Source organism: Dermacentor andersoni, chromosome 8 (genome assembly GCF_023375885.2).
Source record: "Dermacentor andersoni chromosome 8, qqDerAnde1_hic_scaffold, whole genome shotgun sequence".
In the NCBI taxonomy this organism is placed as follows: domain Eukaryota; kingdom Metazoa; phylum Arthropoda; class Arachnida; order Ixodida; family Ixodidae; genus Dermacentor; species Dermacentor andersoni.
In genome coordinates this window covers 28,435,361-28,550,360 of record NC_092821.1, presented here as the reverse complement: position 1 = coordinate 28,550,360, position 115,000 = coordinate 28,435,361, and the positions used below count along the sequence as shown (strand labels likewise).

The 115,000-nt window shown below is 45.6% G+C and overlaps 2 protein-coding genes and 1 long non-coding RNA gene across 3 annotated transcripts; all 3 read right to left on the bottom strand.

Moving 5' to 3' along the window:
• Positions 1–29,175: 29,175 nt before the first annotated feature.
• LOC126526299 (diphthine methyl ester synthase-like) lies at positions 29,176–90,419 on the bottom strand. Its single transcript, XM_050174205.3, has 8 exons — positions 90,222–90,419; positions 89,583–89,643; positions 86,701–86,764; positions 77,614–77,722; positions 67,806–67,926; positions 53,714–53,753; positions 48,138–48,250; positions 29,176–29,433 (listed from the first exon to the last, which is right to left on the bottom strand). Exons 1-8 carry the CDS (start codon positions 90,354–90,356, stop codon positions 29,213–29,215), a joined length of 864 nt encoding a protein of 287 aa, XP_050030162.1. The 5' UTR covers positions 90,357–90,419; the 3' UTR covers positions 29,176–29,212.
• On the bottom strand, positions 78,902–84,056 carry LOC129383633 (uncharacterized). The gene is made up of 2 exons (XM_055068246.2): positions 82,895–84,056; positions 78,902–79,109 (listed from the first exon to the last, which is right to left on the bottom strand). The coding sequence occupies exons 1-2, from the start codon at positions 84,008–84,010 to the stop codon at positions 78,978–78,980; spliced, it is 1,248 nt and encodes a 415-aa protein (XP_054924221.2). The 5' UTR covers positions 84,011–84,056; the 3' UTR covers positions 78,902–78,977.
• Positions 90,420–110,094: 19,675 nt separating the features above from the next.
• On the bottom strand, positions 110,095–114,994 carry LOC129383458 (uncharacterized). The gene is made up of 2 exons (XR_008611371.2): positions 113,310–114,994; positions 110,095–110,261 (listed from the first exon to the last, which is right to left on the bottom strand). It is a non-coding gene; the product is annotated as an uncharacterized lncRNA (long non-coding RNA).
• Between the last annotated feature and the right edge of the window lie 6 nt (positions 114,995–115,000).

The window sequence follows — 115,000 nt, the reverse complement described above, 5'->3', positions numbered from 1 at the left end:
ACACAGCACATGCGTTTCAACGGACCTCATTACCTGGATTTGCTCCTGTCTTAACACTCCAGAACACTATGTTAAAATAAATAATTACCTGTCCGGCATATTGCCTATATCATCGAGAGTCCCTCCGGACAGCGTTCTGGGACCTGTCATTTGGTTTATATAAATGACATTGTTACATCACTAGATACTTTACAACTTCTTGAACACGACTTCTTGAATATGAGTGCGTACTTTCTAAGAGCATTAATACCACGAAGGACTAGAAATGCCCGCAAACTAACTTGCATGCCGTTTCTATATGGTGCGAAGACTGGCATATAACATCAAATAGTGTGAAATCCGTTTTCCTCCACAAATCAATTAAGAAATGTCCTCCTAATCATACATATTTCTTTAACTGTTTATTGACTAAGGTTTATGAATACAAATATTTAGGCGCGTCACTTACAAATCAACTGACCTGGTCAGCCATAGCCATAAAATGTGCTCATCTGCATCGAACCAGCTCGGTTTCTTCAGGCACAAGCTAAAAACAGCATTATCAGATAGCAAACGATTGGCCTAGAATGCTTTTGTGCGACCTAAATTAGAATATTCAAATGTCATCGGGGACCCACATCTGAAAAAAGGCATTAAGAAAGATCCGATGGTGCCCCGAAAAAGGGTTCGTTTCATCTTCAATGCTTACGAGAGGAATGGTTCGCCAACAACGCTCATGGCCACTAACAGCTTCTCTTGCTTGCAGTACCGAAAAGCGATTACTGGGCTTAAGTTCCTCCACTCGCTTTAGTTCCATAAATTTAATATTAGTCCTGATGCCTACTTAGGACGCCGAAATTATCGACAGACTAGACATTTGACAGACTAGACATTTGGATGCGCACACCCATGAACCATACTTCGCACGCACTAATCTTCTCATGTATTCCATTTTCCTCCCATTATCAATGAATGGAACGCTTTGCCATCTGAAGCATTTCGGAAATGAATAACCCTGAATTTGAAAATTGTGCGTGTTATTTTTTTCATGACTGCAGTACTCAAACTTTCCCAGGCAGCACACAAGCAATGATCCAAGCATGGCCCGATTTCGACAGAAATTGGTGCGAGTCCTGAACCAACGCTGGCATATTGGTCAAGTGCAACCCAATCCAATGCTGGTCCAGAGTTAAAGCCAAGTTTGGGCGAATTTTGCGCCGCTACAGCAAGCATTGGGTTGCTAGCGTAGTACCTGCGCTGAGCCATATCGTTGCCTTTACTAATGCCAGCTTTGGGCCAATGCCCATTGTATTTCAATAATTGTAACTTATGCTAGCTCTAGAGTACGCAGCCATTATTACCGCGAACCTTTCGCAATTGTCCCCATACTGTCTACCTCGATTATAGCCAGAAAACGCGATATAAATATGTTATGTCAGGAAGCAAAAGTCCTCTACAGATACAAATAATAATCAAAGAATACTGAAAGACAATTTTATAACAGTTTATTTCCAAATAAATAAGCACCAAGGGCCATACCCCCTGGACCTAAATGAGTGACGCTGGGTTATGTTAAAACAGTTCATTTAAAAGCAAGTGGCAAAGAGTCATCTGACTCTTTGGCACTATGGCAGATGACGGTGGATTAGGCAGGGCCCTGAGCATAGGAATTAGGCAAGCTGCCGAGCAGGGTCGCCTGGCCAGGGCTTTCGGGGCAGCGAGCTGACGTCGGATGGTCAGTGCTCGAATGAAGGCGGCCAGGTCAGGGCCCTGAGGTCTGCGATAACGCAGTGGTTTCATTGCATTTGCTACCACTTCCCACAGCGTCTTTCCCCTTATTTGGAGGAGATGCTTGCGCCGGATAATAAAAAAATATTCTCCTAGATGTCGGAATGACAAATGCATTTGACAATGTTGTGAAGTTATAAATCACCGTCCTACAAGAATAGAGGTTTGAGCAGAGAGTTTGAAGGGGTGAATCAAAACATTTTTCTGCGAGAAATTTGTGAGGCAGCGCTCTTTAATATTTCAATATGTATGGCATATTTCGTCGAAGGTGTTACAGAGAACATTTAGAAAACAAACACAAAATGCGCAGGATCTGTCCGTCTTATTTAGACCCCACACTTACTCAATGAAGCACTTGGAATTAAATAATTGCAACAAAACCTATTGCAGTAATAAAGCCCAATTTCAAGTGGTGTAGATACAATGCGGCCTTCATGCAAAATTTTATGTGTAAAATCCGAGAAGTTGCGTAGGAAGCACTAACGAAGATAGCCATTTATTAGGCGGAAAGGCAAAACTACCTTCACCAAGGACAGTCAGAACGAGCTCGATTCCTCGGAATGACTAGCATGACCAGGCAGCACCCATGGCATGATAAAATCAAACATCTGGAATTTGGGTGAAATTCGCAAACAGAGATTTAGACATGTTCTACACTGGTGACGATTCAAAGGCTGTTAATAAAGGAAGTTAGGCAATTACAGGCACTCTACTTTAGCCAGAGCTGTTTCAGTAGTATATATATACCATGTGATAATGTTAGGGTTGGCAGCGGTTTATTGCATTCATTCTAATACTGCATAAAAGAATTGTCAATCCATCTCACGGCGTTTCTGTTCAGCAAAAGCTAATGTATCTAGACCAGAATTTCATCAGAATCTAAATTCTGATGAAATTAAAAATAAAAATTAAAAAATCATGAGCCATTCCACTCTGTGAAGGTGGTTGATCAGCAAAGCTTGTTTAGCACACGACACGGATGTGACACAATTTTGAAGAAAGGTACGAACTCATTTATTGCCTTAATGGGTGGTCATCATGACAAAAGGTACGCTCTCATTTATAGTCTTGATCGGTGGTCATTTCAATCGCAACTGCAATGACATTCTTTAAAAATGCCTAACCGATGCACGTACGCCGCTGGGGGGTCGGATGGACCGGATCGGTGTGGTATCGCAAGGGATATGTCTGCAATACGGAACACGTAAACCGCTGCCTTTTCGACACCGACGCACCCACATTGAAATCACTGACAACGACAACAGGAGTAGTGTCATCGCAGCCAATTCACGTAAAGTGAGTAGCCATGACCTTTACGGGACCATGAGTCATTGCATTTTTTTGCTTGCTTACCGGGGTATGAGCCATTGTTCACGGGGGTATGAGCCATTGATGATGACAGTTTTCGACATGCTGTTCTGTATGTTGTATGCGTGATTAGAAAGAATTTAAACACTGTTCGCTTCACTGTGCTGAGTGCTTGTAGCCTCTGCCTTAGGTGGATATGAGCCATTGCATATTTTGCTTGCTTACAGGAGCATGATTGCTTATGGGGGTATGTGCCACTGATGATGATAGTTTTTGTTCACGGGGAACAAAAATGCACGAAACCCAAGCCATATATAACATCGCTGTACTGAAACAGCATATTTCGTGATTCTTTCGGATGCGCGCTCACTTGCCGCGATAGCAGCATTTTCCAGCAGTGAAGATCACTTGGATTGGATTGGATTTCCTCCTTCGATGGCGCGTACCCACTGCGGGGGATTGGCCAAGATTTGGATGGTATTAGGAAGATGTTGCTAGTGCAAAAACTGGTCATGTGGAAACTGATAAATGTAATGTTTGAAGAACTTGAAAAAAACATCTTAAAACCACTATGAATTCCTCCACAGCTGAGCAGAGATCCCTGTGGTAGTTGCCAAGAAAGGAGGCTCCTAGAGAAAGGATATTTAAAATGTAAAAATTTAAACCAAGTTGCATGAACGTTCGTTGTAAAATATTTTCCCTTAAAGCGGAAAAACGGCGGCAGAATAAGAAAAAATGATCGATGGTTTCATCTACTGCACAGAATGGGCAAAGAGACCAGCCCTATGACGACAAAAGTTTAATAATGAATACTTTGTTTAGCGTAAAACAACAGACACAAGAAAAACGACAGAATGGTGCGACAGCGCAACCGGGTAAATATTACTTCAGTTTTTCTCGTGTGAAAGGAATTTTTGTGCCAAGGGAATAGGAGGTGTCGATAATCTGAAAAATTTGCTATCGCTGGATTCAAAAAGTCCAGAGCAATTGCATATCTCCTGTATCTAGTAGTAGTTAGGTAAGCTGATGCCGGAAGTAATGATAGTACAGGGCCATTGAGAGCCTCTCTCGCGAGACTGTCAGCCATCACTTTCATGTATAATCCCCTATGACCAGGCAACCAAGGTAAGCTAATTAAATTTACGTGGTCAGGCACTAAAGACGAAGTGTACGTAATAGGCTAGCACCACTATTTGTTGTGAGCGAAGTCATCATCATCATCAGCCTAGTTACGCCCACTGCAGGGCAAAGGCCTCTCCCATACTTCTCCAACTGCCCCGGTCATGTACTAATTGTGGCCATGTTGTCCCTGCAAACGTCTTAATGTCATCTGCCCACCTAACTTTCTGCCGCCCCCTGCTACGCTTCCCTTCTCTTGGAATCCAGTCCGTAGCTCTTAGTGACCATCGGTTATCTTCCCTCCTCATTACATGTCCGGCCCATGCCCATTTCTTTTTCTTGATTTCAACTAAGATGTCGTTTACCCGCGTTTGTTGCCTCACCCAATCTGCTCTTTTCTTATCCCTTAACGTTACACCCATCATTCTTCTTTCCATAGCTCGTTGCGTCGTTCTCAATTTCAGCAGAACCCTTTTCGTAAGCCTCCAGGTTTCTGCCCCATATGTGAGTACTGGTAACACACAGCTGTTGTACACTTTCCTTTTGAGGGATAGTGGCAACCTACTGTTCATGATTTGAGAATGCCTGCCAAACGCACCCCAACCCATTCTTATTCTTCTGGTTATTTCAGTCTCATGATCCGGATCCGTGGTCACTACCTGCCCTAAGTAGATGTATTCCCTTACCACTTCCAGTGTTTCGCTACCTATCGTAAACTGCTGTTCTCTTCCGAGACTGTTAAACAGTACTTTAGTTTTCTGCAGATTAATTTTCAGACCCACCCTTCTGCTTTGTCTCTCCAGGTCAGTGAGCATGCATTGCAATTGGTCTCCTGAGTTACTAAGCAAGGCAATATCATCAGCGAATCGCAAGTTGCTAAGGTATTCTCCATCAACTTTTATCCCCAATTCTTCCCACTCCAGGCCTCTGAATACCTCCTGTAAACATGCTGTGAATAGCATTGGAGATATCGTATCTCCCTGTCTGACGCCTTTCCTTATAGGGATTTTGTTGCTTTCTTTGTGGAGGACTACGGTGGCTGTGGAGCCGCTATAGATATCTTCCAGTATTTTTACATATGGCTCATCTACACCCTGATTCCGTAATGCCTCCATGACTGCTGAGGTTTCGACTGAATCAAACGCTTTCTCGTAATCAATGAAAGCTATATATAAGGGTTGGTTATATTCTGCACATTTCTCTATCACTTGATTGATAGTGTGAATATGGTCTATTGTTGAGTAGCCTTTACGGAATCCTGCCTGGTCCTTTGGTTGACAGAAGTCTAAGGTGTTCCTGATTCTATTTGCGATTACCTTAGTAAATACTTTGTAGGCAACGGACAGTAAGCTGATCGGTCTATAATTTTTCAAGTCTTTGGCGTCCCCTTTCTTATGGATTAGGATTATGTTAGCGTTCTTCCAAGATTCCGGTACGCTCGAGGTTATGAGGCATTGCGTATACAGGGTGGCCAGTTTCTCTAGAACAATCTGACCACCATCCTTCAACAAATCTGCTGTTACCTGATCCTCCCCCGCTGCCTTCCCCCTTTGCATAGCTCCTAAGGCTTTCTTTACTTCTTCTGGCGTTACCTGTGGGATTTCGAATTCCTCTAGGCTATTCTCTCTTCCACTATCGTCGTGGGTGCCACTGGTACTGTATAAATCTCTATAGAACTCCTCAGCCACTTGAACTATCTCGTCCATATTAGTAACGATATTGCCGGCTTTGTCTCTTAACGCACACATCTGATTCTTGCCTATTCCTAGTTTCTTCTTCACTGTTTTTAGGCTTCCTCCTTTCCTGAGAGCCTGTTCAATTCTATCCATATTATAGTTCCTGATGTCCGCTGTCTTACGCTTGTTGATTAACTTAGAAAGTTCTGCCAGTTCTATTCTAGCTGTAGGATTAGAGGCTTTCATACATTGGCGTTTCTTGATCAGATCTTTCGTCTCCTGCGATAGCTTACTGGTTTCCTGCCTAACGGCGTTACCACCGACTTCTATTGCGCACTCCTTGATGATGCCCATGAGATTGTCGTTCATTGCTTCAACACTAAGGTCCTCTTCCTGAGTTAAAGCCGAATACCTGTTCTGTAGTTTGATCCGGAATTCCTCTAGTTTCCCTCTTACCGCTAACTCATTGATTGGCTTCTTGTGTACCAGTTTCTTTCGTTCCCTCCTCAAGTCTAGGCTAATTCGAGTTCTTACCATCCTGTGGTCACTGCAGCGTACCTTGCCGAGCACGTCTACATCTTGAATGATGCCAGGGTTCGCGCAGAGTATGAAGTCGATTTCATTTCTAGTCTCACCATTCGGGCTCCTCCACGTCCACTTTCGGCTAACCCGCTTGCGGAAAAAGGTATTCATTATACGCATATTATTCTGTTCTGCAAACTCTACTAATAATTCTCCTCTGCTATTCCTAGAGCCTATGCCATATTCCCCCACTGACTTGTCTCCAGCCTGCTTCTTGCCTACCCTGGCATTGAAGTCGCCCATCAGTATAGTGTATTTTGTTTTGACTTTACCCATCGCCGATTCGACGTCTTCATAAAAGCTTTCGACTTCCTGGTCATCATGACTAGATGTAGGAGCGTAGACCTGTACAACCTTCATTTTGCACCTCTTATTAAGTTTCACAACAAGACATGCCACCCTCTCGTTAATGCTATAGAATTCCTGTATGTTACCAGCTATTTCCTTATTAATCAGGAATCCGACTCCTAGTTCTCGTCTCTCCGCTAAGCCCCGGTAACACAGTACATGCCCGCTTTTTAGCACTGTATATGCTTCTTTTGTCCTCCTAACCTCACTGAGTCCTATTATATCCCATTTACTACCCTCTAATTCCTCCAATAACACTGCTAGACTCGCCTCACTAGATAGCGTTCTAACGTTAAACGTTGCCAGGTTCAGATTCCAATGGCGGCCTGTCCGGAGCCAGGTATTCTTAGCACCCTCTGCAGCGTCACAGATCTGACCGCCGCCGTGGTCAGTTGCTTCGCGGCTGCTGGGGACTGAGGGCCGGGGTTCGATTGTTGTATTCATATAGGAGGTTGTGGCCAAGTACTGCACCAGGGTGGCCAATCCTGCTCTGGTGAGAGAGTGCGTTACCGGTTCTGGTCACCGGGATCAGGCCGCACTCCAGGCCTGTTTGTGCAATTTTCTCAACACACGGTTTTTTTTTTTTGTATTTTCCGGTGGAGAATAGCGCGGCACCGGGATTTGAATCACGTCCTCTTGCACTGGAGACGGATACTCTACCGTCCCCGTAGGAGTTAAATTAAAAATTAATTTATGGGGTTTTACGTGACAAAACCACTTTCTGATTATGCACGCCGTAGTGGAGGACTCCGAAAATTTCGACCACCTGGGGTTCTTTAACGTGCACTTAATTCTAAGTACACGGGTGTTTTCGCATTTCGCCCCCATCGAAATGCGGCCGCCGTGGTCGGGGTCCGATCCCGCGACCTCGTGCTCAGCAGTCTAACACCATAACCACTGAGCAACCACGGCGGGTCCCGCAGGAGTTGTACGCCTCATTTAACCTACAGTGGTGCCCTACTTGGTCAGTCAAGGTGGACCAATCTGAGCTCGGTTATACCGCATGTATGGCACTCGGCTAGAGAACCTCGTATTTATGACCTGCACATGTGAGGCCTTACATATTTTGAAGATATATATCTATTTTTTTTTTTTTTTAGGAGGGTTCCCGTACAGTGATAAAATAAAGGAAAAGACATTAAAAGAAAGAAAAAAAAAGAAAGAAAAAGGGGCGGAAAAAAAAACGGAACATAACAGGTGATTTGAACTCGTGACCCTCGTGACAACGAACTCCGTTATTATTACTGCTGTCGATATTGATGAATTTAGCTTACGTAAGGCTAACACTACAGCTAGACCATTTATTTTTCAATTGCCTGCTTTTTCCTGAAATAATTAGGTTCCCCCCTTGGGGGTATTCGACAACTATCTAGTGACGATATGAAAATAAATAAGCATCTCAAATATAATCACTGGACATCAGCAGTTGTTTTCAAATGCTAGACAACGCAAACGTATCATCCGCACGTCATTGCACCAAAATTATAGCGCGCAAACGCAACAATACATTGCAATCGCACCACGCACCCTGCTCTAGGCTGTCTCATATCGACAAATTGGTGCAGCGCAAAGCGACGTGACTGGAAAGAAATTGCACAGTTAAGCAAGCAAGAAAGCTATAAAATGTTAGAAATTTAACAGTAATATGCACGCAAATCGTGAAAATGGAGCGAGAAGAAAATGTGCTTGAGTTGCTGGACGTAATTTTCAAGACAACAGTATCCTGAGATTTAGTCAATTGAAACAATCTTGCTTGTAAAAGACACAGCTTAATGCGCCGTTACCTAATTCACCCCTCTGGCGTCTTAGAACATTTACAACATGCGTGAAGCAAATGCACCCACCTTTTTAAGATCCACGTTCCTGTGTTTCCGAGTTCATCCCAAATCGAAGAAGGTGGCCACCAACGCCGAATTCGTCGTGGCACGAGAACCGAGTGACACTGTTGTTCCTTGCGCAGCATTTCCCCCGTTCGTCCCCGTTCCCGGGGACGAAATTCAAAACAAATCAGAACAAGTATAGAAATAGTACAGTACAAAATTCGTGGGTTTTATTATAGATATATTTTCAGAGCATAAGTTTAGTTACAAGTTGAGTTACAGAAGTGTCTCAATTAAGTAGAATTATTTAGAAATCACTGAGACGACCAGAGACACAATTCAAAATAAATCAGGATAGAATAGAAAAAGATTGCCCAGTACAAACTTTGCATGTTTCATTATATGTATCATATCAGAGCATAAGTTTAGTTACAAGTTGGGTTACTGAAGTGTCTGGACTAATTGCAATTAATTAGAACTCACTGAGACGACCGGCGAAAAAATTTAAAGTAAGCCAGAAAAAGTAGAAAAAAAGAGAACAGTGCAAAATTAATGAGTTTCGTTATAGATGTGGTATTAGAGCATAAGTTACAAGTTGAGTTACTGAAGTGTCTGGAATAATTACAATTAATTAGAAATCACTGATTACCGCATACCAAAGCGCAGAATCGCAGACTTTATAAAGACCCGCCACATGAGCATGAGTTGGCGAAATTCTTGGGAAGCACGGAAAGTTAGGCCGAACAAAAACAAAATTGTGCTGTGCCAAATACAGGCAACGACGAAATAGTCTTGACAAGAACGAGTACAAACTTTCAACTAATTTTTTTTTGTCCCAGGCGTGCATACAAGGAGCTTGCACCAGATGCGCAATGAAGTAACAAACAAGCAAACCTTTTGGAATAAGATCACAACGATTACGTCGCCGCACCATGCCATGCATGAACGTTTATTGGCTGCTAAAGAAAGAAATAGGAGTTTAACTAATACATATACGCTCAATCTCGAGGCAATATAAAACAATTTCATCAGCTCTGTAGCACTGCAATTCTCGATTCTCCGCAAAATCTTGATCCTCCAAAGCAACGGAGCGCCCATGCAAAATCTACAATGCGCAGACAAATCCGCATTACCGTTGTTTCTTGTCGAAAGCTGACGCTCCCTTGCACGATCAATAAAGCAGCGGCTAGATTGCCCGATATAAGACTTCCCCTGCTTGCTACCTTATGCATTGGCTTTTCTTTTTAGGGGGGGGTGGGGGGGTGGGAGCGCATTTCGTTGAGGGTGAAGTGCAAGAACACCCGTGTACCGTGCATGGGGTGCACGCCAAATAACCACAGGTGGTTAGAACAAATCCCCAGTCCCCCACTACAACGTGCCTGATTTTCACATTGTGCTTTAGGCGCGTAAAACTCTTGATTTTATGTTTGTATTGACTTCTTGTAAACGTCAGTTGAGCTCAGCAAGTCGTACAAAAATGATTTAAGAATCAGGAAAAACCCATTTGCTTACTTCAAGCGCTGTGTTGTTCCAAGAGAGCCAGTTTACTAACCCATGTTGGCAAATCCGCCTGAATGTCGGTCCAATAATTCGCGCCTTTTTAACGGCAGTGCTAATATTGTTTGTTGCATGTGCAAACAGGGCCGATTTCGGATCTCTATCACAGTGGTGCAGCCGATATTCGATTAACGCTGTTTATCTTAGGCCATCATTGGGCAAGGAATCAGAATGGCACAGCCCATATTGTAACCACGCTTTTAACCTTAGGGCATCATTCACTGTCAATATAAGATTGCATATTGTCGCGGCACAGCACGGATCAAAGACAGGGAGACATTCTTCAAGAACAGCAGGACAACCTGTTGAAAAACAAATAAAACAGAGACACGTCTTCTTCGTCCTCGCCCAGTCTCAGAGATAGGTCCTCCTATCGAAACGTAGGCCAGCCTTTCTGTGGCACCTTATCCCTGTTTACAAGCTTCATACCACAGTGTGCTATTTCATCTGCCAGCCCCTTTCTTGATTTTTGACCCACTAGACAGAGTCCGTTATTATCCCCATCGTCGTTGTGGTCTACACAGAACACACGCGTCATTCGTCCCTCCCTAAGAGAGCATCGCCCCGATGCTAAACCAGAAATGTCACTCGCGGAAGAAAGAGTCTCTCGCATAGTTATTCGCTCACAGACGGCTTCGTGCGGACAATATGCACAAGTTCAGTACGGTGCGTGTGGCGCCGCGTACAATTGGGACTATCGGGAACGACCTCGTATGTGACATCACTGAGTCGTAGCAATAGTCGATATGGTCCGAAGTATCGCCCCAATATCTTCTCGGAGAATCCTCGTTTCCTTATTCCGTGTCCAAACCCACACTCTATCGCCGACTTCATAGCTTACTGTTCTACGGCGAAGATCATAGCGGCCCGCGTCGTATGCTTGCTGCTTGCAGGTTCGCAAGCGCGCGAGCTGCCGAGCCTTTTCTGCGCGCTGCGTGAACACATTGGCGTTTGTGTCAGTCTCGTCGTGTGGAAGCATTGCATCCAACATCGTTCGTACATCCCGTCCGTGAACAAGGGTGAACGGAGTCATGCGCGTCGTCTCTTGTTTCGCCGTGTTATAGGCAAAGGTGATATAAGGTAGGATGTCGTCCCAATTTTTATGTTCGACATCCACGTACATGGAGAGCATTTCTTCAATTGTTTTGTTTAGGCGTTCTGTTAATCCGTTGGCTTGTGGATGGTAGGCCGTTGATTTCCGATGCGCCGTTCCACTTAGCAGCAATACGTGATCTAAAAGCGCAGCCGTGAATGCGGTTCCTCGGTCTGTTACTACGACGGTTTGTGCTCCGTGTCGCAACGCAACATGCTCAATGAAAACGCGCGCCACCTCGGCTGCTGTGCTTCTGTGGATTGCCTTTGTTTCTGCGTAACGTGTGCGATAGTCGGTTGCGACGATAACAAAGCGATTGTCTGCAGTAGAAGTAGCAAGTGGGCCCAAAATATCAATTCCGATTTGATCAAATGATCTTCGATGAAACAGGACGGGTTGTAGGAGGCCGGCTGGTTTCGTCGGAGGCGACATGCACCTCTGGCATTCGAGACAAGTGCGAACGGGATGTTTCACGGCGGTTCTAAGTCTGGGCCAGTAGTACCTCTGCTGCACTCTGCCCAACGTTCGCGTGTAGTAACCAGAAGTCACCTAGTTGTGACAGGCTTGAATTAGTTCCGTACGAAGAGCTGCAGGAATGACAAGCAGATAGGGGGACCCGGTCGCGCAAAGTTTTCTTTTTTTTTTTTTTTTTTTTTTTTTGTAAGGGATTCCGGCCCATAAACAAAACGGTAACAGACATCATGCGAGAACTCTAGGCGGTTTCTCAGATCTTCCCTCTTAGTAATTGATTGGTTCAAGCAAATCAGAGTCGTCCCGTAGTTGTTGCGTGATGGTGGATGTGTCCAGAACACAACGAAACGCTAAGTCGTCTTCTTCGGGTGGAGCAGGCGACTCTAGTCAGCATCCGTATGTCGTTTCCCCTAGTTGTACATCACTGTCATGTCAAACTCTTGCAGCCTTAGGCTCGGACGCGCCAATCGTCCAGAAGAATCTTTATGGTTTGTCAACGAACACAGTGAATGGTGGTCGCTGATAACTGTGGAGTGGCAGCCATATAGTATGGGCTAAATTTCATAACCGCCCATACCACGGCGAGGCATTCTTTCTCAGCTGTGGAGTAATTGGCCTCGGGGCGTGAGAGTGTCCTACTTGCACATGCAAGAACTCTTTCTGTGTCACCCTGCCGCAGCACAAGAAGAGCTCCCAAGCCAAGGTTGCTGGCATCAGTGTGGAGCAATGCAGCAGCGATCTCATCGACGTAAGCAAGCACTAGAGTTGTCTCGAGACGTTGCCGCAAGTCCTTGAGTGCACCTTGCTCTTCGTCGCCCCATACAAAAGCAACGTCGTCTCTCGTGAGGCGACTTGAGGGCGACGCAATGCGAGCAAAGTCTGCAATAAACCGCCGGTAACAGGCACATAGGCTGAGGAAGCGCCTGACAGCCGCCTTATCGGATGGTACGGGAAAGTGTGAGACGGCGGCAATTTTTTTCAGGATCCGGACGGGCATTTGTGTGGGTGACGACATGACAAAGAAACCGTAGTTCCACAAAGCCAAATTCGCACTTCTCCGGCTTCGGAGTGAGGCCGGCGGACTGTGGGGACTGCAGAACTGCTTGATCAAGCCCTTCGAGGTGTTCTTCAAACGTTGCGGAGACCACGATGACGTTGTCGAGGTACACTAAGCAGATTTTCCACTTCCGACCCGAAAGCACAGTATCCATGATGCGTTCGAACATAGCAGGGGCACAGCGCAAGCAGAAAGGCAAGAGCTTAAATTCGTATCGGCCGTCTGGCGTCACAAAAGCAGTTTTTTCATGGTCTCGGGTCTACCTCGATTTGCCAATATCAGCTTTTTAAGTCAATTGAAGAGAAGTAACGTGCCTGTCGAGTGAATCGTTATCTCCACTTTTATTTAACCTCTACGTCTATGATTTACCCCAATTTGTATCAAAATGCCGTATATTTCAGTACGCCGACGACACTGTACTTCTGTCAACTCAAGCATCATTTAATACTTGCGCTTATATCCTTTAAGCAGATGCCACGTCTGTAATAAACTGGTGTACAAGTAACGGAACTGGAATGAATAGACAAAAGACTGCTTTCATAATCCCTATAAAAAATTGAGCGTCTTGTGCCATTTTTGTTCATCACTCTGTATAAACTGCAAATGCACACCATTAGAGTTCTCAACTAATGTAAAATATTGTAACGTAGATTGAAGACGGAGTCTTGCAAAATAGACGCTTCTCTTTAATGGCGGGCCAAAAGAAGAGCGTGCAGCTTACGCGCTACATCGCCTTTCACGGCGCCGACTTTTGCGCGCGCCGTCCCGCGGTGCGGGAGCGCCACATCATTGTGTCAATTGCCCCCCCCCCCCCCCCCCCAATGCGAAAAGCGACCGTGTCGGTCGCGTGAAAAGTTCTTTCACCGACGACAAGAAATAGAGCTCCCGAGGTGCATCCCGGCGTTCACGTACGCGCAAAGTAGGGTTTCATGCGCACTACATGAACAACTTCAGCGCGGGGACGACGACGGAGCGAACCGGGGTCAGAACTGCAGGGGACGACTTCGTAGGTCACGTCACTGAGGCGGCGTGTAACCTTGTAGGGACCAAAATACCGCCCGAGCAACTTTTCCGAGAGTCCACGGCGGCGGATGGGCATCCAGACCCACACGCAGGCGCCGGTATTGTAATGGACCTCGCGTCGACCCTGCTTGTATCGAAGGGTGTCGGTATGCTGTTGGTTCCTGATACGATGCTGAGCAAGCTGGCGTGCTTCTTCGGCTCTTTGTACGAACTCTTCCACGTGTTCGCTGGTCGGGCTATTATCAGCCAGAGGTAGCATGGCGTCAAGTGTTGACGTGACGTGGCGCCCGTATACAAGTTCGAACGGCGTAAACTGTGTAGTCTCCTGTACAGCAGTGTCATACGCGAAGATCACAGGGTAAAATCTCGTCCCACGTCTTGTGCTCAACGTCGACATACATGGAGAGCATATGAGCCAGCATTCCGTTCAGACGTTCTGTTAATCCATTGGTTTGAGGGTGATACGCAGTGCTCTTGCGGTGAGAGCTATGCGTCAGCTGGAGAACGTCCTGCATAAGTTGGGCTCTAAATGCTGTACCGCGGTTGGTGATGAGAACAGACGGTGCACCATGTCGTAGAACGATGTGGCGTACGAAGAACTTAACCCCTTCATGCGAGTTTGCCTGCGAAATAGCTTCAGTTTCGGTGCACCGAGTTAAGTAGTCGATAGCGACGACTATCTATCTGTTGCGCGAAGAGGTCACTGGGAATGGCCCAAGTAGATCCATTCCTATCTGCTGGAACGGTGCTTGAGGAGGGTCCAGAGGGTGGAGAAAGCCAGCCGGTTTAACTGGTGGTTTCTCGCGGCGCTGACAATCGTGGCAGGTCTTCACGTACCGTTGCACAGAAGAAAAAAGCCGGGGTCAGTAATACTTCTGTCGTATCCCCGCTAATGACTTAGCGAATCCCAGGTGTCCCGCGCATGGCTCATCATTGCAGGATTGCAATATGTCTTGGCGCAGCGCCGACGGCATGACAAGGAGGTACGTGTTTGGACCGATTCCGCAGTCTTTCCTGTAAAGGACGCTGTTGTGCAAGTAGTACGATGATAAGCGGCGCGCAAGCGAGCAGGGTAAAACACCTTTAACTCCTTGAAGGCGCTCGATCAGCGGCAGCAGCTCAGTGTCAGCGCACTGGTGCTCAGCCATCTTCATGGCGTCGATAACACCGACAAATTGCAAGTCAAGGCCAGGTTCCGATGACGTCGTAGGGAGTGGTGCGCGTGACAAACAGTAAGCGTCGTTGTGCTTCCTTCCAGATCGGTAGACAACTGTAATGTCGTACTTTTGTAACGCAGACTCCAACGGGCTAGTCGGCCTGAAGGATCCTTGAGGTTGGTAAGCCAGCACAGGGCGTGGTGATCACTGGCAGCCTTAAAAGGTCTACCGTACAAGTAGGGTCGGAATTTACTAATTGCCCACACAACCGCTAAGCATTCCTTTTCAGTGGTTGAGTAGTTTTTCTCAGCCTTGGTGAGACTGCGGCTTGCATAAGCAATGATGCGTTCCGCACCAGCTTGCCACTGCACAAGAACTGCGCCGAGACCCACATTGCTGGCGTCAGTATGAATTTCAGTGTCAGCGTATTCGTCGATATGAGCAAGTATTGGGGCCGCTTGCAAACGCTTGCGCAATTCATTGAACGATTGCTGCTGCTCGTCCGCCCAAATGAAAGGCACATCGTCGCGTGTAAGCCATGCCAGAGGCTCAGCAATTCTCGAGAATCCCTCGAAGAAGCGCCTATAATATGTGCACAAACCAAGGAAGCGTTGGACAGCCTTCTTGTCTGTGGGTGATGAACTCGGCGACGGCAGCTAACTTGTCGGGGTCTGGTCGGACGCCTTTAGAACCAACGACATGGCCAAGAAATTTGAGCTCTTGGAACACGAAGTCAGCAGTACGGATCGGAGCAAGGACACTCTCGAGTTGTGCGAGATGTTCGTCAAACGTGCTCGATAACACGACGACGTATACGAAGTATACGAGGCAGGTTTGCCATTTCAGTTCCGCAGATCCTTGAAGGAGTTGTGGATGAGTTTCTCAGCGAAGTCCCGCTGTCACGTCTTCCACTTCTGTGGTATCAGTAAGATTGGACGCCAGCACACAGCAGCAGCCAAGCACGAAACTGGCTGAATGCGACTTTTTATGCGCAGTAGATTGGAGGGCACGGGCCTCTAAATTGGCCGGCTAGGTAACCTAACCTCTCTCCACTGGATTTCTTTCCTTGAGGTTAGGTGAAAGGTCGTGTTTACATGATCGAGACAGACGTCAGAAGGGCTCAAGGCAAGAATAACAGATGTCCGCTGTAGAATTACAGCGTCAGTCATCAAGAAAGCCGCAGAATATGTGATAAAGCAAACTCAGTACAGTACTGCGTAGCTGCAGAAGGAGACCGCGGTTATTCGAACACGTCCTCTAGGCAGCAGCTGGTGCTCAATGGCGTTGACGAATTCATAGATAATAAGGGCACACTGAAATCTGATGGTTTTAAATGCGTAAGCATTCCTTTCCTTACCCAACGGAAAAACCGACCCTCCATCCGTTCTTTCAGACGATCGCTTTCAACATCGCGCCCCAGTAGCGGGCAAATTAACCTGCGTGCTGCCCCGCGCTTCAACGCCAATGAAGCGGCGAGAATACAGCGCTCACTGAGCTCTCAGCTCATACCGCACTCTGCGGCTTTCGCAGATCGCTTTCAAGATACGGGCCGCGCCGCCGCACCAGACGCAGTCGCCGCCGGAGCACCGTTGATCACGGTTCATAATGATTCAGTCTACCTGAGAAATGTTGCGTATATTTTCTTCATTTGCTACATCTACCTGGTCATTTCATCCCACGTCCACACCCGCTTCCACATTGCATCTAGTCGTCTACGTCGTCTCGTGCAGGTCTCACTTAACAGTTCGGTGTTGCAACCCGTTCCAACCGCGCTTCTCCGTTTCACGGTTCTTCCGAGGTCGTTCTCGCAACTATACGAAACACACCGGCATACCCGGCCTCGGAAACTCCGCCGCTTCGGAAGCAGAGGCAATTGGCACCATCCATCAGGAGGGCGGGAAAGCAATTCCGCTTCTTTTGCACGGCCTCCTAGATCGGCACGCGCCGGCGCGCGCCGCACCTGGTTCGTTGGCGCCCCCCGGCGTAACCGCGCGCACGCGGTCGCGCCACTGCTCGCGCGTTCGGCGTCTCTTTATTTCCACATACCCGCCGTGGTTTCTCAGTGGCTATGGTGTTAGGCTGCTGAGCACGAGGTTGCGGGTTCGTATCCCGGCCACGGCGGCCGCATTCCGATGGGGGCGAAATGCGAAAACACCCGTGTACTTAGATTTAGGTGCACGTTAAAGAACCCCAGGTGGTCGAAATTTCCGGAGCCCTCCACTACGGCGTGCCTCATAATCAGAAAGTGGTTTTGGCACGTAAAACCCCATAATTTCATTTAATTTTTTTATTTCCACAGCTGGCTCCGATGCCCCTCATCGTGCCAGCGTTCCCATACTGCCCCTCGTGTTAGTGCCACTGCTTACGTACGCCTTCGTCGTCGTCTGCCACAGCTGGCTCCGATGCTCCTCATCATGCCAGCGTTGCCATACTGCCCCTCCCTCTGAGAAGGCGCTGACGGCACTGGCCCAGTGAAATTAGTTACAAACTACTTCTGAGCACCTCACTTACCTATACCATACAAAACATTTCAAGAGGTGTGGTTCACAAGGGAGGTAAGATCCTAGAGGACCAATGGGTAATATCGGGGTGTCTACCAAGTTGACTTTTCCAAATTCCCTGAATGCATTTGCGAAATTCCCTGAGTGACACAGAACTTTGTTTTAAGTGATTTTTTTTTTAATTATGGCGTTTTACGTGCCAGAACCACTTTCTGATTATGAGGCCCGCCGTAGTGTAGGACTCCGGAAATTTTGACCACCTGGAGTTCACGTGCACCTAAATCTAAGTACACGGGTGTTCTTGCATTTCGCCTCCATCTAAATGCGGCCGCCGTGGCCGGGATTCGATCCCGCGACTTCGTGCTCAGCAGCCCAACACCATAGCCGCTGAGCAACCACGACGGGTTGTTCTATGTCAAGACGGGCTGGCAAGTCACCTTATGCTGTCACTCTAGTAAGCATGTTAAACAATAAATAAAAAAACGACTTAATCCAGTTAGAACAGCAAGGAGTAGTGTTTATTTTATTCAAAAAGCTAAGGGAGTGGTTGTAAAATGGACAGCGAATAAGATGTCTTACAAGAAAAATGGTGACAGCCACTGCAAATCGAGTCGAACATTTTCAAATACGAATAAAGAGATATGCATACAGAAGCAAATATTTTCGAATAGGAGCAATTTCTATTAAGTGATAGCAAGCTCATAGGTATGGCGCCCGAACTTTGTCCCAAATGAGATTCTTCTTCGGCAGCTGGAAAGTCAACCTCAACTTTCCTGACGTACTCTCAGCCCAATCACAACGCCTCTATGTTGCGTTACACTGCTTTAAAGAGTTAATTTCGGGTTGGATGAGGGACAGCTGCATTTCGGCGTCAGCCAACACTTTTTTAAGCTCAAGCTTCTTCAAAGAAGTGGCGGCACACTTCCTTTCCCGTTCATTCCTCAATGCGTCGGTCCTTTTTAATGCGAAAGCTTTACTGGCCGCGAACTTACGATTTCGCCAAGCGGTGCTCCGAGGAGGCACATGACGTCAGAACGCGCGCCTCGCCGCGGATATTTCTCTCTCTCTTTAGCCCCCTAGTCACTACTGCGCATGCGCCACTAGTAGCACCGAGCCACAGGTGTTCCGCCGCTGCGCAGCGCCGCGCCTTTCCGCTTCCACCGTTTGGTATGACGTCACACCGCGTTCCTCGTCGTTGCGCTCGCCTCCGTTCGCTTCTCCAGCTGCGTCGCATGCCTGATAACATGTCGGAGAATTGAAAAGGAGAGCTCGCGTGCGCCGCAACCACACTTGAGGCGGCAGTATGGACGTCGACAATTCTGATAAGCAGGAGGAGGCCTGGAATCGACATCGGAACGAGATGAAGAGGAAACGAATCGCCCAGGAAACAGACGAACCGCGCGCCGAACGACTGGCTAAACGCCGCAACATAGCTAGACAACCAGACTAACCTGTACTTGCAATCAATATTAACCAAGGCTAACCATGCTATGCCTTAGCTTTCGCTAGGTATATCCTGGCATAGCCGAGCTAAGCCACTGCCATTTTTTTTTGTTCTCGTCCTCCTTCCGCCGCGCGTTCGCCCCACGGACCATTTGACGCATCCTCTTTGTCAGTTGTACAGTTAACGTCCGATTTTTCGGACTCACTAGAGGCCACAGAAACGTCAGGAAAATCGAGCAGTTCAAAAAAATGAATACATGCCTTTTACTGCTCTCAAGGGTTCAAATCGCCACAGGAACGTCCGAAAAAGCTCCGAAGGCCTGCCACTACACTAATAAGGCATATCGGTGCTCGTACTGTGACAGGAGACGGCGGGTGCACGCTTGTATAGTTAAGGAATACATACTGCGTCCCGTGACAACTGCATCGTCCCACGCTGAAGGTTCACCGTAACACTTCACGTATGCTTCACCGCGTACCATTGTTGTATTGAGGCGAAGTTGACTTTCGGGAACCGGCATTATGCAACGCGCCGTGCTTTCCGAGCTTCGAAACCAATCGCGAGGACTACAAAGGCGGAGTAGGTGCCATTGCTGACAGCGGCGAATTCTTTCAATGAAAAACACGGCACCGAACGGCAAGAAACTTGACAGCGGGCATCGAAGCAGCTAGGCCTAGTGTTGCCGCGCGGTGGTGACTGCGGCTGTCAGCGGATCAGCGTGCGAGACCGCCGTTCGAGGGAGCGGCCCGCAGCTCTGCCCTAGGGCGAAGCTTCACAGGACCTTTTAAATAAAGTTCTTTGTCTGTCTGTGTAGTAAGTTATTAAAATTCGCCATTGAGTTATCATAAAACGCTTCCTTCCTGATCTGCTGTTTCCGGTATCGATATAGTTCAACACTATGCTTCTTTTCCATTGGATTTATCCAATTTTTACCTTCCGCGTTTTTAACCTGTCGTTTAATGCTCTGTCTTTCTGCGTCCTCGTGTCTGGCATACTTACTGGTTAGCTTCCTAGTTCTTTTCCGCCATTGTGAGTCAACGCTCTTTCTGTATAGGTATTTAAATACCTTAAGTTAGCTGCCCACCTGTTATCGTCCAATTTCCTCAGGCGTTCTTCGTATAGGATTTTACGCTGAGCTTCCCGTGTTTCGAACGATGCCCAGCCCATATCCCCCTGTACTGCTTCGTTTGTGGTTTTCCCGTGGGCCCGTAGTGCTAATCTTCCAACAGCTCTCTGATCTAGTCTCGATTGAACTGCTGCCCTTAAGCACAGGACCGCATTCCCGAAAGTAAGCCCCGGCACCCCATCACTCCCTTCCAAATACGTCTCACTACCTCATACCTGTTGTACCCCCACAATGCCCTATGTTTCATTATCCCGGCATCTCTTCGCCCTTTTGCTATGAGAGACTGTTCGTGCTTTTCCGTGTACATCTGCCCTTTGTTTATCCATACCGCGAGATATATGTATTCGGCCACTCGGGGTATTTCATAGCCTTGTATTGGAAGCTCCTGATCAGTTGTATCGCTGGAAAAAAAAATTGGCAGAGGCTTAGCTTGGCTAAGCCTAGTGGATTGCGAAAGCAATCTTCTGTTCAGGTTGTAGAGTTCCATACTGCTCATCGAACGTGTAAATGCAGTCTCGTCGCCATTTAAAGCATCCAAAAGGATTGCTGTCGAACGATCAGGTGTCGCCAAAGTCGCGTCAGCATTGAGAGCATGCATGATGCTTGTAGATGCGCCCAGATCAAGAGATGTTGAACCCATTCGCCTGGCTGCATAATATGCACGCCGTTTAGCTAAACGTTGGTCCCGCTCTTCATCCTTTTCTTCCGCACGCCGCCGCTTATTAGCTGCAGCACATCGTTGCAGCTTCACCTTATACACATCATCCGACATACCGTGGAGGATTCGCTGGGACGACTGCGACCATAGAATACTGCGACGAGACGAGTTGGGGGGCCGCTTTTCCACAGCTGGCACGACGTCACGTAGAGCTAGTGCCTCCCCCACGGCAGCGGCGCGTGGAGGATTCGCTGGGACGATCGCGACGAGCCGAGTTGGGGGGTGGGGGGGGGCGCTTTTCCACAGCTGTCATGACGTCACACATAGGTCACGCTAAAGGTCAATGGTGGATTCTCCGGGACGACGGCCAAGAGCGGAAACCTCGAGCAGTATTGCTTTCGCAATAAAACACCCCATCGGACTTAGCCGCACTAAAACTGAAACCTAGACTGTCTCCTTCGTATCTACAGTAATTAACCAGAGTTTGCAAATATTCCTGGCTATCTGCTAACAGCACAATATCGTCCGCATACATTAAACACGGTAGTCGTTGCTCAACAACCTTTCCGCCTAATCTGTACGACAGATTATACCCTAGATTGCTTCCTTGTAGCCTTCTTTCCATACTTATCATATAAAGCATGAACAGCAGCGGTGATAGAGGACAACCTTGCCTTAATCCTTTGTGTACCTCTACAGTTGTACTCTTAATTCCTTCCCATGTTATTTCAACATTATTTTCACCATATATTTCCTGTAGAAAATCAATTACCTCGTAATCGTAATTGGTCGGAAGGATGTTATGCTCATCTTATCGCCTTTCCCTTTATAACTCAAATTCATTTTACTCTGTTTCCAGCTGTGCGGAACTTGCTTATTTGTTATGACTGCCTCCAATGCTTTTATAAGCGTTTCCTTGCTTCTTGGGCCAAGTTCATTAATGAACTTGATTGGAATTTCGTCTATTCCTGCGGACGTGCATTTTGGAACATTTGCTTCCGCCTTCTTCCAGATAAGATTGGTCAGCCCTAAGCTGTCTTCTATTGTGCTATCCTGTGTTGCTCCCTCATTTGGGGCGATTACCCTATCGTCTTTCTTAAATGACTCAGCTATAACTGAACCAATGTAATTCACAGCGTCATCTCCCTCTAAGCAGAGGTAAGTGGCAGAATTGGCGCCATCTATGAGGAGGGCGGAGCAGAAAATCCGTTTCCCTTACATGGCCTCGTAGATCGTCGCGCGCCCGCGCGCCCATCCAGGTGACCGAGCCCTCCCCCCCCCCCCCAGATCCTCTCCCCTCGCCCTCCCCCATCACTCCCTCGAAACTCCCTCACCTTCGGCTGTCTCCGCGCGCGCCCGGCGGCCCGCCGCATGACGCCTCGTTTCGTTATCTGCTGTTATCGGGAAGCGTGCGCTGCTGTGCGTTGACCGACGTAGGTAGTTTCGTCAGTTTCGTAGTCCTCGATAGCTGTGTGCTTGTACTCCGCGATGTTTCGTCCGTTTCACGACTCGTACCACTCGTGCATCATGCAGTGAATGCTTCAAAAACAAGCCCTGCGAGGTTCTTGCGAGTGCCTAAAGACAACAGGTGAGCGCGCAGACCCAAGGACATCAGAAGGCGCATGTACAGGCGCCGTAAAAAGTGGTATACTCCACGCAGCGGGAGCCGGAGCAACGGGTGGATGGATGGATGGATGTTATGAGCGTCCCCTTTGGAACGGGGCGGTGGGTTGCGCCACCAAGCTCTTGCTATTACACTGCCTAATGTCCTACCTAGGTTAAACTATTAAAAAAGAAAAAAAAACACTATGAACTACCTCGCCCAAATTTTCTGATCCCCTATTGCGATCTGTGCTTTTGTACGTCTCCGTCTTTTGTCGTTTCCCTACTTTTCTTCCACCAATCCTCCAATCGCCTCTTACTAATGCCTATTATGGACATGTTTGCTTTACCACTGCTCCCGCTGAACCCAAGGGCTTCAAGGAGGCCTGTGGTGCCTAAATCGACCGCTGGGTAGACGTCTTCACATTCTAATAAAACGTGCTCCGTAGTTTCCCCTAGCTTTACCGCAGCAAGCACATGCTTCTTCTTCCTTCTTATATCTCGCTTTATAGGTGTGTGTTCTAAGGCATCCCGATCTCGCTTCGAAAAGTAATGAGCTTCCCTTTGAGTTATCATAAATGCTTTCCTGATTTCGTTTTTTCCTCTTAAGTAGTTACTCATGGCAGGTTTCTTTTTCTTTGCCGAAACCCATGAGATTATTTCAGCCTGACTTTCCGCTTGACCTTCTTTGTTGCTGTGTTGCCCACCTTACAGGCTTCATACTTGCTGGTAAGCTTCATAGTTCTTTTCCTCCACTGTGAATCAATGTTTTTCCTGTACAGATACCTGGACACTCTCCCAGCCCATTTACCTTCTTCCATATTCCTCAGCCGTTCTTCATACTCAATCTTACTGCGAGCTTCCCTCACTTCAAAACTAGTCCAGCCCATATCACCCTGCACAGCTTCATTTGTAATCTTCCCGTGAGCGTCCAATGCGAGGCGACCCACTGACCTTTGGTTCCCGTCGAGTCCTGATTGTACCCCTGATTTAAAGCAAACAACGTACTGCATTTCCAAAAGTAAGTCCTGGAACCATTACACCTTTCCACATACCTCAGAGGACCTCGTACCTATTTTATCCCCATAGCGCTCTATGCTTCATTATGGCTGCATTTCTCTTCCCCTTTACTGTTATGGTCTTTTCCTGTGTTTCCATACATCTATTGCCTTCGTTTTTTATATTCTGTTACCCGAGGTATTTCTTGGCCCTGTATCTCCACTGTCTGTTCACTGTTTCCCTTGAATACCACAGCACCTGATTTTCTAACACTAAATTTCAAACCTAAATTGTTGCCTTCCTGTCCACAGATATAAGCCAGACGTTGCAAATCACTTTGCTTATTAGCTAGCAATACAATGTCGTCCGCATAAAATAAACCTGGGAGTTGCTGCTGCATTACTGTGCCCGCCTGTTTGTATGAGAGATTAAACCCGATATTACTTCCTTCTAGCGCCCTCTCCATCCTCACCATGTACATCATAAACAGCAGCGGGGATGAAGAGCACCCCTGCCTCAGTCCCTTGTAGATAAGCATCTGGGATCTAGACATACAATGGGTGCCCTTTATTATCTGCAGGCATGTCGATCACAGATGCCGCCTGTAGATGGTGTCGCGATGCAGTGTGCCAAGTTGTTCTTTATTCTATGGTGTGCCGCTGCTCCGGCTCTCGCTGCGTGGAGTATACCACTTTTGTCGGCGCCTGTACACGAACACAGCCCTGTCCATGTGTGGGCTTCATGAGCCTCCGGACGTCGTTGCGCCTTGATTGTGCTACACTTCCCTCTTACCGGTAGAGAAAGCTAACAAATGGATGTTCCTCCTCATTGTCACCTGGTCTATGAATTGTTTTTCCGTGCCGAGTCTCATTCTGCGACTTTAGTGACTTGGCTTTCCATTCCGCCCTCAGTGCTTTTTCTGTGTGTCACGTTCTACAAACGTACTAAAAGCTGAAAAATTACTGTTCGTGTTTGTGTATGAGCTCAGTAATCACCGATGGGAAACCCGCGCCAACAACCTTCATGTGTAGGCATGATACGTTTTTTTTTTTCTTCTGGAAAGCATGAGCATTGCAAGTGTCCTAAATGCAGATTTTTGCAATTCGTGTTTATTATGCAAAGGAGGGCCCAGTAGGTACGACTTGGTGCCTTAAAGGGGTGGAGACATCACAATTTTCGTTCATGCGTTTGTTGATTCAAACGTTGTATCATGCTTCAGGGAGCACGATACACACAGCGGGATTCATATATGTCCGATAAATAATTTAATAATAGCATTACTATACCGAGCGATTTCGGTTTCGGTTTCTGGGCTCCGGGGGATGCTATGACGTCACAGAGGAGGAAACGCAACATGGCTTGGTCACGTGGGCCACAAGAAATAGTGACGTAAAACTATGCTGCGTCGTCTGCTCGCGCATACGCGTGCTCTGCCAGCAGATGTCAACAACTGGCGATTCGAAGTGCATGTCGCAATTATTATAATTATTGCGAAGAGCGACAACAACGGTAAGAAAATATTGCGGCTTGTGAGAGTCGGTGATTCATTCCGAAGCGCCGCACGCTTTAGCTTTGAAGTGAACCGGAAAAGGCCTAGCGACGATATCGGCGGCGCCGAACGATCAGAGGCGGTGAAGCTGCCCTCGGTGCCAGAGTGACCACTCCTTGGTCGCTGATTGGCCGCTTCGCCGTACGGCTGCCGCACAAATTGGTCCCGGGCCCATCGTCTCTACGGCAAGGAAATCTCGCCGTTCGCGAGCAAAACCGCCGTCGCACGGGGGCCCGCGAACGGCAAACGGCGTGCGGCGAGTTTCCGTGCCGGTAACGTGGACAGGCCCTCACATTGAGAAAGGCCAAGCGAATGAGAGACCGCTCTGAGCTGCCGAACTATGCGACTATGCGAAGAGAGAAGCGGACAACACGAACGCCGCATATCCTGGTCCCTTTCGGAGTCGGCCGGCTCAAACGTAGGCCCGCCCGCTCGGCAACTCGCCGCACGCAGTTTGCCGTTCGCGGGCCGCCGTGCGGCGTTCGTGTTGTCCACTTCTCTCCTCTTGTGTCCGTGCCTGCACGCCTTACTCTTTCTTTGGATTAAGAAAGGATTTCTATATGCCTGTAGCTCGGTCATAGTGGAGGCTATGCTCGGTCGCTCGGCTCAGCAGGCTCCGTAATCGGCATTTCATCGCTACTCATCATACGTCACGTTTTTGTGCTAGTGTGCTATGACGTCAATATTTTCGTTCCTCCTCTGTGACGTAGTAACTGCCGCGCTAGCGATGGGTCTCGACTACAAGAAGGAGTTTTTAACGACTTTTTGGAGCTGAATTAAAATTATTTTAAAATGTTTGCAGCGTCCAATACTTCGTTCTGGGTGTCCTTGCATACGGAAGCAGCCTACAACATGCTTTTTATAGCCTCAAAATTTGGTGTCCCAACCCCTGTATTTAATTTTAATTAATTAAATTTTAATTAAACGTAATTTTAATGACTACTAAGCATTGCATTCAGGGTGAAAGAAAGTCGAGTTGTTGGCTTATTTTACCTGGTCTTTGATTGAGGAATAGGCCTTTCTGCGAATGTTTTCTATGTGCTGCTGCAAAAGCAGACTACCTTAATTCCGTTCCCCCTTGCCACCGTTACTCAAGTTGTGGCCAAGTGCACAATAATGTGATCATGTGTATTTCAGTTTTTAGTACAATGTTATTTTTGTTCTGCCTAGTCTTTTTCCTTTTGTTCAGTATTAATGACCATGTCACGCATTTCATATACTTTCGTGCAAGTTTATAAGTAATTAAGCTGGTTTTTTTTTTTTGGGTATGGCTGTCAATCTTCGCATTTTATTCTATTTTTTAGGTATTTTGCGTGTCATTGTTTTTGCCATTACCAGTGAGCTCTCCCTTTCTTTAGTTGTCATGACTGTGTCATAGACGTCGTCGTTTTGTGCAATATCTTAGTGCATATATCAGAAGTTCGTCTACATTTCGGTCTTGAGGGCGTTATATAAAAATCTCTTTTTATATGTGTGTGTACATGAAACTGCCTTCGCGTTTTCTAGCGCTTTCTTTTTTATTTCGCTGTCTGTGAACTTTTGTGTTTAGTACTCCTGTATATGTCATGCACCTTTCACTTTTGTTCACTTTTTGAGCGAGTATCACACCACGTTATAAGAAAAATCTGTTTTCGGAAACGTAGTCATTAAAGCCAGACCAAAGATCTGTTGTGTTGGAAGTGGAATATTTTTTATGTTCCGGCACATGCTGGTGTAATATAAGTATGGGCAAGACTGCGTGCGTGCCAACGCATAGCCCACGGCGCACCACGCGCCAGCTCGCACGCAATGCCAATGCGCGGCGTAGCACGCATTGGCATTGGTAAAACAGCTAAAAACAAAAAAGAAAGCAAGCGGCGCGCACGGCATGGGGGAAAGGGAGAGAAGCGGCATAATAAAAAGAAAAAGAAAAGAAAAACGGCGCGCACGGCATGGGGGAAAGGTAGAGAAGCGGCATAATAAAAAGAAAAGAAAAAAAGCGCTAGGGAGAGAAGGCGCCACGCGGCTGCTTTTCCTGTTGCCGTGACAACGTAAACAATCGTGTGCACCGCCATTTTGCTAGTGCATCGCCCTCCTGTTAGGGCCGTAACTGAAGGAGACCTTGGCGCTAGCGTCGAAAGAGCGTCTGCTCGAAAACAGCCCATGGCAGCAATGCGGAGATTCCCCCCCGTGGCAGTGGCTTTAAGGCCGTTTCAGATCAGCGGTCACGGCAAAAAGAAATCCGTAAAATCGGACAGCAAGATATTCTTGCATCCGAAATTTGACAAGTTCTTATTAACTCTACGGGTATGTGGTGGTCACGCGAAGCCGTCTGAATTATCGGACATGTCCCAAAAAGTGGGCGTCCGGAAAATCGGTCGTTGAATGTACACCGGTAACTGCTCCAGCCGACGACACGGCGTCAAAGACAATTCGTTACGGTTCCCATCTGTTACTCGAGCCAGCAACGAAATTAGCGCTACTTCCGTTCCCCTCAAATAAAAGCACAGCTATCTTTTTTTATAGAAAGACAAATTCCCAGTTTTTTCCGAGTATTTCCAGACCATTCAAAATTTCCGAGAATTCCCGGTTTTACCGGTTCGTACAAACCCTGTAATATGCATCCCACTTTTTGAAAGAGCATTTAGTGTCAATGAGACAAACAAGTAAAACATTTTTTGCAAATAAACAACTTAGTGTAGAGAAGCAAAATTTATTGTGAACCATCATCTACCTCATTTACTCATACCACAAAATAAATTTCAGGAGTGTTGTATAAAATAAGATCATGAGCAATTCCACTCTTTGAAGGTAGTTGACTGCAGCGAAGCAGTTTAGCACAAGTACAGACGACACAATTTACGCACACAATTTATTTCATTTCACTCATTTATATCACTCGCAACAGCTATAACATTCTTTGGTAATGTCCAATCGATGCACGTACTCCACTGGGTGGTCAGTTGGGCCGAATCGGTGTAGCATTGCAAGAGATGCTGGCAGAACGGAATGCGTAAACCCTTCTTTTCGGTACCGATGGATCCACATTGAAATCAGCGACGACAACAGGGGTAGTGTCATCACAGCTAATACACGCAAAGTGAGTAGCCATGAACCTTATGGGACTTTGGGTGATTGCATTTTTTTGCTTGCTTACAGTTGTATAAGCCGTTGCTCACAGGGATACGAGCCTTTGATTATGAGTTTTCAACATGCTGTTTTGTATGCCGTATGCGTGATTAGAAAGAATTTAAGCATGTGCGCTTCACTTTGCTGAGTGCTTGTAGCCTCTGCCTTACGGGGCTATAAGCCATTGCATTTTTTGCTTGCTTACAGGGGTATGAGCCACTGATGATGATAGTTTTTGTTCACGGAGAACAAAAATGCATTGAACCTTAGCCCTATACAGCTTCGCTGTGATACATTGGCCTACAAAGGGTTAACACACATCGTATTTGCACGATTCTACCGCACCACCAATTGTAATGCACAGTTATACTACCGCCCAAATATAAAAAAAAAAATATGGTGCCGATTCTACTGCACACATCAAGTAACAAAACCTGAGTAGGCACGTACCATGTTGAAACAATTTTACGCAAGAAAGAAAGACACACAGACATGCACACAACTGAATCTTAGCGGCTAGTTGCTATCGAGATCCGACGACAGCTCCTTTCAACTTTCTACTAACCACAGAGAGGTATCTCCAGCTCCACTTGCTGCATTGTAAATGCCACACTTCTTGAAGGCTCGCATATCCACCGTCTGCAGGAAGGCATTCCATGCACCATGGAGCAACCTTGCTATGTCTCTGAGCACTGCTTTCTTCAGACGACCCGTTCGATGGCAGTGTTATAGCACTGTGGCTAGTTACCTTGCAGTGAACTTTTTTTCAGTAAGACTCGCTTTCCTTTTTGATTTTGTGAGAAATTAGTTACGATTGTAATGCGCAAGCAAATTTGAATGCACCGTTTATTTAAAAAAAGGTGCGCATTACAATCGCAAATACAGTGTTTTGTTTTCTTAATCACAACCTTTTGTGTTCAGGGGTAGAAGGCTTCTCTATCCAGGAAAAATCGCCTTCTATCTAGCGTGCATTTTTTTTAACAATCTGCACTTTGAACTTTCCTGTCAAGAATGTTATGTCACGCTGACACGTGCATGGCGTTTTGTGACCTGACTACACGACGCACTGCATTAAGAGAGGAAAGGCACGCACGATGACCGACAATTATTGTTTAGAAACATGATCACGGAAATTTTTTCTTAGAGTGCGGTAGCGCACCGAGCCCAACGTTACTTGGAACGACATCAGCAAAATCAATGACAAGACAAATTTTTGAGAGATCACATATTTACTCGCAGCTCATAAATCAATTTCCATCTTTGCAGACTGAGTCGAACCAAGTCTTATTGGTCGCAAAGAGCCTTAGCATGTCGATTTCCATTGGGTGAAGTTTCCCAGGAATCACCAGACTGTGCAGGGGGCTTCCCAAGTCGCAGCTTGCCATGTCTTTCAGTGAACAGCATGTGATCTGCTGCGTTTCCATGCCAACGCGAGCCAAACCAATGCAGGCACTATTTTCGTCGTAGGCTGAAAAGAAGAATGCAACAGAAATGCAACACACTGCAAATCTCTGAAAAAATAAAAAGTAAGCACGCTGTTTTTTTTTTTCTTTTTCGAAAAAAGTTCAGGTATCTACTGAAAGGTGTTCCATGCTAAGGTGCTCAAAGAGCTTTTTTTACTAATAAAAACAACAGTACTACTACTAGCAGTAGCACCATTAGTAATAGTAATACTGCAATGCAGCTCTTACTAAAGACTAGCTGCAACAAAATTTCAGATTCAGACCACGTATAAGGTCTAGTGTTAGAGAGTGCAGATAGGAGCAATATCGACATGAATGCACAGCGCAAAAGATGAGGGCAGAAGAAAGGAGACAACACAGGCGCTGACTTCAACTTCAGTTGACTTCAGTTGAAGTCAGCACCTGTGTTGTGTTCTTTCTTTTTTCCTTGTCTTTTGCACTATGCAGTCATGTTGACATTGAATCAACAACTCGTCCAAGCTTCAACTTTATCATGTTAGATAAGAGCAGTGTCAGCACAACACTTTACAACTGAACTTCGACTGGACACATCACAAAAGGCTTCAAAAAGTCAATTTTTCATGCTAAAACTGAAAAAATGCCGCCACTGCCACTGTGAGGTGCTGGGATTTCGGTTACATCTGCTGACCACCAATTGTACATGTCGTCTGTTAAGATTCAATTCAAAGCCTGTAAATAAAAAAATTAGACAACTACAGCTAGTGCTTCAGCTTTGCCAAAGTTGCCTCAATACGATATGCTGTTCATTTATAACCAATTTAGCCAAAAAAGAAGCTCTGTTGAAGTTACAACGATATACTTATAATACTTTATATAGAAGCCCAAATGGCGAGACTAGAAATGAAATAGACCTTATACTCTGCGCTAACCCTGGCATCATAGAATATGCCAGGGTTAGATGCCGGGCAAGAAAGTGTCACTTGTAAATGATAAACTTCGCACTGGAAAAACGCTTTACATATGGGATGATACATCTTCCACACATGTTCCAGTTCTAGCTGCTGACAGCAAGGCATCCGAATCATAGCAATCACAGATCTCTGAAAAATTTTTGCGCATCCTTTCTTTGAATGCCAGGAGCATTGTCAACAAAATAGATGAACTTGAAATTTTGTTATTTATGGCCCTCACTTAATGGTTTTAGTAAGAGTTCGATGCCAACGATAGATCGATTGGTTCGTTGAAATTCACCCCCACCATCGGCGTCCGAGACGCACTGTCAGAGACGGTCTGCACAGGTGGCTCAATGGGTGACTTAGGTTCGAAGGACAAAGACGCTGCAGTAACGAACGAACAAAAACTTGTATTTACAGATAAAATTACAAAGTTCAGTTACAAGATTGCATAATTTCAATAGTACATGGGTTACAAATAGTTACACTGGTTTGGACCACATAGGGCGACCCTATTTCGGCAGAGCCGATGGTGCTTAGCACCGAAGCCAGGTCCAGAACTCCCCATCGGAGCGCTGCGGCCGCGTTTTCTAGACGCAACGCTCTGCCCAAAATCTTTGCTGGCGAATTACCGCCGGCTTGCGTCTCAATTAGACAATCCGTTCACCAATCACTGCGTTCAGCAGAACTTGTGTGCGTGATTGGCCAGTCGAACAACCATCAATCAAAGAACATCTTTTTTAGTACAGTTCACAGTGTAGAATCCTCACCCGAAATACACAATATACAACAACAAAGGGGTGAGGGTCACACCAGCTGTGCACGTCGCAAGTTCCGAGAAACGGCTCACGAGAACAGCCGGCGCAACAAGCACTGACCAACAAAATACATTCACAAAACCCAAAAGCCCAGGAACGTCGGGACCATGTTTTCAGTGCTCGAACACGTGCGCAACGCGACCGGATTCCAAGAAACCGAAGGCCATGCGGCGCCATAAACAAGCAATTGTTTGCAAGCCAAACTGTCACAGAGGAGCACGGGATAATTGTCCACCCGCCAAGGTCGGCCTCGTGTCCGGGCTGTAAGCCGAAGAAGACGTTCCCACGGTGCCTCGGAACCGAGACAAAACCGTAGGCTCTTGTGCGGCTCAAAGAATCCATACGCCGGTCAGCGCACGGTGCAAACCCATAAAAAGTAATGAGGCTGGTGCGCCTGCTTGATGCCGCGTGATCCCCGTTGCCCGCATCCAGACCCGAACCACGCATTCTCCAAGGGCACCCACCAGAGCACCGCAGAAGTCAGACGCGCACGCCCATTACGGCGTTTGACGCCCGTTCGGGGAGCCTCAAGGTGTGAATGAGTTCACACCCGCCAGACGGCCGCACGCCAGCCGGCCGCATTCCAGCCGGCCACTCTGTGTCAACCGTTGACAGCCATTACTCAAGTGTGCCAAACAATCTCGTCGAGACGCATGGCCCTGCCCAGATGGCCCGCGCCGTGTTTTTGAGTTTGTTTTGCAGCCGCCCGTAGAGGGGCTTACACCCCCCACCCAAGATGAGACAACTCGCTTACAGTGTTGTCGAAGCAGAAACCAAAACAAAAACAGGCTGCGTGTAAACTTGTACATACGCCGCATCTGGACATGACAAATAAAAGTTACCAGCCAAGCTTAGGCAGCGCGTTTTAACGATGGTCTGAATTCGCACACGTAGGAAATGCGTGAGCCGCGCCTTGCTCATGACAGTAAGCAACAAAGAACAATGTACAGCGCTGGCTCGCTTACTGAAACAACACAACTAAATGCCAGCGCTTTATGATGAGCACTGTATGTGGCACATTACGTAAAAAGTGTGAACACATGAATACATTTTACCGTAAAATAGGTACAACCAAGACACACATAAAGCAAATATACAAACGAAAAAAAAATGGTAAGGCTTCCCTGATGCAACAGGGCTCGCTTCATGAAACTCGTATGCAGCATCGTACAAATATGAGCCAGAAGGACACTGTCAGCCTCTAGTTTGGGAGGAAAACATACAAACGTATATCATGCAGCTTACAAGACGACACTCACCAAAATAAACACACTAAAAGAACAAGGTACGCAGAAATACGGACGCATGAGTTCATTGTCCAAGGTCGTCTGTGTGGTTACCGCAGTCGTATCACATCACACCACACTTGTTCCCTCGCCTCCACTGTCCGTCACTGCGGGTTCCCTGTCTTTTACATCCTTTTCCCAGCAATGATTCGTCAGACGCGAAAGTGCGTCGGCGTTACTATGTATGATTCCCCTTCTGTGTCGCACCACTATATCATAGCGCTGCATCGCTAAAGCCCAACGTGTCAATTTTGCTCTCTGAGGCATGGACTGAGAGATGTACGTTACAGGGTTATGGTCGGATACCAATATTTTCATGCCAAAGACCCACATGTCGAACTTTTTGAGACCTGAAATGATGCCAAACGCCTCGCGTTCAATCGTAGACCACCGCATCTGAGTGGGCGTGAAGCGGTGGCTGGCGAAAGCAATGGGACACTCTGTGCCATTCTCGGTCATCTGAGCTAGACATGCCCCCACAGCAATTGCAGAGGTATCGGTGAACAGCCAAAATGGCTTGCTTGAATCTGGAGTCGCCAGCTCTACGGCACTGCACACATCACCTTTGAGACCTTCGAAAGCCTCGTTGGCCTCAGGAGACCACGGAATGCGATTGGGGTGGCAACGTTTTGGCGCGGCTCCTTCCATCAGTTTTATGCGGTGCTCGCTCACTCGCGCTATCCCCATTTCGGCGGTAAACAAGGCGGCATGTGTCTGAAACACCTCGTTCACTAACGCTTGCTCTGGTGGTTCGAAATGTGATATACTGTCTGCGGGCAGGAGGGCCCTACTGCCAAGAACCATGCTGAGAGTCGTGTCACTCTTTTGTTCCTCACTTAACATCCCGGCATCCCCCCTCACGGTATCGGAGCTACTGCGGGATTCTTCCTCTGCCCTTTCCTCGTTCGGATGCAGCGCATCGGCCCTGCTTGCACCGGTAACCGGCTGTTCGGGATTAACCCGTTCCCCATCTAGTCCTACGGCTGTAATCAGATCTGCGCTGCTGCTCGGCGGGAGTTTGTTGGGGGGCGGCTCACAAGTCTCGTCCCGACCCTTCTGGAGCACGCTCCAATCTTCCGCTGAGAGCAGGCAGTCCGCGCTCATGGTCAGCCTATCAGTGAGTGCGCACAACACTGCTGTCGCCTCCTTCACTTTGGGAAACGCGGGCTGGCCCTGTTTTAGCGTCAGCAGTAGCGCTACGAGTTTGGCTTCGATCCGTTCACCAAATGCTGCACGGAGATTTACGCTACCGTGCAACTGTGCTAATTCCTGTGGTACAGCGCTTTCGTGAACTACAGTTATCTCTGTGCCTGTATCCACTATTGCCTTCATTGTTCGGCCCCTACAATTGAGAGCTACAGACAACAAGCGGTCACCCGCGGCTGGGTTCTCTAGCGAGACCCGAGCGGCGAGCCTCTCTGGCTGTTCCTGCTGGGCGGCCGTCTGCGCCAGCCTTTCACGGATGCGCGGACAATTTGGCCTAATGTGCCCAGCCGACCCGCACTCGAAGCAAATTGTTGGCCTCTGCTGTCCTGTGGGCGGATATGGAGATTTTGGTTTTGCCCTCTGTCCTTGGTGCGAAACCAAACCACTGCTGCTGCGGTTCTCAGTTGTAATTTCTGGGCCCTTACTGCTGGTGTCCCGAGGTTGCCCCTTAGGTATGTCTACGTGGCCGTGAGCGTCTTCAAAAGTCTGCAAAATTCTAGCAATTTCCGAGGCCTTGTACCACCCTGCACCCTCTCGCTGCCTGACGTACCTGAACGCCTCTTCCGACAACACTGTTTTCAGCTGGTCAGCCACCAAGAGTTCTAGCAGCTCTGCAAAATTTGACACGTCCCTTGATGCCACATAAAAATTTAGATAGCTGGCAAGACGAGTCGTGAAACTCTTCCACGTCTCGGTCTTCCGCTTCCGTACTCCAAAGAACCTTTTTTGATATTCAACTGGAGACAACCGCAGCTCATCAAGGACGATTTCTTTTAAAGCTTCATAGTCACGGTGTTGTGCAGGAGTCAACCGTGTTGACAGGTACTCAATGCACTCCGCTAGGAGCGGAAAAACAATCTGACCCCAACAGCTTGGCGGCACCTCATAGGCCTCCAAAGTGTGCTCTACAGATTCGAACCATAAGGGGACCTCGGCGTCTGTGGGAAATTTGGGGAAAGCGCCAACTAACAATTTTGAATATTTACGCCATTCCGTGCTTTTGTCGTTCTCAAGTGCTCTGCCACTGCCGCCCCAGCTACTCGACGGTGACGCTATACGTGCCCTGGCGAGCTCCAGTTCAAGGGCAAGACCTTGGCGACGTTCCTGAGCCATTTTTAGTCTAAACTCCATCACCCGCTCAGACAGAAAGGGCTCGCTTTCACTATCACTGCTACCCCTCTCCCTTTGACCATCCTCCTCCTCCCTGTCGTTCTGCATCATAATTAGCTCCGAAGCCCCGCAGTGACTGAACAGTAAGAGGAAAGGAAACTCACGTTTCAGACGAGGATCAATGGTGGACGAGGGTCTAGATTTTCCTGCGTCGCTCTCGCTCGGGCTGCTTCCTTGCTGGGGTTCAGTCGGCGCCTCGATGGCTTACTCGCTGAGGTGCATCACCTAGCGATGTCTCGCTGCTGGGCTTCCTCCTCCAAGGCTTGAGCCAATTGCAGACACCGGAGGTGCTGCTAGCTCTTGGGATACCACTCTGGCAGATATACCGCTGTCTTGATAGCGTTTAGCTTGTCTTCCGAACCTATCCTGTCGACTGCGCCAGTAAGAGTTCGATGCCAACGATCAATCGATTGGTTCGTTGAAATTCACCCCCACCGTCAACGTCCGAGACGCACCGTCAGAGACGGTCTGCACAGGTGGCTCAATGGGTGACTTAGGCTCGAAGGACAAAGACGCTGCAGTAACGAACAAACAAAAACTTGTATTTACAGATAAAATTACAAAGTTCAGTTACAAGATTGCATAATTTCAATAGTACATGGGTTACAAATAGTTACACTGGTTTGGACCACATAGGGCGACCCTATTTCGGCAGAGCTGATGGTGCTTAGCACCGAAGCCAGGTCCAGGACTCCCGATCGGAGCGCTGCGGCCACGTCTTCTAGACGCAACGCTCCGCCCAAAATCATTGCTGGCAAATTACCGCCGGCTTGCGTCTCAACTGGACAATCCGTTCACGAATCACTGCGTTCAGCAGAACTTGCGTGCGTGATTGGCCAGTCGAGCACGGGATAATTGTCCACCCGCCAAGGTCGGCCTCGTGTCCGGGCCGTAAGTCGAAGAAGACGTTCCCACGGCGCCTCGGAACCGAGACAAAACCGTAGGCTCTTGTGCGGCTCAAAGAATCCATACGCTGGTCAGCGCGCGGTGCAAACCCATAAAAAGTAATGAGGCTGACGCACCTGCTTGATGCCGCGCGATCGCCGTTGCCCGCATCCAGACCCGAACCACGCATTCTCCAAGGGCACCCATCAGAGCACCGCGGAAGTCAGACGCGCACGCCCATTACGGCGTTTGACGCCCGTTCGGGGAGCCTCAAGCTGTGAATGAGTTCACACCCGCCAGCTGGCCGCGCGCAAGGAAAACGCCTGCGGGGATTCCGATGAAGCGCAATGCGACGGGGGTTCGAAGCTCCCTTTGTACCGTGATGCGCGACCGCTACTGTGGTGCTGGTGGTCCTCTCCGCTCCGCGAACTGTGCGGCAGCCATGGGTGCCGACAGCGTGGTTACTTTGCTTGCTTCCAAGGCCCCGCTCCGTGTCAACCATTGACAGCCATTACTCAAGTGTGCCAAACAATCTCGTCGAGACGCATGCCCCTGCCCAGATGGCCCGCGCCGTGTTATTGACTTTGCTTTGCAGCCGCCCGTAGAGGGGCTTACAGTTTTGATGAAACCTGGTTAAATGAAAACATTTGTGATAGTGAAATCATTCCACCTGGTATTAGCATATATCGACACGATCATGGTTCAAGTAGTGGGGGAATTGCAGTGATTGCTAAGTCTGGTATAGTTGTTCATGTCATGCAACAGATCGAAGATCATGAGAGCTTGCTTCTAAACATCACAACGAATTAGTTGTTGTTTGTACTCCATGCGGCTTACAGGGCACCTGATGCTGATGAGTCTTTTCTTCCTAGATTGTGTGACCAATTGGTTAAGTTTTGCAAACGAAATATCATAACAGGAGACTTCAACTTGCCATCCATAAACTGGAAACATTTGGCGTACGGTGAATGCGCTAATATGGATGCTATTCTTGATATAACACTTGCTTTGAATGTTGAACAAATTGTATGTGATTTTACTAGAGAGCAAGCACTTCTTAACCTTCTTTTTTTTGTCAGTGAATCTTTTTCTAAAGGTACTATTGCTGTTGAGCCAGGTATTTCAGGCCATAAATTGTTGTTTTTCACCTGGTCGTGTCCCAGGGATGCCAGATATAGTCGGTCTAGTGCGACAAATCATAGAGATTTTGAACGAAGTGATGATACCTCAATTATTGATTATTGAGAGAAAACACTAGTTACTGATGCTCATTCTGGGAATGTTCATGACCTATGGTGTCACCTTAAACAAGTAGTGTCATTCGGTACTAAAAACATTGTACCTATGAGGAGGGCTACTAAAAATTGCAAGAATCCGTGGGTTAGTCATGAAATCATCCACATTAAACGTAAACTAAAACGATTGAGAAAGAAACAAAATATGTGGAAGAAGACCCTCATGGAACTGAGAAATAAATTGGCAAGGTGCAACAAGCAAAGCATAATTACTTCACTTTTTCATTTCCAGAATTTCTGAGAACTGATCCATCAAAATTTTGGCGTTACCTCGGAAAGACAAATGAGTCTATTCAAAAAATTTTAGTAAACGATCACCTTGTCGAAAACACAGCTGATATAGCTCATGCATTCATTGTATATTTTCATAGTGCTTTTTTCCCTAATGACAACTACAGCATACACAAGGAACTTTCGAAGACCAGTGATAACACGAGTACCAGTGATAACAAGCGAGGGGGTTCTATCTATGCTACGTAAATTCAACGAGAAGAAAGCGTGGGTAGGGATGGCGTCCCTACTGCACTCTTGAAATGCTTTGCAGTGCAGATTGCAGGCTACTTGGCAAATCTTTTTAAGCTTTCTTTAACCACTAGTGAGCTTCCTGATGACTGGAAGATAGCACACGTGCCGATTTTTAAGAAAGGCAACAAGCTTAACATAACAAATTATGGGCCTGTGTCGATTATATCTACTTGTTTGAAACTTATGGAACACGTCATAGCTGTATATATAAGGTCTTCCTCATCTAATAATAAATTTTTTTTCTCCTTATCAACACAGATTTACCAAGGGAAGATCTACTATGACTCAGTTACTCACCACTGTACATGACCTTATGACGACATTGGACCACTCGGGGCAAATAGATGCATTTTTTATAGACTTTAGCAAGGCGTTTGACAAGGTGTCACATACAAAACTAATACATAAGCCGAAATTAACCAGCCTTCCCTGCTACTTAGTGAAATGGGTTGAAGCATACTTGCATAGCAGAAAACAATTTGTTGTAGTGGATGAGTGCGTCTGATATGCTCCGTTTCTTCTGGTGTGCCTCAGGGCAGTGTACTCGGACCCTTGCTTTTCCTAGTTTATGTGAAAGATCTCATTGAAATTTTGTCTGATACAGTGTGTATAAAACTTTTTGCTGATGACTGTACTATATACAAGATGTTGTGTGAAAGTGATCACGTTGTATTGCAGGACCAATTGTTACAGATTGAGCAGTGGTGTCGAACTTGAGATATGGAAATTAACATGCAAAAAACAGTCTTATTAACATTTACATGCAAATTACAGCCTAGTTCTTATTCCTATACACTTTGTAACCAAGAAATAGCGAAGGTTACAAGCTATAAGTATTTAGGCGTTACACTTCTGAATTATCCTGGTCAAGGCACGTTTCAGATATATGCGCATCAGCATTTAAGAAGTTGAGTTTCCTAAGAAGGAAACTAAACAAAGCTCCAGCAAAGTTAAAGTTACTAGCATACAATATTTACATAATGTCGAAATTAGAATATGCTTCCGTAATTTGGGATCCAGAAACTAAGCAGGATATACATAAACTTGAGATGTTGCAAAAAAAAGCAATTAGATTCATTTTTGGTAAATATAAAAGGTGCGACTCCCCTACTAAACTTGATGATGACGATTGAAGTTCATTGGCGCAAGGGCATCTAAGGCCCAAGAGTGCCAGGATGTGTTTTGATTTAGCAAGATTGTGAGTTTAGACTATGATCTAAAATAAAGGCTGTATAGAGGCCTACACGTAAGACAGATGTATAGATATTAGTACAATTCTAAACCCCTACTAAACTCATGCAAGAACACAGGATTACAACATTACAACATGGCGTGAAAACATTTACGAGGAGGGGGCGTTGCGAGAGAGAGGGCAACGAATAGCATGCTTTTCAGGGCTCCGTGACGGCGACGAAACCGTAAGTTTTTGTGCAGGCTTTGAGCTTGCTTATGTTTTTGATTTACTGATCTTTTTAGACTTTAAGATAATAATTGGGTAGTTTTCTTTTTGTCTCTCTTTTTTCTTGTGCCCGGGTGTGTTTCGTGTACATTTGGTTGAGCAGGATAGTCAGAGCGTCCTTTAACGCCACGTGCTTCAACACGTGAAACCGGGTGGGATGTTAAGTCCTTATAGCCTTTAAATAGTAGCTTGGAAGTGGCAAGACAAATAGTTGTTAGTGATTTTACTGTGTGCGTTTTTGTAGGAAAGTGAGAACGTGGCCGCGTGGTTTAAAACGTGTGAAAACGTGTCATACCATACGTCTCTGCGGCATTGATTGCTTTTAAAACTTTGGTGTGGATTACATTGTGACATTTGAAGGATTTAGATCCTGTGCGGATCAGTTTTTGCTACAAGGCACGTGCTCTGCATTATTATAGTATTATAGTATTTGCATTAGAAAAGGCCGTGCACTACATGGCAAGAAAGCTGGGAAAGCAGGCAGTATGCGGGGGGGGGGGGTCCCTCAAGGCAGATGAGGGGATGGATGAGAATGGAGAGGGAGTCAATCGGCACACACTGTGATGTCGATGCTAGGCTGAAGAAAATGGAGCCTTTCCAGGAAGAGCTTGTCAAACAAGTTGAAGAGCTCAAAAATGAGCTAAATAGGGAGCGGGATGCACAGAGGGTAGTGGAAAAAAAGACTTGAAGCAGCGGAGGAAAATCTGAACAGGGCTGCCATTGTGAACGAGAATGGTCATGACAATAGAACACAGCCCCCGACGTGACAGGAGGGAGTGCCAGCAAAGCACATGGAATGCGTGCAACGTGGTGAGGGGTTAGCTGTAAAGAGCAGCACCTACCTTGAGGCCGCCGCACAGAAAAAGCAGCAGCGCAGGGGTCAATGTTCCTTTCGAGTCCGAATACGCGGAAAAGGACAAAGGGAAGCAGGGAGAGGAAGGAGAGTAAAATGGTGGTTATCGCCGGTGTCTAAAACCTGACTACGTGCTCAGAAGCAATTGTGGAGAGGGTGAAAAGCAATAAAAGAGTGGCGGTAGGGACATTTCCAGGGCGGACGCTGGGTTTTGTCATGGAGCAAGCAAAAGCAAAGCTCGCAGAAAATGCCCACATGTGCAACCCTGTCATAGTAGCAGGTGGGCTAAATGACGTCCTAAACAGGACTAGCTCAGTGCTTGGTAAGGGGGTGGACGACTTGCACGAGCTGTCCCCTCAGGTGCAGAGAGTGGTGTGCACGGTGCCGGAGGTGCCTGTAAGTTAGTCACGTACAGAGCCATAGTGGCTGCTAATGAGGCGATATAGAATATGAGCTGGGAGAACGGCTTTGAGGTTGTTGAAGTAAACAGGGAAGTGAGAAGGTGTGGTGGTTTTCAACGAGCCGGGATCCACTTCAATTACAGGCTTGTACGAGAAGTGGGCTGGTGACTTGCTGGTCGCGCTGTTGCTTTTTTAGCGGACCCACGGGCACTCAGGAGGCCAGAGTAAGTAGTAATGAAGAAGGTCCCCTAAGGGAACCTCAGAATAGCATCGCCGTCGATAACAGAAAAAGGAGGAAAGCAAGAGAGAGAGAGCTCGCAATGCAATAGGCTACATAAATATGCAGGGCGGCAGAAGAAAGGAAAAGTGGGCAGAGACTGAGGAGCAGTTAAATAGAGAACAAATAGGGGTGTATGCGATTACAGAAACGCACCTTAGAGACTCGGAAGAGCCGCCAGTGATCGAGAATTATGTTTGGGAAGGGTGCAACAGAACTAAGTCGGAAAGAAAGGGAAGAGGAGTCGAAATGCTCATCCATCAGGGAGCCAAATGGAAAAGAGTAAATTCAAAATGTCAAGAGCATCTTTGGTTATCAGGTACAATGAGTGGGGAAACAACTTGGCTAAGCATTACTTATCTGTGGACCGGAAATAATTGCACAACGGAGAATAAAGAGTTAGTGGATGCATCAGCTGATATTAAGAGTTTCGGCAATGATGCTGAAATATCCTATTAGGTGACATGAATGCCCACATACAAGATTTAGATGGCTATACCGACAATAACGGGAAGTCAATACTAGACCTTTGTGAGCAACATCACCTCGTTATCATGAATACAGGGCCTAAATGTGAAGGTCAGATCACATGGGAAGTGTGAAACCGGCAATCAATCATTGATTACTGTCTGATGGCAAAAGTAATTCATTAGTTGAGAGAAATGGTCATTGATGAGGAAGGGTATAGAAGCATAGGGAGAGACCACAACTGCATCATTTTGAAAATCGGATATGTATTTGGGACAGAGAGCAAGGAGTGCAAAATGGCCAGTCCAAATTTGAACGCTGAACAAATAAATATAGTCACTACAGTCAAGGAAGAACTTGGCAAATGGCCAAGTAAAGAATGGGCATATAGTGAGCTTCTAAGTGTAACAATGATAGAAATACGGAAAGAGAAGCAACATGGTCATTGGAAAGGACAAAAGACACCGAAAAGCTGGCGGAACCGGGAGATAAGCATCCCGAGAGCACAGGCAAGCAAAGAAAGCACAGTTGCCGCAGGATGAAGTGGCCAGTAAATTGTAAACATACTGGGAGAAAAAGTCTATGGTTCAAATACTGGTGCAAGCAAAGATAAAAGACGAAAGTGAATGTTGGTTGTCAGAAATACGAGAGAAAAAGAAGGCCGCACCTAGAATATTTTGGAACCACATAAAATTATTAGGCAGGAACTCAACAACAATACAACATATCCTAGACGAAGATGGAAACAAACTGGAAGGGGAAGCAGCACTAAATTACAGCCATATCTTTCCAACGCAATGACGAGGTTGTATTTGAAGAAAAAAGAACATGAAAGAGACCCAAGTGGAAAAGGAGCTGGTGCTGACAAATTTAAACTGGAAGAAAGCAAAAGAGAAAATTCCTAAGCACAGCCACGGGGCTAGATGAGGTTACCGTTAGGCTGATTAATGCACTAGGACCAAAAAGTAAGGAAGCTCTAGTGATAGCAGTGGAAAAAACTTTAAAAGATAGACGAATACCAGACAGTTGGCGAGAAAGCAGAAGGAATTTAATTTATAAAGGTAAAGGGGAGAAAGATAGAATTCACTCGTATAGACCGTTGACCATTACATCGGTAATATACAGGCTAGCAATGCAACCAAATTAAAGCTGCAAGCATGGGCAGAGAATAATGGCATTCTGGGAGAACTTCAGAATGGCTTCAGAATAGGTAGGCATTTGGATGATAACTTATTTGTTCTTACTCAGTGTATTGAAATATCAAGAGTAGAAAGCAGACCGTTATATGTGGCCTTTTTAGACATTACAGGAGCATATGACAACGTAGACCGCAGCATTTTGTGGGATATGCTGGAAGGGGAAGGCTTAAAGGGAAGCTGAAGAGTCTGTCAAATTCAATAAGACGCTCATATACGGATGCGGGAACCTTATAAACCATGTAGGTAAAATTTGGGTTGTTTTTTTTTTTCAATTAGGAGCGACGTAATCGTCGGTTAAAATTGCGCAGTAGCTCCGCCCCCCGTCCAATGCCGCACGCTGCTGCTGACGCTGACGATGCGGGCGGAGATCGGAAACCGCGGTGTTGTGACGTCAACTCTAATGTTTTGTTCCTTCGCAGCCTGCGCAACCGTGCCTGACCGTGCTTGTTTCTGCGTGCGTGCCATCGTAATCCGCTTCGGTCGACCTGCATTCCTTTGTTTGTGCGTCTGTGTGTATGTAGAGTGGTAGTCAACGTGCGCAGCATCAACTGAAGTGGTGGGCCGATCATGCCGGCTTTCTGTGCAGCCTACGGTTGCATGAGCACCAGCGGCCACGACGATGTTGTCTTCCATTGCTTCCCACAAGACAAGAAGCTTTTAACGAAGTGGGAGGCTGCTGTGAAGCGAAAGAATTTCAAGCCCTCAAGAACAACAGTGCTGTGCTCCAACCACTTCCGTGACGACGATTATCACCAGAATTTATCATTAAAACGTGCGTTGGGTTTGCCAGTCAAGTCGGCTCGTCGAGTAGTGTGCGGATGGCGCACAGATGAAGGTCACTACACGTACTGCATGAACCGGGAAGCTTTTCACGCCTTTAAACCGTCTTTGTAGATTGCCGACAGCTTTGGACAGCGCACAAATGCCGACGATCGCATCCCCGCTTACGTTCCACGAGGAGGCATGCAGGAACACAACACTACAGTTGTTTGACCGGAAACGAGCTCACTAGATCGGCGAAAGATCGGCGAGATCACTAGATCGCTTTGCAAAAAACATACTCACCAAAGAGCATTTCCAACACGAGGAGATCCCAAGACTTCGCTTTCGTTCGCGTCGAAAGCACTGCTCGCACCAGCATCGTTTGCTTCTTCAAGAGGCCGGCTCTTTGCAATCGGCTCGTACATGTAGGGAGTAACGCCGAACTCCTCAGAAAAACGCAGTCTCTCTAAATTTTCCATTACCTCTTAATTTTCCATTACAGCACCAAACTACCTGGCACCGCGCTTCATGTGTAGCGGCAGCGGTCGGTCACTAGAGTTGACGTCACGAGGCGCCCGACCAATCACAGGCGGAAACGAGACGCGCGAGCTGGGCGTGTCCGCTGCTGCACTTTTCATCGAAATAAAATATATTTGCGCTTTCTTTCGCTCAATTTCGATACGATATTCGAATTCGGAGGATTGAAAACCATTATGTACACATGTTCACTCATTTTTTCTGGAAAGCCTTTCAGCTTCCCTTTAAGTGACGATTGTCTACACGTTTTGAGAGAGATTTACCTAGAAAATACCGCTTGCGTTGAATGGCAAGGGATGAGGAGTGAGGAGAAAGTTGATATCAACAGGGACCGAGGCAAGGGTGCCCTTTATCCCCACAGCTGTTTATGATTTACATGGTGAGGATGGAAAAGGCGCCAGGGGGAAGAATATCGGGTTTAATCTCTCATACAAACAGGCGGGTACAGTAGTAAAGCAGAAAACTTCCAGGTTTTTGTTATGCGGACGACAATGTTTTTCCTAGCTAACAAGCAAAGTGATATGCAACGTCTGGCTAATATCTGTGGACAGGAAGGCAAGAATTCGGGTTTGAAATTTAGTGTCAGAAAATCCGACGTTATGGTAGTCAATGAAAACAGTGAACAGACAGTGGCAATACAGGGCCAGGAAATACTTCGGGCAAGGGAATACAAATACCTAAGTATATGGATCAACGAAGGCAAAAGATATACGGAAACACAGGAAAAGACAATAACAGTAAAGAGAAAGAGAAATGTAACCATAATGAAGCGCAGAGGGCTATGGGGATACAATAGGTACGAGGTGCTCCGAGTATGTGAAAAGGTGTAATGGTTCCAGGACTTGCTTTTGAAAATGCGGTTTGATTTAAATGAGGGGTACAATCAGGACTCGATGGGAACCAAAGGTCAGTAGGACGCTTCGCATTGGGCGTTCACGGGAAGACTACACAGCCTGAAATCAGTGAGAAGGAAACTTGGCATAGGACAAACCAAGATGCATACACTGAATGATAAGCAGGGTAATATCAGCAATCTTGAAGCTATAATAAATGCAGCGGAAGAATTCTATGCTGACCTGTACAGTACCCAGAGGACTCGGGAGTACTCCATTCGAAACAACAGGATACAGGAAATGAACAGGATACAGAAACACCTCCTATAACTAGCTATGAGGTCAGAAGGGCCCTGCAAGACATGAAACGATGAAGAGCGGGAGGAGAAGGTGGAATAACAGTCGATTTAATCAGAGGTGGAGGAGACATAATGCTAGAAAAACTGGTGGCTCTCTATATGAAGTGTCTATCGACTGCAAGGGTCCCGGAAAACTGGAAGAATGGAAACATTATACCAATCCACAAAAAGGGAGACGTTAAAGAACTTAAAAATTATAGGCCCATTAGCCTACTCCCAGTATTATATAAAATATTTACTAAAATATTCTTCAATAGAATAAGGGCCACACTGGACTTTAGTCAACTAAAGGAACAGGCTAGCTTCAGGAAGGGATACTGTACAATGGATCACATCCATGTTATTAACCAGGTAATATGAGAAATGCGCAGAGCACAATCAGCCTCCCTATATGGCTTTCATAGATTACGAAAAGGCATTTGATTCAGTATAGATACCAGCAGTCATACAGGCATTACGTAATCAAGGAGTACAGACTGCTTACGTAAATATCTTGCAAAATATCTACAGAGATTCCACAGCTACCTTAATTCTGCATAAGAAAAGTAGGAAGATACCTATAAAGAAAGGGATCAGACAAGGAGACGCAATCTCTCTAGTGGTATTCACTGCGTGCTTAGAAGTATTCAAGCTATTAAACTGGGAAGGCTTAGGAGTAAGGATCGACAGCGAATACCTCAGCAACCTTCGGTTTGCCGATGACATTGTTCTATTCAGCAACACTGCAGACGAGTTACAACAAATGATTGAGGACCTTAACAGAGAGAGTTAAGAGTGGTGTTGAAGATTAATATGCAGAAGACAAAGATAACGATGAATAACCGGGCAAGGAAACAAGAGTTCAGGATAACCAGTCAGCCTCTAGAGTCTGTGAAGGAGCATGTTTACCTAGGTCAATTAATCACAGGGAAACCTGATCATGAGAAGGATATTCACAGAATAAGAATGGGTTGGATCACATACGGCAGACATTGTGAGCTCCTCACTGGAAGCTTACCGTTACCATTGAAAAGGAAGGTATACAATCAGTGCATTTTACCGGTGCTGACGTATGGGACAGAGACTTGCAGACTGACAAAGAAGCTTGAGAACAAGTCAAGGACCGCGCAAAGAGCGATGGAACGATAAATGCTAGGCACAACATTGTGAGACAGAAAACGAGCCATTTGGATCAGACAGCAAACAGGTACAGACAATATTCTAATTGACATCAAGAGAAAAAAATGGCGCTGGGCAGGTCATGTAATGCACAGATTAGATAACCGTTGCACCATTAGGGCTAGAGAATGGGTACCAAGAGAAGAAGCGCAGTGGAGGACGGCAGAAGACTAGGTGGTGCGATGAAATTAGGAAATTTGCGGGTGCTAGTTGGAATTGGTTGGCGTAGGACAGGGGTTATTGGAGACCGCAGGGAGAGGCTTTCGTCCTGCAGTGGCCATAAAGAATTATGATGATGATGATGATTTGTCAAACGACTTCACAACAATCACAAAAGGGATGCTGCCCATGCCTTTACTAACTACTATGGTGGTTCGTCCTGCGACGAATGCGATTCTCCAGAATGTAAAGTACATAATGCGACTTGTTGCTGCTAGCTTAGCATGGAATGCACCTTATTATTTGGATGTTCTTTCGTAATCTGACTGAAAGCGGTGCATCGGTGTCATGGAGCTATGCGCAGACTTGTGCTGTTGCCATCTGTAGTCGCCACCTTGTGATGGCAATGACCATGGCTAGGCTGGCTCTAAAGGCAGGCTGCTGCAAATACAGTACAGTCGCCGATCGATAAATCGGACACCGACAATTCAGACATGCTCAGTAATTCAGACAGCTTTGCAGCACCACCAATGGCCCCATAGACTTAATAAGTAAAGACGATCGATATTTTTGACAGTCGCCAGCTCTACATTTCAATATCCGGACTCTGTCTGTGGCTGCAGCACATGCCGACTCTGCCACCATTATCTCCTCTGGCAACCTCGACAATACATCAAGTATGGCCTCAGAAATTGCACACCAGATGGTAATCCCGGAGGCCTTGTCTTGGTTGCAGCACTGCGCCTCAGAGATTTAACTGCGAATGCTGATCTTGGAGGCTTTGAGTGAATTGTGAGGCTGCACCAACACCCCGATCATCACATCCACTCCAGCACCACCAAGCATGGCCCACTCTTGTTTGTTGAATTTGCCTTCCGGACAGCGTTCCACCATTCTGTGCTTGTTTCTTTAGTATGCGTTCCAGGCAGGGCACTGCTGGCTCCAAGAAGTCTTTCTTGTGAAGTTATCGACTGTCCCCGTCAGATCGCACCAATGGTGCCCTCGCAGTACGACTCCGAATGAGTCTTGAGTCACAGTCCGAATGAGCCCGGTCACAATGAGCTCAAATGTGGACATCATTGATGACCTGCTAGGCTGTGGTGTGCTGATTCCTGCCGCCATTACATTTGAAGGACAATGATGAAACAATTGAGCAAGTTCTCCCACTATCAAACTGCGACTCTAACTTGGATGACAATGATGGCCATGTACTCTGCAGCCTTCACATGCGGATCTGACTCGAGCCTTTGCAGTCTTTGCATCGGCGTGTAGAGACAACACAAAACTGGCCGAAATACAGGTGGACAGGGTTGCATATAAGTGGAAGTGCGTGCAGCAATGAATCAGCCACTTCTTCCTTACATAAGGACCATAAAACGTAAATAAAGTAATCTTCTTTGGATACATTAGTTTCTTTCGGACATTCTATAGTTCAGACATATTTACGTTCCCCGTGGAGACCAAATTATCGGTTGTCGGCTGTATTGGTTTTGGTTCCCTACTGAACTGCACTGCCCAAGCAATTTTCAACCAAATTTTCTTGAAAAAAAAAGGTGCAAGTTAGAACCGCTCGCATAGCTTACAGAACTAACAGCATACAATGACGCTCACACCTCTACAAGAACAGTCTCCACTCGCGGATGCATGGCTCATCCACATAATATCTTCAGCCAGAAGATCTGTTCCTCCCCTCTTCGGCGATGCTGGTAATCTTCAGCTACTGCTGCACTGCAAGGACAGCCATTGAACGCAGCTCATTGTGATCAAAGCTTTATTTCACCAGTGCCGTGTGCACCATTTGCCAACTACTAAAGGCAAAATGGCGACCCGTAAAGAAGACGAGAATTGGCAACCATGATGGGAGGAAGAAGAGAGCTTCAACACGCAGGGGTGGTGTTCCCTAGGCGGAACTTTGAATGGCAGAGAACCTTGAGATGTGGCGTCACGAATGAGCATGTCGTGCTGCCTTGAGATGCAGCTTGACAGCATTGTTGGCGCACGCTGCCATGAAGCCACACCTCAAGGCGCAATTCGCATATAACCTGTACCCCAACATTACTGTTAAATATTTTTTTGGGGGGGGGGGGGGGGTTATATGACCAAAACTACTTTATTTAACCACAATAGGAGGGGACACGAACTTACCCAACTCTGATGCAGGAAACCCTTCAGATTTCTTAACTTGGAGTATTTCAAGGAGCTGGGAAGCTGCTTCTGCAACTGTCATGAAGCGTGGTGGCTCGTAGATGTCCCGGCCCCTGGGAAGACAGTAGGCAATGCATATGTCTTAGCCATTTATTTTACATACAGCAGATTACAACTGCACTGACGCGCTGGCTATGTTATGCAGTGCAGGCTGCCTTGCTAACTAGGGGTATGCAAATAGCGATTTTTGAGACAAAATTGAACACGAACCAAACAGTACCAGAAGCAAATCTAATTGCTTGATTTCTGATGTTTTCAACAAGGTCCACTTCGGTTTCCTTCAGCGGTTCATGCTCTGATATCACGCCTTGTACTGTGTTCAGAGTGCGTTGCGGTGTGATTGATACTTTCAGGTCTGCCAGTGTGTCTTGCTTTTGCAGAGTTTCACTCTGGTTCTTGCACAACACTGACTAGCACACCTCCAGAGAATAGGAGTGTTGCCTTCTATTCAGCTCCTAGTACTGCGTGTAGGAACTTCTCGATTCCAAAAAATGGACTTGTTTCTCACAAGTGATTTTTTCGTCCAGTCAATGGATAAACAAAACTTTGGAAAAATGTCTGCACTGGGAGCTTTCTGTTGTAATACTTCATGTGGCTCCTTTTAAGAGTCCGATCATATTTTTGAGAAGAAAGAGAATGCTTAATGATATATTGTGGTCGGGGATTCCAGAAGGTCAACCAAGTTTCATCCCCATACGCGTTGTTGGGGTCTCGGTGCTGACGCCCGTTATTGCCAATGGGTCGCAAGCCCCAAGGGTAGCGTTGGCCTGGCGGCCTGGGGCACTGGAAGCATCCGAAGGTCCCGGCAAAGCAAGAGTAGACTGGTAACAGAACAACTTGTTTATTCTAACATAGCAAAAGAGCGGCCGGTCAGGTCGACCGAAGTGGAGAGACGGGAGAGCACGTAACTCAACAGTACAAATCGGAGCCTCTCTCCTGGCGTCCGGGGGCAGCTGCTCTTATACTCTCGGCGTCGCGGGCCAGAAGGAAGGTCACGGGATGAGCCCACGCGACGGCGGAGCATGAGCCCACGACGGCGCGCACGGTCGAGCCGAGAGACATGGTGAGCCGAGTGTAGTGACGCATCGCCAACCCGCCGACGGACAGACCTCCTGGCACCTCACTTGGGGAGCTCCGCTCCCCGGCTGCCGCGCTTTGACAAGCGTGGGCACACACACACACACGCACATACGAAGACACGTGGCACTGAAACACGCCTGGACACGCTTGGCGGGGAGGCGTTGCGGCGGCGTCGAACGGGCCAAAATGTCCGCCGCTTTGAACAAAGCCCCGGCGTCCGTTGCATCCGCGCCGGCATTACCGCGCGTTGTAGGCGAAACGTAACAGCGTAGGAAGGTCAGCTGGACCTACCAGCCTAAGGGCGTGGCAGGTCCGTCAGCCATGACTTGACCAAGGTCTTGACTGTCACCATTAATTGTTTCTTCCCTCCACCTTTCAACCTTTCAGCATGGTTGCCTGCAGCTTCAGTGTGGGAGCTCAAGGTCCGTAGTAGCACCAAACACCAACACCAAGATTTTCAAGGCACTCCTGCAATCCAAAGCCGACGCTTGTCTGCAAAGGCAGCAGCGGAATGCACAGAGTAGCCGCAGCTGATGTTGCACTTCACATTCACTTCCAAAAGTTCCTTTTCCAACCAAATACACCCCACTGACCTTGAGTCATCTGGCATCACAGCAATCACAGACGGAGCATGTTAGAATCACAGTAATTTGCAATAACACCGACACCGTTCTAAGCTGCCAATGGGAGAAATGGCAATCCGCACATACCAGTGCGATCAACAGAGCGGAGCAGTGGCACTGGTTCGAGGCTACGTATCTCCTCACCACTAAAACGGTCTGTATGACACGAGCTTGGCTCCACTCAGCCATGAAGAAACTTAAATATTTTTAGTGGTTGGAGAGTAGTACATGCGCAGAGGCACATATGGTGCCCAGTCAACAAAGTTGACGTCAAAGAGGTTCTTTGAAGTGCAACACATGCACAGTTACTCCTAGCTAGAGAGAGCGAAATAAATTCATTTACAGGAAGGCAGAGAAGTTGCTACTCTGTACTCGGGAAATGGGACGAGGCGGAATAGGACTGATGAATGATTATGACGATATGAGAAGGAGGTGCATATATATAACAAGGCCACAACATTGTGGCATCTCTAAAGCCATGTCTTGCCCAGTGGCTTGCAAGAAGGCTACAGCGGCACTTGTAATCAAGACTGCGCTGTCTCCATTAGGTCAAGAACCCAAAAGGCACTCACTGATAGTGGCCTCTTATCAACGTTTACAATGGAAGAGTCCAGTTTCAGTCGTTCTTGCACATACACGGGACAAATGCAAAATATGTGATCAAGTTTTTCTGGAACCTGACAGTGCTCACAATTTAGGCTAGTGTCACTGCAACCTATGACGTGTCTATAACGTTTGGTGAATGCGGCACCAAGGCGAATCCGGTGCACCATGGTTGTTTGGCTTTTTTTGAGCTTGCGAGGCATACGAAATGTCATTTCTGCGTCCCACTTATGCAATTGCCTGTGCGATCAATGTATTTGGGTCCAGTGTTCCAATGTAGAGTTGCGTATCACGCAATGAAGCAGGGCAGTTGTGTCTGCCCGTGAGAATGCAATGCATACTTCAGAAGCATTATTTAAAGCACTTTTGGCTTCAGCGTCTGCCTGTTCGTTTCCGAGCACGCCACAATGAGGAGGCATTCACTTAAAGGCGACATTGTGGCCATTTCTATATGTGCGGTCTAGATGCTCTACAATTTCTAGAGCCAATAAATAATATGGGCCCCATCTGAGGACGCAATCAATTGTTTGAAGAGCTGGCTTAGAATCGCAGATTATCGTCCATGCATGAGGAGGTACCCATGGTTAGTGACCCAGTTTGGTGTAAGAGACATTCATCGAAGAGCGGCACGTGCCCAGTGGCAGGTAGCTAGTGGCCCTAGTTGGCACGAAACAAGTTTACTGAAAAGTGGTGCATGCCCAGTGACTCGTGTTGTTAATGAGGTTCACTGAAGAGCAGCGCACACCCAGCAGCACATTTCCAGAGATCCAAATTGACATCACAGAGGTTCATTGAGGTGGTGCACGTATCTAGCTTCTCAAAACCAACGATCCAAGTTGGGGTGAAAGATGTTCCCTGAGGAGCCGTACGTAAGCAGTGGAACACACCCAGTACCACAAGTTGGTGTGAAACTGATTAACTCACAAGCTGCTCATAGCCAATGCCACATACCTATGACCCAAGTCGGCCCGAGGATTGGTTCTGAACCCACTTCCCTTTTCACAGCAGCCCAATACTCTATTCTACCATTCCCGGCGACCTGATTTGGTGGGAAAATGGTTAAAGACATAGACAGACGGATAGATAGATGGACAGCTTAAGGAACATGCTTGTGAGGTACACCAAAAATGCTAACCGCATTAAAAGTTTAGAATAACTGGGTTCACTTGAAGAGGAGGCTTCAGTTTGGGACATGCTACAATTTCCCTGTTCAAATATGTTCAGAGAACTGCTCAACTGCTGTAAATGAAATTTGCTGGACTTAAGAAAGTTCAAATCTAGTGGCTCTAGAAAACAGAATTTTAATTCCTGGGCCAAATCTTTTTTTAGAGAAATTGCAAATATTGGTAAGCTTAAACAAAATTAGAAGCACGATGCTTCCAAATTCAACTGTTTACTAAAAACAGGTATCTCAGTTTTCCAAACTGCATCTGTTCAAGAATCCAAAGCAGCCAAACCTGATATATGTATAAGAATTTACAGCTTACGTGCCATTGTTACACTGTTTATGAGTGTTGCAAAAGTCCTACTCCCATATTAGTGGTATAACTCAGAATGGTGTATAATACAGAAATTTTGTTCACTTTAGATGTATTACTAGGTGCGGTTTACAGAATTGTGGTATCGCTTTTCATTACTAAATTAACACAGCTGTGAACTCTATAGCTGAGATTTTTGCAATTTTCGAAAATGTTTGTTCGAAGATTGTTGGCCTAAATAAAAGATCTTATTATACACACTAGCTTCTAACTTTGTCTTTTAAATGCAACAAACCTTATCAAATTCAGTGCAGCCGTTGCAGAGAAAAATGGTTTCACTGCATTCCCATTAATAAGAGTTTCCAGGCAAAAGCTGTTGCTTAAAGGGATACTGAATAAAAATCTGAAAAAATAAGAGAAGCATCAAAATTCGACTCAGAAGACGCTACTGTTCCAATACTCGGTGCTTACTTCACACATTTTTCAAGTGATAGCCATAATTTTGGAGGTTTGCGAGCGCCTGGCGGCTGCACACCAGTACACCGGGGGCTGCGCACCAACCACCGTGATGTAATGTGTCCCAGCTTGCAGCAGCAGGCATTGTTGTCACAAAGCATTCAAACTGTTTTGCAATTGTTTGCGCTTAAGTTTCTGAACATTGTACAGAAACAGGGCGGCGATTTGCACATTGTGTCGACAATATTAACACACCAATACTGGCAGTCGACCATTGCGAAATAGCGAGTGTATGCATAGAACGCCTGTTGCGTCTGTTCGTCGTCCACTCCAGTTCACCTTCTACTGACACCAGTACTGTGGTGCCTCCACTGTGGACGCTATATGAAGCTCTCCCATAGCGTTACGTGGAAGTTCCATGACCAGATGGCCGTGCTCCCTCAGGGGTTGCAGAATCAAGCATCTTTTTCTTCTTTAGATCACTATTGATCTGACCAGATTAAAAGTATTGTACGACCCTGCTACTACGATGCCACAGCACCCTTTCGCTGACATGCCGCAGCTCTGCAGAAAAGCAGGGCTCATTGATAGTCCCCATCCTCGAAGTGTTTTGAGCACAGAAAGCCACACTTTGACGGCGCCCATTTTGGTTGGAACGGGCACGCAGCACGAATCCATATCCTTCGAAGCTTCAGCTCTGCCAGGAAGGTATGACGTGGCTTGTCTCGCCCAACAATACTTTTCTCCCACTCTAGCGCACAGCAGCATAGAGGCATTCTCCTGTGTAGTTCCAGGTGCTTCATTGATCCCATTACAAAGCAGCACACAACACAAATGGCAATATTCAAGACTTGCGCAGAAGCTCCACTTGGAGAAACAAATATGCATCCACGAGCAACTGCACAGTTGAGACGTTAGCTGCTGTCTTGCGATGTCCACACGAATGGAGAGACGCGGGTAATGGCTGACAAGCCGGTATCCGGCACAGACAATGTCACAGACACGTCACCTCCTCTAGTTCACGGCGCAGCCACTACACACAGTATTTAGCAAAAAATGCATTAAATTCATTATTTTCCGCTATGTTCTGCCTTTTTGTGCCTTTTTTGCAAGCTTTCATTTGTTCGGTATCCCTTTAATGAACATATTTTCATGTCGGATGCAACTATGTTACAAAGAGGTTCTACTGTATCAAGTCACTGTCATAAGTGTCACGTCACCATTTGCAGTCCCCTATGGCACATGACAGGAGGGATGACAGGGGGGCTGCACTCACTTGATAAGGTTCTCTATCGACTTCTCTTTCAACTTGATATCTGCAAGGAAACCACAAAGTGCCAAGCATGCATCACCAGCACGTACACATGTTCATCACAACATTCATAATGGCTCAAGACCCAACGTTTGATCAGCATTCATAATGGCTCAAGACCCAGTGTTTGATCAGGCAAGATTGAAACACCGACACTGCTGACAACCAGCAATCTATCAGAGTGGCAGAACTGGGGCCAAGAGAAAGTAAGTGCAACTCAGAGAATTACAAGAGGTGACGCAATCATAAAATCTGTGGGCTTACAGGGCAAGCTCGAGCATCACAGGGCAGAGTAACTGAAGATTGCTAGGAGAGGCCTTGGTCCCGCAGCATTCCAAGACTCAGAATTTTGTTGAAACTGTTTGGATGCTAATGGGAGCAGTTACTGACTTATTAAGCTCTGCAGCAACCTTTTACTGCTAATAAAATGATACAACAAAGCAACAAAAAAACATGTCGAAACTATTTTGTTGAGATTATTCGGACTCTCTTAGCGAATAAAAATAAAAATATGAGAAAGAACAGAAGACAGAGAAGCACCAGTTACAAAGCACCTCCCGTCTCCTGTTCTTTTTCATTTCACTCATTCTCAGTTGTGCTAATGCCAAGAAAATGTTACAGAACGCCAACACGCCAACTTATTAAAACTGCCACCTAAACCCAAATGCATAGAAAATAATGAGCTTGCACTGTTCATTGCTCTAAATACTGACCTTGCAATTCCACACTGGTGCTCTGATGTGTACTTTTCCTTTGTTGTTACGGTTATGTTTTAGCAGTTGAAACTAGACAACCCCCTTGCATATATGGTATGCATGCACCTGTGTCATGTATTTGAAATAAATCTTGTTCAGCAAGCCATCATCAGTCTGCTCATGCTTTCCCTTAATCCTTAGTTGTTTCCTGCAGTCTCATTTCACTTTAAAAATGATTCTGAAACAGCTCACCCAAACTGCAAGGCAAACAAAAAAGATGGAAGAGATAACAACAGAGCAAAAAATTATTCACTGAAGACTACAAAACTCCCTAATGCAAAATTTGAGCGCCGCTATAGCTATACGCGTTTTCATTTCACTATATACTGGCCGGTGCGGACAATCTGTCTCGTGCAACACATTGTAAACAAAGCAAAGTTTGGCGCGATTGCCTCACTAATCAGGAGATCACAACAGGCAGCACATGGGTGGTGCATGGGCGCGATTCACCGCAGCAGCCACAGGTAGACCTCCGCGCATGCAGCACTTTGTTTCCATACAGACGACGCATGCTACTCTGGCACCATCTCGTAGCCATCGTCACCGCAAAGCCCTTCTTGCGTGGCACTACGCTTTTCTTCTCGCACTTTTGCCATACCCTCCTCCTCCACCTTCCTCTCCACATTCTCTTTGCTATCACTACTTTGGTCTCCCGCTGTGCTCCGCGTTCATCTTTCCACGGTGTCTACCAAGTTGACATTTCCAAATTCCCCGAGTTCCTTTGCAAAATTCCCTGAGTGACAGAAAACTTTGTTTTATATAGAGACGGGCTGACACCATGTCGCCCGATGCTGGCACTCTCTAGTGAGCATGTTAAAAAATTTAAAGAAACAACTTAATCCAGTTTGAATTGTAAAGAGTAGTGTTTATTTTATTCCAAAAGAAAACAGAGGGAGGGGTTAGTAAAATGAACAGTGAATAAAATAGCATCGAAACAAATGGTAAAACCCATTGCAAATTGAATTGAACATTCTCAAATATGAATAAAGAGGAGATGTATACTGAAGCAAATATTTTCGAATATGAGCTATTTCTATCAGCTGACAGCAAACTCATCGGTATGAGGCCCGAACTTTGTCACAAGTGAGATTCTCTCGCAACAGCTGGTAAGGCAACCTCAACTGTCCTGACATACTCTCAGCCCGTGCACAACCCCTCAGTGTTGCATTTCACTGCTTTAAAGAGTTTATTTTGGTTTGGATGAGAGACACCTACATCTCGGGGTCAGCCAAAACTTTGTTTTTTTGAGCTCAACCTCCTTCACAGAAGTGGCGGCACGCTTCCTTTCTCTTTCATGCCTCAATGCGTAGGTCCTCCTTCCACTGCGCGTTTGCCACACGAACCATTCGAAGCATCCTCTTAGACAGTTGTACAGTCAACGTCCAATATTACGGACTCCTAAGGGGCCGCAAAATGTCCGAAAATAGGGCAGTTTTAAAAGATGAATGCACGTCTTTTATTTATTTATTTATTTACTTAAAGATACTTTACAGGCCTCAAAGTGAGGCATTGAGTAAGGGGGACAGTACATAGAAAATACATAGAATATATGAAATCTATAAAACCATAGCGGTTTACACACTACAACCGTAAGTGCAACCTAGGTGAAAAAGAATTACTTAGTTCGCGATTCACTAGTAAAAAAAACAATATAATAACAAAGAATGAATCGCACAGAGTATTTTCAATGAAGTCGTGTAAGTAACAAGACCAGAGAGTTAAACAGTATTAATTTTTGGCGGCGGTGGTGGCTTTGGTTAATGCCATTTTGGACCTGCGGCCACGGCAAAAATTCTGGAAAATCCGACGGCGAAGAGTTCTTGCATCCGAAACTTCAAGCGTTCTTATACACTGACCCGATGGGGTACTTGGTGGTGCCGCGAAGCCATCAAAATTATCAGGCGTCCGGAAAGTCGGTCATTGACTGTACTCTGGCAACTCCTCGAGCCGATGACATGGAGTCAAAGATGATCCGTTATGATACCTCTCTGTTACTCAAGCCAGCATTATTGCGACTTTCATTCCCTTTCAATAAAATTGCAGCTAATTTACCCTGATAGAAGAAGAAATTCCCTGAGTATTTCCAGACTGCTCAATATCCCTGAGAATTCCCGGTTTTCCTGGTTGGTAGACACCCTGCTTTCACTGTGCTCATTCGTTCGGCTATAAGGGACAACACCGATGCTGGCCACAGGAATGGGCGCCTCAGAGCTGTGCTCTAAAAACTAAAGGGAACCTGCTCAATATCGGCATAAGCAATCACATCTGCAGAGGTACTTTCATGTTTCCGTTGCCAGCCTTAAATGCAGTGTTTTGGTCTGTGCAGCAATGTTACTTCAGTACAAACAGCTCAACACAGCAATGTTTCTACGTTATCTTTCTCATCAGCATACTTTATTTTCACTGCAGCGTGAGGGGGACCTCAAATTATCCCTACCTTGCACCAGCTAACTCCGAATTGCGCCTTCAAATTCCCTAATCCCATCACACTCCCAATTTCTCCATAATCCTCGACTGCACTTCTCTTTTCTTCGCATTCATTCAGTAATTCTAACAGACTGCTGACTGTCTGGTCTACGCATTACGTGCCCAGCCCAACTGCATTGGTTCCTCTAATATCAACTAGACTACCACGCTGCCATCATCCCCGTCTCTAAACATTATGGTGGCCATTTTCCATTCCACCACTCATTGCACAGTCCACAGCTTCTTCTCAAGCTTCTTTGTTATCCCACATCTCAGCCCCACATGTTAGTACCAATGGAATGTATTGAATGATCCTCTCTTCAAGAATATCAGTAACATTCATAGCTTGAAAGCACCTGCCGTCTGTGCTACAACCAATTTCGAACAATGGAAATTTAAAACATCCAATTAGTTAAATTTTGGGGTTTTACGGGCCAAAACCACAATCTGATAACGAGGCATGTTGTAATGGGGGGTTCAGGATTAATTCTGACCAGATGGAGATCTTCAACGTACACCCAATGCACAACACATAAATGTTTTTGCATTTTGCCCCCATTGATATGTGGCCAGGATCGAACTTGCGACCTTGAGCTCAGCAGCGCAGTGCCATAGCCAGTGGCTTGCCGCAGCAGCTTCCACCTCCTTTTCCTGTGCCAATACTGGTGGCAATCTCACCACATCCTCATAATATCACATTTGGAACCCATTTTACAGTCCGCTGCATGGTGTTCCTTAACCCAGAAAAGTTCAAACACCACACTGCATCAAGGAAAATCAAAAGAACAGACAAGCATTATTGGGGACCAAAGCAACATTGTGTTAGACAGCTTGAAGAAAAGACATATTTAAGGTCTCCAACAATGTGCAAATCTGCCGGACTTCAAATTAAAAAAGAATATGACTGTCAGAGCCAAAAAAGTATTAAAATTTGATGAAAAATTGGAATCAAAAGAGGGTGGATATTAAAATTTAATTAAATTGCGAACCGAGTTTTGTAGGACATTGTGAACAGGCACTCCTGTGGCCACAGCAATTAGAAGGGAAGACGTGGTCCTATCAATTTTTCATGCAATCCTATAAAAAAAAATGCTCAATAATTAATGTTAAAAGCACATAATATTGGTTAATTAGAAGTTATTTTTCAATCCAGAATGGCAAAGTGACCATAATTTTCCAATAAAATGCACAATTTTTCACATGCCAAACAGCTCCCTGTGCCGCACTTGTGCCGTCACCATCGCAGCTGTCTGCAGCACCACAGTTCACTGTTCAGTGAACGCCGGTGCATCAGCTAGTCCCTTTCCTTGTCTTTCAACGAGGGTGTGTCAGCCATGCACTGGGTTTAATCCGCACGTCTTTCCCCACTTCTGATCTTGAGTATAGTCGCAACATTTGGTAATGGTAACTCGTGGCTCCTACCGCATGCTTGACCTGGTGACGAAAGTTGAAGTCTTGAAAGAAGCTGACAAGGGAGGCAACACCCAGCAAGACATTGAACGGAAGTAGAGCATTTAGCCTAACAGACTGTCGAATTTCACAAAGAATAAGCGCTCGATGTTGGGTGCTTTTGAGAATGACAAATTCAACATGTCGCGGAAGCGAATGTAAACCAGCACCTACCCAGAGTTAAAGGAGATGCGGCGGCTTTGGATCAGAGAAGCACAGAGCAAGTCATTGCGGCGAAAGCATTATCGCTTGCAGCAATGTTGCAGATCAATGACTTCGTTTCTTCTGATGGAAGGCTGATACACTCCAAACATCATCATGACCTGATTTCTTAAAGCATGTGTGGAGACAAGGCGCAAGTCAACCAGGAAGCATGTGCGACAGGGACAGCAGAAAAGCTTCGCAAGTGTCTCACCGGCTATCAACTGGTAGACATCTTTAATGAAGACGAGACCGCACTTTTTTATTGGCTGCTACCAGAGAAGACTGACATTAAAAGACGATGACTATGCTGGGGGAAATTGGAGCAAAGTAAAGGTGCTCTAGTGGGACCCTGAAACAATGCTGAAGATTTTGTACAAAAGTACTGAGTTGCTAGAGTGGGTACTTCTGATCAACAATTCACACATCTAAGTGCTCCGTGTAAAGCCTGTACAGTGGAACCCCACTTATACATCACCCGGTTTTGCGACGACTCAGGTTTTACGACGGATTAGCGCAGCCCCGGCGAAGTCCCCATAGAAGCAATGCATTAAAAACCTCGGTTATCCGACGCAATTTTACGCCTGACCCGCATTATACAATGACCCTCGTGAAGCGCGGGATGGAACAGCGGACAAAAAAAAAATGCCGCGGGTCTCTTTCCACACACTCGTCTCTCCACATGCAGAGCACTTGACACGGCTCGACCAGTTCGCTCCGGCGCAGCTTTCTTCATCTCATTGCTTGTTTCTCTCTCCCCCACCAGCCGCCGCCCGCGACACTCACTGTGCTGAAATAGCGCCTTTTCTTCTCCACAATCACTTTCTCCCTCTCTTCTCGGCAGCATCGCCTCGTCGCGTTGGGGAAACGTTTCTCTCCTTCCACTTTCCCAGCAGCAGATCGCCAACAAGGTAGCGCGGAGAGGCCTAGGTTTATAGCATGTGTTCTTCGTCATAATCCTAGCGACAGGCGTTCAGCGGAGGTTTTGAGTTGTGTGGAGCAATGCGACGCAAGATGTCCCGAAAGTGGACAGTTCTGTCGCTTGGCGATAAGCTGAATATTGTTACGGGCATGTTGCGAGTATATAAAAACTATATTTACAATATATATACAGGATGAGTCAGAATAGTTAAGATTGCTCACCACCACCAACACGCAGCAGCCAGCGTCTCCAATTCTCTTCTTCCTCTCTCTTCTCTCATCCTTCCGTAACAGGACCCCCGGGTGGCAAAGCTCCGTCTCGGCGCATGGCAGGCAAAGAATTGCGAGCTAAGTTTGGCTTCAGCCACGAAACGTGCACGACGTAGACAGGCGTCTGACTTGAGGATGCACCACAGTGTAGCGGCGAAATCTCGTAATTGATGTTAACTTGGCGTAGGACTTCATAAGGCCCTGTGTAGCGAGAGAGAAGCTTCTGGGAGAGGCCAACCCGGCGATATGGTCACCAGAGGAGCACTCATGCACCTGGTGCGAACTTAACATCGTGATCACATCGATCATAACGCTCTTTCTGTATATGCTGTGAGGCTAATACACGAGATTTGGCAATTTGGCGTGCCATGCGAGCACGATCGACGACTTCTTGGGCGTACTCAGTTGCAACACGTGGCACAGAAGGGATTGTCAGATTGCACTATAGCGATGATGGACTGTAAGGATGCGTCACGTTGTTGTTCAGTGCGCATGTCGGTCATGTCAGTCAAAGTCATCACGCACGTCACCGAATCATGCGCAACAGGATCGGGAGGATCCACGGGCTGAGGCGAGAGGCAGTCAGCGTCCTTGTGGAGGCGTTCAGTTTTGTAATGGACACTAAATCAAAATTCCTAGAGCTGCAAAGCCCAGCGACCAAGCTGTCCAGTCAGGTCCCGTAGGGAATACAGCCAGCAGAGTGCGTGGTGGTCTGTGACCGAAAACGTACGGCCGTACAAATATGGCCGAAACTTGGTAACAACCCAAACTAAAGCCAAGCATTCCCGCTTGGTGATGGAGTAATTTCTCTTGGCAAATGGCAGCAGGCGGCTGGCGTAAGCTATCTCGCACTCGGTACCATTCTGGTATTGGGTGAGAACAGCGCCGATACCATAGCCGCTTGCGTCAGTGTGGACTTCAGTCGGTGCAGACGGATCAAAGTGGGCAAGTGTGGGAGGGGTGGTCAGAAACCCAATGAGAGCAGCGAACGCGTGAACCTGCTCTGGGCCCCATGAGAATGGCGTGTTCTTCTTTAGAAGACCTGTCAAAGGCCGAGAAACGTCGGCGAAAGTAAGAGCACAGGCCGACAAAGCAGCGCACGTGAGACGGCGCATTTTTTTCCGGATCTGGTTCGACGCCAGACGCGTCAACGAGGTGTCCCAACACGGTGATCTGACGGCGCCTGGACTGACACTTCATGGAGTTCAGTTGAAGGCCAGCTTTTCGGAAGAACGCAAGAATTGCAGTGAGTCGGATAAGGTGGCTGCTGAACGTGGGAGAAAAAACAATAACGTCATCAAGGTAACAGACAGGTGGTCCATTTGTAGCCTCGCAGAAGAGAGTCCATCATACGTTCAAATGTCACAGGAGCATTGCACAAGCCAAAGGGCACGACTTTGAACTGACACAAGCCTTCCGGCGTGATGAAGGCCGTCTTCTTGCAGTCCATTTCATGAACTGAAATCTGCCAGTAGCCAGATCGAAGATCGATGGTCGAGAAGTATTTAGCTCCGTGCAAGCAGTCCAAGGCATCATCGGTACGTGGTAGTGGGTGGATGTCTTTTTGCCTGATCTTGTTTAAATGGTGATAGCTGATGCAGGAACGCCAGGTACCATCTTTCTTTTTCACAAGCACAACAGGCGAAGCCCGAAGGCTGGCTGATGGCTCGATAACCCCTTTACGAAGCATTTTGTCCTCTACTAATTGGATGACTCTATGTTCAGCATGCGATATGCGATAGGGACGCCGACGAATAGGATTCGTATCTCCAGTGTTTATACGGTGGTGAACAACAGATGTTTGGCCTAATTGCCTGTCGCCGAAATCAAAGATGTCACTGAACGATTCAAGCAGGAGTCGTATGTCCGTGGCCTGTGCAGAGGTGAGGTCAGGTGCAATCATTTTCGCGAAGTCATCCGCTAAGGAACCAGCGCTGTAAGCTGCAATTGGCGCTAGTAAGTCACTCTTAGCATTCAGACTCTCAATGTCAAATTCGCAACATAACGCATAAAATGATCATTAATCATGGCACACAATCTTATTTCCCTAATGCATTTGTTCTACGTACTGAAAGGTGATGCTCTGGCTATGGCTCAAATAATTGAACAAGCCAGAAAAATCGGGCTTCCTCTTGCTTGCGTGGGAAGACAGTGTTCATCAAGCCACCATCCTTGTCGGCTCACTCTTCGCATGCTTTCACTCGCTTGTAAAGCATACAGCATTCAGGCACGATGGGATCTTGTCGCATTTAATCTTTCTACATGATCTTTCTTTCTTAATCTTTCTACATTATCTTGGAGGCCGCCATTAGCCACCATACCAACACGCTGGATTTCACGCTGGCTTGGCTTCCAGTGGCCCGCTCTATAGCGTTTAAGATTGCAAGGGGGCACGCTATCAATAGCACATGCCATCCTCCCATCTCAGAGGCCATATCCGCTCTTCCTTGGCTGACAAAATGCTCCAGGGGATGGTACTTTTTCTTTTTTCATTGTTTTTTCGGTCAGCACTATCATCATAACCACTTCATGCGGGATCTGTTTTCTTTTTTCTGTTTCTAAAGTTTCGGTTGCTATTTCACACCTGGTGTGTCCACTGAGGAGGTGTGTTTAATAGACGTCGGATCTTTATGTGCGTTTGTGCGGCTTCGCATTTGTGTGATCGGCACCACCTCCTGTGCCTTCACGAGAGCCAAGTGGTGCGAAGACACGTGGCTCATTTCTATAATCTCCATGGCAAACTCTGTTGGCGGAGGCGACCAACGTGGTGAAGCTCTTGTAGACTGTATACTGAGACAATGTCACTATCACAAATCCAAGCAAGTCTGATCACTTCCAAGCATAGTATGAGGCAGGGAATTATTAACGATTTTTTTCCGCTTTAAAAGCCTTAAAAATTTTATTTCTTTGGCTGAATGAGTTTTTCGGACTGATAGATTCTTCAGAATATCTTTCGGCCCCACGAAGTCCGGAAAATCGGCCAGCAACTGTACTTATACAAGGACCACTTTTTTCGGAGCTATCAAGTTAATTACAAACAGGTCCTACTGTGCTCTTTTATGGCACAGTGAACATGTACCTCTGTATGTACAAGTTCATATGGTACGTGTTTTCTGGTCAGCTTCATTTTTTGTCATCTTGACATCTGTTTTTTCTGCAGACTTACTATGTTTGTGTTTGTGCTATGTGCATAGATGTTATACAGTTTAACTACGCTAAACGAACGCTGCTTCAATTAAATTTCCTGTACAACAAATAATTTTCGTTTCCCCGGCAGCGGTCCATAGCAGTCAATGCATAAATATCTCAATGAACACTTTTTCTAGTGTCATTCGGCTTCAACAAAATTTGATGAAGCAATTCAATCATATCAAATCAAAGATTTCATTTGCTACATAGGACACAATTTGAAACATTTTGTTACATTTTGGCACATAAATATATGTATACAAAGTTTAAATTGCATGTTGGCACCACCAGAAACTGCCGCTGATGACCAAGAATTAGGGCTGCCATTGCTCAATGGCGATGGCAATGAGACTGGCCTTCCTTTGCTAATGGCTTCTAACTTCTCAGCCACAGACATTCTGATGCCGAAGCTCAGTCGTCTTGTTGGTCCAAGCTGCATCTCAGCATTATCGATGCGTAGCTAGTTTAGTGCAACTGCACAGTTCGTGTTGTGCACGTGTGGCTCCGTTTGGTTTGCTCAGAGAAGCCTTTCTGTGTTTTTAGCAAAAAGTGAAGCTTTTTATCCTTTGAAGATAAAGCTCGCATCCTGGCCAAAGTCGCAAGTAGACAGAAGAAAGGTAATGTCGCAGAAAAGTTTGGAATGCCTCCCTGTTTGCTGTCCAGCAGCCTTAAGCCTAAAGAAACAATAGAGAAAGCACTTGCATCAGGCACATCAGCCAAGTGGAAGAAGCGGACGCCGTCGGCGCACAAAACACTCGACAAGGCCGTGTACATGCGGTTTGTGGAGATGAAGGCAAAAAGAGATACCAGTCAGTGGAAACGCCGGGCAGCAGAAGGCCCTAAATTATGCTTTCCTGCTGGGAATCGACGACTTTAACACAAGCACTGGCTGGCTAGGCAGATTCAAGGCCTGCCATGACACTGTCGGCAAGACGCTTTGGCTAGTCGGCATCAGCAAACACAGGCAGTGCATCTGCCTGGATGTCGACAAACGTTTCCTCGTTGTTGAAGGACTACGTCATGTGTGACATCTACAATGCTCACCAGAGAGGCATTATTTTTAGATGCTGCCATCGAAAACCCTCGACATGAAAGGTCAACATATAACGGTGGAAAACACAGTAAAAAGTGCATGACCATGCTGCTGCGTGCTAAAGTGGACGAATCCGTCAAGCACCCACCACTATTTATTGGGACGCGATAGGATCCTTCCAATAAGATACAGTAGAACCTCGCTATACGTTACCATTATGTATGTTTTCCCTGCACTAGCGTTTGAAACCGAGAACACAGAAAATGACCCAACAGATTACGTTACTTTTTTACCGGTTCATACCTTTCCGCAAAAGCAAAATTTTTTCAGCACTAACGTTCAGTATGTCACCAAACTGCGATCGTATGATACTTTTTCCGGCCGCTAAGTCTCACATAAACAAGAAAATGCGCGAGGCACGCGCGATTGAGAACAGCGGCATATAGCTACCCCCCGCAGCAGCTTCACCGCAGTACTCGCCCACCCGTCTTACGTGAAAATGCTGGCACGCACTCAGTTTCTCATTTATGTATCTTCTCCGGGGTCTACAGTAAGCATCTTCGCCTGTATCACAGCCCGTGGTGCCGTCGGAAGCTTAGCGCACGTTTTTGATAGGCAATAGCCAAAACATGCTTTCGTTCCCTGCTGCAGACTGCGATCGTATATGTTTGCCGGCCACTAGATCCCATATGAACAAGAAAAGGTGTGAGGCACATGCGATTGAAATCAGTACATAGCTGCCCATCTCACGTGAAGACAATGGCGTGCACAGCTTCTTATTCTGGTATCAGCAACTCTGAGCCCGGGTCGTTGCATGCCACATTCACAGCTATCATCGCCAAATCTACTGCGATCAGCATCTTTACCTGTCTGTGTTACAGTGCGTGGTGCATATTGCCATTGGTAGCGTACTGCACGCTTTTAGTAGGTGTTAATCTAAACGTGCCGCCGTCCCGTGCTGCAGGCAGCACGACTAGAGCATCACGTTTCGCTCACCCACCAGCTCGAGTTTGTTTCGGTTTCCCGTTGCCCTCTTACAGTGAAACTCCAGCGATTCTTTGACCATGTCAAGGTAATGGAACATTTAGGTTCCCAAGACCCCCTGTCACGTGTCTGATAGTAGAATTGTTAATCAAATTCGCATATAATTGTAAATAAGCAAAAAAGTGAAAAAACGAAACCGAAACCTGACCAAGCAGCCGAGCGAACCTCTTCGTGTGACGTCACGAGTGTCTCCACAGGGAAAGGCACGCAAGGCGTGCCGGTCTCGCCCGCTGGCAGTGAAGAGCAGACACTCGGCTGAATCGTGACCGCGCCGGACCTTCGGGTGACAATATGTCAGCTACACCAGCTCTTCAGATCTGTCAAATATTCTGACAAATTCAATAGCCACGAATAACCGTTCACATTTGACCTGCCACTACGAGAGCCAGCGCCCATGCACTCCATATCATGCTGCAACATGAAGAGCAAGGCTAACCCTAATTATTGATTTTTATATGTGCTGCTTGCTATTTTAGGTGTTTTACCCCTTCTCATGGAAGCGCTTCGCATGTTAACTATAAGATGTGGAGCACGACTTTCCCCGTTTGTATCTCACAAGAACACTGCTGACAGTCCAAAGCACCGAACGGTACATTTGTTTACATTGGCAGGTACAGCGACCACTCCTCGTTCGCTTGAGGCACAATGCTATAGCCGCTCATTGGTGACCTCAATTAATGTCAGAACATATCAAAACAGGTAGATTTTGTGCGTGTAGGCACCGTTGCATCACTCTGATTCGCACTGATATAAGCGACCACACATCTACTTTTTTTGTTTTAGAGAGGGTCGATCTGCCACTTACGTTCGCAATACGATGAACAAAAAAACGGCATACCAGCGGTTTTCAAAGCGACCCACTGCCAGGCCTAGCAGACAAGCTCGTCTGCTAGGCCTAGCTGCCATAGCAACAGCCAATCAGAAGGCGCCTATCAGCACGTTGGCGCACTGAGCTCATAGGAGGGATGCGTGCATCGCGAGGTTCATCAGACCAGCCCCTGACTGTTTCACATTTGCACTTTTTCTATGCGGCCATTGTCAGCGAGGGTCCAGGGAACTGAAAGGCGGAACTTTGAGCACTTAAATGATACCAAGATGGCGGCCCTCAGTGGCGGAAAAGACGAGAAATAGCTCTGCGAACTCTGGCGTTTCTGCGCGATTTTGGGGTCGTTTCTCGCCATCCGCACTGACAAAATAATAATTTTTTTCGGAAACTTAGGGTGCGTTGTTGCGCAAATCGTTTTGATCCAGTGTAGATTAGGCATTACAGATGCCGAAACAAGTAGTTCCTAAAGATTTTTTTTTTTCGATTTTTCGTTTTTAGGACCTGTGTCCCCCTTAAGACGGCATCGCTGCAAGAGGTAAGAGTTTGGATTTTTTGTGCAGTTTCATTTGAGACCTATACCTTCGTTCAAGAGCAGCAAATGTGACGAAGACGACTGAATGCAGTCACCGATGGATTTTTTTTTTACTTCAAAAATTCGGACTTGATGAATATTCCGGACTTTATAATGCACTGTCAGGGTTCCCATAGAGCTAATGCATCTTCGCAACCGATTTTTCAGTCAAATTTAGGCCCTAATGTTAGATTTTCCAGACTAAATCGCCCATTCCGAGCCACACTAACCGATCTTGGGGGCCGCCACATTTGGTTTTCTACTGGCTTGGCTTTCAGTGGCCCACTCTATGGCCTCCAAGATTGGGGCGTGCTTTTAATAGGGAGCATGCGACATCCTCCAGTCTCGGAGGCCATGCCCTCTCTTGCTTGGCTGACAAAACGCTCCAGGGGGCGGCACTTTTTGTTTCTTTATTTTTTCGGTCAGCACTATCCTCATAATCACTTAATGTGGGATCCATTGAATCGTTTTTTTTTTTTACTTTTAATTGCTATTTTGCACGTAGTGTGTCTCGGACCATGTGTGTCTCGGAGACGTCACATCTTTGTGTGCGTTTGTGTGGCTTCGCATTTGTGTGATTGGTACTACCTCGTGTGCGTTCACGTGAGTCAAGTGGTGCGAAGAAACGTGGCTTGTTTCTTCTATCTCCGTGGCGATCTCCAGCAATGCAACGGGGATCGCCAATGCGTTGACGCCCTTGTCAGACAGTATACGGAGGCAACGTCACTTTTGTGCAAATCCAAGTGAATCTGATCGCCACTGAGCGTAGTATGAGGCAGGGCATTATTAGAGATTTTTTTTGTAAAGCTGCTTTAAGCCTTATTAATTTTATTTTGGAGGATGAAAGAGTTTTTCGGACTTTAGACTATTTCAGACTATTTTTCTATCCCCACGAGGTTGGGAAAATTGGTCGGCGAATGTAACGATGTTCATAGTTAGCTGCTAGTGGTTGCGCGATTCTGCAAAGCAACTCAAGCACAGTTTTAGGCTTCAACGAGTAGCCATTAGGCTGTCTCATTTTAGGTACGCAACCTGTCAAACGTCCTCCCAAAAATGTGCTGGTCTTACACATGCAAATACAGTAACTGTTTAAGAATGGTGCACAGTGGGTTACAAGGGATGCTGCAGTGGAGGGCTCCATAGTTATTCCCTCCACCTGGCACTTGTTTAGCATGCACCTAAGTTTAAACGCACACGCGTGCTTGTGCAAGCACTACGGATGGGAATCAAACCCATGACCTCGTGCCCTTAACAGCCAATAAACAATGACCACAATACTGCACAGCAGTGTACTGTAACATGCAGTTCTGAACAGGCAGAACTCTTCTTACCAAGCAGACAGAGTGTGTGGAGACCTCGCTTGCGGTTGGCTGCGATCTTGTCGTAGTAGCTGTGCGGCCTGCACGTGTCGGTCCACATGACGATGGACACTGTCTCACCAAAGTTGTACAGCTACATGGAAGGAAAAGGTTTGTCATATCATCATCACGATCATCGTTCTACTTATGGAGACTGCAGAACAAAAGCCGCTTCGGTGATCTCAAATTACCCCGCAGTGCGTGAGCTAGCTACATAATCCAACAGTAAATTTCCTAACCGTGACATACGTTGATAATAATACGTTGATAATCCTCTGCCAGCTGCTACTGCCAACATGTGAAATAAAAAAATTTTAGAATCACCAAGACACACTTGGAGAGGGAAGGGGAAAATATAACAGGCATATTTTAAAACGTATTCCCTGAGCACAAGTCTTTTGTGGGACACGTACATATGCAAGTTATAAATGGTGATTAACTTTATATAGCAGCAGCAGCCACAGCAGCAGCAAACTGAATAGCACCACCTTAGCTTTTAGATAGCAGTGACCTTTTCATCAACTTTGCTTTTGCCGATGTTGCCTGCTCCAGAATAAACTTGCTCGAAGCAGGTACCCCTTTGGAGTACTTTTACAATCACATGTCTTCCAAGGGCATGGTCGAAGACCAAAAAGCAATTTTTTTTTCTATTTTTGCTTTGTTGAGCTGCTTGCTATTTTAGGTGTTTTACCCCTTCTCACGGAAGCGCTTCGCATGTTCACTATAAGATGCGGAGCACGACTTTCCACGTTTGTATCTCGCAAGAACGCCACTGACAGTCCAAAGCACCGAACGATGCATTTGTTTACATCGGCAGGTACAGCAACCAGTCTTCATTCGCTTGAGGTACAATGCTATAGCCGCTCATCGGTGACATCAATTAATGTCAGAACATATCAAAACAGGTAGATTTTGTGCATGTAGGCACCGTTGCATCACTCTGATTCACACTGATATAAGCGACCACACATCTTCGAAAATAGCGAGTGGGAGATTGACCGTAGTATGGGAGCGTTGTTATGCTGCCTACTTATCATTCTTCGTATTCCCTTCATGCACACAATATGTTATGTTAAGTGGACATAGATCAGGACTTTGTGACAATGTGTAGGTTTTTTTGCGAGAACGCTGATGCCAGTATAGACAGCTGCTGCTGTATTGAGAGGCCTACGCTTGCCCATTTGGGATACGAGGCAAACAGTGCACCTCGGAAGCTAAATAATGAGTCTGCATGACAATACGTAAAAATGCACCCATGTTCGTAGTCGCATTTAATTTAGGGAAGTGCCAGTGAGTGCAGCGGGCAGCTTTCCGTCGCAAACGGCAACGTACCGATGTCGATACTGCTCCATATCAGATGGAGCAACAACGCAAGGATGGAGCTACGACACAAAGGATAAAGCAACAACGCATCATCTATTCAGCTCTGCTCACTAATCCGCACCATTGTCTTTTTGTTCCTTAACATTAAAAGTATCAATTTCTGTTCCGCTAGTAATTTCCCAGTCCATAGCTTCTCCTCGTGTTATACTAAAGGTTTTCTCCACCTCGCTTATTGCTGCAAGTAAATACTAGTTTAATATTAGAATAATGGCCTCAGTTTAATAAAATGCACTAAATTCAACTTTCGACGATGCCATTTTCTTTCTGACAAGGCCATTCTCCATGATTCCCCTTAAGCGGGGACGTAGGTCGGAGACCAAAAAATCGCGAAAAAAATTGTTTTTTTTAAGTGGTATTTGCATAATATACATACACTGTCGCATGTTCTGAACAAGTTTCCCACGTTATGGATCAATATTTTAGCCGCAATATCAATTTATGTAACCGCGGCAAGCTATATTTTGACAGAAAGAAACATAAAAAGGGGGCTTTTTTCATGCCACGCCGCTGCTGAATGATATATGCTGTCGCGGCCATCTTGGTCGTGTTGGAAAGCATGACTTCTGTTCTTCAATTTCCTGCCACATTTTCGTTGGTCCCCCTATTCGCTTATTAGAAATACCGCACCAAAGAAAGTCCCAGTGTGTGACCCCATTCGCCCATTCAGCGCACGTGACTAAATAAAGTCCTGCGATTGGCTTAGGTGGCCGTCGTCTGCTGCGGTGCGCAGACGCGCTTGAAAACTGAACCGTGACACCATATTGAAAGCCGCTAGCGTAGCATGTAGTGATGTCGGAATGTCAGGAGTTCGCCACTCAAAACAAGCTTGGCAAGAAAAGAAAGCGAGCGCGCTACAACTTCAAAAAAGTGCTCCGACCCTGCCGAAAAACACAGCGAAGACCACCCGCCGGCAGTTTCAAGCGATGGCTGTGACGCGAGATGCAATGGACCTGGCGAGAGCGAGCCAGGCCTAACGACATCGCCGGCTGATAGTGATCGCAGGAGCAGAGTTTGGCACGACACAAAGATGGTGCAGCCAGCGGAATCGCTCTAACGACAGAAGCAAGCAGGGGAAAACCTCCAACAGCTGGCGAAAACTTTAGCAACGAAGCGGAAATTGGACATGTGTACGAGCGTCAATGACGGTGCGGGCAGGCCGGCGGAGATGGAGTCACGCCTTTAGGTTATCAGTGCAGTCTCTGTGGTGGCTCCATCACTTTTGACTCAGAGGAGCGAGAATATGGTCTTGCCACCAAGCTTCTTGCCATCTGTGAAAACTGCGGCGATGTTGTTTTCGAGTGGAGCTCGCCGCGCATGAAAAACAACAAAATGGTCAACCCCTTCACACTAAACATTCTCACCGCTCGTGCGATGATTAGCACTGGAAATCGACAAACAGCGATGCACGGCGCTTTTTCTGCAATGAATATCTCGCACCGTGGCCTTCATAACAAAAACGTGGCAAGGCTATCTCAAGCAGAAGCTGGCGCTGGCATTGTCATCTGCTGCCCAAAAGCTGAGGGCCGCATGTGCACTATCAGTGAAGTCATTGTATAATGACTTGAAACTTGTGAACTCCGGGAATATAGCGGTATCCTACGATGGCTCGTGGATGACGTGCAGCCATTAGTCGCACATCAGAGTAGGTACAGTCATCGAACTGTTCTCCAGACTTGTGCTTGACTTCGTTGTCATAAGCAACTTCTGGGCTGGGTGTGTGCGCGGCCCGAAACCTGGTGACCTGGACTACCAAGATTGGAAGGCAAGCCATATGTGCCAAAAAAATACAGAAAGAAAAGCAGGGGAGATGGATGTTGAAGCGGCACTTATACTATTCCAGAGGTCACTTCAGCTGCACAAACTGAGGTACACCACAGTACTCTCAGATGGTGATAGTCGCGTATTTCTTGCTCTCAGACAGGCCAAAGTGTATGGCTTTGCGAAAGTCGAGAAGGAAGATTCTGTGAATCACGTCCAAAAAAGGATGGGGACTGCTTTGTGCACTCTCATTGCCAAACACAAGTGCTCTGCTCCTGAAACACTTCGTGGCGAAGGAAAATTGACGGGCGACCCAATCACCAAACTCAGTGCCTGCTATGGATGGGCATTAAAGTCCAACAAAGGGGATGTGAAGGCTATGCAAAAGGCTGCGATGGAAACATACCATTACATCACATCAAGGTTGCAAACCACAGTCTTTGCCCATCTGGTCCGGACTCTTGGTGCCGTCAGAATGCTGCACAAGCAAAAAATGAGCCCATCCCAAAGAATCGATATAATTTGCCTCTCCATGTTTGTCAAGCCTTTCTACCAATGTATGAGCGCCTCTCAGAAGAAAAATTGCTCCGAAGGTGCCAGCGCAGCATGACCCAAAACAATAATGAATGCTTACATTCCAAGATTTGGGCATTGGCACCTAAGGAACAGCATGCCTGACTTTCTGCTGTTGAAGCTGCTGTGGCTGAGGCAGTAATAAATTTAATTCGGGGAACAAGAGAGCTTCATCTGCCGTACTCCAGGAGCTTCATTTGAAACCGAGGCTACCGAACAGCATGAGAATGTCCGAGAAAGATAACCGGCGAGCAGCAGCATCAACCCGAAGCGTGCATCTGCAGAAAATCTGAAACAAGCCCTCAAAAAACCCCATTTAGCTAGCTGTACGCAGACAGATTACATCCCTTGCGGCTACTGACCATTTAGATATGTGGATATATCAATAACGTTTGTTATATTTGAATAAAAACGAGCTTGTCTGTTTTCTTGCGTTTTCTCAAAACATTAATTTTTTAATATTTGCATCCTTCAGGGAGCGATTTCGCAGTAATCGAGGCACCTAGAATTGTAATTTTTGTTGCAGTACTGAGCTACATGAATAATGCACACAATGGTAGGACCAGATTTTTGTATCTCAGTTTCAATATTTTTTTATTGTCCGTACATTGAACAGCCACTTTGAACCCATTTTGAACAAGAAGCTTGGATGTGCTGTATAATTGTTAATAATTGTTATACCAAAAAACTATTCCTACCATTGTGAAGCGTATAGTTCCTAGTATACAGCTATGTACTGTAAAGCAAGATTTTGATGAGTAGATGTTGATCCATTGTTCCCAGAAACATTAATTATTTAGTTAACATTAGAACTAATTGGCATATTTTTAAAACAATTGCATATTTGGAATCAGCATAAAAACTTAGCAAGACTGTGCAGTTTCATTAAATGCGGTAAAGGGGGTCTTAATGAAGGTCAGAATACCCACTTCCCCCTTTAAACATAATAAAAAAGTGGCTTCTGCACAAGAGGCTTTATATGCTACGGGTGCATTCTGCAATTTTCTCCAGTTGTAATCTAAGAAATGGTTTTGAAACATGAGGCCTTACATGATTGTGTTGTTGTAACCAGGTGCGATGCCACTGCACGCTACACACATGATGAATGATGTCGCAGACGTAATAGCAGATGTCGCAGATGCTTAACAAGAACATGCACATTTTATCCATATTTCCCACACCACTTACTAAAGCGGTAAATCATAAGCAAGGGCTAAACTTATCAATAAAAATTCTTACTAATAGTTTTGCCAAGAATAAGCTTGTTTTGCCATGCTACATTTTTTGTGTTTAGTGCATAAAAATACAAAAGGCTATGTCCATAAACACATGTTGGTCCTCGCAAGGCAAAAAAAAATGGGAGAGTGCCCTCAGAGGTTACCTTTTTTTACCTGATTTGTGAACGACTGTAGTGCCGACAGCCAGACTATAACACATTGATTTCTTTCTCATAAGATTGCACTATGTTCGCATTCACGTGTAGCCTGCTTTTTTTTTTTTGCAATACAGACATGACCAGAACGTTATTGGCATCAGTATGCGGCTGCTATGATGTAGTTAGCTCATATGGAACATGACTGGATATGTTCTTCCTCATTTCTTTTCTCTCTTCCCTTTTTTGCAAGAGAGACAAAGATATAGGATGACTGCTGAATTGTAAAGCAACACTATGAATACTGCCTGCTGTTCCCTCTGAAATGCATGCCCACACACAACCATTCTTCGAGTCTGTGCTGCGCATGGCAGAAACATTGGACAAGCTGTGAAACGAAAGAGTTGTGTGGCAACCAAGTGATTAGCACATACGGCTGTCAACTGCATGTTGCCACCAGTGTTGCCACCCTAACGGATTATCTGCTAGATCTACTCGACTCTGTGTCCTTTTAATGGAAAAAGTAGGCATTTGGAGACTTTTTACTGAAATATAAGCTAACCTTTAGCAACGCATTTCTAGCAAATTTGAGCACATGATACTGGATTATAAGCCAACTTGAAAAAATGTGGAATCGCGGGTGGTTAGCACTCATTAAAAAGTTTTGATTTGGACGATAAGCGTGTGCAGCTTATCTGAAACTAAACTTGGTCACGCCTCACCTTATACAAGAATTGGTGTCACAGAAAGCAAATGAACGAGCATCACGACTGTAGTGAGTGCATCAAGGACACAGAACTTCTGGTGTGAAATAAATGGTTGAAAACCCATTCTAGCAGACTTCACCACCTCAATGCTGTACTGTAGCCAAACTAGAAAGCTGAAGCTGAACAACAGTTCAACCACATGAATTCGTTTAAGACAAAGCTCCAAAGAAGCTTGCCCCCAGCACAGTTGCATATCATGGTCATCAGAGCTGCGTTGAAAACGCACAGAAAAGGGGTGTTTTGACTACAAGCTTCCAGAGAGAGTTATCCGGCTCACTAACTGCACTCATGACGCTGTAGCGGCACAACTATCGCCTCCAGAGTCGGTGAAGAAGACGCCTCACATGGTATTGGCCGTTCCCGAGATCCTGCGGCACCATGGGTGGTTGGCGTAAATAAATTGCGGCTACGGTGGCTACCTCTTCACGCAGCCTCCCACAAATTGAGTGACTCGGCCTCCCACAATGCCTACAAAAAGCGAGTGAGTCGTTAAATTCAACCAATGCTGCAAGCCGATCAGAACATCTGGTCTGCCAAGTGGGAGACCAGGGCCCACATACTGACGACAACGAACTAGCAATCATGTTTTGACAGTTCCATGCATATGTGCCTGTGCCAAAAAAACAGAAGCACTGTGGTCATAGAGAAAAGATACATACAGGAAAAAAAGTTACCACACCACCTTGCATATTTCTGCAAGAATGTGACATTTTCTTCTACTCAGTGCTGATGTCCAACATGAGCTCAGCCACCATTTGAATTCTATAGTTGTTCAGGCAGTGCAGCTTTTGCTCTCATTTGTAATTATTTACACTTACTTTCATTAAACTTTAATGTGTTAACTCTCGTGACTGCCAGATTTTCTTGCTATTTAGTATTTATTTTCTTTTACTTAAGGTTTTTTTAACAAATACGTATGCTAGCGAATAATTTGGAAGTTTAGGTAGAAAAATTTGAGGATATTGGCGAATTTTAGGAACCTTTCTGGAAGAATTTTTGGCAACCAACGTGGCGACCCTGGTTGCCAGAGAGTCACAAAGTTCAATTTGGAGTGGCAGCAGTAGATAAAATACTTGTTTTTCTTCAGCATACCATAGAGAGATGCATTGGTAAAGGGCGGACACTCCTGTAGGGCCCTGCGGCCCAGTTACGGCACTGCCGCCAGCGCCCTGAGCGGCTGCTCAGACCGCTAATTTTGTCTTCCAAGATTTTAGAGCCGTGGTTTAGCTCTGTTTTGGTTTCGGTCTCGATAACAATGCTTTACATTCTGGTTTACCTTTGGCTGCAAAAATGTTCAATACGTCGTCTCTAGCGGGGTGCAAGAGCTTTAATATTTCATTTTGAAGCGTGCCGTGCAAATGTGCATAATGAACACGCGGATCACCAACACTTTACTGGAAAAGCCGCCAATCTTTTCAAAGAACCTGCAAGGCTGAATCATCTCACGCAGACTGGAAAAATGATGCAATCAGGGCTCTCTATATTGCAATTCTTTCACCGTTTCTTAGCCGCCTTTCTCAATTGCACACATAGGAAGCAGTGGTGCCATACAAAAAAGTATTTTTTTTCTTGTTTACATATAGATTTGGACAGAAAGAATACTGGCTGACACACTTGATAAATACATAAACTAAAGAAGAATGTTTCAGCAATGACAAGCAACGCGTCAATTAAAAGTAGCACTTGCGAACCGGGCCAGGCGCATGCAGCAAGGTGAAGATCATTCACAAAACAATCCCAAATATGCATTACACTGCTCGAACCATGCCAAATGAAACGTTTGTGTGATGGTACGGGTAAGCCACATACAACAAGTTCTCTGCTTTAAACCGATGGTCTTGCAAGTGAATTTTGGAAAATTACACATGGGAAGTGATGCAAATGTTATTCTGGAAAAGATTAGGTACAAAAACAAATGGGTGGCTGCATGGTAAACGGGTGCCACAGCTGAGATGCTATGGTACACACCCAAAATATGCTCGCCCAGCATAACAAACGTCCTGCTAACAATGTGCTTAATGCAAGAAATGGCAAAATTATCTCTACAGAGAAAAGGAAACCCCTCACCAAACGAGCGAGGCGACACATGGAATAAAAGCCCAGCAGGGTGGGCACAACCAACGGCACATGACCGGCGCAGCATCAACGTCTCTCTGGAAACGGGATGCGTGGATGTAACCCCGTAGATGTATGATAACCAATCTACCTTTGAGGTAAAGTGGAAGCGCAAATTGCTAAGCCGCCTGGTGGGTGGTCATACCCTTACTTGCTCAGCTGCGAAACGGCTTGAGTGTCCGCTCTTTTTGTGGGTATGTTCCTCGATGGCCATACGATGAGGCACTCCCACGCACCAACAATGGTAAACTCTGTACAGCCACGAATATTTGTTTACCAATGTTTGAGTGCTCCTCCTAGCACCGACATAACTGGATGCCGTCAACTAGCGACAGGATTACCACAATCAGTTAAAATATTATCTGGCAAATGGAAACAAACTAGCAACCTGGCAGTGCTGATATAGAATAGACAACAGCCATTGTAAGAACACAATTATACTTCTTGATGTTAGAGTTCTGGTTTCAGTATGCACTTTTGAGCTATGCCCTCAAAAATATTAGCGTATATCGAAATTGAACGATACAGCAGTCTGGCAACCCTGATGAGTGATGAAGTGAAGCATATTCTACATGGTCAATGCGTGCGATAAGAGCATTGGTTCACTTTTGCATCCGTCTCGGCAGTCAGGCAAAGATGAGTTTCCCATATTCATATTGGGCCCCCCTATTCTCAGTTAAAATGATAAACTAATAGCGGGACAGCCATGTTATGGCCCCTTAACCCTTTCGCTGTCGGACCTTTCTGGCCGTGACGCACCCCCAGTGTCGGCTTGGTTTCAGGGAACGAGCATAACCGGGAATGAACATAGCAATTTATTTTTGCTTATGATTGGTATACAAATAACATAGTCAATGGAATATGCACATTTCAGTGTTCTGCAGCTGTTCTTAGTAAACATCATCATCATCATCAGCCTGACTATGACATCCGTTCAACATCCGAATCTGACGATGCGGAACTCGCCTCTTCCTCAGATGAGACGCTGTCCGAGTCCGAATCCGAGCTCGGCTCGTATTCTGAATCGGAAGAGCCACCACTTCAATGAGCAAGCGAAGGTCCCGCACGCTCAGCCATCCGAAAGTAACCGCACGAAGGGAGGATGCGCTTTCAGTTGCCCGCACAACGAAGAGAAATGGGGCATTGCGTGATCAAGAAGACAGAGGGAGATGGAAAAAGGCTAAAACAAAGTTTGAGGGGCTTTACGTTTACTGCTGCAAGCCAGAAGCGAGGGTGCGGCGAGAGAGCGAAAGCAGCAATCAAGTCATGTGTCGGTCTCTTTTCGGAAAGGCAACGGCGCATGCCCCTGAACTTGACGCACCGTAGCAGACACACCAACAGAAGAAAAATAAGAACCTTCAACCTAGCGGAGATGGCAGAATAACCCTTGAACCCATAACCACACGCGCGCGACGCATGATCCAGCGAACGCGGAGTGACCGTGCCACTCAGCAAAGAGAGAAGGGGGAGTGGCAGTCGCACCGTACTCTTCAATACATGTACCAACACAGTGCGGGGCGAAAATACGAACTTGTAGAAAGATTCAACAGATGGCGCAGCCAGTCCAGGAGCGCCAGCTTTGCGCTCAAGCGCGAAATTTTGAACGCACGATAGAGAATGTACCGGTACGTCAGTGACACTGTGGGGGGGAAGCATGAAGACGTACCGGTACGTCTGTGACAGCGAAAGGGTTAAGGAACACAAAAGCAATTTAGTCCAGCAAGGTACTATTTCAAGTGCCAGTGGTACGTACAAGGAGCACTTTGCTGAAACGTGAAGAGCCAGTTATGCGTACCACAAGAGGGTTTCTCACCTGAAGGCCACAGCAGCCGACTGCAGTCAAGATGGAGGCATTGTGCACGATCTGAGTCTGGACACCCAGCTCGTGAGCACGGAGCATCAGGTCAGAGTGGGTCGTAGCGCTGTGTGTCGCATTTGAACCAAGAGTCAACTCAAACATTGAAGAGACATTAATCAAGATTAGTGTACTAGGTTGAGCTACACAGTCAAACACACTTATACCAATACCAGTTTTAGCAATATATCGAATGTAACACTTGCACCCATGACAACGTGAATTTTTCTGTGCATTCTATGGTAACACAAACCCCTTACAATGTTTCCATGCCACATTATGGCTTATAACAATTAAATCTGGCTACTGGGTGTCTGCACCTAAAGGCAAAAAAAAAAAAGAAAGCAAGCCATCGCACCCGCATTGTTTGCCATGCACACCACTCGGCACCCCTTCTCTGCATCACCAGCCTCGTGTGCATCTCCTTTCTACACCTCCGAAACACGAGTCGGAGGGGTGAGAGGAGCACGACGCTCGAGGTGCGGCGAAGGTGTGCCGGGTGGTGTGTGTGGCAAACAATGTGGGTGCGATGGCTCACCCTTACATTTTCTTTTTTAAGCATCTTGCATTCTTTTTCCTTTCGGCGCAGACACCCAGTAGCCAGGTTTAGGGGAACATTGTAGCAGATGGTCTACCTTACCGTACAACACACAAAATTTCATGGTTCCACCAACCAGTTATAAGTGGGGTCACGCGGCTGTGCTTCTTTTCGTCCAATTAAAATGTTTGCCGGCAGGCCCCTCTTTGTTTTTGTTTGTTTGCACAAGCTGGCTACAACAATTAGCAGTTATAGCAATGGAATTCTTTTGGCACTTGAACATGTTATAAGTGGGTTATATGTTATAGTTGGTAAAAGTATAGAATGAAAAATGTTTCCAATCAAAATAAACCACCCTCAGCGACTTCTGGAACCACCAACAATGGAAACATCAATAGAAGGCCTTCGCAGTAAAAATGGAGTATGTATGCTGTAATTACACACACTTACACCCGTCGTCGCCTGCCCCAGTACAAGCACCGACATGCCCTATAAGTGTACAGACTGGCCTTCTGATCTAGTTTGGACATGTCTGTGGCAATTTGAGCCCTTGGGGGCTGTAAACAGCATGCACTCACTTTTTTAGAATGGCCCAATTTTTCAGTTGTTTTTGCAACCGCTAGGGAGCCCGAAAAGTCGGACAGCGAGTATACCAGCTATTGCAGCGATACAGCTGGCTTAACATAATCTGTTTGAAAGATACCAACAGACAGACAGAAAAACTTTATTCATAGCAAGTGAGTTTGGACTCCTCTGGGTCCCTGGACCACCGCACGGTCCCGCACTACGTCGAAACGTTCATGCTCCTTTTGCTCATGACGTCGGCAGCCCGAGCCACCGCAGTAACCTGCGATGTTGGGTCCGTCGACGAGAGCAGGACCTCCCAGTCCTCCCAGCTTGAGATGGCGGGCTGTCCCTGCGGGGGAGGATCGGCAGGGCAGCCAAAAAGGATGTGGGAGAGAGTGGCGTGAGGGTCTCCGCATAGGGAGCATGTAGGGGAGATGCCACAGTAGTGGGATAGCAGCTGAGGGGATGGGAGAGAGCGGGTCTGGAGGCGTCTCCAGAGGATCTGTTGGGAGTGCGTCAGGGAAGGGTGGGGAGGAGGGTAAGTCCGACGGTCCAAACGGGGTATTTGCGTGAGTTCCGCAAAGCTGTGTACCCGCTCCCTCGAGAAACCCGGATCGAGGCTGTCCTGAGCCCGGCAAATTAATCCTCGGGCCAATTTATCGGCAGCCTCGTTTCCGGGGTTCCCAGAGTGAGCCGGCACCCACCGGAGCTCAACCCTGCGTGGTAAATTCTGGGTGGGGATGTTCAACAAATTCCAGGCAGGGCTGTGAATTCTGCCTCTGGCAAAGTTGGACAAAGCAGTCTTTGAATCGCTAAAGATGTATTCAGCATCCGAAAGGGCAAGGGCTAAGGCGATGGCGGTCTCCTCTGCTTCCTCAGGTGTAGAGCCCGAGGGAAGATGGTGAGTTAGGGGTCGGGGTAAGGATGGGTTGTAAGCAACTGCTACAGCTTCATGCGTTGTACATGCGGCGTCCACCCAGATGGCTTTCTCGACTTGTCCGTAATACTTGTGGAGGGCATTTGCGCGAGCTACGCGGCGAGAGATGTGATATTGGGGATGGACGTTTCGAGGAAGGGGTTTCACTACAAGGGGTGTATGAATGTGTCGAGGAATGGCTATAAGGGTTGACTGATTAGCGGGTATGTTGATGCGAAGGGAGGCGAGGATATGGCGGCCAGTGGCGCTCGCGGCAAGTCTTAAATACTGCGTCTGAAGGTGCGCCTCAACTAGTTCAGGAAGCGTGTTATGCATGCCTAGTGCAAGGAGTTTGGCTGTGCTAGTGCTGCGAGGCAGGTTGAGGGCTGCCTTAGTTGCAAGGCGGATCATGGCGTTCACGCGCTCGGTTTCCGTGCAGTTCAGCTTGAGATATGGAGTGGCGTACAGAATGCGGCTAAGCGTAAAAGCATGTACAACTTTCATGTTGTCTGCTTCGTCTAAACCCTTGTGCAGGGAAGATACGCGGCGTAGAAGCTGCAACACTGATTGCGTGGAGGCCTTCAGTGTTTTAAGGGTATGGTCATTGCGTCCGGAATCCTGCAGGTAGAGGCCAAGGATGCGCAGGGTGGGAGTGATGGGGATAGGGGATCCTTGTAAAGTGATTTGGATGGGTGAGTTAGCGGCAGATTTTGGTCTAATTAGGAGGAGCGCGGACTTAGAGGGGGAACATTCGAGTCCGATAGATGATACGTGAGCGGAGATCGTGTCGACTGCTAATTGTAGAGTTTCCTCAATTTCCCCGTCTGAGCCATGAGTGGTCCATGCGGTAATATCATCAGCGTACAGAGTATGTTTTAGGTGTGGGATGAGATTGAGCTTCTGGGCTAAGGGGATGAGAGCAATGTTAAATAAAAGGGGGGAGAGGACCGCGCCTTGCGGGGTTCCAAATTCACCGAGTGTATAAGAGGGTGTGCTGAGCTGATCAATGTGCAAGGAGGCAGTGCGGCCAGAGAGGAAGGCGCGAACGTAGTTGTAGGTCTTAGGGCCTACCTGTAGTTCCTGCAGTTCCCGTAAGATGGCAGCGTGTCGAATTCTGTCAAATGCCTTAATGAGGTCAACCGCCAGGATGGCTTTAGTAAGATGGGGGATGGTATCATCAAGCACATCATGCGTAATTTGAAGTAGGGCATCCTGCGCAGATAGATGCGCACGAAAGCCGACCATACTGTGGGGGAAAAGGTGATTTTCTTCCATGTACGTTGTCAGTCGGGCAAGGATTATGTGCTCAAAGGTCTTGCCGAGGCAAGATGTAAGAGAAATGGGGCGGATGTTCTCGAGGGTGATGGGCTTGTGAGGTTTTGGGATAAATATAATTTTTCCATGCTTCCAGGAGGCAGGGAGGGTACCTGCCTCCCAGCACTCGTTAAAGTAGGTAACGAGGTGAGATATGGAGACATCATCAAGATTTCGGATGGCAGCATTCGTAATTTGATCTTCCCCGGGTGTGGTATTGCGCAATTTCAATAGGGCTGCGCGAAATTCAGATTCTGTAATAGGAGCGTCAAGCTGTGGTTGGGGTGAGCCCGTGTACTCGGGATGTTTGCAAGGAGGACCTGGGGTGGTATAGGTGCATTTCACCTGCGCGAGGAAGGCGTCGGTGTCCTGCCGATGATTATGAGTGAGGCGGCGAATGCTAAGACGCGTCTGAGTTTTAGATTGCGTGGGATCGAGCATATGGCGTAACAGGTGCCAAGCACGGGTTGTGGAGAGATTGCCTCGGAGGCCGTCACAAACCTGAGCCCAGTTAGCTTTGCAAAGAGTGGCACTATGTTGTTCTATTTGGGATTGAAGCTGGGTGAGTTTGAGTTTTAGTTTCCTGTTGTGCTTTTGAGTTCTCCACCTTCGCGTTATGTTCTCTTGAGCTTCAAGAAGGTGGGCGAGCTTACTGTCGATAACGGGGGTTTCTGGGGTAGTATCGAGCGTTTGGGTATGTTGGCGAATGTCTTTCTGTAACTGAGTAGTCCAGGTGTCTAGGTCGAAGGGGCCCTGTGCTGGCTGCGCTTGCCTAAATTTACGGAGCTGATCCCAATTAGTGTGCCTAGCGGTAAACTTGCGCTGAGGTCGGCGATAGTTCACCGCTATGCGAATCAGGTGGTGGTCGCTGCCTAGTGTGGCTTGCGTTCTTTCCCACTGTAGGTGAGCCAAGTTTCTACCAAGCGTGAGGTCTGGGCTAGTATCGGCAGTAACACTGTTACCAACCCGCGTAGGTAGGCTAAAATCATTAAAGATGGTCAGGTGAAGTAATAGCGTATTATTGTATAAAACTGTGCCTCTGTGGTTGGTGCGTCGATAGCCCCAGTCCACGTGAGCGCAGTTAAAGTCACCGGCAACCAGTAGGGGGTTTGATCCGGCCATTTGGGTTACGGATTTGAGGAGTGGAGCAAGTAGGTGAATCGGCTGTCGTGGGAGAAGATAGCAGTTAAGCATGAACAGGGGAGATTGTGCAGGGGTGTGGGGTAAAATTTCGATGAAGGTGTGAGCAATAGGAGAGGTAACGTCGTGCTCCGCGTAATGCAAGGTGTTACAGACGTATGTAACCACCCGAGGAAGATCAGTGGAGTCAGAGGGGATAACAGCGTATCCTGGCAGTTGCCTGCAAACATTGGCATCCTGGATAGCGATAATGTCTGGTGGGGACAAAGAATTGGCGATAATCTGCTGCAGAGGGTCGCGCTTTCGCCGAAAGCCCCTGCAATTCCATTGAATAATTTGTAAGGAATTATGGTGCCTCGGAGGAGCCATGTTGAAGGGTGGCGGGGCGAAGGAGGAGTGCAGAAGGCGGGACTGCGGGAGGAGAGGCCGCTGACAGTCCAGATATAAGGTTAGCTAAACGCTCCTCAACCTTGGCCATGATGCTAGATATGACCCTATCTATTATACCGGTAATGGTTGCTTCAATCATAGTCTGGCACTGTGCAGTGACCTGCGCAGTAATGCGCTCTGTGAACTTGGATTCTAGGTTTTGGGCGAGGTCCTGAAATTTGGCTTCCAGGTCTATAGGTTGGACTGGGCTCTCATCAGGCCTCCTCTTTTTCTGAGGAGGTTGGTCGGACGGGTTGGATGAGGAAGATGGGGATGGTGGAGGGGGGGGGTAGAGCAGGGGTGGAGGTAGAGAGGGCTGCCTTGAGCTGCCTTACCTCATCCCGCAGAGCCTTCACGTCCGAGTCCTGGGAAGTCATGATGTTCGTCTTGGCAACCTTGGAAGCCCATGTAGAGGTAGACGGGAGGGTCGTGCTAAGCGGGGGAAAGTCCTTCTTGGTGGGGAACTTTGACTTCTGGGGCGGTGGGATAAGTCGTTTGGTGGCGGTATTTCTTGCCTTGCACGAGCCGGTGCCCGTGAGGTGCTGCCCCCCACAGAGAATGCAGATCGGGATGCAGGAGGGAACATCTTGCAGCTCATGCTTGTCCCCGCACCGCGGGCAGAGACCACTCTTGGGGTGGGGGCACACGTCGTGTCTGTGGCCCGGTCGACGACAGTTTGTGCACGCGTCTGGACTTCCCTTGTACGCCGTGCATCTATGCACTACACTCATGTAGCGTATGGTGTGAGGGACTGGGCCATGCGCAAATGTAATCAATATGGAAAGGGTCCTACCCATTCTGCGGGCTGCGATGATATCAGCTTCCGGGTTGCGAGTCTGGAGGTCTTGTAGCATCTCTTCCGGTGTTTCCGCCCAGTAGGCTTGCGAGATGACTCCGCGCGCAGCAGCGGGCGGCGGTGCGATGTAGGCGGCGACGGGGTAACTGGTTTCTTGAAGGATCACTTCCTTGATTTGGACGAGGTGAAGGGCCGTTGACTCGTGAGGTGTAGCGACCGTGAAGGTGTTATTCGTCGGGTGAATCCGGAGGTGAAACTCTCCTAGGTCCCGGTCAGCGGCGGTGACTCGCAGAGCTTTCATGAGTGGCTGCGCCATGGCTCCGTTCAAAGCGAGGCCTCCTCTTGGTCGGAAGACTACCCTTATAGTGCCGGGAGGGAGTGAAGCAAGTTGCTTACTTCGCAATGCGATTGCGTGCGTCACGCGCAGCTGTTGTTGTTGAGCACGGTATGTCGGCTTGAAGGTCGCAGGGGCAGTGTCGGCCGGAGCACCGACGGCGGGCGCGGCAGGCTTATCTCGAACAGGGGCTGCATGAGGAGGCACAACCAGCGTTTCCGGGCTTGGTTTGCCTCCCTTGTACGCGCGGAGTATCGTGGTCCACTCACTGGGTCTGAACGTTGTCGGGTCGAGGTCTTCGCCCTGCGATTGCACCTCCATGGCTGTTGGGGGTGGGTGCGCTACCAGTGATTGGCTTAGCCTCTAGCGAGGCAAGACCCAGTGCGGCGGCTGGCCAGGAGCAGACTTTCCGACATCGATACGGTCCAAAAAAGTTCGGATGTAGGTTTAGCGGTCGGCAGCGGCGCAAACGGAGGGGATTCGTGCGTATTCCGTGGTGACTGGCACACACAGCGCACGGCACCTCGGGAGGCCCGGGCGGGGGGCGACGGGCAAAGCTCGCGCCTCGGGAGGCCCGGGCAGGGGGCGACGGCCAAAGCTCACGTCGGATCGGTTCGGAGTGCGCGCCGACGGCACGTACGTTCTCTTCGGGCAGATTTCGGGGTCCGGAGAGCGCCGACGGCACGTCCGCTCACTTCGGGTGGCTGTGGTCGAGTCCTCCAAGATACCAAGACTACGTTCTCGTGTACACTGATGGCACACAGAAAGCTCATGATCAGCATTTGCTACTCCGAAGCTGCACGAAAAACATGCTTGCCAATTAAGTCATCTTTTGTCATCAATGACATCAAAGTTTGTAGCCCCATCTTACCAGCCGTCGGCTTCAAACTGTCAAAGATGCTAAGAAAGCGGGTCGTCATCGCTGATACCTCGATGGCTCTGACGTATATTGAAAATACTACTCTAGGACAAATACTAGATGCGCGTCTGGCCTACGGTCTCCTAAAAAGACCTTGCTTAGGATGCCGGGTTAACAAGCGATATTCCAGTAGGTTCCAATTCAATGCGAGATTAAAGGAAATGAAATGGTGGGTGCTTTGGCAGGAACAGCTCACGGCAATTTTGGAAGCCCAGTCGGACACATGGAGAATTTTACAAGGTCTCATGAATGAACTGCGTGTGCTAAACTGTTTCGCAGTGCCCAAAGCCATCAATCTTATAATGCAGTACCAGCTAGATACTCAGGCTCCGCAACACCCTCTTAGATTGTCTCCTCCTCAGAAATGCTTGCACCAAGGACGTCCTATATTGAATTATGTCCTCTCCATGATCGTGTGGCTACGACGACATATACCACCTGCTATTTGACTGTCCCCGGCAAAGTAAGACATAATGTTGTCGTGCAAAACCTCAGAATAGAAAAACAAGCGAAAGGAAAGAGCAGATTGATACATGGGCCCCACACTTACAACTGTTTGCTTTGATAGAAACTGCGCTACATATACACGTACAATGCAAACACGCAATAACAAGGGGTGGCAAAGCGTAGAACACACTATCAAAGGAAAGAACTTATCACATTTCAGCATCATATAAAGAAAATGAGGTTTGGCTGACACAGTCTTGACCAATAATTAGAATGTGAGAAGCTTCTAACAATTCCCACACAGTTTTATCTTTGCTTTTCCTAGGATCCTCACACCAGAAAAATACAGTTCACAGATGCAAGATCGTTAATGTTGTGAAAGCTCCGTATTCAGATCCTGCTTTAAACTTTAAAAAAAGATCACTCTAGCAAGCTTCGAGTTATTCCTGAACTAAAACACCTGAAATACAACAAAATACTTCGAAATCAGTGTGATCACATTGATGGACCAGAGTCAAGGTTTCCATGTGAAAGTGGAAAAAACAACAACCGACTGACTTGCCTTGCACTTCTCTTGAAACAATCAACCATCTCCCAGCAAAGGAATGAAAATACAATTTTGAAAGCATATTAACCAATCTGAACCGGTTCAGTGTAGTTCTTTAACATCTGTCTAAGCTCACAGGCATTACAGGCTTTTTTTGACGGAGAGCATGAATTGTCCCTATCTATAATGAGATTTCCCCATGCTTGCTTCTGTAATACAGCAAGCTTTAGTTCTGATGTTTAAAGAAATTTGACTAGTAGCCACTGTGTTTACTCCACGATGGCAAGTGTAAAGTGGGAGTTTCTAAATGTTAAAATCAACCACACAGAGCTCCTCGGGCAATGTTAGCTGGATGTCAAAGAGTAACATTGTGTTCAGATGTTTATGGCAGCAATGTTTAGCAATTAAAAAAGGCTCTAACATGTCAAGAAAGTATTGCATGACCCATTTACCTTACCCGTGCATGAGAACTCATGCCCACAATGTTGGAATTCACGCAAAGCATGTCGGCGCTACAAAAAAGAAAAGTTCGTGCCTTTACATGTTCTTGAAGAAGAATGCATAGACTCTGCAGAACCAAATAATTGACTACACTAACAGCCTGACTGCAACATACTGTTTCAAATGACCGGAGATATACGACTTGGAGATTGGTCTTTGACTGAGCACCACCGTGCACTACACAGTAAAAGTTGTTACTTCGTGCGTCTGCAAACGTGCAAAATTATCTTGCAAGTGGTTCTTCAGGTCATGGGTGACGTGGTTAAGTTTGGAGCTCCTTGCCGGTCAGATGCCTTAGTCAGGAACGAACCCTCGAAAGTTGTGCACCCTTGGAAATGGAATATGCAGGAGGCATTTTGACAGCCATAGCTTCTCTTGTGGGGACTACTGCGGCTTGAATGGTGGCATGCTGTGCTGGTGCACTGCAGGTGCGGGATGCTCAGAGGCAAGCATTGAGTCAGCCTCCAGCCTGATATCGTAAACCTCGAAGGCCTTTGAATTGTTTAATAATCTACTAAATTATCCCTTGGTGATGTAGCGCATTTCATAAATTTTAAAAAAAATCAAGATATTGCACCAAGTAACACGAGAACATACCCAAGTGGATCACCAACGACAAGAAAGGCCACATCATCTTGCACAGCAGCGTCAAGCATTTCGGCTGTAAGTGAACAATGGAAGAGTTGTTTTCACTGTCTATAAGCATGAAACAGAGACAAAGAAAAGAAAAACAGCTAGGAAGCTGCACACGTTGCCTGTTGCAGTTATGAGGGAGCACACCTTGTTTAGCTTTCTCTATGAAATTATGGCTATTCATTTATACACAGCTTTCCCATGTAAATTAGAAGCAATGTCTACAACTGCATGAAATTAGGCTGCCCTTGAATATATGCAGCCCTTTGTTTATGCAATGATATGCAATTGCCATACACTAAAAATTTCTGAAACGTTGAGAAATGTGATAGTGCTCCTTTCTGGCTTGTTAGTATATACATATACAGGGTGTCCCAGCTAAGTTTAGCCAGAGTTTAAAAATATGCAGATGCCACGTAGCTGGACAGAACCAAAGTAATGTTGTTTGCCGTTGCTTGGAGATAATCAGATTACTTTTTTAATGGTACTTAATTACATAATTAGTCCTAATATAATTATTTAACTTCTCAAATATAATTAGATGAAAGTCTAAATGAGAAAATCGTAGAGCAACATGACAAGCTCCTGATACAGCTTTCTGTTGCTCAATACGTGCTACATAAAAGTGTTTTCCCAAGCGTGAAAGAAGCCCGCGAATACACGCACAGTGCCTCAAGTGGCCAGCGGCGTGGCAATTTTGCATGCATTTGTGGGCTTCTTTCACGCTCGGAAAAACACTTTTACGTAGCATGTATTGAGCAACAGAAAGCCATATTGGGAGTTTTTCATGTTATGCGACAATTTTCTCATCGATACTTTTCATTTAATCGTTATACTTTAGAAGCTGATTAATTAATTAAGGCTAGTTATCTAATTAGGCGGTGTCTATGCACCACCACAAGGCTGCTCCCCTAAGTTTCAGTGACATGAATAGTGTCTCCTGCTTGAGCCGCACTGCACTTGGTGCAAATTTTGAAATGGTCAACTAAAAGGTACTGGAAGTGATTATTCGAGGGGTTTTTGAGGAATCGAGGTACTGTATCATCAATGAGATGACAGCTACCTAAAGAAGTAAGAATAGTGACATACTAAAATTTTGTGTCAGTTTCCCTTTTATCAAGAACATGAGATCAGGCTATACTGGTAAATTGCTGTTTCAAAAGTCTCCGCACACTCCTCACATGGAAGAGTGCCATTTATGAATCACTGTAGTCTGTGACACCACTGTGATGTCACAGATTTCGTGCCATTTGCCTTCTTGTTGTTGCAGGAAATGCTGCCAAAATTGCCAGGTCCAGTATGGGCCTGAGTTGCCACAATCTGAAAGGCCAGACCAAACACACAACAAAGTCTTTCGTGCCATCTAGCTGAGGGAGTACAGACTCTGAGTGAACTGAGAGGTGTCCCTGAAAGCGAAGGTGGGTGTCAATTCCTCAAGCTTGAATATCCTCCTTCCTTAGTAAATACATTGACAAATTGTTTCTGATGTGTTGCAATGCTTTGGAGAGTTTTTGAATGGTTAAAAAAATTTGGAAAACCAACCAATAGGTTTCTCATAGGAAACAATAAGAATATGTGTCCCGTAGACTGGAACATCTCCCAGAACAAACCCATCCATGGAATGAATCAAGTTCATTATGCAAGGCACCACGGTATACTAGTAACTAATGTTGCAAAGTGTCAACATTCAAAGTAACGATGTCCAGAATATTTTTCCAAAACTTAACTGGCCAGCCTTATTAATTTAAGTGATAAAAAAATATGAAGTATGCTCATATTCCAAACTTCTTATTTTTTCCTTTTCAGCGTGTTTTAGTACCATTTATGTAAACACAAATTGGCAGCTCAAATGAAGTGGAATGTGCCTGCTGCAATCAAATAGGCTTGAAACATAATGGGAGCACTCTTGTCATTCCTCAGCTTTAATATTATTGCATATAAAAGTACATCCAGGTAACAACAAATTTATTTCTGCAAAAGAATTGAGAGCTTGGTGAGCTAGTACATTTTCTACTAGTACATTTTCTAATGTGGTACATTCTACCACAGCGGCATCTCAAATTTAGTGAAGGGACAAATGTCTGAACCGATGTGGGGACTATGTGGAAACAGTGTAAGGTACGTAGAATAGTACGTTTATTTGCAATTACCTGTATGTACCTTATTTTGGCTAATAAAAAATAGGGGCAAAGGCTTTCTGATTCACCCTCGTACGAATTACTCACACCATAGAAATTTACAATTAGTCTGTCCAAAAGCGGTTACAGCTTGCGGGAGCTGCTGCATGCCCATCTTAGCGAATGTTCTTCATGCACACAGAAAACCTCTAACATCCAAGTCCTTCTGGGACGCTTCAGTCGCGGCCGAAAAGCCCTAACCATTGGCTTCAAAAGGACTACACTGGTTTGGCATCCCATTATACTTATGCGATGTTGACAGGGTACTTTGATATTATTTCGGCCCACCATAACACCTGGCGCACTACTGTGCTGCAGATTTTATTACTAAAAAATAAAGTAGGGATGTCAGTCATCTATATATGTTCGGATTCAACAATCTAAACAGTTCATAAGGCTTAATCTTAAGACATAGTTGGTGATCTGTCTGACATACACATCCCAGAAAATATTTTGTGCGAATTACGAGCTCTACCAGGAACACCTTTTCCAAAATGCTCATAGATGTCAGAAGCTTTAAATAGCGTTTTTTTTTTTCCGAAGAAACAAAATGCTGCTGGCTTTAATTTCCAATAGGAATATTTGACGACACGATAAATGAATGAGTACTTGCACAACCCACAAGACGTGTAACCGACACCCAAGAATAAGTTCAAACATTGCACGCACCACATCCTTGCTCCACAAGTTCGCGGTCAGCGACTATGAGTTGTTTTCCATAAAATTCTTCCTGGAACAAAGTGATTCGTGAGCACAATGGTCAGAAAATATCTGCAATTTAATTACAACAGCACTTACACACCAAATTAAACCTCAACTCTAAATTCTTGAGATTGGTGGGCACGACGTTCTACGACACTTGATGCCAAAACTGGAATAGTTTTATTGATGGTAGTAATTACGGTGAATACGCGTTCGCGGTGAACAAAAATGATATCGAAGGGTAATGTAACGTCAACAACCCGCTCGCATAACAACCTGTTTTCAGACAGATCCCATCTGAATGGTACCGCAGGCAGTGTAATACTGCCGTTTGCGCTCTTTCATATATCGTAATTACCATCCTTAATGAACAGATTGTGACACTACACGTCCGCCTTCATCATTACTTAGAACCTGGAAGTCAAACACAAACATGTCTCCCAACTCAATACATTGCAAGCAACCATTGTCACTATCCGCGGGTAGTAAGAACACTGGCGTAGTACTTCACACACTAGAATGCGAACCACGAAGGCAGCCTTCGCCACTGATTAATTCACTGAAAGTCGCTTGAAGAAGCGACATTTTACACGAGAACAAACTCACTAGATGCGCCAAGCCGACTGACAGCACCGATGTGTACGATTCGAGGTACACCTTCGAGCATTTTTTTACTATCTCTAAACCTTTGATAGTTATGTCTCGAACATCTCCGAGGCCGAGGCCGACGAGGTAAAGCATCTTTTGCTGCAGTTTAAGGCCACCCCATAAAATAAAGACTAACGACGATGGCTAGAGCTTGGATTGGATTGGATCACTGCAGCGTTTTGCTTTGCCAAGGTTCTAACACTTCAACGTGCATCTGCGCAAACATAAATAGGTTTTTAAAGTATTGTATTATTACACAGTGAAATATTTACTTATTTTAGGAATATTCGGTATCTGATTTTCGAGTTATTAATTTCTGCTAACGCTGTCGGCGCCTTAAGGGCACCTTACGGCGCCTTAAGACGGCGACGTAGGTCGGGGCTGCAGGCGGAGACGGTTGCGTAGATGAAGTGCCGCCAGCAGGAGCCGAAGTTGCACTGTCGCTGTTGCGACCGCTGCGAAGCTCCATGAAGTGTACGGGGAACGTCCACCTCCACCAAATTAATGTTACGTGTAGCTGGAGCCAAATACTATATACAATTTATTTACAGGGAAGGGAAGCTAACGGAAGGCCAAAATGGCGACGCTATATCAAGCGGGCCCACGTCGTCTTCTTCTTCCTCAGTGCAGCCTCACTGTGGCGGCTGTTCCGTAGCAATATATATAGATAACATAATGTCGTAGATAATATTAGGATTTACTGCTGTGTGGTGTAGTAAAAGGCAGGTGATCTGCATGGTAAACTTATTCACAAGACCTGCGCCCGATATGTGCATTAGGTTGATCGAGTCTGTTTAATTCAAAGAAAGGCAAGCATCGCTTGTTTTTAATGTTTTTGGATGTCTATCTCAGTACAAAGCCTGCAAAAGATTCATCCCACTGCTTCATAACCTGCTGTACTGCAGGCCTTGTCATGGAACTTTTTCCCAACTGCAAAGCTAGCTTTTCTGCGTTGTACGGCGGCAGCATATAACGGTGGTGCGAAAGATAGGTACGCAGTGGAGCTATATGCGCTATTCTCTTTTTGAACACGCGATGCATACACGGACAACTTTTAATAGGTAAAATGAGTGTAATAGTTATGTCGCCAAACGTTACGGTGGTTTCCACTTTCCAGCGCAGAATCGAACTTTACAACGTACACAATGAAACTTTTGTGTACTTTACGAACTCTATAAACAATCCACGGCACCATCCTCTTTGGAACGGGGCGGTGGGTGCGCCATCAAGCTCTTGCTATTATACTGCTATATATGTCCTGCCTAAGTTAAGAAAAAAAAAACACCATGAACTCCCACAACCAAGTTTTCTGACCCCCTATTGCGAACTTTGCTTTTGTATACGTCTCCGTTTTTGTCGTTTCCCTACTTTTCTTCCACCAATCTTCCAATCGCTTCTTACTAATCTCTATTGCGGACATGCATGTTTATTTTTCCCTGCTCTCGCTGAACTCAATTGCTTCAAGGAGGCCAGTGCCTAAATCGACCACTGGGCAGATGTCTTCGCATTCTAATGAAACATGCTCCATCGTTTCCCTAGCTTTACCGCAGCAAGCACATGCTTCTTCTTCTTTCTTATGTCTCGCTTGTTCTAAGGCATCCTGCTCGCTTTGAAAGGGGTCATTCCACGCCAAATCAATTACCAGCATTTTTGCGACCATCACAAATATAGTTGGAAAAATATCCACATATGTTTGTTGGAGTTCAAAACTCATCCTCCACGTTTATTTTTCCTTGCCAATGATTTTGTAGAATTTCGACGACAATTTGTTTTTCCTGCCGGCCGCCGTTCCTGCGACCCGGTCGACGGAGTGGAAAGGGGGGGTAAGCGTTATAGTGCCCTGGTCGTTCGAACGCTTAGGGCCCAAAAGCGTTAGGTTCACCCAAATAGACGCTAAATAATGGTTTGGCTTGGCTCCGTATATTATTTTTAAATAGGTGGCGCTAAAGCGATGAACGCTACGAGAGCCCTGAATCGGTGCTTCCGTTCTGCCCGTGCGGTCTTCGCCTGTGTCCGTGGCTGTAGAGAAGTGATTGTAGCTGTTTGATGTCGTTAAATGTGAGAGCTTGTGGCGAAGTGATTGAGTATGGCCGTAGTGGTTCTGCCCATGTAGTGTTTTGCGGACTTCACCTGTGCCTGTGACTGATCGTGTTGCCCAATAGCTTTGTGGAAAGCGACGTGGCTTGTGTGGATGTCATCGCAGCTTTTGCCAGCTCCTGGGTGGCCCCTGTGCCATTTATTGATGGCGTTGCCCAGTAGCTTTGTGGAAGTTGATGTACCTTGTGTGGATTTCGTTGCCGCTTATGATTGCCTTAATTATAGGTGGTCACGCTGCCTTTTGAAGCGCGTCCGAGCGCGAGAAACTTCACCGATTTTTTTGTAAACAGCGTGGACGTCTCGAAATGTTAGCTAGAAATCAACTAGCAGCAAGCCAAGTCTGTATTTTGTGGTTTTTCGAGCTTATGCTCATGCGAGCAGCAGAAGAACAAAAGGTCCGTTACATATGTCAGTTCCATAAAATCAGCTTTGCCGCAATACAGTCATGATATGCGGTGAAGCATACGTAATGTATTGCGGTAAAGTATATAAGAAGGTAGACAGGGACCACTGCGTTACCGGGGCGATTTTCTTGTATTATGGTCATGGCCGTGCACGAACAAGGAAAAATCACGGTCGATGCGCATGGCACAAACCTTGCCAAAGCTTCAATTGAAAAAGAAAACGAATTGGAGTGGGTGATGCCAAAAACAAAGCCTTGACTTTTGTATTATCAAAGCAGTTCCGAGAATAGTCAATCATATTCCAAGCTCCTGCATTATTTGATTGCTTAAAGTATATGCATATATTGTGCACCAGCCTTAGCACCAATTCTAATGTACTTTAATGATGTAAGTTTAATAACACGTGGAAAATATATAATTTGTGCTGTATGGTGTTGTGCTGTTTATAAGCTGCTGCTTTCATGTGGTAATGTGTACATTGGCTGGAAGAGTTGATGAATCCACCTTATAGAACTCAGTGAAAGGTGAACCACCTGTCAAGCCATCATTGTTCTTGCGGTTGTACACCAGATTTCACAAACATGGGGATAGTTGTGATATAGAAAGAGTAGCTAAGGTTTAACATATCCACATGCATGCACAGGAGTGCGGGAGTCGACCATCTATCTCTCTAACTCAGGTTGAATGTGCATACTTGAGTAACGTGCAACGCTTGTTTGGTGTCAGGTTTCTTTTATTGTTAGCCTAGTTTGTGTGTTTCTCCCATTTGTAGGTTTTAGTGTGTGTTGCTGTGTATGTATATAATTGCTTCCAGAGTGGCTTTCTTGTTGCTAATAAATTTAGAGAAGGCAGCGTTCTTCATTTTGTGCATCCGACAGCAAGTGAGCATGTTTCAAAGGATGTTGGATTTTGTTGCCGTAAGCAGCAAAAAGGCATAAGCATATAGACTGCTTGCTGTAGGTACTCTTTATAGCATTAAGGATATTATCATGCTGATAACTCTGTGCACAATAATTAGAAAGATCACATCATGTCTGATATGTCTTCTTGCCACCATGAAATCTTGTCAGATGCATAACACGGGACATACACCACAGATCTTGGCCAACCATTCTAATTTGTGGTCTCGAGCTCCTACCATTGAGCAGACTGGTCCAAGAGACAAAACATGCAACTTTTATCTGATTAAATGTAGTGCATGTTGCACAAAATTAGATGTCAGGTGTTATTGTTGACACAGATACATATCTGTGAGCCTCATAAACTAATGTCAAAAGAAAGAGAGTAATACCCATGAAATGCACTCTTGGTAGGATGGCAGGACCATTCTCTTGCAGAGTTAAATAACAACCATGCAGCAGTATCATGATATCAAGCTGAACAATAATTCACTCCAAGAATAGGTTTCTTCATGCAACATTGAACTGATAGTCTTGAAATACAATACCCATTGCTAACAGAAGGCCTTCCAAATTATGCATGACAGGAGGGCATAATTTAGGAAGCAAGAATGAAAACGGAGCCGGTTAACTATGAAAGTTGTGAATGCAACTCTGGAGAAGTTAGAAAAATGAACCAAATGGAATAGTTTAAAAGTAAGTGGTTTAGAGACAAAAGGCCATTTTATTCCCTGCCAGAAAAGCAAGCAGAGGTTGAAATGCTTTCCACATACATACCTTCAAGGTGCATGTACAGGGTCTGTCCTGAGAGTAATGTCAGTAAGGCGATTAAAAATCATTTATTGAATTTGTTGTTACAAAAAGTTTAAAAATCTTCAAATACTCTCCTTTTGCGTCAATACATCGGCTTCAGTGAGACTTCCAGCTCTCAAATGCGTTGCTGTAGTACTCCTCCAGAATGGCCTTTAATGCTGTGGTGCTAGCTGCTTTGATCATGTCCACTGTCCCAAAATGATTGCCTTTCAGGGGTGTTTTGAGTCATGGAAACATAAAAAAGTCAGGGGGGGGGGGGGGGGGGGAGCCAAGCCTGGGCTGTACGGGGGCTGGGGGATCGTTGGCACCCCTGCTTTAACCAGGTGGTCGGTGACGATGAAGGCACTGTGGGCCAGCACATTATCGTGGTGCAACTTCCAGTTGTGTGAAATGTCCAGCTGGATATGTTGAACCCTGCGTTTCAGTCTTTTGAGGACATCCACATAAAATTTGGAGTTCACAGTGGTTCCAGGTTCTTCAAACTCATGATGGACCAGTCCGTGGATGTAAAAAAAAAAAAACGATGAGCATGATCTCGATCTTTGATTTGCTCATCCTGGCTTTCTTCTGGGGAGGGGACGAGTGTGTGTGCCACTCAGATGATTGCCTTTTGGTCTCCAGGTCATATTCAAATACCCAAGTCTCGTCTTCTGTAATGACGTTGTCCAAAAATTTTCGCTCACGTTTGCGCACATGTTGAGATTTACTTGGCACGTTTCCACGCGGCGTGAGTTTTCGTTGTCAGTGAGCACTTTTGGAACCATTTTTGTGCACGCCTTCAGCATGCCGATATCGTTTGTAATAATTTCATGAACTTGAGTTTTCGGAACGTTTAACATGTCGGCCAGTAAACGAACACTTAATCATTGGTCTGAGTTCAACAGTTCCCTCGCTCGTGTCACATTGTCAGTCGTAGCGGTCGTGGATGGCCATCCAGCGCAGTCCTTCTCGTCGCCCTCTTCCCGGCCTTCCAAAAGGCCTTGTGCCACCGAAACACTTGCCAATCTGACAGGGCATGTTCTTTATAAGCAATCTTGAGCATAGTAACAGTTTGCGCAGCGGTATTGCCAAGTTTCACACAAAACTTGATCGCAAATCTTTGTTCTAATGAGCGCTGCATTTTCACTTGCACAAGAATAAAAAACAGCTCTCACGGACAGGCCCGTCCAACACTCTCCAATGTTCGGAGCACACTGAGTGACGAACCGCTGCTTAGCTGGATTCCGTCACTACTAGTTTCAACCAGTTAGACCGCTCTGACATACAGTCACATCACAATAAATTTACTGACATTACTTTCAGGACAGACCCTTTTTAGATATAAATGTTGGGAACCTGGATGGAGGTGAGGGACATGTACAGTAAAAACAAGATGTATAAGGTAAAAAATTAATTCTTTTTGTCAGAAATTGGTCAGTGGTGTCTGGCTTCTCTTGATCCCTGGCCCTGGATGGTGAATACAAAGTATATATATATATATATATATATATATATATATATATATATATATATATATATATATATATATATATATATAATTGTGTACAATCAAGCATAGAATCATTGCCTTCTACCTGTGCTAACGTATGGGGCAGAAACTTGGAGGTTTCTTGGAGACAAAAAAGGACATTGTGTTGTCATGTTGGAAAGCACTTTTCCGGAGGAGGGTGTGTCAGCCACTGACATAAATTTTAATGAAATTTATACCAATATAGCTGACATAAAATGTTGAGCTGTCACGAAGTTGAATCAGTTTGGTTTGACAACAGTCTCAAATGATGTTAAGGTGGAAAAAGGTCTTCTTTTATGCGCCTTCTTCAGTGCAAAACACACAAGCTTAGGGAATCCATTTCAGAACCATTGTGTCGGAATATAAATCATGGCTTCATGTTTCAGAATTTCTGCAGACACACCTTGACAGGCTGGAAATCAACGACCAATTCCTTGCTGCCAGCTCTCAGACTGTTGTACCCTTCCTGCAGGAGCATAATCTGGGAAAATGGGCAGGCTTTAGTATATATGCAGAAGTTCTATACAATTCTTTGCCGCAGATGCGTCTCTTGTAGTTTGTTAAGGACTGCATACACAATCAAACAGGTTTGCTGGAATTTGCTGAAAGGTGTAAAATTCTTGTTGCAAACTTTCTGGAGCTTCTTGATTTCTATTTAAGGTCAATTTTGGTCTAGTGGGAAGGTAAAATATGTGTCCAGAATGCTGGCATCTGCATAGGTTCTGGTGTTGCACCAGTGCTCAGTAATATTTTAAGTTATGTTGACCAGAAAATAATCAAAACCTGAGTGGGCTTGCTCTTAAAATTTTCAGATACGTGGATGATTATTTGTTTTTCATGAGCAAATGATAACTTTCGCAGAGCTGTCATCGAAGTACTGAAGCTATTTAGAGAACAATAGCAAGGTTTCAACTTCACTTTAGAAGTTCCAGAAAAAAATATGTGCTGCAACTTCTTATATCAGGCTTACTTTTATGTGGGATCACGTATGCTGGGGATATCAGTCGAGAACTTCTAAGCCCCTTCTTGATTATAGGTCTAGCCATTCAAAACTTATTAAGTACAGTATTGCCACTCACACAATTAGAGATGCCCCAACCAAGAGCTATCCTCACCTTATCCTTGAAAGTGTAAGGAATCTGGTGACAAGGCTTAATGAGGCAGGTTATTCAGTTTCAGTGGCTTTTTTATATTGAAACACGTTAATTAAGGAACTTAAGGTGCAACCAGGGTGGAAGAAGCTTAAGGAGCAAGAGCGGAACAAAGTTGCCATTATCCCCTCTATTAATTGTCGCACAGGCAGAAAAAGGTGGCTTCTAAGTTCCAGGAGAGGATTGGGTTTTCATTTAAATATAAGCTGAAGGGAATATGTGAAGCAATAAACAAGCACATTCTTCACAACAGGTGTCTGAGCAGGGAGGACTGCAAAGTGAAATATAGCATATAATTTGTCTCTTGCACACAAAATGTTTATTTGATTCCTTTTTCTTGAAGCCTACAAAATATATATCAGTCAGACTGGAAGGTGCTTAAACATTCGACTAAGGAAGTACCATAGTTTCTTTAAGGGTTTTTCCGCATCCACACCTTTCTGTGCATTGTTGCAGCATTGGGCGTCATCCAGTTTTTGAAAGTACTATTCTGCTGTTCACACACGTGTGAAAAGCTCTCACATGAATTAATGGAGGCTTATCACATTAGAAAGAAAAGCTCACTAAGTGTTAGCCAGCCATCCATCTCGCTGCAAGATAGCGAGGTTGCCGTGTTAGATCTTAAGTTAAGCCACTGAGTTGCATTGTGCCTTAGTAATTGTTTTTTTACATTGATTAATCAGCCGTGACATGTGTGTTGCCGTCAAAACATGTGCATTCGGTGATGTGAAGGTTGTTTTGGTATGTATCTGCATATGCTAGGTGGCCGGGTGTTGGTCACGTGATGTGTGTTATGTATTGGTTGTTTTCTTTCAATAAACTTCATTTGATAGTGCTGTACCCTGTCCCGTTCTATTACTTTTGTCGGCATCTGTCATGCAGTAGCTGCCATGAAGCTTCAACAACTTGCCCAATTTTCTATCGTATTTTCTATCGTATGGAGCATTAGAGTTACGGAATGGGTGCCATGGTATATGTGTGTGTGTGTGTGTGTGTGTGTGCGTACGTGTGTGTGTGTGTAAAGATAGAAGGTGGTAAGGTGGGGTGGTAAAAGTAAAATGAAGAGATTTTCACATCATGACTAGTCTTTTTAACACATTTACCTACAAAATTAAACACTCCGTTCTTATTAAGCACCGTGTACTTAGGTATTCATATTACTAATAATCTTCCAATGGAAATGCATATCAACTTTTTGACTAATGCTAATAACTGAACACATGGCTTTTTGTACTGCAATTTTTCTTGGACTCCTGCTTCCCTTAAACTTATACTGTATAATATGCTTGCAAGATCAAAAAACTGGAGTATGCTTCATCAATCCGGGATATACCTACAAAAAACACAACTCTCATATTTAGTTGAAGCTATGCAAAACCAACCTGTACATTTTATTGTAGCTGCTTATTCCCATACCGCAAGCATATCAACAATTAAAGGTTGCCTTGATTGGCTAGGCAACAAGAAAACTTACCTGTTTGTTTCACAAATTCTCAATTGAAACATGCTTTTATTACCTCCTTGTAGCTCATTGATATATATGTGTGTGCGTGTGTGTGTTCTGAGGCTGCCTTTTACAGGAATAGTAAAGATTGGTTTGGCAAGTTGGCACTTGTACCTTGAGGTTGTAGTTCATTCTCAATGAGATACAAGGAGGTAATAACATATGTTTCAATTGAGAATTTGTGAAATAAATGGGTAAGTTTTTTTGTTGACAAGCCTGGCCAATCAAGGCAAGCTTTAATTGTTGATAAGCTTACGGTTTGGGAATAAGCAGCTGCAATAAAATTTACAGGTTGGTTTTGTATGGCTTCAACTAAATATGAGAGTTGTGTTTTTTGTAGGTATATCCTGGATTGATGAAGCATACTCCAGTTTTTTTATCTTGCAAGCATATTATACAGTATAAGTTTAAGGGAAACAGGAGTCCAAGAAAAATTGCAGCACAAAAAGCCATGTGTTCAGTTATTAGCATTAGTCAAAAAGTTGATATGCATTTACACTGAAAGATCACTAGAAAACAAATCTGATAGGGCAACCTAATAAAAATTATATCAGTTTTTTTCTATTGCATTATGAAACAATACAACTGATACACTGATAAAATTACGTTTAGTTCTATTCTGGACGTATCTGTGCTATTCTGCTTGTACAAGTCTACTAGTGTATTCTTTTTATTAGTGTAATAGTGTATTCATATTAGTTTGCCAGATCTATAGTCTATCAGTATCTGTGTGTTGTATAGGTGTAATGTGCTTCAAGGAGAAGCAAGCTTCCTCATTTGCCCAAAAAATTAGTCAGAAATAATGCATTTATATTATCACAAAAGACAATACATATAAATCAACTATTAAGCCCAGGATTCAGAAAGGAAAGATTGTTGGAACAAATATACACCATACAACAGCTTAAAAAGAATAAAAATGTGATCATGTTTAAAAGAGAAAAGATGTTTCAATTGGTTCACAACAAAGTTTAGCCTCTTTAAACAGCAGGTTATTGGCAATCAAGCCACCGAATTGGTTCACACGTACACCACGAAGATTATCAGACTTCACAATCTGGAAAGCTAGTGAATGGAAGTGGTGGGTTCTTCATTATTCATTACCATGCCTTCATAGCTTTTTGCCGGATAAGTATGTCAGACATTCCAGTTTGCTTGTGGAGGGTGTCTATATACTTCTACTAGACACCGTCACTTCAGATGACCATAATGAGATCATCCGATCTTCTCTCGGAGTTTGTTGTGAGAGCACAGTCTTTGTATGGATTGGGTGCAATGGCATAGAATGTACACGAAATCCTGCATCTTCCTAAAAGTGCGGCTAAACTAGGACCTCATTGGTCGCATTGTTCATTTGTATTTGAAGGCGGAAATGAACTTCTTGTGAAATTGGTCAGTGGAGCTAATGATGTTCCTTTACAAATATTGGAATGTTATGTACTTGCTCGAAAGTTACAGGCAGCTAAAGCTAGTTTAAATCTTTCACCAGAAGCAGTGAGTTTTTTTGGTGTACAGGAGAGGAGAGCTGGTCAGCAGACAGTTTTGTTAGGCACTGGAAAGCTGTTCTTGAACATGGATGAAAGTGAAAAACAGGCTGTAGTCCACAACCGTGGCTGTGACTCAACAAGTGTCACTGAATATTACCGAATGGTCGTCAACCAACAAACATTCCACTCTCTCCAGTACACTTGAACTATAAAGACTAAAAACAGTGCATTTGTCAGCTTCTCAGGTGCATTTTCTCTCATTTGTAGAATTCTTACTGGAGCGAATTCTTGTATAATTCTGAAATGCAAGAAACTATTTCCTGTTGAAATTCTCCATGCAAAGCACCTTTCAGTCTGCGTCAGGAGAGAGGAGCCACTAGTTTACGTAACACCCAGCGAAGTTATGCGCCTTTATGTGTTTATAGAAATAGACAACAATATTTTTGAATGGACAATACGAAACCTTTAAGAAAGAGACTAATTCCCGTGCTCAAGACATGGCAACGATGAACAGTATGTCTTCAGCCATGGTACATGAATGTCTGGTAATAACAGGTTATAGCTTTAAAAAACAGCAGTTGGTAACAGTGCACCATGCTTTATGGCATTCTGTAATAATCAGCTTTTTGATGTTTGAATATATTAAACAAGCCAGAGCCATCAAAATTCTGGAGTGTTTATTTTTTCTTGCGATAGCTTCCTGTTTTCCTAATGAACCAGCTAGCCCAATTTGCCACTCTTCATTATTGTACGCTTGTTAATTAAGTGCTTGGGGAATTGCATGGTCTGCATGTTGGCAGCAGTGACGCAGCTGCTGATGAACAGTTGCAGTAGCCAAAACATGACAATATTTTACAGGACTTATGCACAGTTTCAGGTCGGTGTCCTTACATGTAGCGAAGGGCCCTACTTAACCACGTGACTGCCTTGAGTGGGTGATCACAGTGAACAAACAGTGCTTCACTAGCAGATGGTGAAGAGGTAAAGCTTCTCAGTCTGTATGCAGAGGCATGGAAAGCAGCTGAATGTTAAGTGAGCAGTTATGCTACTTGATACAACAGCATCATTTTCACACTGTGCATCTGTCTTCCTCACTTTATTTTCTCCTTTGACTCAATGTAGCTGGTGCAAGTTTATCCGTTAACTGTGGCGGCATGACTAGGACACTATCTTTTTTCTGAATGAAACAAGCAAACTGTGAAATTTTATTTTAACAGTGTATTACGGCTTGAATCAAAGACTCCAAACACTATACATGAAGCCTGTTCTGATAGTCTTCTTTGCAGTCACGTGCTGAAGGCTACACAGGTTAAACTACTTTTACACATTTCGACGTGCGGTGGTTGAACTAGCACCCAGTGAAGAATTGTGTCTTCTGATTTTGCAATATGTTCACTGATGTTTAGGTGTTTTTGTTCATGAATGTGTGGTTTTAAAAATGGTAAATCCATGCTCTTACTTGAATAAGTTCTCAGATCTGTACTCACTTTTGCTTAAATAATATTGCTGTATTGTCATGTTCTGATATATTGCTGTAGATCTTGTACCAATAGCGATGCTTGTCCTGTTTCCTTGCTTCTTGTCAGTGTGCCATGCCAGTTTGTTCTTTTTGCTCAAGCTCACTTGTGTTCTGTCACATATCACAACACCTTTGGGATGAATGCAAAAGTGCATAGTCTAGAGAAAATAGCTTCATATGAAGTTGTAATATTATAAAAGCATGTGCCAATTAGACCTGGTGTTCTATACAGCATCTGTGAGCACAAATGGGCATGGTGAAGTTGGTACTTCAGTCTGTGTTGTTCCTCTTATGTGTTTGTTTAAATGTGGCTGAAGTTGCTTGCTTATTCTTTAGATAATGGAGTGTAAAATAAACCCTAGTCATGTTTGTAGTCATGTTGCTTGTGTCTTGTCCTTGTTCCTTTGTGGATGGATGCATTAGCGTTGTCATAATTTTCAAATCAAGTATGCACCAACTAGCCCAGAAAGTAGCTTTAATGAAATCACGTTGCTAGTGTCTAATTTATGGCATTCACAAACTCAGCCTGACATGTTAGAGCTACAGTTAGTATCCACAGTCTTGAAAGTGCTTTGTTTTGCTTTTGTAAATAAACTTTATTACAACAGTAGGAAGATACCTATGAAGAAAGGAGCCAGGCAAGTAGACACAATCTCTGCAATGCTATTCACTGCGTGCTTGGAAGAAGTATTCAAGCTATTAAACTGGGAAGGTTTAGGAGTAGGGATCGACGGCGAACACCTCAGCAACATTCGGTTTGCCAATGACATTATTCTATTCAGCAACACTGCGGACGAGTTACAACAAATGATTGAGGACCTTAACAGGGAGAGTGTAAGAGTGGGGCTGAAGATTAATATGCAGAAGACAAAGATAATGATAAATAACCGGGCAAAGGAACAAGAATTCCAGATCGCTAGTCAGCCTCTAGAGTCTGTGAAGGTGTACGTCTACCCAGGTCAACTAATCACAGGAAACCCTGACCATGAGAAGGAAATTCACAGAAGAATAAAAATGGGCTGGATCGCATACGGCAGACATTGTGAGCTCCTGACTGGGAGCTTACCATTATCATTGAAAAGGAAAGTATACAATCAGTGCATTTTACAGGTGCTGACATATGGCGCAGAGATTTGGAGACTGACAAAGAAGCTTGAGAACAAGTTAAGGACCGTGCAAAGAGTGATGGAACGAAGAATGCTAAGTATAACTTTAAGAGACAGAAAGAGAGCAGTTTGGACAAGAGAGCAAACGGGTATAGATGATATTCTAATAGACATTAAGAGAAAAAAATTGCACTGGGCAGGTCATGTAATGCGCAGATTAGATAACAGTTGGACCATTAGGGTGACAGAATGGGTACCAAGAGAAGGGAAGTGCAGTAGAGGATGGCAGAAGTCTAGGTGGTGCGCCAAAATTAGGAAATTTGCGGGTGCTAGTTGGAATCGGTTGGCGCAGGACAGAGCTAATTAGAGATCGAAGGGAGAGGCTTTCGTCCTGCAGTGGACATAAATATGATGATGATGATGATGATGACAGTAATTCTGTTTTGAATATGCATTAAATGTTGCACATCTGTCTCGCAAAATTTGTAAATGTAATTTTGTATTAAAAGAACTGGAGCACGCCTGCTACAAAGATGGACTGATACTTTTCTCATGCAACTTCCCCAATGTAGTTTCACAGGCTAAGTAACGCTGCTGTGCTTTGAAAACGTGTGCTTTAATTTATGTTGAAACATGTTTAGGATAATATATCTGCATACAAGCTGTAAAAAGTTTTGATAATTGCACAGTTTACACACTTCATTTTTATTTGATACTCTAATATCCCAACTGTGTTTGTTAATCTGTTCACATGGCAGGCAATGCATTCAGGGTTGTATATTCAGTTCATTTTAAGAACGTCTCTTCCGGCATGTGGGCACCGGCTTGTGTGCTATTTCTAACATGCTTTATCAGTGCCTCAATCAGATTCCTGTATGTCATATGATGATCTCTACCTGGGTTTAAAAGACTGATACATCATGCTATTTGGTCTTGTAGGCAGCACAGTGAGATCTATCTGCTGCCTGCCAGTCTGGTAAAGAGTTCTATGGGTCAGGTAGGAATATATATCACTCTTAGAAGGACCCATACAACCTATACATATTCCTAAGAGACTTGTAGAAATTTCTATCAGTTTTTTTTGCTAGGGTACTGATATTAGGTTTTAAACTAGTGATGGCACTCCAAAGAGACATTAGTGGAGACATTGCCCCACTGGGCACGTGCAGCAGCTAAGCAAGTGGGGGGGGTGGGGGAGATATGGACTGGACACCGGCTTGCGAGAGCAAGGATGACGTGGCATTGCGGCGGCGCCCTCTCCCCTCACGAAACACCTGGCGCACTAGAGTTATGGCAGATGTACCCTTTCACCCGCTCTGCTCCCTAAAGGCACGCTCGCAATGTGGTCACAACCAATGGGATTTGAGGTTCCATTTCGCTGAGACGACAGACGCCGGCTTTTTTGCTCAATGGGCCATTTGACGCTTTCGCATAAATAATCGCTACAGAATAATGACGACGTGGTTATGTTGAGCTCGCGTTCACGCTTCATCTGCACGGACCGCCCTACCTGTGTACTTTTGGTACTGGGGCCAATTCTGTACCATGCAATACACTCAGCCATGGAGCACCCGCAACGATCACACGATAGGCAAAAAACGTTGTGCTTTAAACATGCACCCATAGAGTGCCCCAATATTGCAACAAGCCGATCCGCACATAGTGAAGCGTCCGCATGGCCACGTTTGCCACGTGGCCGTGCTATGCGAGTGTGTGGCTGATATATTAATTGAGTAATCGAAAGACTGGTTCCGAATGCATTTACTAACCAATTTGAGTCCACGGCACTTTTATATGCTGCTTTGAATAACTGTGTGTGGCACCGCGGTTCCCACAGTTGCCCAATGCATGTGGCGCATACTTTAGCAGCAGTGCTCAGCGTGTTTCGACTAAAGCATTTTCATTTCAATTCTGCTCGCCACTCATGGCGGCTGTAGCTGCTTATAGTTATACAGTACTTTGGTTATAAAGTACAGTAAGTCTAGTTAATAAATTCTATTGGGTTGTGAGGTCTTATTTTGTTAAATCGAGAACTTCGTCAAATTGAAACCACTTGATTAGATCACGCAACATGCCATAAAATTGATGCAAGGGCCAAAAATGTCGTTTTTGCCTACGTTCACACTTATTGTAGCAGTTGAGCATGTACTCTGCCTTAACAGAAGAAACGATTAAACATTCCAAAAAGCTATATGTCAGTGATACTAAAATCCCCAGAACTCAATTAGACCTACTATACCCACATTTTTCTTTTTAATTATGGCAAATCAGGCAAGATATTAGTTGATTCTAGGTTTTCAGTGCTCATGAATGTGACAGTGAAAGTATTGAATGTCATGTAGTGTAATGCAACGAAAACAAGGACACAGGAAAAAGGAAAACACAGACATAATTAGGCGCTTGTGTCTGTGTTTCATTTCTTCTTGTGTTCTTGTTTTTGCTGCGCTACACTACATGCCGTTCCATGATGATCAACGAACAAGCCCACATTGCCACCCCCGTGTAGAGAACAGGAAATTTCTTTATACACTTAAACCTTGATCAGTGGCGTAGCAACAGGGGGGGCCGGGGGGCCGCGGGCCCCGGGTGCAAGGGGCCAGAGGGGGGGGGGGGGGGTTGTCATATACGTCTGAAGACACCAGGAACTTGTTGATGTCCTCGCCTTCCTCGACTACAGCCGGGGGGGGGGGGGGGGGGGGCTGACAGAAGACCTATGGGCCCCGGGTGCCAGACGACCTATATCTACGCCACTGACCTTGATATAACAAAGAAGTAAAATCGGCAATTCGCTTCGTTATATAGAAATTTCCTTGTATTGAAATTCGATCTGTTATGCAAATGAGTACAGTCGCCGATCGTTTTTGTTGCACGGAAAGGGGCCATGCAATTTTCCGAATTATTGGGCAATAAAAAAAGCAAGTTTGAATTAGGAAACATTTTATTTTGACGAATATAGGAGTCAGCGATGAATGATACGGTTTCATATGCCACGTTGATATCTTTACATCAGCGGTACGAATTGAGTGACGCCATGCTTTCGCGTGCACTCCGCCCCCAAAGCGTCGCCCGGTCGCACTGCGACGACGCTATCATGAAAAGCGCCGGCAGCTGGGAGCGAATGCTTCGTCTGCTTCTCGTTCCAACGGATCATCAAAACTCGAGATTGCGCAACCTTCAATACTAAACGTGCGGGAAAACAGCTTACATGGTGCCACGCCTTCATGGCATGCCCGCTCTTTCCACACGCAGCAGATTACCTCTAGAGCAGCGTGCGCGGCTGCGTATGCGCTCAGCCGCGTCTCGGCCAGTCATGGCCGAGACGCGCGCCAACTTACCCCCCCCCCCCCCCACTCCGCCCCCTCGCGCGCGCTTGATCGCGTTATCGCGAGCTCGCTTTCCTTCCCCACTTTGCCATTGCTCGCGGGGAAGGCCGCACTTATGAAGCCACCATCTTTCTTGTCTCACCCTCGCACACTTTCACTCGCACCTAAAGCACACGTGCGCGGGGCGCGATAGGATCTGATCGCACTTGGACTTAATTTATACGGAACATGATGCGGCTCCAAGCTATTGTTCTTGTCGCGCTGCACGCAGTTTGAGAGGTGCGTTTGCAAGGAGCCGCTTATAATTCAGTCATTTGACTATCTGCGTCCGCGGAAGTTACCATTGATTGTCTCAAATGGCACTCCTCTGCAGCAGAAGCGAAATTTCGTTATATTGAAATTGCACACAAACACACTTCGTTATATTGAGGCTCTAGATGCATGGTGTTCTATGGAGAAGAGGTTATGAAAAGTTAAATTCTCCGTTATGTCGAGAATTTCGTTATACTGAGGTTTAACTGTATAGAGATTTGAATTTATATACCTTGTTGTGCAGCTCCTTGGGTCATGGTTTCTATGACTATGACTCATATGACTCTGTATCTGTTGTGTAGGAAACCTCTCTCACACCGTTTCCCTACGGTTCTCCTTTTGGAGGAGGCCCCCTTTTGATGCTATCCTTGTTCCACTCTTGGCCCACATCATTTCATAATCGAGGCATCTAAGGCCACAGTTCCTTATGCTATGCAGCTCTGACATCATGCGTACCATACAGAATTGTACATGAGCCTGAGCCCATGCATAACCATTCTTCTGATCAAATGTTAATTTTTAGACTGACGTCCTTTCCTCTTGCATGACAGTTATCTCTGCTGTATTGTTGCTGCTCTCTCATGTACGTATACCAATAAATTATCTTAGTCAATTTCTTCGTGAACATTGAGTCCAATCTTTGCCAACTTAAGTGTGTGTTGAATGTTAATTTTTTAAGACCTGCCTTCACAATCTGCCTCCACCTCATCCATTTTAGCATCCTCAATTCAGTCACTTCTCCATCCTGAATTCTAGGTGACTTTATTAAACTTGTTTAGGTTCCATACAGTATTGCTGGTCATGTATTGTCTTATAAGTTTATTAGACAGTGAAAATCTTCAACTTGACTGGAACCTGTGTAACATGAATATCATAATGCATCTTTTCAGTTTTTCCAAACTATGTCAATTCTGCTGATTCTGTGGGCTGTCCAAATTTTCCATGTTGGTGTTTTCAGTTATCATTGAACCAAGGTGTCCGTCTTCTCTATGGTTTACCCTCAAGGCTTCCCTTTCATCTACTCTGAGAAATTGGCATGCGGCTACCAGATGTGGGCAGCTTGCCTCACAACACATGCACATGCTCAGCTACTTTCGTCAACCTTTGTGCTAGATGTCAATCAGCATGAGCGAAGCAGTCAGAATGGGGAATTATGAAATTAAGGCAGAGGTTCGAGCATTAAGGGAAGTCATACTTATGAGGTGAGTACATGTGAAGAAAAGTATTCACAAATGTTGGGAATTTGCAGTTTCCTGTTTATTGGTCTATTAAACTCTCCCTAGCTATTTCAGTTATTTCATCATGTGTTGCAATTTTTAGTTGTAATATGTTTTTTTTAAGTGCTGCCACACTTACTACTAGAAGTTTGAGAACTTATATTTCTTATTCACTTGGTTCATTCATACCTACAAGCAGCAGTCTTTTCACTTTACATCAGCTATTGAATGCAATGCCCAGATATGTTCTCAGTCTACTTCAGTGGGAGTCACTAACACAGTGAATGATCATGAAGCATGTGTGTTCTTAGAAAGTGCCCTCACGTGATGCAGCTGTAAGTTAAGGTAGGGGATGCTTTGGAAAGCATGTTATGTGGCTTACATGATAATTATTTTATGCCAGAAAGCACACAAATATTCGTGTTTATTTCTGGTGTTCTTCTTCCTTAATTACCTTCTTGATTCAGCGCATATATATGAAGCAAGAGATCCTGGCTTCTTCTTTCTTTACATTAGCAAATTACATTAATCATATAATAGCACACTTTACATAATTGAGCACACTAAAAGTCACTTGGCGAGCAAAACATGTACTTGTCCTTTTGAATATCCGAGCTTAATGTTTTAGTGTGTGCAGTTTGGACGTGATTCTTCAGAAGCACTACATCTGCTTCAAGTATATGAGGTATAATTACTTTTGCTTAAAAATAATCCTAATCTTCCTTGATAGCTGTCCTTTTTTTACTAGACAATATAAGCATGGTGCTTAATTCCAAGGTAAATATGCCTGCTGTAACTGTATGCATCAGTGTTTGACTATTCGTTACCCACTATTCCTATTAGAAAAATGTATTTGCCAACCTCCAATTATTTGCATTGAAGTAGTGAAGAGTTTGATGGCAGCCCGTCTGGTTTGGTCAAAAGAGGCACGGTAAGTAGTTTAAAATTAGATGCCAGCCATAAAAATGAAAAATAAGAACTGGTTCAACTGGAGCTTTGTTCACAATCTTTGTGAACAAGGCTTTCAAGTGGGAGCCGAAACATCTATCTTGTATGCCCGATCTTCATTTGCTTATTATTATTATTTGAATTCATCTAGCCCTAAAGAGGTGGCAATTTATTTCGAATACTACTCTTTGCATTTTGTTTCCATTGCTGAGTTGTTTTTTTTTAAAGTAACTTCATGCACCACACAAGTACAACTCAAACATTTTCATTCTTTCAAGGACGTCACAACTAGTGGAAGGTATTCTGCACTAACATAATTATTTTGAGATTTCCAGTAAATATGTAGTCCTCATAAAAAGTATCTAAATAATTTTGCCCTAAGCGGTTATACATTAACCATGTAGGCTTCATCAACTTCTGATATCACTTGGTCTTGGCAAACTTGTAAGCTGACAAGTTTGAGCATGCAGTCACTTCCCTCCATATTTGTTTCGATGAAGGCTTGCCCTTTGGTGCTACTCTGGATCCACCCCCGTTTCCTGTGATTACCACTACGGGCTTCAAGGCACACACCCTCAGGAAAACTTTTCATGCACAAACCTGGTTCTTTCACACTTTTACTAAGACAGACATTGAAGGCTGTTCTTTAACATGCTCATGAGCCCTTATCATGATCAGTTCCCCATATAAGTGGTTTTGCTGAAGAGAATACAGGAATATGAGCAAAATTGACATGGAACCAACATATAGATAACGTCTGCATGACTGCCTATCAAAAGTTATATTTTCTTAGAAAAAAAAAACTGGAACGTGCATCGCGTAATGTAAAACTTATTGCATACACCGCCTTCATTAGGATGATACTGGAATATTCAGCCGTTGTTTGGAGTCCCCATCAAGTGACGCTTAAGAGGAAGTTGGAAAGAGTCTGGCGGCGCGTTTTATTTGTTCGACATACCGAAGGAAGGAATCGGTCACGCTTATGTTACAGCGTTGCAACTTCGATCTTCTTGAGGTACGTAGGAAAAAATATAGGCTGAAGGTGCTTTATCAAATAATGCAGGATCAACTTAAGATTGATAAGCTCAAATATCTACATGCTCCAGGCAAAAGATACCTGCGAACTAACCACGACTACGTCATAAAGCCGGACCACACCAACAGTGATACATATCGATACTCATTTTTCCTGGATGCGATAGAAATGTGGAACCAATAGCCAAACGCTATTGTTAGCTTAAATGATGTCACCGACTTTGAAAATGCTGCTGAGGCATATTTATGGGAGTTTTCGATTTTGTTTTGAAGTGCCAAGTGATATGTGCGACTTGATACTCATTGTACGTATTTTGATAAATGTCAGAAGTGTGCTGAACAGCATTCAAGTGAACATCTTATTAACTGTGAATTGACAAGTGTTAAGCAACTTTACGTACATTGACATTGTCCATATTTGATTTATGTAATTGTATTGTCCTCTCTGTTATGACCCTCTATGAGGGTTGACAGTATTAATAAATAAATAAATAGACAACGAGGAATGTGGGTAAGAACACTTTATTTTCAGCACACATGTTTTTTTAATGAACTGCTGTTATACTGCTAAAATCTGCACATTTAATAAAAGTACACTGCTTTGCTTCATCACTCCATGCTAAGTGCAAGTATCCTGTACCAGGAAGTCAAACCAAGAGGTGGGATGTTCAGTCTGTGAAAATAAAAACGAGTTTGAAACATTAACGTGCAAAAACTAAAGCACACTCAAGAAAATAAACACAGCACAGGAACATATCCAATGAATCAGAATTACCCTTGAGAGCAAACATATAGTTTCTATGGCACAGTGAAGAAACCTTATTCCTCCAGCTTTTTTTTGTGCGCGCGAGAAAATATGAAAGTGCATGCGTTCTCTCCATATTGTGTATCTGTCACCTTTTCACACACAACAAAGATGATGTCTCAATGTGCCCAACTGTCTTTGCATATCCATTTCTCTGCTCTCATACCATGATACCTACAGTTAAAGGCTGTAGCAATGCTTAGCTTGAATGAACCAACACAAGCTACATGCACTGCGCTGTTGAACATGGCATTGTAAGTTAGATTCATGCACAGCACATTCATGTGCCATAAACATTTGATTGTGATTGTAGGCGAGATAAATAAAAAGAAGGTATGTAAATAAGAATATTCCCTAATAAGCTGTGCAGAAGTGCTCTCCCGTTTGGACAGAAGCCGAGCACAGCTGCAGTGAACAAGAAGCCAACTTATACAGCATTTAAAATCTAGGTTCTAAATGTGCTACAGATTTTTCTGAATTCATGGTCGAAACTCTAGGTGTTAAAGGTGACAAACATTTAAACAGGTCTCTATTCGGACTGGTAATGCTATGTGTCACCTAGTTTGATAAAATATGCCATATCACTGGTCTCCCAAGCTACGGCTGCTGTCCAGTTGCAAGTGCAAATCACTCAATTATGTCTAGGGCACGTTTGAGCAAAAGGCAGCCAAGATTACTGTGCCAATGAGATCTATTTCCTGACATCTGATTTCTTCTCAGAAAGCTACCTCTAAAAAAAACCTTCACAACAACATAACCCAAACCTTTCTTGAGTAAAGCCATCACACTGGTCCTTGAACACTAATTACACAGTGGCTCTTTGTGATGTAATGTTATGTACGTCAGCACCTAACGAAGTACAGGAAAATTTAATAATGGCAGCGTGACAGGTACACAAAAAAGTAAAGGGATAAAACATCACACAAGCTGCCAACAGTGTTCATATCTCCATTTCAATGTGGATGTTTTTAGCAGTGAATACATGTTCTCATTAAACTGAGTCATATTATTACAAAAGCGAAGGGCAAGGGTCTTTACATTCTAAACTGACAAATGTGCTTTATTACGATTCACCGCAATACAGGAGGTGTTTTGCAGTGAACCATCACATAAGGTTTTGGCTAACTACGGCGGGCGTGTCCTACAGCGGGGCCTCTTGTGTATTGCGGTAAAGCGTATTATTGTGACAAGAGCTAACCTGGCACGTATGGCTTTAGCCAACAAAAGTTCTCAAGACATCATGCATCCTGCCACGAAAATCTGCTTTGATGAGAGTAGAACATTAGGTTCGTCGCTGACAGAAGCCATACATTCCAGATTCACGTAAATCTTTCCCAATATCGGCATGCTTCACCGCAACACACAACTATGTTGCGGTGATAACGGTGGTCGAACAGGCTGGTGCAAATGTTTCGACACGGGAGCATGCCTTCATCAGGACAATTGCTTTCCTTGGCAGTTTTCATATACGTGAGTGCCCCCAACTCTCAACAGGGGAGATTTACCTGGACCTTTGCCAAGAGACGTACCGACCAGCGTTTGGTAGTGGCTGGTAGAGATGCAGGAGTCTAAAAAGCGTTGCGAAATTCGGTTCCGTAAGGTTAGCTTCACCGCAATACAAATATGTTAAGCGGTTAGACATACAAAATATTTTGCGGTGAATCATAGCAAGGGTACCCGGCCTTTGATGCAAAGCAGCTTCCCAAGAGGCACGGTAATGCCGTGGTTAGTTATGCAGTTCCCCGCATGCGAGTGAGTTCCCTGCGTTCGGCGGTTTCCCAGTGACATACAAAATTACATTGATTGACTGTGTTGTAAATGGGCGACGGCACTATATGCTGATGCAAAAGCGTCGTTTCGCTTTCGAAAACTGCGCTCGGCTAAAGAGAACAACCTTGACTCGCATATGACCAAAGCAGTTGAACAGGAAACTACGAAATGACGTAGCTGTTATGGAAGAAATCAACAGCTCAGAAAAAAATGGCCGTGTAAACATTAACTGGCTTACGAGGTCGACAAACCAACGGTTCAAAGCATCACAGCCACGTCCGAAATAGCGCTGAAGGCCGGCCAGTACACTTAGGCGCCTCGGCGCGCGTAATGTAACAGGAGACGACAGGTGCACGCGTACATCATTAAGGAACACATATTATTTATGTCGGTGAAAGCGATCACTCTTCACTTCTGACATGCTTCAGCGCGTAACACTAGTCTACTGCGGCGAAGCTGACTTCAGGACCCCGATTTCTTCAACTCATCTAGCGAGGCAGGTCCGTTTATCACGCTTGGCAACGTTTGACATTTTCTGCCTTAATTTCGTTTGTTCTTTTTTAATTTTCTTACCACAGTGACCCTGTATCACGCAGTAGCAGAGCTAGTGCCGCGTCTTAACTGCGTTAGGAAAGGCAAGCGTGTATGCAGCAGGCACGGCGGCATTGGCTCTTCTTTGGAAACTTCAAGAGACGCTCTTCCGCGCAGCGATGTCATTTGTATTATTAAAAGAATGCAGGTGACGATTAAATGAGCCGCAGCAAAGCTGTAAAAAAGCAGTAGTAATGCTGTTCTAAGAACCTCTCGCTCGAGCGAGATGGTCTTAGAAAAAAAGCGCGATGTAACGCGATCTGACGGAACAGCTCGTCATGCCAGTGTTTTCTTACGTCCTCGTTCTTTCGCGCATCCTCCCTGAACCAGACTACTAAATGGTTCTGTGCACGCACTGACGATCCTGACGGAGGCAATACCACTCACATGAGCAGCTCCATATAATATGCCACGGCCCATTCCACATGCCGGCTGCAATTTGACGCGGCCGGGAGGCAAAATATGCGCACAAGGTACTTAATGATAACGCATCAAACTGCTCACAGCCCCAATCCTTTATTACACGCATATAGCGTGGAAAGATGAATTACTCACGCTCTAAGTGGGCATGGAATACGGACCGTTTCGCAGCGTAGCCGGCTCCGTAAGACGGCCGCCATGGAAACGAGCGGATGTGACATCATGGGTTATAGCGGACGTGACGTCATGGGTGAACGTAGACATTTCGGGCACCTTTCGTTTGCTGTGCCCCGGGCACAGCAGACACGGCCCGAAACAACGATTTAACTAGATTTTGGGTCATATGGCGAGTGTTTTGCGCATTTAACATCCAGACAGAGTGCTATGAATTTCTAACTCTAGTCGGACGCGCCGCCGAACTGCCGTAAAGCGCTTGCTGGCTCACTCATCAGACTGATGACGAAACAACGGCAACCGCGATAGCTCCGCGCGCTACGAAGAAACGCCGCAATCGACGCTACTGTTGTGTTGTTAAGTGGCATGAACGTGAAGGACGGAATAACAACGTTCAGTTTTACCGGTTTCCATCGCGATCGTATGAAGGGGAAAGGTGAGAGCGCTGCATGGATACGGGCCGTTCAACCTGTTGGGTAATCGGATTAATTACTTGCATTCCCCACAACACAGCGGCTCGCATGAGAAAGTGCGGCAATTTTGTTCTTCTGTAATTGTGTTGCGTAGCCCTGACGGAGGACCGTGGTAACCAAACGACAACTCAAGAATCTGCAGCCACCGTTGGTAACAGAAAAAAAACGTTGCGAACCATCCTGCTTTTGTGCCATCGATACCTCCGCCTTTTAACAGACGTCCGCCTCCACTTGACTCAACAAGTGGAACGGAGAGATTTGGCAGGTCAGCTTAACCAAACATTTTGGTTCGTTTATGAATTCAAAATCCTGTTCTGGAGCATCGTTGTATCGCGAGCTCATTTCTGCTTTCGGTATTTTGTATGTCCTGCGCCGATACAAGCACGCTTCGCAATGTGCCGAGCCTGCTCGACTGCGTTTTTCAAATGTGAGCAATAAAGTTGCTGTAGGAGCACTGGATGAGTAACTGCGAAATAACGTACGTGTGTAAAGAAAAAAAAAATGTAGCGTTTATATACATTTATGTGTGCGCGCTTGCTGCTCGAAGGGTCTGCAAAAAGTTCAAATTAAGGTACTGAACGATGCTGTAGCTCCTGCGAGAAAGAAAGATGCAGCGCGTAGGCACTGTAGGAAGCTTACTTTCGTTATGATCGCACGCAATTTGCTGCCTTGGAAAACGTTTTCTGTTTGCTGCCCTGGAAAAGGCTATGAATCGATTTACTCTCTGTAAATAATTGCGAGACAAAATAATACGATAAAATACATAAAAATATAGGAGATCCTTAATAAGTCTTGTATTCAGGACATATTCAATATGAACCAATTTGAAATGCTTAGATCTTTATGCTGATATGCCTATAGACAAACTTGATGCTCTCTGTACTTGCGAGTTGCAGCACGCCGAAATGACACTTTAGACTTTATTTTATGTTGTACACGTACTTCGCCCTGCTGAGCTTCCTTTCCGAAGCGTGGATGGGCGGAAGAAGCTTTCCAGGCCCTTGATTTTAAGAAACCGTGCCTCAACACAAACGAAAGAGAAGGGTCCATTGTGGCCTATGCACCTTTGCTTGCGGACAGCTCTCCTTGCACTACTCAGTTCGCGCCAAGGCTCCGATGGGGGCGCTGGTGACGGTTTTTTTCGCAGCGCCGCCTGGGCAGAGTCTGAGGTCTATGGTC

What these genes read in the sequence shown, in the direction of transcription:
- LOC129383633 (XM_055068246.2), bottom strand. Translation starts at nt 84,010, where the DNA reads ATGGAGGTGCAATCGCAGGGCGAAGACCTCGACCCGACAACGTTCAGA. An exon ending in TGAAGGCTCTGCGGGATGAG is followed by an intron (nt 79,110 to 82,894) that starts GTAAGGCAGCTC and finishes CCTCCCCCGCAG; the next exon opens with GGACAGCCCGCCATCTCAAG.
- LOC126526299 (XM_050174205.3), bottom strand. Translation starts at nt 90,356, where the DNA reads ATGCTTTACCTCGTCGGCCTCGGCCTCGGAGATGTTCGAGACATAACT. An exon ending in TCGGCTGCTGTGGCCTTCAG is followed by an intron (nt 67,927 to 77,613) that starts GTGAGAAACCCT and finishes CCTTCCATGTAG; the next exon opens with CTGTACAACTTTGGTGAGAC. An exon ending in TCGATAGAGAACCTTATCAA is followed by an intron (nt 48,251 to 53,713) that starts GTGAGTGCAGCC and finishes CTGTCTTCCCAG; the next exon opens with GGGCCGGGACATCTACGAGC.